The following is a 144,179-nucleotide window of genomic DNA, read 5'->3' as shown; positions in this document are numbered from 1 at the left end:
TAAAGCCATATATTGCCAGTGTGGTCTAATGGAGCTTGTGAGTGTTCTCAGATGAGCTTAATGAGATAGTAAACAATACTTCTGTGCCTAAATTCAACACAACACAATGCAATATTCTGTGCCTAAATACAAAGTGGGGAGGGGGGAGGAGAAAGCATGGAAAGATGTAGAAAAATTAAGACCAAACATTAGAGAAGAAACAAGTAAAATGTGTAGCTTGCAACTACTTCACTTCACAAAGGGTCATCATGAGCAGTCATTTTTCTTACCAGGAAATTGAACTGAAAACATTTTTGGGAATGATTCACCTCCAAGGACTTTTATGTGGTATTAAGCCAGATTCTGATCACCTACCATCGTTACTTAGGCAGTGAAAAACCATGTGAGTGTTTAGTCTTGCCAGGGGGAATTCACACTGCTGAAATTAGGTGCACAGATTCTGCAGTCACTGCAGGGACTGAGTACCTCTGCAGACTTCTGTAGAGAATGTGAATGAAATGCTTTTCCTTTGTTTAAGTAGGGATCATGCTCTCTTATGTAGGTTAAGGTAAGGCTCCTGTATGTGGAACAAAGTGCTCTGGGACCAGCCAACATCAAACACTGCTTCTTTGGGTGTATCTGATGTGCCTGAGGCTTGGCTCCATTTGGAATTGGTGTCTTGATGATTTGGAGTTAACTGCATTTGTTTTTTTCAGGGTAGGTGCCCACTTGCTGTGGAAGATGTGATGGCATTTGCTTATATTGGAGCTGATCAGGACTGCTCATTGGCAGGTATGTGGGTAGAAGGGTAATTCCTAAGGAACTTAACCACCCCCAGGCTAGTGGTTTTACCATAAAAGTCCAGGACACCAAAGAAGAAAATGTTTTGGGGTCAAACGCAGGAATTCCTGAGGTTAATGCAAATGTTTTCTTTGGGGTCAAGAGATTGCAAAGTGGACCTTTCTCTTTCACTTAGAAGGAAGGCAGGAACAGAAGGGGTTGAAGGAACAGAGCAGTGCATTGCTTTTTATAAAGGGAAAATACAGCTGAAAGCTTTTCCTCTGTAATTGTGTTTCAAGTGGCTTTAAGAGTGTATCTTCCGAGCCATCCAACCTCTTACTGCCATAGTGTCTGCATGTCTTGTATAAATTTATTGCAATGGTGGTATATTTGTGGTTGAGTTTATTATTTAAAGCCTTATTTTAAAGGCCTTAGGCTGTCATTAAGATGAGATGTGTGTGAATGAAGCCAGCAGGATTTGTCTAGTAGCGGTATGTGGTTCTGTAATGATTTGTTTCCTCTGTGCCAGCTTTAGCAGAGAAAAGTTAGAGTGATTTGGGAGAAAGGACAAAGGAAATGACAATATGTTAAAGCCAGTTTTGAAGAGATTCAATTTACATTGACCACTTTAGAGATTTTTGTAATTTGTTTTGTGAGGAGGAGTCTGTTTCTCTGACAGCCTTCTCTACACCTCCATGGTCTCTGCTCCTGTCTGTCTGCCTAGTGGATACTTAATTGTATGTGAATATTTTAACAGGAAAGCATAGTGTATGGCTAAACCGGGTCAAAGAAGATTTATGCAGCTCTCCCATATAATTTACAGGAAAGGCCTATGAAAAGAAATCCTTTCTTGCTTTCCTGTTGCTAAGTGGATGAAATGTATGTCTTTCTTGCCCCTGTTTTATTCAGAATATTTATGGATATGTTTACTTATTAATGAAATTTCTTAGAAGCAGATGTAAGACCTACTTCCATTCTCCAAACCACTTACAGTAACTATGTCAGCTTTCTGGGTCTGTTGCTTACTCGGAGACTGTGAGTTCCAGGAAAACCTGTGTGGGTGTTAGCAGGGAGAATTATTTCTTCAGTATGCATAAGGCAATGCTTTTTCCAAAGACTTTTGGTCTTGAAAGATGGATACCATAGCTCTCCATATACTCCTCTGCCCCTCCAGGGCCTCTTTGTGCAGTACAGGAGTTAGTGGTGTGTCAGATTGTGACATAGGACATGTGTGACACAAGGAGCAGGGAGGACTGAGGCAACTCCATTACATCTGCACAAATCCACAGCCATCCACAAGTGGCACATGTGGTTATGGAGCTGGAGGGGGAATATGAGATTTTCTTGAGTGAAAAAAAATCAAAATGCAAGTTTCTGCTATGCTGTAGCAGAGCAGGTGAGTGTGCTGTGAAACTAAAAGTGCTGTGAGTGCTGCTTCACCAGCTGCTCTGTAAGCCATGCAGTGCGGTCTCACAGACCTTGGCTTTTGTGGATTAATGCTGAAATTTTCAGAATATTCTAGGGAATTTGAATAACTACTCCCAAAGCACTCATGAGAGAATTGTCTATGCTTTTCCTGCCAGAATGAATGGAAAATGCTTTTCTTTTCTGTGTTCTGGTTTACACAGGAGTAAACCTCTTTAGAGCTGGTGAGTGTGACGATGAGCCTTCCATGCAAGCATAAACTTCAGATGAGCTCCTTGGGGGCACCAGGTAACTGAAACATATAAACAGTACACAGGCATATGGTAAGTGAAAACCAAACTTTGAAGCTCAAATAATTTCCACAGGAATGAGCAGAGGGACTAAAACTTTAGCGGTAGAGAAAACATCATGGAAATATGGAGAGGGGGAAAAACAGAGAGGAAAACCAGATTATAGTGTAGGGGGAAAAAAAAGCTGATGGAAAGCTTTCCAGGCAGAGAGTTGGCTGAAAGGAGGTTTGGAGCTGTGACAGAAGAATCTAATTCCACTTTGACTCTTATTCTATTCAGGAAGACAGGCAGTTATAAATTATTTCTAAATGGGGAGGTTTGCATCATAGGAATATTTTATTTTCTCCTCGGAGAAGAAAAGAAAAAGACTCAAGTTTGGTTCAAATAGCCCAGGTCAAATAGATAAAAAATATTTATCAAGACTTTTCTACTTGTGTCTTTACAGTGTGCCCTTGCTGGGGTTTATCAATGCCAAGAGCATATCATAATTCTAGAAGAAGGGAGGCAAGGGAGACCTAATAAATAAGTTACAGGGAAATTTATGCTTCCAGCCACCTGCTACCCAGTCAACTGTGTTAATGCCTGGCAAAATCGAAGTCCCTGTGAGATTTCCTGTCTCCTGAATATTAGTTTCCCCTGTAGTAGGTAGATACCTCTCTAATGGGTTTCTGGCCACCTGCAGACCTGTCCAGCTGGGTAAATTGCATTGCATTGTAATGAACCTGCTTAAGCAACCAGGAAGAAAGTTGCTTCAAAATTATTTCCATAATGGGAAAACAACCCCCTTAATTAAAATATTATGCTCTTAAGTATCAAAGAGAACAATTAGAAACTGAAAACCACTTAATAGGAGCTTGCCTTTTTGTCCTATCTTAAATGGTAATGAGTGTAGCTGATGATAACATTGCAGCTCATATATTATCAGGACATACTAAGTTGTGTGATCTGTGTAGTGAGACATATGGGGACATTGCAGGCATTTTCTGGACATGCTGTTGGGATATTTTATTAAAATACATTTTCTAGACACTATGTTATGCACCTGGAGCCTAATGTATTCATAGTTAATAAATTCTAATGGATATATAAATATGCAGAGAAAGTAAGGTCAGTGAGAAGGTAGACGTGTTTCATAAATAGCACACTCCAGAGTTTTTTGTCTGTGTGATGCCAAATCTCACCCTCCTTTTATTTTCACCCTCCCTACACTAAAATACTTCTCCTGGGAAAAGTAGCAGAGGGATCCAATGAATATGTTATTAATGGAAACATCAAGGAGGAATGGAAAAGATAATCTAGTTTTTCACATTGCCATGTGACTTCTTACAGAGAATACTGACACTGGAAAATCCTGACAGAAAAGCAGGAGGTTTTTCAAGCATGGCAAAGGTGACAGACAGGGACAGACATGTCTCACCAGAACAGCTGAGAAGGTGCTGGCCTTACTGGAAAAACCCTGCCTTGTAGTTTTCTGTTACAATTTTATTATTGCTCTTAGTTTTATTTTATTATTGATCTCTGTTTTAATCTGTGTCTTACAAAATGAAATGGTCCTTATTTATCCCCATCTTGTAGGGATAGAGCTGAGCTGCTGTTGCCAGGCAGACACTGGATACTGTAGTTGCAGTCACTGGAGCTGTGGGATTTCTCCTTCAGCACCACAAACTGTATGGTGCTCAAGGCCCTGCAGAGCCTGTTAGGGAACATCCATTTGTCTGCAAGTGCATGCTGTAAACTGGAAAGTTTGGCTTTCCAAAATTAAGAAGAGGAGAGTTTTCCAGAGGCTTGATCTGGGCACCACTTCATTTGCCTTGTGATACCTCAGAGGGGCTGGGGTCCTTGTCTGCTCTGCAGGCTCTCCCAGCAGCCAGGACCCTGGGGTGACTTTGGGTGGCAGAGATGGCTTGTGGGGTAGAAAGGGTCTTATATTTGCAAAGAGAAAGCTATTTGCCACTTTTTTTCATAATCATAAAGTGAGAAGAAAGATTGGAAGTGTGAACTTTGCTGACCCTTAGGTGTGACAAAGTCAGTTTATGGCCCTGATAAATACCTGCCTCCTCTGTGTGTCATTGCACTGGAGCTGGTGCTTTTGCTTTTGGCTGTGGCTGAGTAAATATCATGATTCTGTCTGGGCTTGCCATCCTTCTGGCTCCTCTTGAGCTTCTAAAAGAACCTTTGTGCTGGGGTGTTTCTCACTGGGCACACTCTCACTCCTGCACCCACCATGAAACAGTCAGCAGTGACAGCTACTGCAAACAAAATCCCTGCCAATTCCAACTTTGAAAGTTGAAATATAGGTTTTTCACTATCATTTCTGAGACTCTTCCCCTTTTGTGATCTTTGTAGGCTACATGAAATGTGGTTAATTAACCTGCCATCACCTTATTTTCCATGAATCCACAGTCCCATTATCTACTTGGTATGCTGAAGCTTTTCAGTGATGTATGGTCTTCCCTGTGCAGACATTTTATTTAACCTCTTGGTAATCAACTGAGTTAATTCAGTTTTGCATGAGTTGTTTTGTTTTTTTTCCTTCTGTGCTGGTATTCCTAGTCTTAGTTAATGGTCTTACTATTAATTTTGAAGCAGAAAATCCACATTACTGTAAGGTGCCCTGGATGGTCACTCTTTCATTTTGATTTTTAACCCTGGTCTGGACTTGTCCATGCTTTTGTGGAATGAAAAGCTTCTGTGTCTTTGCAGAACATACCTTACAATAACTCACTAACCAACTTTTTTTTTTCTTAGATCTTAGGGATTTTTTTGTCTGTTGTCCTATATTTTCAGTGAAAAGGAAAAGTACAAAAAGAGGAAATTTGCATTTAATAAAGAGGCTATGAAAAATTGAAGCTTGAAAATGTCCTCCTGCTTGAAGGAACCTTAGGATAGGGAAATAAATAGGTAAAATTTAAATAAAATGGAGAAAGATAGCTACCACTGCAATGCAGTGAAATGGAATTAAGGAGTCTGAGTGATTCTTTCTTGTAAAGGTCAACATCATTGACTGAATTTTTGTGAACCTAATAAATTCTAAGATATGCTATAAATAGGAGCATCTCAAGGGCAATACTTAAGTCATTCAATTGAAAAATGGGACAAAATAAATAGTAAAATGATAATGAGAAATGGCAAATCAAGTTAAAATGGTACGTTTAGACCTGGCTTTCTTGATAATACAATTTTAAAATGTTACCAAATCAATTCTTATTTAGAATGCATTTTGGAGAGAGATTAATTTACTTTGGATACAAACCAGGTTTTACACAGGTTTTCAAGGATGCCAACATTATATGTATTTGATTATTTCTAAAGGCTGTCAGAAGAGTGAATAACTCTATTTACATATTTGCAATTTGATATGAATTTTGACCTGTATATTCAACATTTTATAAGAAAATGAACTAATATATTTCCACACTACATTCACTGTAGAATGACAATATTTTATTTTAATTTTCACTGATAAAAGTACCATTTTTTAGTAAGGAGGATAATTAGTAACAGACTAATAATAAATATTGTCAAAATGTTTTTTTAAATCTAGAATTCAGGGAATTTATATAGTTATTAGCTTGTAGGAGATCTAAAAAAATTATCATGGTGGTCCATTCCTATTTTAAATTATATTCATAGCTTTATAGAAAATGGTCACCAATTTTAAATTCATGTACAATGTTTATTTTTATTCTATGAATCAGACTTGAGGCTTGTCTTTTTTCAGGAAGAAGAGTGTCAATGCTCAGCATCCAAAAATGTTCTGTTCCCAGCTCCTGTAAAAGCTCCTGTTGTGCGTTTCATCCCGACTGTAAAAATTTCATTGTCCCAAGATCACATCATGATTCAGAGATCAAGTTTGTCTTTGATGAATTTGGGGCTTGATCAAGTAATTACATTATCAGGAGATGAACAGGAGCTGGAGAAGGGATTTGAGCTAGTGGCTGCTCTCTGCATCAGTGCAGATGATAGCAGCTGCCTCCAGGCTCCTCGCTGTGCTCTGCCTCCACTGATGATGCTCCAGCTTCACCAGCCAGCCAGGAACACCCTGTCCTCAGCAGAGCACAGGCTTTGGCAGGCATCTGTCAGATGGACAGTTAAAATTCAAACAGGGCCAGCCCTGTAGGTGTATATTTTACAAAGCTGTCTCTGATAATAGTTTATGCAATATTTAGCCACTTTCCTGAGCTAGTGCTCGCTGGTCAGTGTTGAAGGACAGCATCCAGATCATCTCTGTAAGCTGAACTGTCAGGTTAAACTGCACCAGAAGAAGAATGGGAAGCTGTGGACATATTTTCTATTATATAATCCACTTCCTTGGTTTAGAGATCTTTTTCATTCCCCTGTCCCTCAGACAGATATGCTATACTTCCAAATTAATGCATTTTGACTACAGCTTCAGCCTTTTTCCACTTGTTTGTCTGCTGGGAAGGCACGCAGCAGATCAAGGTAAAGCAATAACAGGAAAGCATCTATAGAAGCACAATAACCAGAGGCTCTCTCACAGAGCAAGTGGTAAGGTCATGGAGAAGTCAAAAGGAGGGCAGGACCTAAAAGAAAAAAGGACTGAAACAGGATATGTACACAGAAATAATGCTGATAACATCTTTGTCTTGTGTTCAAAGCACTCTGTCCCCTAACAAACAAGAGCAGTGTGGCTCAATGAAGGATGGAAGAGTAGCAGGTGGCTCTGGGCATCTGTAATTCTTGTCTAGCAGAAGTCAGGGTGGTGATGGAGACTTGCTTACTCAGGTCAGAAGGATTCAGGATGCCAGCAGATGTGCAAGGGGTAGCAAATTGCCTGAGAGAACTGGGGGGAGCAGCTGAAGCAGCTGTTGGTGTTGCAGGAGCAGAGGACCAGGACGAGCATGTGGCAGGCATCAAACCAGGAGAGGAGCCATCCCTGCAGCAAATCATACCAGTTAAACTGGCTCTTGTTCCCCACACTGGGAACCTTTAGTCAAGCAAATATCTTTCACCTAACTCTGTGAGTGAGTTTTACTTTATTTCTGTGTACTGAAGGTCTTATGAGGTCAACCAACAGTAGGCTGGGGGTTTTTAAGCTCTGTAACATGAAGTCAAGACTGACTAGGACAGAAAAAAAAGTGAAATAAGTGGTTTTAGTTTAACCTTGGTAGGTAGCTCAGCCTCACAGAGACCCTGGCTCACTCCCCCACTGCAGCTGGGAGAGGGCACCAGAAGGGCAACAGTGAGAAAACTCATATACTGCTACATCAGCAGAGCAGACCTCAGATACATCCAGACTCCAGTGGAGTTTGCCTGTTATATACATCTTGTACAGCACTCCCACTCAAAATGGGCTTTTTTGCTTTTGAAAACCATTAGGAAAACTTGTGGATTTTTTTTCTTTAGGGCAATTGCAATGAGGTACTCCAAAAGAGAAAATAAATACTCAAACTACTACTTTTCTGCTTGTTTTGAGGAACCTAACAGCCAGACAGAGCTGTGCTCTATAATTATGGTATCCAAGACAGATGAACCTAAATAGTTTTTGTATAGATTTCTGGAAGATCAATATTGCTGCTTCTTTTTTAAGCCTCTCCTATGACATAGATAGATACATAGCTAGAAAAGTTGTATATTTGGCTGCTGCAGATGTGGGGGAATTTCTGACAGGTTCCCTAAATATACTGAAAGAAAAAATTAGAGCTTTCATTATATTCTCTGACATGGAAAAGTTTAAGATGTTACCTATAAAAGTAATGATTGCTTCTGTAAAAATGGTCTAGCTTTTGGAGGAAAGAAGGTCCTCTAAGTGTATGGTATTTGGATACCTAAGCTTGTACCCAATAATTTGAAGGAGTGTTGGTAATGCTGGGTGATTTCCTTTCTCTTTTACAAACCCCAGGGACAGCAGAAGTGAAGGTCATCATCCAAGACCTGCTTTTGTTTCCGAGTCCTGTCAAATATTTTCTTGGGATCTGAATTTTAACAACAAACTGAAATGCAGTTTGAATCCTACTGTTCTTTTTCCTTCTTAGGGGGAGTACAGAGGACCAGAAAACAATGCCAGGAAACCCTTGAGTTTATTTTTAGGCCCATTCGTTAACGGCTTTCCCTCCTCCCCTCCAGACAAACTCCTGCTGAAGCTGATGACTGAGGATTGCACAACCTGCCCCTTTCTGGTCTTGTGTTCTGCTCTTGGCTGATCTGAGGGCCTGGAGAATTCAACAGTTCAGTGAAGCACACAGCAACCCCCTCCCCACGAGAGCAAGGCACTGCCCACATGAAACTGTGATTGTGATTAAAACAGAAAAGTGGTAGCTGGGAAGAATCTAAATGCACATTTCCTCCTGTCACTGTGTGGTTTTTGCACTTACCAGATGGCACTTTCATACTTGCTGTGAATCCTCCTGTGTGCCCTGTGGGCAGAAAAGGCAGTCCAGCCTTTCTCCCTCTCTGCTCATCTCCTTGCTGGCTCCCTTGGGCATGATCTGGCAGAAAATTTAGCTCCCAAAAAAGGCACAAAGAGCTGAAAGAGCAGCTGTGGTCTGGTTGAGTGTGTGGTTGCACAAGTGGCAATGCCATTGCCAGCAGCTGAGTGGGAACCTGCACTCAGGGATCCTGGGATGGTGGGATAGCACTTGGTTGGTGGCTGTGCAGTCTTCAGGCAGCTTAAACAATTTGTGATGTATGGTCAGGTAAGAGTTGGTAATGTGAATTACTCAGGTCTGTAGCCCCTCAGGAATTCAGCAGTAGATGCCAATTAAAGCATCAAAGAACAAAGAACCAAATGCCAAAATTAGGTGGTGATATTTGTAACAGAGAATGATTAGAATAGTGAGGTGTTAATTTATGCAGCTGGAAGAGAACTTTAGAGAACTAACGGGTATGGGTGAAGTAAAAATAATTAAAATTATATTTAATGAGTGAGTAGGAAAGCAGGTTAGCACTCTTTGCTCTCTGAGGAAATGAGAAGAAAGATAAATGAGAGTGAATAGAGAAGATAAATAAGAAAAAAGTAGTTAATGGAGGAAAAATGAAAATCACTAAAGTTTTCCTTTGTCTAATAGTATTGTAGAAAGAAATAAGAAAAATATAATTGTAACATCAGGGAAATTTCATAGTCCTTGATGATGAACCCATCTCAGCTCAAACAGTATTTGATCATCTGGATAGACATTGGTAGGAAAATCCTCTGCCAAAATTAATCAGTTTTAAGGAAGATAGATTAAAAAAGCTGTTCTGTAGATGTTCACCTGTAGCTAAGGTAAAGTTTGCTTTTTCTGGCTGTATGGCACCATATTTCTGCCAGTAGATTGTGGAAAAGCATCTGGCTTGTTCTTGCTCACAGAAAAGGACACAATGGTGCAATGTATTGTATGGTGAAACTACTGACGTGAGCACCTGTCACAATTAGGGAGGAATTTATTAATATATTAATAGTAATGCCATATGGCTTAGAGAGAGTTTCTTGCTCTTTAAATTCCTGCTTTTTATATAGGGCTGGTCAAATGTAACCAGCAAGTTCCTCCAATTGTGGAAACATTACAATCATTTGTGGGCACTGGGAGGGTGAGAGCCCTGAGACAATGCTGATAGCATGGAGGGTGGCAGTGCCAGAACTGGGGACAGAAAAGAAAGCTCTTGATCTCCTGACTACAGCATTTTGCATTAACCTAATATCTTTTTTGAAAAAAAAAAAAAAAGGACACAAAGAAAACTGGAAGTTTAAAATAGCAAGATCAGTGTACTCTGCTAAATTAGAATTTATTAGCATGAGAAGCCAGTGGGAAAAATGTCAGCAGGGTCCGAGTGCTCAGCTGTTTGCATGGCATTTCTTGAAGGGGGAGAAAATCCTTTGCAGAGCCACAAAGGTGCCACAGTGGCTACAGACACCCTTCCACAGCTCATCCCTGTGTTCCCAATAACTCCCCACACCTTGAATCCTTGTCTCTGAATACCATCTGAAGAAGGTATCCTGTTCATCAGAGGAGACCATGAGTTTCAGTCAGTGCCTGGCAATTGCTTGGCCACAGACAGTGTAACTCAGCTATTGGTGTGTGCATGTGATTGCTCCCTACAAACCCTCAGATCCTGTATCCTGGTTTTTCTGGCAGGCTCAGCACCTGTCCTTATCTCCTGAGCACCAGAAGGCTCTGCAGCTCAGACTTGCAGTGCCACAGGCTGCCAGTTCTGCCTGCCAGCAGGGCAAGGGCTTCTCCCTGGTTTATTCCTCCAGCCTCTTAGGAGGTGGCTTTCTCTCACCCTGGTGGCAGCAGTCCCAGGTGCAGATGCCTCTCTGAGGCTGTGTCTGATGTCTCCAGACTTTGGTGCTTCTAGGCAAACAGGCTGTGTGTACCTGAAATGGGCTCAGCCACACTGGTCTCTCAGTCCATTAAGAAGCAGTGTGTGTGTGAGGAGGGAGGATAATTAGCATGAAACTCATAAGACACTTTCCTTGTGCTCTGAGTGTGTATTTATCTGGTGGTTTCCTGTCAGTGAGTTCTCTCGTCTCTCCTAGGGAGGACAGAGACCACCACAACATCCTCCTAGCCCTCTTAGCTTCAAAAGAATTGTATAGAATTTATACTTTGCATGTTTTAAAACACAATTAAAGGTACAATTTGATCTGTCTGTGGTCTGTCTAGAATTGCTGTCTGCCACAGAGTATTCTTATTAATGTATAATTAATATTAATTAACATGGGTTGCAAAGAACCAGAAAGGCTTTAATGGTGTTTAGGGAATTCTGTAGACACAGAATGCTTGCAAAGAGAAATTTATTACTGTCTTTCCTGACAAAGTGATTTTTCAGGTGTGAACACATAGTGTCACACAGAAATACAAGTTAACAACAAAATTGTGTTGTGGTTTAACCCCTTCCATCAACTGAGCACTGCACAGCCACTCACTCACACACCTCTGCCCCTGGGTAGGGAGAATTGGAAAAAAAATTAAAACTTGTGGGTTGAGATGAAAACAGTTTAATAATTGAAACAAAGCAAAACATAACGCTATTATTAACACAAATAAAAACAACAACAACAATAATTGTAATGGAAAAGAGGGAGAAAGAGGCATAAAACATAAAAACAACATGTGATGCACAGTGCAATTTCTCACCACCCACTGACAAATGCCCAGCCCGTCCCTGAGCAGCAACCTGTGGTTCCTGGACAGCTCCCTCAAGTTTATATAGTGAGCCCCATGTCTGTGGCATGAAACATCTCAGTGGCCAGTTTGGATCAGGTGTCTTGGCTGTGCACTTTCCAGGCTTTTTGCACACCTGCTTGCTGGAAGAGCAGGAAAAACTGAAAAGTTCTGGATTTAGAGTGAGTGCCACAAGCAACAACTAAACCATCAGTGTGTTATTGACATTATTATCTATTAAATTCAATACACAGCACTGTACCAACTACTCAGAAAAAAATTAACTCCATCCCAGCCCTCATCAGGTATGCATATGTACACATAGGTGTGAACTTTTTCAGAGGTTTTAGAAGAGAATGCTACAGTGTAATTTCCTGTTTAGAAGAGAACAAAGAGGCTGTGATATATATGAACACAAATACTTTGAATTTAAAGAATAAAACATTATCAAACTAGAATAAAATGTTTGTTAATTTCAGGCAAATTTTGAAGGAAAAATTAAACCATATTAGTACTGTGAATTGGGCTGTGCACAATTACATTATGATGTTGGCACATTGATGGATTTCTATAGTTTTAGCTGAGATATTAAATTTGTATCTCCTCAATTTTAACCATACAGGAGTATTTATTCTTTCTTAAAGCTCACAGCTGAATTTACCTTGCTAGGCTGAATAAGCTAACATTTACTGTGTTCAGAAAATAGTTAGAGAGAGCTGGCAGCAGCTCTACAGCTGCTAAAGGTCCATGATGCTGTTAGTGATAAAGCAGACTTGGTTTTTAACATACATGTGTTGTAACTATAATGCTGTTATTGCATTTGGGGAATTTGTTACAAAGCTGAGCCAGTTTGCCTTCAGTAATCAATCATTTGCTGTGAGAGGTTTCATTTCTTGTTTGAAGCTGCTGGTATAAATGTCTCTCTGAGACAGGATGCTAGACTTGATAGAAACACAGAAACTGCCAGGTCAGTTCAGCCTGCAAACTTTGCAAAATACCATTGGAGTATTTTTAACCAAGCCTCAGAACAGCCCTCATGACTGCACCTGTGACTGCAGTGTGACAAAAATTAGGCTTGATTACAGTTTCTTTTTATCATGGTATAGTTTTTCATCTGCAATAGTAACTTTTTTTCCAGTGTGAATGATAAACATAGAATTATGTGCAGTTCTAAATAGGTTTGTTCAGTAAGAGAGACAGAGGGAGAGAGGTTGTGTTCCATTTGGCTCAACTGAAGTCATCCCATGAACCCTCAGCAGTTCTCTACCTTTCTTATGTCTTTTTTCATGTTCCCTCTGGTTCCCATAGAAAACCAGCAGAAACGAAACCACCTTTTTACTGAGTCTCTGGCTTCCATGCACAGCTCTTTCATGATCCTGCTGATGTATTTATTGGCCTTTGGAGATTAAGTGAGTCACAAATAGCACATACAGCTTTTGGAGATGAATTCCTTTATTCTGGCTATGTCTGGACCAGAATTTAAATAATTGAGCTCACACTAGTTCAACTTATTAGTACTGGTATTAAAATCAGAACGTCTAATGTCATTGTATGGCTTGATTGGTTTAAAAACTCAAGAGGCTTGCTTGAACTAACACTTTTATTGGTGCTCTTCTGAGCCTGTAGGTGCAAAGGCTTTGACTTTCATTGGGTTTCTTCTCTGCAAAGAGAGCTGGAAGTGTCTCTGTGCAGTGTCCTGAGGCCAGCAGTAGAGCTCCTGGGAGTAATGCCAAATATATGAGGCATAGAAAAAATCATGAATTGAAAATAGTACTAAGTAGGCCAATCTAATTAATACCTTCTAAACCCAGGAGTTTACAAAATGAAGGATGCAATTAGGAATAATGCAAGTCCTTTGAAATCCTGGCCTTGAGACACATGGATGTTATGTGGTGTAACCAGAAAACTGGATTAGGGTCATTAATAATATTCCTAAAAGAAAAAGCAAGGCAGTGAATGGGAAAGACCAGGCTCAGTAGTCTGATGTTTTGGTGTGGAAGTCCTTAATGGTCAGGACTCCTCAACTCCTGTGACTGTGCTCAGTGAATTGTGCAAATTGAGTGTGGCAGACAGTATGAGACAGAATCTCGGGCTCCTCTTTTACTATTTAAGCTATGAACATTCAGCCTAAAAAAAATACATGTCCCAGTTCACACAGCATCTGTGGGCATTGGGTTTTTCACCTGGAAGATGAAATAGGTACTGCTGGTAGGAAGCTGTGGCATCGTTTATAGCTTTACTGTGATTTGATGCAGACAGAGATTCCCTCTTGGGCTGCAGAGGCTCAGACTATGAGTGCTTGAGTGGCAGTGAATCGAGATTCTCCTTTGGAGGGAGAAAGCCTGTTGGTAGGATAATTCAGAGTGGAAATCACTGGTGCAATGATGTTTTCTTTTTGACATAGCCTGCACTTGGGTTCAGTTTCCTTGAACTTGCACAGTAATAACCCATGCACAGGAAAGCCCTGTCTTTGGCTATCTCTGCTGCAGCATTCTCTGTTTCTAGATGCATGGAAAATACAAGAAGTCCAAACAACCATGAGCTTTTTCCCCTCTGTTAACCATTGTCTTTTCCATACCAGATCGACTCAGTTCAAAGATCTCCTACCTGCCTGGTCCAAAAGAAGAGCTTTGCCATTAACCTTCCGTGTGCAGTTGCTTGGTAACACAAGGTAAAGATCTAAACAAAAGGACAAAGAAAAATGATTTAATTCCCAAGACAGCCTGAACAGATTTGGAGGTAGTTGCTGGTAGTAGTCTTTCTGTTGTTTGGCTTATGCTACAAAATTTTGCTCACAAAGCAGGGTGACACCCTCAGTTATCACCGATACGCTGAAAAAATCCTCGTTGCAGACACACATATGGCTGCAGAAATGAGTGTTTCCTGGCTTGGCTCTCGCTGCCGGGGGAGGAGGTGTAAACAGAACAACAGAAAGCTGCAGCTTGGTGGCATATGTTCCCCCTCACCTGGGAGCCCTGACAGCAGAGCCCCTGCTCCTCTGGGCAGCGGAGTACCCCGAGCATGTGTCTGCTGTGACCCTCGTGTCCCCGCTCCTCTCATCCCTGGCCGGGAGGAAACTCTGGGGGCTGATTCATGCCCGTCTCCTTGCTGTCCCCAGCTCCGGGTGACATGGCTCATTATGTACCGCGGTGGCAATTGGCACTTCCACTCAGTGCTGGAATGAGATGAGTCCTCGCAAGGCGTGTAATGTATGCGCTCTCCGTGCCAAAGTGGAGCCTATCTCTTGTAAAATGGCTTTGATACATCGATAAATGGAGCTAGCTGACAAAAATTCCTGAACAATGAAGTATCATTTCAAAGCCAATATTTTTTTTGAGTGCTGAAGGTACAAGGAGCCCTAATGACTAACAGAGGATCGTTATGTATGCAGGTGAAAAAGAAAGATGACAAGGATTTTAAATCAATCTATCACATTATGCAGTTACCTGCCAGCAGTGAGTTTTTCACCCCTTTCATTTTCCGCTGCCAAATACCACATATTCAGGCTGGTAAGCAGAACATTTGGGGGCAGAATTTACATTAAAAATGAACCTTTTACATAAATTATGACCTCTTTTGTTTCCCTCCTGACTGATGCTCTTTAGCTGTCACATGCCCATTGTAGAGGGACTATTCTTTCCCTGATGCGTGCATGTAATTCTCATTAACATCAAGGCGACTTACAAGTACTCATTTGGGAAAGACAGAACCCAGAGTGCCTCTAAATGCTTATGACAGGGGTGCCCAGATTGCCAGGTCCTGCAAGCAACAATCCAACATGTTCATCTGGCTGAGAGCCTTTCCCTCCCCAGTGACTCTCCCATCCATCCTGCGAGTCCCACTGCCCCAACCCAGATGTCCCCCCAGACACCGACACAATCCCCCTCTGCTTCCCTCAAACCCCCCCCACCCCAACAACTCCAATCCCTCCGTGCCTCCTCCACACTCCCACATCTCCAAACAGCCTGGGCCATCCCACCTTGCTGCTGCTAGCCCACCATCTCTGCTGTGTGTCCCTGCTTGGTCCAGCAGCAGCCCTGACAGAGGCAGGCAGTGCCAGGAGCAGCAGCAGGCACAGGCAGCAGCAGCATCTCCAGCACCTGCAGTGCCACCAGCTGCTCCCTCCGAGTGCCACATGGCACGGGTGAGTTCTGCAATCTGCTGGCTCCTTGCGCATCATGGAGCTTCCTGAGCTGGGGAGAGACAAGCACGTGTGAATCATCCCTCCTGCCTCCAGCAGGCCTCCATGAGCAAAGTGGCCTTTTTACCTGCCACACACATCTCTGTCCTCTAGTCTGAGCAGCTGTTCTATCTGGTGTAGGAAAGTGAGAGCGTGCTGGGAGTAATGGTAACAAAACTGTGTGTGGAACCCTGCCTTGTGGTCACTGAGTGCTGGGACTATGAAGGGATGGTGCCACGGTGGGAGGTTACCTCTGAAAGTGAGGAGCTATTTACACTTTGAGAAACACTCTCGGCTTCATGCCCAGCTGACGTGATCCCCATGTTAGGCACAGGCAAGGAATTTGGCTGCCTGCAGTTTCTCTTATTCCCAGATCCTCTTGCAGCCTTAGTACTGCCACAGAAGGTGTGAGACCAAAACTGAGTCTCCTGCAGACTGGTGGGATTGCTAGGTGAGGAGAGGGAAAACTGCACAGTTATTCCAAAGGGAAGGTGAAGGGGAAGGTGACCAATGAAAGTTTGATAGGACTTGTGTTTAGTAACTTGTCTCTGTTGGTAAAAGAACCCTGAGGCTTAGGTTCTCATTTGAATAGGGCTATCATTTCCTCCTCTGTAATACCTCCTTCCGTCAGTGCAAAATAAAAACCAGCCCAAGTAATGGCCTAACTGATGTAGGGGAGCTTAGAGAATGAAAACACTTCTATATCACTGATTTTTAAGGGTAGTCTGACTATATTCCATCCTTTGAAGAAGCTGAAGATTAAGCACAACAATACAGTAACTCACAAAATAACAAGATATCTACCACGTAAGACAGAGAAGAGAGAACAGCCTCATGGAGGAAAATTCCCTGCCAGTGGCATCATCTCAAAAGTAGAAGTCATGAAAGAGAGAAGGATGGCAAAACTGCAGATATAAATCATGGTTTCACCTTTGGGAAGAAGCAGATCTGTGCAGAGGAGAGAGTGAGCTGCTCCCTGGACCAGCTGTTTGAGTGCTGAGGGTGGGGTGATTCTCAAAATCATGAGGATATTGGGCACTTGAGGTTTAGATGAATTTAGAAAGCATTTTTTAATCTCCAGAATTTGCTCAGTATGAAGTCTTGTGGGTCTATCCTAAATTAAAACAACAGAAAAAACGATGCCTCTGGTTATCTTATAATTCTCTCTAAAGATGAATCTGGGGATATGTTAGTTTGAGTTAGACATTTGCCTCCTGCCAGGTAAGTGAATGAATTTAGTTTCATAATATGTTGCAGTCAAGTAAGTTCAACAGGCCTAACAATGCACATTGTGATATTTAATTATGCAGTTATTTTCAGTAAGAAATGTAGCACTCTTGCCCCCCCACACCCCTTAAATAGCTCCTTCTTTATTACTAATCTTATTTGGCAAAAAGTCTTCTTTTTTAGCAGCTGATAGGATGGGCAAACCGAGAGTGGCAAAATGCTCTTTGCAGAGAGTGAAACTGGCAAGTGCTCGACAGATCAGAATTGTATAACGTGGCAGGGCTCTCAGGCTGGTAAACATGTGCAATTCTCAGTAGTTGCTTTCATGTGGGGAGGAGGTGTAGTCTCAGTATTTCACATGTGTCACCTCAGGGGAAACAGAGCCATCATCCTGGTACAGACCAGGTGCACTGGTGTCTGTGCTGAGACCAGTCTGTTTTTCAGCAGTTCTAAAATATAACAAATCTCATTGAGTCTAAAAGTTCAAGTGTCTTTCAAGAGCTGCTTCCTATGTCTGAAGGAGGGACTAAAAGGATGAGCTATAGAAGTTAGATGTGAGAGAGGATCAAGGCTGTGTCAGTACTGAGCAATGCATATATTGACATTTCAATGCTCAATGAACCAAGAAGCCTTGAGTCAGAGGTGGATGTGGCTACATGGCTGCTGGAACGTAGGGGGTTAAGCTTACCCAGACAGACACCTGAGAATGGTGAGCTGAACTGCCACGTGGAGGTGCCCATCTCTGCTCAGAGGAGAAATGACCTGGCTGGTTTAACCTCCCTTTGAATGACTAGAGAGATGAAGATGGATCCCACTGCTGTGACTCAGCACTTGATCTCTTTTTTTTTGGTGTTTTGCAGGAGGATGTTAATTCCCTCCTTTCAAGTTTCTGGCTACCATGTCTCTTTCTTTGCTTCTTTCAACCCTTGTCCTTCCCTCTTCCTCATGATATTCCTGAGCAACTCTTTGGCTAGAGACAGCAAATGGAATCATGGAATAGGATCATAGAACATCCTGAATGGTTGCAATACCAAGTTTTAAAATTTGTTGTGTGAAGTGGAAAAAAATGAGACCCCCATTTCATGTTGCTTTATATTTGGTGGCTGACTGATAGCCTGATGACCATACTTACCTACAGGATTCAGAGCCCTCTCTGCCCTAAGATCAACTGAACTGTGACTTTGGGTTGTACTGGGTTCCTCTCCACTTCTAGGAAATCTACCTATGGACAACTAACATAGGAATTTTAATAGCAGAAAAAGAAGTAGAAATCTTCATCTCTGAAAGCCTTTGTGTTAAACTAGTTAGGTATTTCAAAGATGAGTAAAATGAAGCTGCAAAATATTGCCCATTGTCAATACATTTGGGATTTTGGCTTCACCCACTCTGTGACTCTGGGTGGGAAATCTCTGTCCCCCTTGTTTGTGACGTTATGAAGTCACTGCACCATGTATAAACTTGTCCAGTATGATTTTGAAGTGATGACTTGGGTTTTGCTGACAGGACAGATGATGCCTTTCTGAGCTAGTTTGGGTTGTCTGTGCTGAGCTCCATGTTGTGGCTACACCATCACACTCAGTATGGGGTCAGAGTGTGAACACAACTGCCTTCCTCAGACAATTGAACTGGTAAGCAGTGGAATGGTTTAGCTTGAAATAGTAGCTTTATGTTACATCCTTTTTATGCAGGAGACTTTCTGCATTCTAGGGCTGCCTTTATGTGTGCTCAGATGCAAGAGGAGAATCACTGCAGCAGTTCAATGGTAGCAGGAAACAGTAATGTCTAGGGCAAGAAGGAAAGAACTATATCCAATTGAATCCAGACAGGTGGACTTGTGCCAAGCTAGAACACAATTAAAACACTGGGATTAAATCCACTTTTCTAGTAACACCCTCTTTAATTAAGGCAGTAATATGACTAAGCTGTGTATCTTCTTGTTAGCCATTCAGTGCAAAATCTTCAGAAAAGAGACAGATGAACCTGTATGTTGAATGGTTAGAAAAATGGAACAATTTGCCACAGCCAAATGCTCTGTTTTGTGAAAAGGCTACAGTGTTGGTGACAGCTGGTTCTATTTCACAAGCTAAAGACAACAATAGAAACCATTGTCTGTACAGAGATGAAGACATATGTTAGGAAACTGCAGTTACACTCATTGCTTAATGAACTATTTCTCTTCACTTATATTTAATTATTCTATCCATGTAGAATCTAGGGTCACACATAAAATGTATAGTATTTTAACTACTCCTCAGTAACTCTTTCAATATACTCCAGCTTGTGTTCAAGCAGGTTTCAAAGCAAGCTTTAGAAACATTCTTACAGTGCCAAATCCCTGCTTCAGGGGATCATTTCATCTTGATTGGCTGACAAGGTATGTTTTTATTCACTCCATGGGGGCAGTTTGTTTTAAAGGTCTAAAAATACTCATGGTCTTTGGAATATTAATTCTCAGAGCTGGACTTGCATTGCTCTTCAGTGTTTGGAAAAGAGTGAAGTCTTTGCAGTCAAAGGATAACGATTTATTGGAAGGTGGAACTCAAGTCTCTAAGATCTGAACTATGTTGCAAATAGAGTTCAATTTCTCTAGAGGTGAGATGGAATTTAAAAAGACAAATCCTGTCACTACCAATGGCCATCAAATAGATTTTACAGTCATATAGTTTTGTTGCGTTTGGAATATTGAGATGATGCCAAACCTTAAAGATAAATTTTAAGGTATTCTTGCTGATGCACATCATGGCCACCACATTCTTGGGGGGTCAAAAATCTTGGATAGATCCATGTTAATCAACCTCCTCTGTTCTTATCCTTTCCAGTGAAATAAAGAGCAGAAGAGTTTAAAAAACCCTGAAAAACTGCTGAATGATTGTGATATGCTTGCCAATAGCAAACAGGCCAGCGAGTCCTCAAGACTTTGGCTTGCACTGAATAATGATAATTTACAGCAGGAGTTGAGCACTGGAACTGACTTGGGGGAGAGAAGACGAGACTTGTCTTCTAAAGTTCCTTTTCTAAGACAGAAATAAGCTCTCACAAACTGTAATTCAGAGCAGCTAAATTGTATGCTTAATGAGTTCTGTGAGTTATGTGCCTGAAGTGAACCCATATCTGCTGCAGTCATGCACCAAACAGCATGTTCAGGGAGCAGAAGTTATTTCAACTGCTTGAGGAATGAGGAGCTACTAACTTAGAGAAGGATGTAAAAAGTGGCTTTGTATATTTTTTAGCATCAGGAGTTGCTTGAAACTTGCTCTCTGGGGGCTTCTTACATTCTTAATGTACGTTACAAACTTACAGATCCTGGTTTTTGTACAGTAAAGTAAACAAATACACTGTAATGAATGTAAAAATAGATTCAGTGCCAGCTAAGCTGTTATGATAAAAGGCTGAAGCTGTGATCTGTGCAAACAGTTATATTGATTATTTCATATTTGAAAGCCTGTGTGAATTGCTAATGACCAGTTTTCTCTTCTTCTCCAACTGGTGAACATTAACTTTGCATTTTCAGTTTCTTCTACTATGGCAGTTACTACTTCTCTGCTAGTAGTCCTCTGGGACACTGACATTGTTTTTCAGCTGGTAAGAGTGTACAGGAGCCCTGAACATTTTTCACAAAAGCTCCATCTGACTTTCTGTGCTGCTTTACTTGAGTAAGACCTGTCGAACTGGGTCTGGCAGCACCATTAGCAGGAAGAGCAGTGACATTTTGATTGCTCTGTACTTTCTCCAGCTTCAACATAGCTCAGCAGATTTGGGGGTGTCTGATTACTCCAATTTAAAGGGCTTGGAAATGACTAGCCATTTTCCATTTCCCTACAGCCTGCACATTTTGTTTGCACAATATCTTCAGACATTTGATAAGATATGCAGCTAAGAGATCAGAGATGTCTCCTGTGCACACTCATATTTGTTTTAGAACGTGCACCAAGCTGAGACAATAATCATAAAAGAAAAAAGTGGGTTTTTTGGAATGATTGAAGAGAGATTCAGAAAACCTTTATCTTCATTCTGCACAGTGAGGATGGAGAAACGGAAACTGTGCTTGGAAGTGACTATAATATAAACCATAGAAATTTGCAAAAATATTGCAAAGTAACATGGAAATAATATGAATGCCTCTGTTTCTTTAGTGTACCAAGCACCAAAACATCAGAACAAGCTTCTTCAATATGATGATTCATATGGCATCTACTGGGACCTGTCCTCTTTGCCCACATAAGTGCAAAAAGAAAGAAGACATGTCATGGCCCTTTTGTTAAAATATATATTCAGATAGAAGAAATAGGATTTTTCCTAAAAAAAAAAAAAATCAGAAAAGAACTAGTTGTTTGCTGCAAGCACAGTGGTGTCAATAATAATAACTGTAATAATTTTTACTAACACTTCTGATGATAGTTTCTTCCAGCTCATTTCAGGGTTCTGTCAGGTTTCATTAATATACTCACTAAGCCCTCTTCTGTATTAAAAGCAGACTATGATTTTGGGTCATCCTCATGCTGCCTGTCATGGACATAAATATCCTTGTTGCTGAGAAAAATACTTAACAAACCATCTAAAGTAATGGTTAGAAATGTGTGTGAAGTTATAAAATAAAGCTGGAAGTTTCAGAAGTTTGAGACTTCCTGGAGAGAATTAAGAGCTGCACCGCTAAAATAGGTGCTTTTTATTCACAGAGTCACAAGAGAATAAAACTGTAGGTAGAGCAAATCTCTGAGAAGAAAACCCTCAGCTTTATGTGGAGTTACACACATAGATCAGAACAAAACCAAAACACAAAAAGAATTGAGAAAATGAATAGATGATTGTGAGGTAGGTGACTGTGGGTCTGAACTGCAGCACTGTAGGAAACACTATAATTACCTTGTGGAGCCAGAGCAAAACCAATTTAGGAAGCAAATTTAGCAGGCCTATATAAAACCAGGTTGAATTCTTAGTTCTAGACTCTGAATAAAGACATGACTAGCCAAGGCTACCTAAGTATGGAGGTAGGACAAAGCTTCTTCTTCTTCAAGGCATATCATAAATCTGGAGGTAGCAGTGGCTGATACAGTGATGAAGGACCCAGTGTTCTGCCTACCTTCAAACTACATATTTTCATCCATTACCAAACCTGAGCCAGTGGGTTTTGAGACTCCTACTATGGCCTAAATGCTGAAATTTTGCTTCTGCTCTCCTACTAGCAGGTGCACAATGCTTCCAGATGTTAAAATAAGCTACGGTAAAAATCAGTCAAAGCAGTTAGAATCCTTGGTAAAACCAAACAATGCCACAACTAGTTTGCACATAATTAAAAAAGCTTAGGATTTTTTTTTTCATTAAATTTTATCCATCTAAAATATAGGCCCTTAAATTCAAACTATTAATTCAAGCTACTGTACAGACAAGAGAAACTGGGGCTGGAAAAGGAAAATTCATTCCATCAGGAAGGTGTTTGAAACAGTGAATGAAACTCACACTGTGGACATGATGCCCAACATAGCCAGAGGCAGACCAGCTGGATGCTACTCTTGAAGACTAATTGACCACATTTTTTCTTATCATCCCATGCTTTTTATATACTGATCCTAAAATCCAGTAACTGCTCTGGAAAATATAAGAGACAGAGCAGAAAATAAAAGTGCTTGATGAAGACACTCTGTTCAGAGCCAGCTGTGGTAACAGCAGCCATTATAGCTCCTCTCTGTGAGGTTGGAAAGCACATTTTCTGCATCTTTTAATATTGCTTAGCTTCACAGGACCATGAATTGTGATCCTGGAGGGACTATCACAATACAAACATTAAATACAAATTCATTTATCTCAAAGGATGTTATATGTATAAAACAGTAGAGCAAAGTATTTGCCAAACATTAAAGACTTTCCCAAATCTGAGTGTTATGAAGTGAATTAAAGAGCAGGAGGAACATCCTGGAAATACTTCTGCTTGTAGAGAGGCTCTTTGCATTTCTAAATGCATTACATCATCAGAAGGAATCCACAAGCCTGAGTAAAACCTTCAGATATTAAATAACTGCACACACCTTTACTTTTAGGCAAACACTCCATTCTAGTGCTTCTAGAGCTCCTTCACTTTCTGACATAGAACCATGGCTGCATCTCAGCAGATATGTACATATGTGTGCTTTCTGTATTTAATGCATGAGCAATGTGACATTGATTAAAATGTATATATTGTTAATCAGCAGCAGCTCTGAAGAAAATTGGCAACCAGGCTGAAAGCTCTGCTGCCATTGATGTCTAATGAAATGACTTTAGCAAGTATGTGCCCATATGAAACCACAAAGGTCAGGCTTGTGTTGAACTGTACACTGTGTTTGAAATCCAGAAGAAACAGTAATCTACATTAAAGTTCACAGCCTGTGTGAAATGAGACTTGATTAAAATTATACAAGCTGTTAGCTCTGAATTGGTTCTTCATGAGAAAAGAACAAAACTTACTACACATAACTGTTCCGTATGAAAAGCAGTGAAACCTTCTCGTGCATTTAAAGCAGTGCTTAGGATTGTAATAAAACACATGGTTCAGTTGTAATGTGGGGTCAGTAATGCAAGGAGCAAGAAGTATAGCGTTAAATTAAAGAAAATGAGAGATCTGACTGACTATCAGTTTAGCACTATTACTCATGATGAAGTAAAATGAAGTTCGTGACCCCATCTACTCTGCCTCTACTCTGCTCCTTCGTGTCCTTCATCAGGAGGCACTTCCTCAAGGAGATTCATAAATCCATAGTTTTCCCCAATGAATTGGCAGGCACACTTTCTAGCTCTTCTAACCACCATACTTCTGTAAACATAGAAAGAAAAGCTCCTAGTCTGAGGCAAGTTACTACATCTTCTAGTTGTGAGGTGTTTGGTACTTTTCTCTTAAACCATATGGTGACATGCTCACAGCATTTTTTCAGTCTGTCTATCTAGTCCGGAATGCATTTGCAGACAGTACACAGCACAGAGAACCAAATAGCCCTCATAGGATGTTATAATTATTACTATAATGCATATAACCTATTTATTACCCATAGTATTAAGCTGCTAGTGGTTTATTTCACTTGGAGAGCAACCTGATCTTTTCCAGAAAGCAGCTACAATTTAGGATTTCATAAGCAGGACTACTAACAGGATCTTTGGTAAGACACTTACCCTATTGAGGAATCCATCTTTTGCAATAATGGCTATTAAGAGCCATAAACTAATTGTAGATAATGGCCTCCCATTCAGCAGCAGTAATTCAGCCACTTTACCAAGATATATGGCTTTAAGTTGACCACTTTAGGACCTCAGTGCGCATGAAGAAAAAGGGATAGATTGTGAAAAGACTTGTTAAAAGTAGCAAAGATGATCCTTGGTCACCCTGAGACTATGGCAGTGAAATAAGAGTCTGGATTTCAGGTGAACTTTCAGTGACCTCCTCTTGCAAACAAGATAGTGATGTAAAACAACCATCAAGCCAGGAGAGGCTTGGTCAGCAGAGCAGCATCAGCTGGGAGAATGGGACATCTGGCCCCACACTGGGATTCCCAAGCTGGTAAATGGGAGCTGGAGTGCCCTGCACCATGCAAGACAGAGCCTGGGGAAATGTGGCTTGATTGGCAGCCCTCATCTTAATAAGAAAGGCCAAAGAAATGTGGAAGGAAGATAATGTGGTGTAGGGCATGAAAAATGCATCTGAAATGCAGGTTATGAGTACAAAGTGGTATCACTTCCTGCATATAACTGTTTGGAGAACATGCAAAGGGCTTGGTGTTGAGGGCCTGTGATCTTGCACATGAAGAGTCACGGTTCCACCTTCTCCTTACCTCAGTCAGAGGCGTGTGGTTGTGAGGAGAGGGTCTGAAGTGATGTAGGGTCCCCAGGCAGGTGCAAATGGGAGCCCTTTATTCCAAAACCCAGCTTTTAAAGCAATTAGCTGGTTATCAGCTGCACAGTTTTTAATCATAACAAACGTAATTCAGCCAACCACCACACACCACGATATGAACACGTGATGGTTACATAACTTGGTTTGCTGCCTCTAATTCAGCTGAGTCCCTTCCCCACAGTCCTTTTCTGCTTAGCTGAAGTAGCAGGCCTGAGCCATGATTTTACAAGGCCTCCTCTTTGTAAGGTTTTACCTGTATGCAACACATGGTAACTCTAGAACATGGATGGTCCATGTGAGCTGTAGGTGGGACAGAGTGGTGGTTCAGCCAATTCCTTGTTTTGCCTCCCATCTTCTGAAGACTGATTAAAAGAGAAACGAATAGAACCAAGAATAAGAAGGACCTTTCTGATTTACTCTTAACACTAAGTATTTTCCTGCTTCCCTTCCATTTTGTCAGCCATGCTTGGAGTAAAAACAACATTTGCCTACTTTGATATTCCTGTGTTCTCATCACTTGGCAGACTTGTTAACCCTTTCCAGATGTTACAGGGTAATTTTCAGAAGGTTTCAGTGGCTATCTCCTCACAGACATCTCAAATACTACCTTCTACCAAAGTGAAGACTTTCCTCTTCACTCCATGAAAACACATTTTAAAATAAAAATATATTTATATTCCCATATTCAGTGGATTGTTTTCAGTCATGTTGGATGAAGTTGGATAGAGCTATCTTTCTTTTGTGTGGTTTGTTTTGTTTTTTCTTGATGATAGAGCTATGAGAAACATAGATTAGCAGGTTAAAAGTAGAAAAAGATGAAACACTGTGCTCTACTTAGTAGTCTCAAAAAGCAAAATGAGAGTCACCCACTGACCCACTCTGGTATGCTCACACTTACAAAGTTAGTAAGTAAATATTTAGTAAGAATATTGATATTAATATTTAATTAATGCAGAGATATCAGGCATGATGTTGAAAGCATTGAGGCCCCCTGAAAGGTAGATTATTTATTAAAGATGTAGTGTCTGACTCTCTGACATGGAGTACACATCCCCAGCAGGGATGTGGAAGAGGAGGTGTTGGACAAAGTGGGTTCTTCTCTCTTCTGACACACAGTATCTGTGGCATTGGGTGGCTTATTTCATGCTATTCATTCCTTAGTAATGCATAGCAAAATGTTAAAAAAGTATTTGAGCAGTGAAGGAAGCATAAATGTCCTACAGAAAAATATATCAATAGTAGAAGACCAAACAAGACAGTAGTTCAGCCCAGACAATTTAGTTTGAAACAGGTGGCATAAACCAACATGTTGCAGAGGAAAGGGAATAAAGGCAAAGAGATTTCAAGATGAAAATGATGCATGAAGAATGCCAGTGTTACAGCCCTGAGATGCTGCCTGGATCTTCAAAGCCACATCCCCACCTGTTGCCTCTCTGTGTTAAGTAATCTGCCATTTAGGTTCAGCTAACAGATGGGTTGGTACCCCCACTCCCTTCTTCCATGCCTGCAGATTTAAAAAGTGCCTGGCAGATGCCAGAGACATTTTTATATTGCAGATATTTTTTCTTAGAATTGTGAGGTTGGTTTTTTTCATTCTGTCAGGGAAAATGAAGTAACCAAAATGAAGGGAGTTTCCTGGTAATTCTCCTATCAGCTCCTGTCACTAGAAGTACTTTTTTCCTCAGGCAAGCCCTTTATCCTCCAGACTCTCAACACTGAATCCCTCAGTCTTTGTCATGGCAGCACCTGCCAAACCCTGCCAAAACTTGTCCTTACCTTCTGCACTTGAGAGAAACACCAGACCTCTCTCTCTGGTAGCAACAGTGCTTCAGTAAGACTGCAATTTCTTTTTCAAGTCAGACCCACCTCAGCCATTATGGAAACACAGCCATCTGTAATAAAATACAGTCCATGGTGCACAGTGATGCAGTACAATGACAGGGACATGAATCAAATGTCTGAGAGATGAGTAAAAACAATGTAAATTTAAATAGGAGAATATGATTATTGAAGATGGAATTAGGTTTGGACACATGATAAGACTCCATCCATCTGTGAAAAATGCCAGAAGATTTTTTAATGAGATTTTCGGTTATAAATTTTGAGACACCATCAGTCCTGAGGTGATAAGATTAGTGCTTGATTGTGTGTAGTTATGAGAATGGAAATGTATATAGAGAACTGACCTACTGTGGAAAAGCAATTAGGGACTACAGGGGGACTAATCAGCAAATAAAACAGCTACACAACATATCCCATGGCAAAAGAAAAAAAAAATCAGATGTACTCTGTTATAATTTAACAGACATTTGTAGATAAAATTGTGGTGATGGGTGACTTGAGGGATAAAATGATATAAAATAGGAAATTAAAGCTCTAATAAATTAATGTTGCTTGAACCACTATGCTGTTAGGCATAATGTATTGCAAAGGACGGGACAGTTAAGGAATGGGAAGGGAATTACTTCTGGGATGAAACGTCCAGATGCCACGTTCTGAAAATCCAACCCAACTTTGACATTTGACTTTGGCAAAGCGGCTTAAAAGAATTGACTTAGGAACGGACTAATTGTAGGAAAAGACTTGTGAGGGTTGAAATTACGGCTGTATTATCTTGCACCTGTCAGGTCTTCACATGCCTCAAAAAAGGCAGGTTCTGAGGCTGGAGGGGCTTCATCTCCACCATGGCAGCTTCCTTCCAGAGGGCAGGTGGCACAGGTGAGCTCTGCTGCCATTTCCATGCCTCACACAAACTTACACCAGCAGTTCTGCCCCCACCCTCTCCTCTGCCTCTGCCTTTTGCTGTGCAATTTTATGTCCTGCCAAAAGGAAAGTAAATGGGACTGGCTATGTGGCTGCTGGGTGTGGAGTGGTACATTTGATTGGAGAAATAATAAAGGGGTTTGCCTTTACTACCTGCCAAAGACCCCTCTTACAGACCATGACCCTCAGAGCTGTGCTCTTCTGGCACTGCTTGTCTGTAGCTGACCCATCTGTTATTTCCATCTGCTCTTTTTCTTCAAGTTTACAAGTTATATTCTGAAAAGTAATTCAGATCACATTGCACCACTTTTGTTCTTGCTTTATGCAGCCCATTTAGTGTGGAAAACTGAAGGTTTAGTGCCAAGCACTTGTGAGCTTCTAGGCAAATCCCTGAATGGAAGGAAGAGAATTTTCTCAACTTTAAATACTTGTCTCTCTTTCTTGAGCTTCATCCTCAACAGATTGACTTTATAGATTTCCCTTTTTCACTGATCAATTCCATTGCCATTAATTTTGGCTGGTTATCACAGAAGCAGAGTGCCATGAAGCACACCTCTGACCAATTTGGGTGTAGTGGTTCTATGGACAGCAACTTTCACAGCCACCTTTTGGAGCAATCCCTACTCTGAGCGGGGATTTCGCTCAGGTGCTTGCTGGAGTTCCACCTCATGTTTTAAACAGGTACACACAGCTCTGCTCCCTTGAGGAGACAAGATTCAATACATTCTTTTCAAGTGTTAAAAATGATCAAGTGTATGGTAATAAGCACGGTATTTTTCCCATGAATAGTAAAGTAGCTGAAGTAAAATGTTTATACTGCACCTAATGACATACTGACAGTCTGTGCTTTGTTCATGTGTGCAATGTAAAGAAAAGATTTGTCAAACTTGAATGTGCAGAGTGCTGAGTATTAAAAGGAAACAAACTAGGTAAGTATTGCATAAAGCAGGAAATGTTGAATCTAAAGCTTCTGATCTGGATGCAAGCTTTATCAAGGTCTCTCTGCACACGACCATGTGTTGTTCATGTGTTCCACAGGTGAGTTTGGCACCCAACTGATGCCAAACCAGGCCCAATAGGGCAACCTGGCTGCATTTGCTCCAACCACCAACTTGTGCTCTGCCTTGGGAAATTTGGCCATGGCTGAGTAAGTCCTGATGAGTCCCCTGGAAATCTGCAGGGAGCTTATCAGTGCAAACCTTACCACAGGAGCAGAGACTTGGTGGAGTAACCCACGAAAAACGGGCAGTACTTGGCAGTAAATCTCAGCCCTGCCCAAGGGGAGTGTGACACCTGCACAGGGTGTTACACTGGGCAGCCCATGGCAAGGGGCAGTGGTGGCAAATCTGTCCTCTTAAATCCCAGCTGTTTGGCCAAAAAGCAGGTTGTGGGAGGGTATTCCAGCAAGGAAAGAGAATGGGTCAGGCAAAGGGGAATGCCTCCATCCTAAACAATGAACAAATCCACCAAGGTGTCTGTTGGAGCTGCCTACTAACAAATATAATTGTGATTGAAACACTGCGCTTGTTGCAAGGTGCTAAATAAAACCATCCATTTAATAATACCAATCCATTTTAGTATAATAAAATACATCAGCTATGGGATATTTTATGAAAATGTTTAATTCAACTGTTTCTTTGGAATGTAGTAGTCATAGTTTGGAAATTTAAGTTACAGTTCAGTTCTATGTGGTTTTTTTATGCTACTCAGTGTCTGAGAATACAAATGTCATTTAAAGTTAAGGCTTCGCTGTTCATTTTGAATCAACAATTTACAAGTGTCATATTGTCATAGAAAATAAAAATTTCTGTAAAAAAAATTTGCACAAAGTTTTATGATGGTACAAAACATGAAGCAATAATATACCAGTAAAATGAAATCATTTTACTACAGAAGATTTTTATAGTTTTTCAATAAAGAAAAAAATATGTTATTTTACACTTTAAAAATTATGAAACAATCTAAAACAATATAAACTGAACATTTTGTAACACTGCCTTTACAAATTAATAACTTTATAAACATATAATTTTTTAAATATATTTATCAGTGCAAGATACTTTTCAATGTAAAGTTGCAGTATCATTTTTCCTTTATTGAAGGGCAACTCTAATTCTATTACCTTCAGAGAAATAAAATCTTCAGTGCTAGATCCTCATTATCATAGTAATGTCTGAAGACCACAAAGGAGATAATTTTTTATGTTCACTATTCTCAGTATGTTAAAAGAAGTAAAAACCCCACCAAATACCAGCTTTTCTGCTCAAATAGATAAAGACCCAAAGCTGGTTTGGAATCTATTGAAATCAGTGGGAATATTTCAAAAGGTTTTGGGCTAGGGCTCCCCAGTGGGATTTTCTCTTCAAGGCAATATAAGCATGCAACTCTTAGTCAAGTTAGTGGACTAGAAGTTTTTTCAGCTAAGGAGAATAGACCCTTAATTCCTGACTCACACAGTGGTGGTCTGCTGAAAATAGTTTTGAAAAATCCTTTTCTTCTTTGGGTTAATTAACTAGCTGCTGCAATACCATTATGGTCAAATTACAGTGTTAGAAACCAATGAAAATTCTACCTCTGACAAAGTGAGTTGGTCCCTTGGGACATCCCATGGACTAACTTTTAGGCAAAACTTTCAGGTCTTAGATGCACTGTCTCAGCCTTTGGAGGACCCAAGGTTGAGAGGCTGGGGAGGTAGGTCTTCCATCAATCTAAGGTTTGATGACCTGAAGTGGGTGTTTGGGTTTTTGGGATAGTCGTTGCCTTTAGGACTCCTCTGAAGTAGCAACTCTTCATGCTTTTTTTCTATTGGGACTTCCTTTAAAATATCTTCAACTTCAAACCTCATTTTCACCTACTGTCTCTCTCCCTTTTCTTCCATTTCTGTGTCACTAGTGGATTTTCCACATATTTTTCTATTTTATAGTTCATACTGGCGAAATTATACACTTCAAAGCATTTAGTGTATAGATAGGGGTGGATTCTTTTGCTCCAAGTAATACAAGGCTGAATTAGCCCTTCTTTAATCCTAATCCTGGATAGGATATTTTATTGCTCTTCTACAAAAGCAATTTTGGAAAAGACTAACTCAGAAAGTCCCAATCACTTCCCTGACTCTACTCAGGAATTTCAATGAGGAAAAACATGAGTTCAGCACTTGGTAGGATGCTCCTTTCCCCACGTTTGCACTGTTTTTCTCTGCTGGTTGGTGGATACCCAGGGGAAGGCTGATGCTGCCCCCAGTTATGGCTGTACTGTGTGCAGGTCACTGCAGAAACCCAGGGGCTCCCCTTGCACCTGCAGGAGGGGAATAACCCCTCTGCTCTCTCACTGCCTTGCACGGACCCCTATGGGAAACATGCTCTTGTTTCTTTTTACCCTGTTGGACCAGCTGCATAGGCTGTTGAATATTATTTGACCAATAGTATTTGCCCTAAAATATTAAAAAAATTGCCACATCATTGTCAAACACATTTTCCTGAAGGCTTAGAGTACTCAGTTCACTGCGTTGGTCACCACCTGCACTTGTGGTCAAACAGAAACCTCCTGGTATGAAATGTTACCATATAACATGATGGTAAGAACATACCCTACATACATTGTGGGATTTCATTCTGCCCTCAGTACACACTCCTAAGCCCAATTAGCATTGATTAGCATGAAAATAGGTTACTGAGAGAACAGAACTCTGAGTTCACGTAGGGGCAAGAAGAGGAAAGTTTCTCATTTTAAAGGCAATCTTTTCTGTAAGGGAAGCATTTTCCCCAGTGTAATTAACAGGCAAGCTGCTCAGGATAAAAGATATGTTTCATGACATCAGGAAAAAAGATACTGTCACTTTATGCTGTTAAGAAGAAACCCAAAGTTCGACTTTGGAGGATAAAGTTAAGAATTTTCCCTTATTTTTTAACACAAACTCTAGTAAAATCCTTTGCCATTACCAGCAAGTTAAAGCTGAAGTTTTCTTTCCTTGGCAATGGCAAATGCTTATGAAACCTACTCAGAGAGACAAAGAGAGAGAGAAAGAGAAGAGAAAGGGAGAGAGATTTTACATTTGAAAATACATTCTATACGAAAGAACAATAAAAGGGGATATTGCAGCTTTATACAAAAGGGTCAAGAGACATGAAGTTGAAATACAGAAAGCAGAACAATCAAGCCAGGTTGTCAAATCTGATTAGCCCTTGCCTTGGCTGAGGCTGTTTTCTTACACTAAAATATACTTTTCTTTTAGTCAGTGAGCCATCAGAATATGATTAAAGACAAGGGCATAACTGCAGAGAAGCTGTAGTTAATGTTAACACAATGAGAAGCAGTACAAACAAAAAGGCACTTGAGAGGACATACACTAGCCAGTGCCAAGGACTTTTTTTGTTTAGTTTTTAGGCAGTACACTTGGTTACCAGTTGTGTCTGATGATGGCACATACTCTTTTATGGAGTTCACAAGCACAAAATTTAGTACAACACTGAAAAACATCAATAAAATTTGACAGTATTGCTTCGTAAACAGAGCTGACACGCTATATCGGTACTGATGCAGCAGTACTTTCAAAAACATCCTAACCCTTCTTTGCCTATGCACAACACGAGCAAGTATACACAAATACAGGTGCAGAAGTCCACTAAATTGCTGTTACTCCAATATTTTCTGGGCACTGAGCTACAGACAGCATGTCCATCCAAAGGACCCCACTGGATACATTTTGTGACAGCATCTTGGATTTTGCACAGTAAAAATGAAATTATCCATTAAAGGAAAACGAAAGAGAGGGAGAGAAAGAAAGACAAAATGAAGTATAAGTCAATCATACTTGGTCTCAACACCAGCATCCGATTATTTCAAATCAAACCAACAGAAAAAGCAGACTGTACATGATTCAGGTTGTTAACACAGATTGTTGTCCATGTTCATCGGTTACACACTCATTGAAGCTCCTGAGAAAAGCTTGGCTCAGTGTCATCAATGCACTTTTCAGCCTGTACAGTAAAAGATCAACAGTTCCCCAGCACGACCGAGCTATGTCCTTCCATCCCGATTCTCTGACTTCTCCAGTTGCTTTATGCCTTCATGCTTCTGAGTATGAATTCTGTGTGTTTAGTTTGTCTTTTTTCAGTTTTACACCATCGACCAGTTCGAAGTTATAATTCTCCAGTGCAGACAAGTTCCTCTCCGACATCCCATTGTGCCAACAGGCACAGTACAGCACAACTCCACAGATAGCTCCTAAAAGCACCCCGAGTGCACTCATGGCTATGATGGTAATGAGGATTGGATCTAGAGTCTTCAGGACATTGCCTGGCTTCCTGGAGATGTTGTCATCATAGTCGTCACCTGTGCTACGGTATGGAGGTGTAAACCCTGAAATTGGATAAAGAATTGCAAAATTTTCAGAACTGATCCCATTGAGAACTTTGTTTAATGAATTGGAAATTTTGAGAAGACCATCAATTTTTTTAAAAGAAGTTTTTTACGTAGTTTTAAAACCTATCTTCTGCAAGGTGGGCATAAATAGCTGAAAACTGTAATGTGGCCCAAATAGCTGTGGATTTTTTCCAGACTGTTCTCCAATCTTTAAATCTGCTGCCTATTAGTAGAGCTGTGGTTCTGCCTTGGATTAAGTGGGAGTGAATAAGGAGGTCTTTTAATCATATTTTGCCATGTTGCAGTGTATAGCTCAAAAATGTTAATCAATTCCTACTCAGCTCAGTGTAAGAGGTTAGAGCCTTAGACAATGGTTGGGAATATCCAGCCGTTTTATTTCTACTTGAATGACTTTAGTATTGGATCTTGAAGTGCAAATAGTGGCAGAACTGACACAAAAGAGCACTCTGCCCTCTTGGATAAAATATTCACTGGGTATCATAAGGTTTTCTCTCAACTTTTGTAGTTTATGAAAATGATCCAAAAGCAGCAAACCCTGTAAACGTTGCTGGAAAAGCCAAAAGTTCTTTTTGGACAAACTCACTCTCTTTCACTGAAATCAATTATAGTTATCCTGTTGACTGTAACCGAAAAAAATTAAGCTCATTGCCCGAAAAATGCAAGTATATTTTATTAGTGGAACAATATGACAATTATGATCCATTTAATGATCCATTTACTGTTCTCATCATTGGAAATGATAATGCTTTGCTAGACTGGTCATAAAATGACATTTTCAGCCAGGTCTGTGAAACATTTAACCTGAAGAGTTTTGAGCCTAATTACTGAGGCACAATGTGAGTCATAAATTGTGAGATATAATGTTAATTCTTTCTTCAGCAGTGGACAAGCCTTCTAGGTAACAAAATACTGAGGGGCTATAATGTTCTTGCATGTATTTGAATATAATGTAACAAATTAGGTATATGAAATTTGAAATGTTTGAAATAGACATAAATAATAAAAAGGAGAAAAGTCCATATGACATGGAAGAATAAAACTATTACAACCTTCAGATAAATGTAAGTCTTCTTATAATCTCATCCAGAAAAATCATAACACCTTAATACAATATGCAGTTAGGGAATAAATCTATAAACAAATAGAATGCAAAAATCCACATTAAAATACACATTAAAATTCATTCCCTTTTAAGAAATAACACAAATTTTACCTGTTTGATTACTTTCTGGGTCTTCTTCTTCATCTATTTCATTCTCCACATCAGTTGATTCTAATGAAGCAAAAGAATTGACATTGATTATTAGGGTTACAAACACTGATTGACTATCATGTTGGCAATAATGGTATAGCAGATTTTCCTGTGTCAGAGCATCATTATGGCGGCTTGACAGAGCTGTTCATTATAATGGGCTCTGAAAATTAATGGAGAAAAAAAGAAAGATTAAAAAACTCCCCTCCGCCCAGGCACAGTCTTGGCACAGTTTTAGTTATCAGCAGGGGTTTTCCATGCCTGGGAAAGAGAAATCAGTGTGATGAATTAGCATCTCGTTCACTGTATTTACAATTTTGGAGCCCAATTCCATAACACTTCATCAGCATAGGCATAGTTAATCACAAGAATAGTTTCTGCAGCGAGACCACTTGTGTTTGGATTTCAGACTGAGCTTTTGGGTTTAGCTCCCTCAGGCAGAAATCTTTACTCAACATTTGGTTTGAACAACCAAAACACAGAGGTAGGAAAGGAGTTATTTTCCTTTCTCATGCTGGAGTCAATTAAATGCAGACACTGTGGTCTCAGCGCCTCTCTTGGCACTGGGGATGCTGCAGGAGGACTAAGCAGTGCGTCCTGCCTCCCTTTCCTGCCAGCTGCCACTCTGGTGGCATTTGATAAACCCCAGGGGTTGGACCATGTGATAAAAAGAGATTGTTTCCTCATCCCGCAGTGAAATTACCATGTAGCTGAAGACTGTCATGATACCCTCAAAAGGATGTTGGCTACAAATGTGAGGAACACACTCTGTTATTGCTCTTAGTTGTATTGTTAAGTCACACAAAATAAATTTATCTTCTTAATGCCAAGAGTTCTCATCTCCATTCCCTCTTTTATATAAAAGTAATTGCTTCATCTCTGCTATGAAGGACAGTGTTCTGTTGCTTGTGTTTATCTGGGGCTGCTGCTGCCAAATTACGTGCAGTATGCAATGTACATATGATCAGCAGTGACTGGAATAACTCGAGACTGGCCAGGAATAAAAGGGCTCAAAGAGCATCTCAGGAATAGCCTGGCTCAGATATGGGAAAGGCCATGTCCTAACGTTGCTTTGTGTCCCACATGTCTGGGAGCTGATGACTACAGCAAATGAGCCATAGAAAACTCAGAAGGACAGGACAGCAGAGGACAGAACAGGGGCCTTTTCACCCTATCTGCTTATCCTGTAAGGGTTTGATATGGCCCTTTGAAAAAAATTGAGAAGGCTTTGTAGTAAGTGATTTAAAAAGGGTGAAGAAATAAAATTGGATTTTTTGCATTAGGTAAAACAGGGTCCTGCAACAGGAAAAGCTGAGAAATTTAAAGAGGGCAGCAATACGAAATACAGGGAGAGACATGAAATTGTGAATATGTTGTAACCCATGTCAGTAGGATCCCAGTTCTGATCCGAACTGCTGCCATACCAAGGTGACAGCAGTGGCACTTACTATGAATAAAGCTATGGGCTGAACCAGGATATTTTCAGTGGAAACGTACCTAATAATTGTCTATCCCTTTCTCACAGATAAAACCAGATATCAAAACAAAATAAACAATATTTTAGATGAGAACTCTCTGTGCTCTTGCTAGTCACACTTACTTCGGCAATCCTCTTGTGCTATGTGATTGTCAATTTTAATATCATCCACAGCTATTCCTCCGGTTCCTTTTCCAATTTCTCCCTCAATAACCACCTGGAAAAACAAGATAGTGTTCACATTATTTTCATGTTAGCATTCAACTGCAGCAGCCACGATTTCTTAATTAGTTGTTAACACACATCTTCACTTGAAGTCACACTTGTGCTTCAGTCGTGGCCTGAAAATCCGCATTGCCTTTATGAACTTATACAGGCAAATGTAAATTTGACACGACTTTATGAAAGACTTTTACATCAGCAAAACTGTGGCAAAGAGGCATTTTGTGACTGATGTTAAATGATATATAAAGTATTTATTTGGCCTGTGATAAGAAAGTGCTTGTATCACAGTAATTTGAGATACCATGAAATATTTCACTGTTATCAGTCACTGCAAGCATAGCTCATCTGTAGGTGTGACATTGTCTACATAAATCCTTTGGTGACATCTTTTTCCGCGGCGTATAGAACACAACCAGCAAGGTGTGGCTGGCCTTGGCCGTGGTAGCTCAGCGGGGAAGAGCCCAGCTCACCTGGTAGTGTTTCACAGACTTGTGAAGAAGAACACGTCCTTCCTTCCAGTAGTTTGCCTGGTGCCCGCTCAGGGTCCACAGCACCTGGTCGTACTCATCCGGCTTCTGGTAGCGCAGTTTGATCCTGAGGGTGCCGACGTGCGCGCCCGACATGTGGTACCAGAAGGTCATGCAGTGGGCAGAGTTCTGTGAGTAAATCACCGGGCTCAGCAGGCGGGCCACTTTGCCTTTCTGGCTCTCATCAGCTTGTGAGTAAATGAAATTGCCATCTCCTACTGTGACAGAAGGACTGTGTTAAGAATAGCCACCAGCTTTCATTGTCTTTGTCAACATAAGATCCCCTGACCACCCCATATCTTTTGCTTTCTTTCTATGCTGGTGGGTCGAGCATCACAAGCAAGAGAGTCAGAGTGCTTTGTTTTGGGAGCTCTAGGAAAGCTGATTTGCTTTGAGAAGAGACCCCAAAGCTGATCAGAGGGCTGGAGTACCTCTCCTAGGAGGACAGGCTGAGAGTTGGGGTTATTCAGCTTGGAGAAGAGGAGGCTCTGGGGAGACCTTATTGCAGCCTTTCAGCCACTAAAGAGGACTTACAACAAAGATGAGGACAAACTTTTGAACAGAACCCATAATGACTGCCTAAAGGGTTATTGTTTTAAACTAAAAGAGAGTAAATTCAGACTCGATATAAGGAAGAAATTTGGTGGGTGGTGAAATTTGGTGGTGGTGGTCCTGAGAGGTAGAAGACACACTATCTCCAGAAAAATTCAAGGTCAGGCTTGAAGATGTCCCTGGTCACTGCAGGGACGTTGGACTAGATGACCTTTAAAGGTCCTGTCCAACCCAAGCAATTCTGTTATTCTACACTTTCCTCTGGCCATCTCCTGTGCTGTTCACTGGGATATTTTGTGCTAAGGGTGAACCCTAATAACATGCTCAACACATGAAACACAAAAGGCATTAGTTTTGTTAGGGGAAGGAGGCACAAGCATGTTTGGTGAGACAGCATTATGTGCTCCATTAGTCAGTGTGCACCTCCTGAAAGCAGCCATCCCTGGTTCAGCAGTCTAGAGGGAAATCCCTGGGGCCTACTCTATGTTAATTGTGTAAAGAGCTATTTTAAAAAAATTCTGTTTGAAGTAATCTGTGCTCAAGGGGCAAGATTGGAATGGGAAGAACACTGAGAAGGGTGAAATGGCTTTGAACAGCCATGGCCAGAGATCAGGAACTGAGATTTAAAGCATGTTCCCAAATAGAGGCTGAGCATTGTCACAGATGGTGTCAGAATTATGTCCTTGATTTTTGTAACAATATGTTGAGCTCTATATATTTGTGAGCCCTTTGCCTGAAAGAGTAAGATTAGTAGCTCATAATATATTATATAGCTGAATACAGCTTTCTCAAGGGCGTAATGGATTCATACTAGTTGAAATCTGAACACCTAATACCCTTATCTTCGAAACTTATTTTCTCAATAACACTGAGAGAGAAGCATGTGGGAGTGTGATTAGTTTGGTAACAGAAAATTGCTAAGTAAGATACTGACTATAGAGATGTGCTTCTGAATTATATCAGCCACACATCCATTCCAGTCAGCTTTTGAACAGTGTCTTTGCAGAGAGTTGTGGTGGAAAAACATGAAGTTCATCCTGGTGTGTGTAAGAATAGATAGCATGTGCAATGCACTCACACAAAAGGATGGAGTCAGCATTTATTGGCATCATCCCATTGAGAATAGGAAGGATAAAAGTAATAATAAAAAATACTATTTCTCAAGTATTGCTGAAGTAAGTATACATAGTACTGTTTATACCAACACTCAAAAGAAAGAAAAGTAAAAAGAGGCAAAAGAAGATGTTTTGGAAGGGTGGTGTTTTGTCAGCATTGGTCTTTGCCTATACATAATATCCTTGAATTTCATGTGCAATAGTGTATAATTGGATTGCAATGATATAGTCCTGCACCAATGAAGACAGGAATCTGAGCAGTGCTACTCTGGTAAGAATAAGAAGGACAGAGTAGTGGGATGGGAACCAGGAGTGAAGAGGAGTACCCACTCCTGGGCCAGTAGCTAGACCTAAAAATAAGAAAGGAACATACTTCTTCCTACATGAGACAAGGGTGTTTTCTTTTGTTTGGATCTTTCTGTGTGCAGTAGAGGTATCCAGCCCAATATGCATGTTGAAGAATTGTATAGGAGAAGATGATGTTTTAATGTAAAAAAATTTAACTTTTTTTCCCCCTGTCTTTCTGCAGTAGCAACTTGTCCAGCTTCTTAGCAGGAGTCCTCATGTCTATACATTCTTTCCAACTAACTTCACTTCTGTGCAGAGCAGCACAACGTGCAAATCTCATCAAAGAATGGGGAAATCCAGAGGGAGGAAAATAGGAAAATAATCACAGCATTAGGACAGCTGTCTGAGTTGGAAGACCTAACACTGGCCAGATTTAATCACAAGATATATAATTTGAAGTGACATGCAGTGTATCCTGCCATCTACAAGCAACTGCAGTTGAAAATTACTTCTGTGTATTTTTTCAGCTTTACACATGAGTCTGAGAGAAAGACATGCCTGGGAGTTGCTCACTGTGATTTTCCCAATACATAGGGTGGCCCTTGTTGTGCAGCTGAGGGTTTGTTTGGGACATCAGTGCCATTCAGACTGCTCATGGTCTGTGTTCACAGCCACCCCACTCACTCTGTGCCTGCTGGCAGGCAGATCACAAACCTGGCAAGTGAAGGTGCCCCTTAGAGTTCAAGGAGAATTTTGGAAAATATTGAAAATGCAGTAGAAGAAAAAGGGGCTGCCTTTAAGATTTACTAAAGCTACAGCTCATGGAACAAATAAGTTTTCTGTACTAGCAGGGCCCAGTGGAAACAACAAAATCTCATTTGAAGAATATAATTTCTTCATCTCCTCATTGAAAACAGGTTCTCTCTCTATAATCCTTGATGGCAAAGTGCAGATAGCTCTCATTTTCAGAATATTATTGCAGTGCCAGGTCAGGAACTCTGTCTTCATTGTCTTAATTAGAGCTTTACTTATGCATGCCTTTTAGATTTTGTCAGTCTCTGGCTAACATAGCTTTTAACCTCCTTTCAATGTCAGATCCTACTGAGCCATTTCACTTTACTCTACATCAATTTTTCCACCATTACAGCCTTCACTTCAGCTAACTGCATTTAGTTAATTTGATGCCATTTATTTGTACAATGCCATTTATAGTCAAAGTATTACAAGTTGGTTTTTTTTCCCCCTGAAACTACTGTACTTGTCTTAAGATTCAATTGAAAGTGTCTCAGAATTTAAAAAGTCCAATTTTGTCTAATTTCCTTGTCATTCTCATTAAGCAAAGGGTAGCAGGAGTGGGAAGGGGGATTCATCTCAACCCATTTGATTAATCTGCACGTATGCAAGCGAGAACACTAAAGAAAGAGGCTGTGCAGGTCACACAGTGCCCTCCCTTCTCCACTAGCCTGCAGCAAATTTATTGCCTAATTATGCTGAGCTATGAGTTAGTTACTGCAAAACAAACCAATCAATTCCCCAGAGTGATATTTTTTGAAAATCTGTTTGTGAGCAGAGGATGGCCATAATCTCCAATTCCTGCTGGAAAGGAGAGGGGGGTGGTAACACACCTAATCTGGGAAGTTTCATTTACATACAACACTTTCCTGTGGTGGGTAGCCCCTGTAACTACAGCAGAAATAATGTGAGGTCATTAACTGACTGACTATATTAGCTGGTCAGTGCTATTTGCAAAATATTTGGTCATTCAGATTTTTTTCTATACCAGGTGATGATTACCAAAAGACAAGTCAGGGGAAGGGAATATCTTCAGTTCCTGACAAGAAGCAATCTTTATTCCCCAGCAGAAAGGACAATTACAGTCAGTTGTGATTACTGGTAATGGATTAGGTTTACTAGAGAACCATCTTTGGTTGGTGACTTTATGTATCTTAGGGATAATTCACTCTCCTGTGATTTTGGAAGACATTGGTAATAAACAGAACAATCTCATCCCATGTAAAATAGCCACATCATGAACTCATGATTACCTGAGTGGTCTTGGATCGGCCCAGTTTTGCTGGTCAGGATTGCCCACCTTAAATCCACCTGGTTGTCGTGCTCCCAGTGGCACAAAGTCTTTTGGGATCCCCAGCCAAAGCCACAGTTGTATAGGGGTGGCTCTGCAAGGAAAGATGGAAAAGAGGGTGTCAAATGTGATTATTAATTGCATAATTTGGAATTTGTACTTCAAAACAAATGCATACATTTGACCATTAGCAGAACCAGTCCTTCCAGAGACTCTGAGAAGCAATAGCAAGAACAGCCCTCCTGGGAAACATGAAAAATCACTACTTTTTGTAAAAGATGTGGTTGCTTCTTGCCTCTTAATGACCCCTATGATAGGATTTTTTTTCCTGTGGTTAGATTAATTCTTCTGATTTGCCCGCATTATCTGATAACTGCATTGTAGCATGGCAGACTCATAAAGAAAGCTCTGGCTTATTTATCAGATGTATTTTCTGTTATCAATATCCCTGCACTGTAATGGTGCCACAATTTGCAGCTCTCAATGAGATTTGGAAAAAAATAAGAACAACCAGAAACATTAATGGAATGTCCTTGGCAGGAAAGGATTTTGGTGAAGTCTACGGTTCTTGGCTTCAATAAGGAACTTTTTCAGCATCTTCCAGACAGTTAAGTAGGCCCACAAGATGGCAGCATTGAAATGGACAAATTGAGAGAGAAAAGGGACAAATGTGGCTGATTGCCAAATGAACTCAAAATAAGCTTCAAAACAAGCTCTGCGTAAAATAAGGGAAGTCTGGTATTATGGTCAGGATGAGATCATATCTTGTTTTCAGCTTCTTTTCAATTCTGCCCAAAGGTTTAATATATAGTCACTTATTTTCTTCAATAGAACTAGGAATTTCAATGGAAAGATTATACAAAGATAGCATATAAATCCTTTGCATTTCTTATTTTCAGAAGCAGTTTGAAATCTTTTGAGCATTTGGTTCCTACCCCATTGGTTTGAACTTTTATCTCACCTTGAGCAGTGACAACTCCCAGTAGAGCAATACCCTCCCAACAGCAATGTGACCAAATCTTGGAGTATTTTCTCAGGCATGACTCACGCCTTATTAAGGGAATAACTTAGGTTTACTTTAATGAGATGCTTTGTGCAAGTATGAACTAAGAACAAAGGACTCTATGCTTCCATCAATATGCTTCTCTGGGGGAAGAATTGTGTTTCTTGCCCATTATTAATAAAAAAAGCCAGGAAAGATAATGCAACTCTTAGAATGTGCTTGTTTGTTGTGGGAAAATAATGAGAAATATGGGAAGTGTGTTGAGACCTGCAGTTGGCCAGACCTTTGAGGTGGAGCTCTTCCAGTCTGAAGAGGCAAAGACCTCCTGCATGTACTGAACTGCCAGGGAAGACTGGTTAGGCTTTTGAACTCACAACCCAGATTTTAATGGAAGGTACACTAGAATAATAATTTTAACAACACAAAACCTCAGGTGAGTAGGCTGAGACAGAATAGATATAAAAAGGGTTCATCTGTCATTCTCTCCTTGCCTGCTGTGTCCTTGTTTGGCAGGCCCTTGCTCCCAGACACAGTTTTTTTCTCAATTCTCTGGGTTCCTGCATTGTGGCCACTGTGCCCTCTCCCCTCTGGCCCCTAGAAAATTTCATTCTGACAGCAGAGACATCTGAGCCCATGGCAGCTCCTGCCCCTCTGCTCTGCCTGTCAGTGCCTCCCTTGGCTGTGCTGTGGTGTCTCTCTGCACTGAGCCCTCATTCTTCACTCCTTTCTTTCATCCTGCCCATCCTGACTGCCTCCCCCCTCTCTCCTGCTGGCCTCGAGAGGGGTCTACTCCACATTGTCACGAATGCAACCTAGTTGGGAACAAATGAACTCAACAGATTATGTCTGGCACAGGAATTCAATGTGGAGGAAAGATGTTTCCTGGAGCACCCTAGCCCTTCCTAGAAAAAAAGCAGATTGTGGTGAATAATCTCTCTTTGGGCTCAAAATGCTGAAGAAGCAGAACTCAGTCTATGCACACATGAGGGCAGAAAGGCAATCCTGGAATTATGTCTCTTTCGTCAGTGTATTAGGCAGTTTTTTCTAGACAATGGGGCCATGATCAAAGACATCTTGCCCAAAAGGGGACATCTGAAAATCAAGGGGGGTTTTAAAAGAAACAGAGTGACATTGCAATGAATTAAAGAGTTTTAAGATTGTGACAAATAGCCTTTCATTGCCAAGGAGGCCTAGGGAGAGCTATATTGCATGGCTTTGACATCAGGGCCATGAGACAGAACTTTAGAAAAGGTTTTAGAAAATGTAGAACAAAATTAATCTTATTAGTCCCAAAGGATTATATCACACAAAGTACTGATAGCTTGCGTGGTATTCAAACCACAAGAAAGGAGAACAGTGGTAGATAGATCACATCCATCTGAAGATACCACACAGCAGAAATGAACACAGAGGACAAAGACGGGACTGGTATTGTTAAACTCTGAATAAAAATAAATAGCAGAACACATAGGAGAAGTATGTAAATGAATGATGAATCCAGAGACTCAGAACAGAACAATATTCTGGTTTCACAGTCTAAGTAATGTGAGATACCCAGTGAAGCTCAGTGTGGATCAAAGGAAAAAAAATTCTCATATGATGTGAGTGGTACTTGCTCCCTTGAATGCTGCTAAGATTGAACACAATTCAAAGAGAACTGGACATTGACATGGACAAGGAAAACATCCAGAATTTAATAGTTAATTCTAAAGTGCAGGAAGTGACAAAAGCCTTTTACTTCATGCTCTGATGACAGTTCTGAACACTGGGATCAGAAGGAGAGTTTCAAAACAGAGCTAAATTTCACAGCTCCATCTAATAAATACTTTCTTCCACTTTCATTTGAAATATATAGTCCAGGAAATTGGCAAAGAGCCTAAGTCTGATATGCTTTGGCCATGCCTGTGTTCCTTGGCTTCAGACTCAGAGACAGCATGGTGTAGCATAGAAATGAACTTGTTTTCCATGCAGAAGTAGAACCACTGAAACTGAGGAGAATTTGACCAGTAACCTGCACACAGTTAGCTGTTTCTTGCTAGGTTCCTATTGCTTTCTCAGGACTTATTGTGTTACTATGTTCCTTAGACAATCTCAGCAATGGGATTGAAGGTCAAAGACAAGGCATTTCAGAGTGCTCTTGTTTTACGAGCTTCTTAAACATGCCATCTCTTATTGCCTATTCTTATGTCTCTTCCAGTGCTTCTCCCAGGGACTCATAAAAAAGGAAAAATAGGCTTGCTAGCCAATTAATAATGGACACTTGTAGCATCGGGATAGGTTCATTATGGTTCAGTATGGACAATGGGTCTGCCCCAGAAAAGACAGGCTAGTTCAGCCCTTCTATTAAAGGTCCCAGAGGACTGATACAGTAGCTCACAGCGAGCTACAGGCAATCTGTCCTCTTTGTCCTTGAACTATAGCTTGGCAGCTCTGGTGGAAGGAAGGAAACTAGGGACGAGTAGCAATTGTTGGGCACCCTCTGCATTGCTGGCCCATTCCCATGCTAGGATAATTCTCCTACCAATAGGTGATGATCTCTGGGTTTGTGGGTACTGAGAGGACAAAGAAAACCAGCTATTATGTAATCAAATAGCAGCAGCTCAGATGAGAATCTGAGAGGGAGGTGTGACGAAATCCCATATGCCTTTTTCAAAACGTAGGGTACGTGATACTGAATTAAAACAGATTTATCCTCTCAAAGAATAACCAACAGCTGTACTTTTTGACCACATCTTGCTCACAGCTGGGACCATTACTGCACAAGAACAAGAAAGTAATTTGAAAATCTAGTTGCGTGAGTTTCTTGCAAGTCCATTAATCTTTCGTGGCCCACAGACTTTGACATATTTTTATAACTCCTTCAACAAGAGGCAAGAAGAAGCATGATGGCATTGAAAATGATATGAAAATGCTCTCTAAGATGCTCTTGCCAAAGGGTAAATCAACATTAAAATAGGAAATTACACACATAATTTGGACCACTTCAAAGTAGTATATTTGGTCTGATTTGTATTTGCATTTTTATACCATTTATGCTGGCAGCACAGAATTACCTTAAATGATAGTAAATGATAATTTAACAGCCTTAATATCCCTTTACTGATACAAAGTTGCTCCAGCATAAATGAGAATCAGACCTATTCTACCTTTAAATTATTTTTTAGCAGACATTTTAACTTCAAGATTTTTTAGTTATATATTTTTCTGACATAGCTATTACATGTGTGAAAAACAAGGCACTTCTCAGAACAGTCTTCTTTACAAAGGACTCAGATTACACACTGAGAGCACGTAATGTAAATTAACAGCTTGCTCTGTATGTAAATAGCTAAGAGACAAGCATTTCAAATAGTCCTTTAGAATTGAAAAATATGTGTTCAAAAATGATTAGATGTTAGAAAGTCTTAGGGCTGAGAACTGAGGTATTTACCTTGACAGATGGGTTTGTAAAAGGCATCTTTTTAAGTTTGAGGAGGAAAGTAGACCCTCTCTTAAAAAAAAAAAATAAATCCAAACCTTTAAACATTTTTAGCAGTTTGAAATCATGATTCTTTTTCTTTTTCTTTCAATTGAGTCCCCTTGAAACGAAATGTAAATGACTCCTTGATGGAACAGCTTGTTTATACACTGAGGCTTTCCAGCTATTTGCTCTTAACTGTTTCCATAGTGTATGAAAGCTGGTTGGAATAGGATAATCTCAGGCTTTGACACACACAAGCATGTTAGTCTGGGGTAACAAGATTAGGGATATTTGCAGGCTGGAATGCAGGCAGAAGGACAGCGGTACCCGGTGCTGGCACCTACTGCACAGTACCTGTGCCATGGCAGAGAGGGCTGGTCAATCTCTGTCCCCAGGCACTGTGGCACAAGCTGCTGTGGCCACCACTGGCACCATGTACCTGACGCAGGGCCACCCGCTGGAGCCTGCAAACTGATCTGGAATAGCTCCTTGGCTTGGAGCTCATCATTTACCTCATGGTGCATTAGCATCTTCAGGCAAACCAGGCCTTAAAGGGAACTAAGGCCAAAGCTGAAGGCTCAGTCCTTGATGTGTTAAATTCCTACCTTGTTCAGCTTGAGAAGAGCTGAAAGAGTGCACTTATCCTCAGGCAGCAGAGGGCCAGGGGCCCCCAAGCAGCCCTGGAACTTCAAGGGCAGTTTAAACCGTGTTATTTGTGGCTGACAAGGCAGATTGGCTCCTGGCTGCACGGCCCCTGCTCCCTGTGTTTCACTGTGCCACTCGGGTCCAGCCATGTTCCTCCAGCAGAGGGAAATGTTTATACCACCTCCAGGCCACGAGGGGCTTCCCCATGCTGAGGGAGATTTCTGTCTGCCCGTTTTTTGGGAGTTTTTGGCTGGTTTTCAGTGAGGGATTATGAGGCAGCTGGAAACCTTTATGTCTTAAACTGGAAATTCTGGAAACCTTATTCTTATTTATTAGCGTCTGGCTGATCTCTATCTATGATCTTTGTAATGTGCTGCCATGTGGGAGCCTGGAGTTTGGGATGTGAACTCGTCCCTTATTCCCCGGAAGGAAATGGTTCCTATGAGCACAATGCAGGGAAGGAACATTGGCATGCTCTGAACAGAGCCTCAGAAACTCTTTTAATAGAGGAAAAACTTGGCACATCACAGAGTAAGCAAAGGTGGTGCAGGAGGGAAGTAAGGAGAGAAAACGAGGATATCTTAATCTCTGGTAGTAACAGTCAGTCTGTTATGGAGAGTCCCACCCAAGCCAAGGGGATTTGAACACAACCTGCAAAGCAGCTGGCACTGCTGGGGAGGGAGTGAAACTGCACTGCACAGAGGCGCTGTCTAAATTTGCAATTTGTTTAATCCAAGAAGATAGTTTAAAAAAACTGTAAAAAAATCCTCAATGTCATCGAAATAGAAACCTAACAGATAATTTCAGACATAAAAATTAAAATGCTTCGCTCTAAATCCACTGCACAGAATCTTTTCTTCCTCTGCATCCCCAGCCCCTTTGCAGATCTGTGAGATCAGCAGCAGCCATCCAGCCCTTCAGCAGCACTGAGTGTGAAGAGGAGGGAGGAGAGGTGTCCCAACAGGGGGGACTGGATCACTGTTGTGTTTCTCATTGCACTGGTGCTCCACGATTTGCCTCTGCTCATAAAGCAGGGCAGAGGTAAAAATAGTGTATGCTGACTTAGCCAGTTGGGTGACCCTGGAGACATATTTTGAGGAGAGTAAAAGCTTTGGCCTCTGCAATATCTGAATGCAGAGACCGAGAGTGGGAACAACATCTGAGCTAAGTCAGCTCTATTTCTTAATCAGATCAACACCATAAGTGTCCTTTAGGAATTTTTTTACGTTATTAGTCCCTTTCTTTCACTTGAAGCAAGAGTGGATTGTGTCACATGGTTGAGGAAACAATGATAAACATTTACCCACCCTGTTAATAAATCACTAGCAAGACTGTGCCTGACTGTGCTTTAATGGAGGAAATGGGAGTAACTGAAAACTGACCTCTTTACTGCTCCACAATTATTGATGCAAAGGATTTTTAACCAGTGCTTATAGTTTGTGGAGTTTGGGTTTTCTGCCCAAATCCATCCTCTCCCCCACTCCCAGTAAATTGTACAGGATATTAAAAAAATGGTATGAAAGAAAGCTGAGGAAGCAGCAAACTAAGGAATTTAAAAGCTTCTAGCTATTGTATTAAGTAACCAGGACCTGCTGCCTGTGACAACTTGGTTTTCCCTTTTCAAGTACATGGTAGCAGTTTATGTAACCCCATTTCAAGAAAACTTGCTAGAAAACAATATTGTAGAACTGCCAGCTCCCTGGTGGAAAAAACTGGCAAACTTTACTTGTCTTAGTTTTGTAAAACCATGGATATAAATAGTGAGTGGGACTGTGTGGCTGTTTTTGTTTTCCTGGAGTTTGCAAACACACTTTGTGTCACTGACATGCCACATTTAAACAGTGCACTGTGTGATTAAGTTAGTTTAATTTTGTCAGCACTTGGCATTTGCTGATGCAGAAGGAAATCTTGTTCTCTGCTGTATCTACATGTGGATGAAAGGAATAAAATATTTACTGTACAGAGCTAAGAGACCAGATGCTTCTTTACTTCAGAGACTTCAAGGAATGGTAAGTCAGGAAGTGCTGCAATTCATTATTTTGTCTCTGGCATGAAATTTGGGTATGGAATTTATTGTGGTTTTAATAAGAATTTTTTTTTTACCTGGTTGTAATGTATTGTCAATTACCGTTGGCTTTTCTGTATTCAGCACTGTAGTCCCACCTGGAAAAGAAATTATGCGTATCATGATACATGTGACACAACAAAGGACACAGCAGTCATTAGGAATAAACTATATATAAACCTGAAATATTACTGTCTTTATTAGACATGTAGGTAACTGAGTATGCCTTGCTTAAGCATGAAAATATGACATTAAAAGTCTGGTTTTCGTTATCAAAAAAGCCCTGCAAGAACTCTTCATTAAATAAAGCTGTGTATCTTTGGAGTCTTTGCAAACACCAACTAAATCATCCTCAACATGTCCTAGTGACTGTCCTTGATTTATAGACACTGTTTTGCTCCAAATCACATGGGAAGTGAGCAGCTGGTCTTCATGACACCTCCTAAGAGTCACTATTTCGTTCATTTACCCATGACCTGCTGTTTCTCATACCAGGGGTGTGAGGTAAAATTGGGGCTCCCTGTAAGTTGTTTCATAGCTGTGTTGTGAGGCCAGCTCACAGGAGAGGTGCAAGGAAATTGCCAGATCTAGTCTAAGGTAGGTTTCACTTTTGTCTCAAAGTGAAGGAAGAATTAAGGACTTCCCCTTTGTCCTTTTCTTCATACAGATAAACAAGAGGTGAGTGGGGTCATGGCCCTCTCCTAGGCTTACTAATTGATATTTTTAAAATACTTGACTTTTTAAAGCAAGCCTCATATTCATAAGGAAACAAAAAGGAAATTAGTACAATTATAAATGCACGGTGGGGTGCTGATTACCAGTCAATGACTTCTGTTTTTCTTTTCTCCAGCAAGCAAGTGCTTAAAGCATTATAGAAAGGATGCCTGTGATGACTTCCAATGAGAATGAATGCCCAAGCTGTATCAACTTTATGTTTGTGAGAACGATCTGATGGGAAATGCTATAAACCACGCAAATAGAGTAGCTCTGTATGGGGTCCAAATAGAGCAGGAAGGAATTTGGCCTACAGCACAATTACAGTTAATTGCAAGGGAGGCCTCACTGTGGCACTCACATATGTGCAAGTGCTGTCAGGGAAGCGACTCCGCAGTGGCGCCCGCGAGAGCGCGCACCGCGCTCGCACTGGGAACGGGTAAGAGAGGGCAAGGCGCTCACCAAATCCCCTCTGCACTGCCCTGCTGTCCCTAATGGGCCACAAGGCTTACACACCTGCCTTCTATGCAGTTCGTGGGAAGAAAAGAATGTTTGCAATTAATTTATTGGTATAATCAGTTCTGTGCATTTTGCTCTGTGCATTTGTAAGTAAAACCATATGTACAATGCAGCATTTCTCTAATGTCCAGAACAACTGGGCATGCACTGCCTAGGGTTTCTAGGCCTTGTAAAAATAAATTGTACTTAAGTTTCTGCACTTTTGTGGGAGGGCCATGCAGTAATTTTCAATATTAGTACTGAAAAACATTCAGTTCCCCAGAAAGATGGTGCTCAGGAAGGTTGGCGGCTGTTCCCTTGTCTTAGAGATTATAAATTGCCCCCTAAGCACAGCCTGCAGAAACTGCCAGAAGGTTTTTCTTCTGCTCAATAAACGTTCCTTAAGGGACATGTGGAATGGAGTCCTGAGCTCCTTGAAGTGCAGAGACCATGAACATGGAAGGTGCTTGCATAGATCTCTCTGCTTTCCCTGACAGAGCCTCCTCTATGTGCAATATGTCTCTACCTATTGGGCTTTGCAAGACAATGTAAGGCTCTGCAAGAAGCTCTAGTGCTTCCGGACCTGCATCTTTTTTTTCTGAATAATAAATAAATAAATTCATTGTTTAGTAACATTGAAAGCATTCTGAGCTACCTTAACACAATATAGACTATTTTATCAGAGTCCCTTCATGGCTGTTTTCAAAAAGAATAAGGTTAATCTGAGACACTGATTTGAAAAGCAGTGACAGTGACCATGCACTGTCTTTTCCACTCAAGAATTGTTTTTTCAAGATATGATTTGCAATGTGCAATTACAGGAGTTATTGGCAAAGCTCAGAAAGGGTTGGATATTGAAATTTCACTTTCATTTGTATCTGCTGCCTGATGTTCTACTTGGCTCATTCCAAAAAGCCAATCTCTTACCTAAGCTCACCCAATGACCTCTTGGACAGCTATTGCCAGATTTTAATGCTATTTTATGTCATGGATATAAGAAGCAATAAACATTTATTAGATAAGCACATCAGGGAGCAGTGATGAAATAACTTGTGTCACTGCATCTAAAAACAACCTCAATTACTGCAGATGTATAGATCTAATCAAACAGACACAGAGATTTGTGGAACAAGTGACCTCCAAGAAGAGATCAAAAACATAGAGGTGCAGTGTCAGCTGTCTTTTAGAAGAACTAATGCTTCTGTGCAGAAGTGTGAGGATATGAAACTGAGCAAGCTTCCTCTATTTCAGATGCAGTCTATGATGCATCTCCTCCTCCTACTTTTCTGCTGGTGATGGCAGCTTGGAAAACATCAGCCCCTCTGTGGCTGTAATGCTGTGTGGGCAGGGAAGTTCCCGGAAATATTTCTGGCAGTGTATGTGGCAGTGCACTTTGATGAAACAAATCTGTTTTGTTTCTGTCTAGGAAAGATTTGGAAATGAGATTTGGGTCCTATTCTAAGTTTTAGGTAGGAAACCTGTATGCAAACCAAGCAATATTTCAAGTTCTTCAATCTCAGATAATAAATCTCAACAGTATTGTCCATCTTTTCTTCTTAGTAAGAGAAAGTTTGATTAGAAGATTTGATTAGAATATTTGATTAGACACAATTACCGCTCAAAAAATTGCCTTCTCTTCCATCTAGTCACTATTATTTTCTTCAAAAATTACATAGCTGAGAAAACAATCAAAAGTATTGTCATATATAAAAGGCAGATGCCCATGTTTTGACAGCACTAACAATACAAACTGCATACTAATGTCCATTAATACTGAGTGGTTAAATCAGTGCAAACATTAAGCTGGTGATGGATATGAGCTACAATGAAGCTGCAATGGAATGAGGATGGTTTCTGCACCTGTCAGTTGGTAGTCATCACCTGTGCCACTGTGACAGTTTGCCTGGTCATCATCACACTCATCCACGGGCTTGCCTTCGGAAACGGTAGGGACAGCAGTTGGAGCTGAAACAAAATCCAGTTGTTTGGTTAAAACACGAGCTGGAGAACCAGCATGCAGCTGGGAGTAACATCCTGATGAGCACCATGTGCTGTGAGGATTGAAGCAAGTCTGTTTGGCAGGTTGCTTAGTACTCCTTTGGAATGGGGAGTATCTGCTCTGCCTCCTGCACTGAGGCATATCTGAGCTGAAGGGCTGAGCAGAACTGGGCAGCAAAGCCCCAGACTGCTGTTCACTGGGTGTTTGTTGGCAAGGAGGGCTGTGTGTGGGGTAGAGACCCCAGAATTATATTGCTCTCCAAAGTCCCATGGAGTGGGCCTGTGCAGAGGAGCAGGGGGGTGCATGCTCAAGGTGGTATTCTCTAGCACTTGATGCTTTTCTGAAGAAACCTCTCTGCACACATAAGAGAGGAAATGTTCTGGTAACAGCAGCAGGAAGGCAGTGTGATGTGGAATCATTTTGTGCTCAAAGAGGACACATGGAAGGCGTTTCTTTTGTTTTTGTTGAAGTTAAAAATAAATAAGACATCAGTGATGTCAGTCATCCCTCCCGGCCACCTGCCTGCTTCTCACTGGTGATGACTTTCCGGTAGCTGCTGCCTAACCAGTAAATGTCTGAACCTTGTTATTACAGTTAAAAGCTTCAGGTTTGTGTAAGATGCCAGAAACACATAGCCCATAATCTGCAAAGCACAGCACATCTGGAAAACCTGAACACAGAGACTTGATGCTACGTTTAAGTTTGTGTTTCATGCCACACGTATAGTTCCCTGGCTTAAGATAAGCACTCCTGGAATGTGATCCAGGCTTTTGTCTCTTCTCACTTACTGTTATTTTCATCAGCAATCTTTTTCACTCATTATAGGCTATGCAATAATGTATGTCTTTTGCAGATTCTTCCTTTCCCTTCTACAGCCCTCAGCATCCGTTGGCCACAGAAGATCACATACACTGACTTCTTGGCTTGAAAATGTCAGGAGAGGTGGTAGTTTTTGAAGTAGCTATATTATGGGATAAAACATGCCTCTTTAGGACCCTGACTTATGCTTTACAGGTTCAGTCTATCCCTAGTTAAAGAAACAGTTCTGTACCTATTATGAATTATGCAGAACATTTGTTACCCACATTGCTATTAAAACCCCTCTGGGGGATCCCTCTAGCTCTCTACATCCAGTTAAGTTTCTTATCTTGATCTTTGTGTCCCTGTATAGCCTCAAGCTCGCCTACATCTCTGCCATCATTTCACGTATGCCCCCCTGGGATGCTTCAAGCACACAAAACTTGCCCTTGCTCATTATTACTGCTGGAGAGCTGATTTCTACTCCTCTCTGTGCCAACCTCTATGCTTCTCTTCTCATCTCAACTCTTTTCTTGCTCAGTAAATCTCAAGTGACTTCATTCAACTCCCTCCTTAAGATGCAGTTATACAACATTAAGAATCATTGTGCTTCTCCCACAGGCAAATGGGAGCTGACCTCACCTGTCCATGGGTGACCTACAGGTGAGCATACATCAAAAGTATACCATAGCAGAAAGAAAAAATGTGAAAAGATGTGTCCCAGTGGAAAAACAAAAATGTACTTGCTGTTTCATTTTGCCTAAAAGCAAAGGGTCCTCCATCTCACTGAGCAATATATTCTTGTGAGGTGGTCCAAGACTCACTCCTGGATGGCTGGGTGGCTACGGGAGCCCTGTGGCTGAAGGGCTTTGCCCAGAGGTTGTGAGTTTACATAAGGCAGGTGCTGGGTTTTCTTTTTTTCTGCACAAGTAGCACAATAGTCTACAGGAACTAAGTATTCCCACAGGAAACGAGGACTTCCTGCGGGAACTAAGAAGTATTTCCAGCCTCCCCACTTTCCGGGCCAAGTAAAATCATACTAATTCAATCGCTAAACTAAAAAAAATAACACAGAACTCATCAGTTCTCACAGCAAATGCCTCCCACACTTCCCTCTTGGGGGAGAAATGGTGAGAAAGAAATGGAGGTAGAGCAGTTGTTTCCATTCATCTTGGGTTCAGCTGCTTCTATAAGAGGTGTCATATGAAACCCCAAATAATATGGTTTGTTATTCTGTATATTTAGGCTGTGTGGTTTATAAGCCTCACCACTGTTTCATCATCCACCAGATAAATTTGTTAAATTCACATAGTGTTATCTGTACTTATCTATGAAGTTAAATAATTATGTTTATATAACAAAAATCAAAGCGGACTTCATGTCACAGTCCAAGGACAAATGTCTAAACTTTGCTTTTCCTGCTCTTTCATCTTCTACATATTCTTGCAAAATTAAACCTTAGTAAAGAACAAAGAGGCCCCCTTTAGCCCCCAAAAGTAACACCACAGACACTGTCCAGTCAAGTGATCTTTGCCTACCATAGTTTGTGGTGTAACTTTCAGGTTCTTTGAAGGATAGAGGGACATAATTACTATATTTAGTGCAAAGCTCCCTCTGCATTCTCGGAAAACATCTCCTCCAGGGTTGTATCATAGTAACATAAAATTTAAGTTCCTGTCTTTATTCTCTCTTAATAGCTCTATGATTCTCAAAAGTATAATCATAAGGATGCTTAAGGGAATGGAAAACCATGTGGAGAATATCACTCTGATTCAACAAAGGAACGGGAAAAAGAATAATAATTGTGCCTTGGGCACATTCAAATGTTGCAGAGAGGAGCTGAATAGGCCAAGAACCAGCACTAATGGCAGTCATGGAAGTGAGAGTCTGATGTGCTGCCTCTGCAGACACAGCAGTCTTCAGCAGCCGACCAAGTAGAGAATGTATTTATGAAAATAATAAAGTGCATTCATTTCTAGCAGAGCAATTACCTTCAAGTTCACAGCCCAGCAGCTCCATTCGCAGCCCCAGTCCCCCGTGTGTGGCTCTCTCAGGGTAGACACGTATGAATCGTGTCGATACAGGTTCAAAAGTCCGCAGCTCAGGCGTGTCGTAGTTGGTGTTGCCTTCAAAAGTCTGCAAAGCATGACAAATGCTACTTGTTAAGAAAGAAAGAAAAGTCTATTTTCCACACTCATCTTTTTTCCTTCATTCTCCAGCCTTTGAATTAGGTGAGCCGTAGGCCATATTCTAACGGCTTAGTAAGTGTCAGGCATTCCTATCCTAAATGAGAATGGAAAATTCATTGTTAAAGCTTCTCGGAAAAGTAATGCATTTCATTTTTCATAAACTCAGTAGCAACTAATCCATCAGGGTCATAACAAGAGCTGAGTGTTTAATGAGACATGTTTTTAAATGACGCTCTGATCTGAGGTTTAACTGGGTGACATTTCCAACACTTCTCAGGGAAAAAAAAATGGCTGAGGTGAAGATCCTGTCACCTTTTAAGTGGTTACAATAATAATCCAACTATTCAAGAGAAAATTTCAATCTGATTTCCCCCAGTGACAGAGCTTCACAAGTTGTAGCTATTTCAAAAGGCATAAATTAAACTTCAGGAGCAGTAGCTGCAAGAGTTCTTCCAGTGAGCCGGCTATTGAAGAAGAATTAGAAGAAAGAGAAAAAAGCTGCTTCCTGACAAAACTGCAGTATAATCCAACAGGCAAGGCAGGTCAGCAAATGCACATTTCAGACAAAAAATCTCATCTCTGAATCACACTTTGGGTTCTTCAGACATAATACAACTCTCAATGGCATTTCTTTGATACCTTCAGTTCCTCCTTTTCACTAATCTTTTGCATATAGAACACATTATAATTTGGACTTATAGCAACACCTCAAGTGCCTCCATCTGGATGATCGGTCCTTAGAAGGAATCAACTGAACAAAGAAATGGTCCTTGTCGTGAAAGCTTTATAGCCCAAGATAGGCAAAAGCAAAAAATGCCTATTTTATAGCAGAAAATGCTGCCAGAATATAATGTATAAAAGTCTTTAAAGTACAAAATATGTAAGTGCATATAACAATGAAGTAAAAGTATTTTCACGTTTTCCATGAATTAGTGAAATGGAAAAACTCTAAAAAACATCTTTGAACTGAAGTTCAAATTTAAGATTAGAAGTGCTACCATAAAATACTTCTAAGATTTGGCATGAAACCAGAATCATTCTTCAGGAAGGAACCATCAGATGCCCTTCATTTTGGATGAGAACAAAACCCAACCTGCAATGAACTCCTTCTATTAATCTGCAGCAGAGAAAACAGAGGCCATGGGAAAAGCTGGCTGAATTCCTAAGGCAGAAAACCAGCACAGGTAATCCCGATTGCTCCTTGTTTTCAGTTCAGCTCTAAAAGTCTTCCTTGTTTTTACTGTACACCTCTGCATTATGATCACAATCCTTCCAGTCACTGTTTACAGAGTGCCAGTTGCAAAAGCCAGTGATGATGGGAGACTGTGAAGAACTAACCAAAAAAATAATTTTAACATTAATGCCGCTTCTCCTCCTTCCTAGGGAAATTGCACCTCCAAGGTGGCTTCAAGGGGCACTGGCTGACCCAGTGTACTGTCAGTGCTTGGGAGACAGTTGTCACAAATTTATGTGTAGAGGGCCTGTCAGATCTAATTGACATGGAATTACATATTATTATATTTGAATAACAATATAGCGCAAATGATCAGAAAAGCTACCTACTATATGAAAAAGAATGAATGCCATTTCATGTGTAAAAAGTAGACAGACACATGTATCTGAGGAATCCTTGCTCCCTTTTTTAATAGTAGTCTTAATAGCAACATATAATAATGAAAACTGATTTATAAAAGACATCACTATGGAGTACTGACACATAGACATTAGGATTCAATAGGCATCTAGAATTACATTGAATCACTGTCCTTTGTAGAGCAGAGCTGCCTGTGATTCAATTTTGACTGTTCATTTAAAACACATACTGATACTCTTTGTGGGAGAGGAGAGAGGAGTGTACAGCAAAACTTCACTTTGTGAGTGTCCTTTATACAAGCTATGTCACAAATTTCTGTACTCCACAACAAAGATAAGGTATAATAAATAATAGTTAAACAAAAGAAGAGCTAAGATGGTGAGCAGAAAAAAAATCTGCCTGACTTATTTTAAAATCAAAATAAACATTGCAGAAAAATTTAAAAAGTATTTTCCAAATGGCAGGGTGTTCTGAAGTTTCTTGTACCAGAAATTATGAGAGGAACTGTAAAAAAAAACAGCAAAAAAGACTCCCACAAAAAGACTCATCCCACCCCCATAAAAAGCGGAAGGAGGAAAGAAGTATGAAAGAGAAAGATGACTTTATGGAGTAAGCTTGAGTAAGCAAACCCATGGACAAGAAATACAAATTGGATCTTGAAATGGAGTTCTGTATGGTTATTTGATGATTTGTGATTTTCACTCCTTTGAGTGCTTGAGCTAAAGTACTCAAAGGGGGAAACATTTTGCATGCTCGAAAATAGCTGAAAATGGGTCAGCCAAAGAGGAAGGAGTTATGGCAGTCTTCATGAAAGCAGCTGCAGGCATGAATGACAAGATCATGTTAAGAAACAAGGTGATGTTTCACCCTTTGGACACATTCTGTTGTTATGTTTAGCCTGTCACTGCTCTTTCTTCTCTTTCTTCTCTGAAATGCAGTTGTTTGTTTATTGAAAGTCACGACTTTAACCAAGTGAAACGATGTGTTTCATTTCATATAACAGGGCTGTTTCTAATCCATGTTCCTGCTGTGACTCATTATAGCATCCTGTCCCATCCAGCTCTACTTACAGTTAAAAACACTACATTCCAGTATTAACATTTTAAATTCCTCAGGCTCCAAAATCATGGGATTTATCCTATTCTCTTTAAAGAAGACTTTTGCTTTGGAATAAAGTTTATTAAACTTATTGAATTTTTAGGAAGGATTATAATTATGCCACAAGAGATTTGAATCCCAGTCCTCTCCATTCCATTAATCTTGAAAGTTAATTTCTGGTGGTGATGAAAACTGAGGATGGGCTCAGTGCATTAGTTAGCACACTAGTTTTCCTGTCAAACTGCTAACTTCTGACAATGATGGCAAGTGCCTGTATTAGAAAACAGAAAGCCATGCAGCAGACGGCACGCTGCTTCGAAAGCATATGGCATTATTTTTTTCCCTCGTTGAGCCACAGTGTAGAAGTACATGTCAAAACAACATCTATTTTAGAAAGAAAATGGTAAGATCCCATTGTTGATTTACACTCCCTTCACACTTTATGATGAAGTCAAAACTCATGGTAACAAGAGAAAGGAGATGACTGCAAAGGCTGAATCCATTTAGTTTTAATCCCCCAAACAAATGATGAAAAGTGAGAAAATGCAGACATATTCAGTGAGATTAAAACAGGAGAGAATGAAGTCCAATATTTACCAAATGTGCTTGGAAAAGCTACATCCATGGGCCCACTCAGCTTTTCCTTTAAGGAAACACAGGTTCCTCCAATGGATGAGTCTATACAGCAAAACAGCTTTTACATCTAATTTTCAAACTAACACAGATGAGATATGGAGCAATTCCCAGGATCCCATCTGCCAAGCACCGCAACAATTTGCCTTTTGAGGGCACGTTTTGGTATATGATTCCCTGGTCATCTCAGTACTACAGCACTAATTTGTGAGCACGGCTGCATGCCTACTCATTTCCTCAAGGAACTGGGTAGGAGGACTAAGGAAGAGTTGGACCTTTTGAGGCAAAAATGCACTTGGTGAGCAGAGATAGCAAAACGGGATGGAAGACTTCAATGGGGTTTGGTGTAAATAAGCTAAATCCACAGTGTAATTTAGGTCCTGAAATGCATACATCCAAAACCAAATCAAAACAGACACATTCCCAGAAACTCTTCTAGGCCACAATTATTTTCTTTTCCTTGGAATCTAACACAGCATTTCATTTGGTCCTTCTCTGGAAATGTATTCCCAAGCATCCTCCAAGATGCTTCCCTTGTGAGAGTACAATAGTACTCACTTGGGACAACATGACCAAAACTTCATCACTTTCTTTTTGGAGGGACTTGGATCAGATCATTACAGAGAACCTGTGAAACTCTCAAAGCAATCTACAGGCAGTTGAGAAACAGGACAGGTACCCCACTGAGCTGAGTAACACCATTCTCATTCTACAACTCTAACAGAAAGAAGTAAAATAAAAGTATTTCAAATAAATTTGTCTCAAGTTTGTTTACTCTCAGTTTTAGAGTTCGGCTTTTTAGAGTAGACTTTAAAATCCCATTGCATGGGATTTTGCAGTAAATCATGAGCAGAGAGGCACCAATGCTGCCAGGAGTCACGCCCTGAATTAACTGTTGAATCAGCAAAACTTGCTGGCAGTAAATGTCCTAAGTCCAGCTCTTGCCCTCAGGCATGGGACAGCTCCCACAGCATTCCTTCAGGGCTGATGCCCTTGGAGTCCTCCTGCTTGGCTTCACCCCAGCTGTGTGGCCTTCCAAAGGTCAGATAGAGATGTGTAGAAATGTAATGCAAACTTTTTTTAACTCAACTTTTCTTAAGTGCAGTTTTTGCCCTTACCTTTATCTTCTTCTTGCTGGAATCCATGATCATTTTCCAATCTGATCCATTGTTGCTGTAGCCAATTTTGAATTTTTTCATGAACACTTTGTTTTCTCGGTGCTTGCCTCCTTGGACAATGATGCCCCTCACTATCTTTTCCTCACCAAGGTCTATCTGAAGCCATTCATTTGCATAAGGATGAGTGGTTGGTGGCAGCGCCCAGCCTGAGCGGCTCGTTATCAGGCGAGCGTTTTCTGGGATCCAATTTCGATCCACTTGAGTAGATGCAGTAATCTGAGAGTCAGGAATTAGGCCAGACACCATACCCAGCATCCCAGAACAAGGATAATCTACAGAGAAAAAAAATCATCCAAATAAATGAAATAGTTATTCTGAACAAGCGCCAAAACAGAAACAGGACACGTCAGTCAATTCAACTATCACAGCTAATTACTTATTTATTTCTTATATTCAAAGCAATCTATTGGATTTGTATATAATTTTCATTTGTTCAAACTTGCACATCCTAGTTTTAGCAGGAAGTACCAAAATACCACAAGTATTTTTGGCTTGGTGGGAACCAAAAGGATCAGAAAATCCTATTCTATTCTTGTTTTCTATTCTTCTTGCTAAGGCAAAGAGTGCAGAGCCCTTTGAATTTGTGAATATTTCCTCAGAGAAAACTTCCAAAACCAGCCAAAATTCCCTAACAAAGTAATCAGTAATCTTATTTTCCTTCTGTATGGAAACCAGTTCTAAGAAACATTTTCAAGACTAAAGAAACACTTTAAAAGAAAAAAAAATCCCTCAATATTAAAAGTTAGAGCCATTGAACTGTATTAAGTGCTAAAAATGTGCTAGAAAAATTAGCTTTCTAAAGTCTAATAAATCATTATAATTTTCTTTCAACTGTAAGTTGTATTTCTACTTTACAGATAAAGACAAATCCACTGTGTAGAAATTATAGAAAACCTAAAACTGTAAAAAATGTATTTCTAAAAATTTTTGACAGGTAACTGTGTGATATAAAGGAATTACTTTGCCATACTGATCACCACTGGGAACTTGACTACAACCACCATTATTTGCACAGACTTCAGATCTAAGTGTTTGTACCTTCCAATCCTTTTAAACCAAGTCATGTGTGTTTGTTCCTTGAGAAACCTGCTCAGAACTATGAAGAGCAGACATAAGAGGGATGGACTGAAGGGTTAGAAGAAAAAAAAAAAGACATAGGAATTTGCAAAATATCTGTGTATCTCAGGAATTTTGCATGAAGCTGTAAAGTGATTGCAATAAAAGTAATTAAAACTAAAATATAACATCATAAAAATATTCAGATAACACTGGATGTTTGGTTTGTGGTGTTTTATTAAACACCACAAACATTTTAAACATTTCTACATTCAGATCATGGTGGAAATCATGTTCATTAATTTTACTCATAAAAATAAATCCCACAGTATAGCCACAATAAATTCCCCATATTTTATAAACTTTCCCAAGACCTACCTGTTATCTTGCAGCCATACACTTCAAATCTCAGTGAAACTCCATTTTCCCAAGACACAGGTCTAATTCTCACAAACCGTGTTAAAACTGGTTTGGCAAAAGCTCTGTAAACAACATCAGTGGGATTGCTATTCCCTTGAAACACCTTTGTGTGGAAAGAAAAAGTAGGTATTGGTTAGGCTTTCTCTTAGCTGGTGCTTACAGGTCTGTGTTTTACAGACAGTTATGATGTGAGGTCTAACCAGGGTTGGTTGTGGGGGCTGAGACAAAAGACTTGCATGGGAAACTATTTCATTAATCTCCTAACACAACTTTTGCAGACAGGTTTGCTTTCTTTGGAGAGGAAAAACGACCATGTAAGGTGTTCAATGATACTAAAAAAGTTGTTCCTAATGCCCAGATCTATATGCAGGAATGACAAACCCTGGTCTTCGTCACCCAACGACTTCTGTGTCCTGCAAGAATCCCCCAATGCCCCACTAGAGCAGTTCTATTTCTTGTACACTCATAGAATGATGCAGAAAGCTAAAGAATCTCAGGCTCAAATTAAAGATTTGGATTTCAATTTGACCACGTAAAAATCCTATATGGAGTTAGGATAAAAATATATATTATTTTGCTGACCTTGGCTTACGATTTTTAAGGTGTATTGCGCAAACCTTGCTTTGTTAACACTCTGTTTTCAAATCCTTTTCAACAAGGTCTCAGGATTTCTTTTTCCTTGCATGTTGAGATTGAAGTCTATTTAAAATCTGTGTAGCAGGCTCCAAGATTTTCCCTGCATCCCCTGAGGCTGGCAGTCAAATTAGATGAACAATGAGACTTCCACCAGAAGCACATGACTGTGCTGTGCTTTCATGTGGAGGATCCTGCAGACACACTCCTTCCTAGCCCAGCCAAAACCTTGCAATGTTCCAGTCCAAAGAAGGTGATTCAGCTTCCTGCTTCTTCCTCACGCAGAGGGGACCAATTTCCTGTTGTTTTCCATGGATGCAGACCCCTCTCCTTTTATGGGAGTTTCTCCCATTTCTTACACACACTGTTCTACTTTCCTGTTTGTTCCTTACAGTAGCTGCATTAATTTGGGGCGGAGGCCAACAGCACACAGCTGTCAACTCATAGAGCTTAGTTACAACTCAAGTAATTTAACATCAGAGTTTCATATCTGGGAAGAGATTTTTAATGGAACTGCATTTCTTTCCAGCAACTTTTTTTTTTTTTTTCCTGTGAGGACCTGCTGTGCTTTTCTTAAAGTTTGCATCTGACAGGGAAAAGGAGTCTTTTCTCCAAAGTACACAGATTCTTATATGGAGTTAGTGCAACACTGGTGTATGGCTGCCTTGAGACCTGCAGCTGCAAACTTTTAATTTGAATTAAAATAACTGGGAAGGAGACTGGTGCATCCGTTTTTCTTGTCTTGATCAACAGCAAAATACTGCCATTTTAGAAAACTGATTTTTTTAATGAACCCTTTGTACAAGTGACACAGGTTTAAGAAAGGTTCTCACTAATTAAAGACAGCATGTGCAAGAGAAACTCATGTAAAATATACTTTTGGAGAGTTTACAAATTGAAGCTGGTAATGAAAATCAGGCATGGTCTGATTTTGAAAGAAGCATTTGTTCAGATTACAGAATCCAGAGTCAGGAAACCCTGTGTCTCATCCCAGCCACTGCGCTGGCCCCTCTTGTGACTTTGGGCAAGTCAATCATTCTATCTTTATAAACATCACTGTACAGTGCCCACATTGTGTCATCTGACTTTCAGAACTGCCAGTAAAACCAGGGTAATACCTGTCAGAGAGAAGCTTTCAGTATTCATTTTTTATTGTTTTCCAAAGGGCTTCAAAAAAAAGCAAGACGTATTTGTTAAACATTGCTACCATGTTGATTAGATAAATGTAGTGGACTTGGCATAGCCCTTACAGATGAGTCAGGGACAAACCAGTAACCAAATATTTAGAGCTAGATAGGGTTACACTGATAGACTTTGATATTGTACAGCTCTTCTGTGTCTTTACAGAGGGGTCACAAAAAAGCTGCTTTGAAGGGAGGTACCACAAAACTATTCCAATTGCATCAGCCCCTGGCAGCCTCTGGGGATGCTGCTCTCAGGCACATCCTGAGTGAGGTGGGAAGGGAGGCACAGCCTCACTGGGGCTATTCATGTGCCAGCTGGAGCAGAACTGACTCCTCAGTAACGAGCTTTATGCTCATGGTAGCGGATAATGACAATTTTTCTTATGAGTGTCTAAAGCTGTTTCATTGGGAGGTCACAGAGAGCAAATCTGCTGATAAATGGAAAGGTGATAAAAATCTATAAGGATGGAAAGATGTGCCTAATCATCTGTCTGCATGACCCCCATCACTGAGATACTTGGAAGTCTAACAAACCACTAATCATCTGCTAGCAGTCCTGCATGGCCATGCACAGGGAGCTGAGGCACTGACACATTGCATATCCAGGGCTTCACTGCACATAACAGACACATTTTTTGAAAAGTTCTGCATAATGTTTTTCTCAAGGTCACATAGAAAATCTCTGAGAAACGGGGAAACACAAGAACAGTCCAGGAAAAAGACACAAAATGACTCAAGTTATGGTGAGTTCAATACATAGGGCATCACATTACACCATTTTCAGCTGCTCTAGGCTTTGCATAAGCAATTTCTGTGTCCCATTATTACTGAGACACAAGCTGGCTTCTGGATTGAGGAAATAGTGCCCATCAACCTGATTAAAACTTATTCCCCTTTTTTAAACATATAATAACAACTAAACAGTTCAGCAGACTATTTCTCAGCTGAAGAGAGATTAAAAAAGGAAACAAAAACCACTTACAACAGGCTTGTTTCCCTCCTTCACTGTAATCCAATCCTCTCCATTGGAGCTGACATCTACACGATATGCTTTCAGATAATATTCTTTCTTTGTTTCTTTTGAGATGGCTCCTTGGGTTCCAATTCCAGAAACAAAGCGGAGAAGGCCCAGGTCTACCTGTGGTAGAGAATAATTTGAAACGTGAGGACAACTAGTTCAGAGCATAAAAACATTGTAGCAGTGGCACCCTCTCTGCCTCATACTGCCTTAGAAAAATAACAAGGATTTTATATAAAGCAAACTGCCAAATATTGTTGACAATAACATAGACATAATCTTCTCTTTTGTAAATGGTGTCGTCACAGAACTGAGGAAAATTTGCCTAATTAGCCAGGAATGTTCTTCACACACCAGAGAATTCTCCTTCCTCTCTGAGGGAGGAACCAGAGACACCATCAGTGCAAGTGGGAACCCCCAGACTGCAGAGGAGTTACTAGAGAAATTCCTCAAGGACCAGTCTGCTGAACAACCTTACTTAACACTTTCATTAAGCACTTGCATAGATGCTAATGGAATTCCCTAAGGACACTCAGCTGCAAGGTGTTGCCAACACAGAGGAGACTCATGCAGTGAGAGCTGAGTGACCCTGAGGACTGTAGCAGTAGAAATGGGGTGGAATTTACTAGGATAATGTCAAAGTTGCACTTATAGAGTGATAACAAGAATTCTGCTAAAACCTAGAAGACCATTACTTGCAAACAGAAGAGAAGAAAAGAATCCCAATGTATTTTAGCTGGTCACAAGATAATTACAAATCACTGTGGGATTTTGTTGGGAAAAAGGCAAATTAGTTGCTAGTACTGCATGATGTATTTGGGGAAAACAGAAAGCAGCATTAGCACAAGTGTAGTAATTCTATTCCAGTTGTCAAATGCCATGAACTTCTATCATTAGAAAACAAAGTCATTTTGAACTTGCTGGAGAAATGCACATGGATGTGCATTAGAGGTCATCTCTCTTCACTCTTCTCTCTCCTCCTTCTTTCATGGAACAACATTATCCACTACAAATGGCCAAGTGATTTAGGTCAACCTTGCTCTCCCCCATTATTTATTTTTCATCCAGGTCTTTTCCTTATCTAGTTCATCATGTGGCATCAAAGAAGTATCACCATATTTGGCAGAATGATGTGGGGTGCAGGAATACAGCTACTCAGTTCTGCTGGCAAAAGAACCCCATATCCCAGAGCACATGTTCAGCTGCCAAATAGCTGAAACTGGGCTAAACACTTTCTCACGCTGGATTGGTGACCACAGTTTTGATACCTCTGCCATTTCATTCCAGCCATTTTTAGCCATAACAACAAATCAATTAAAATCAAATAAAATCAAATATAAAATGACTCTATTCACAAAATATTAATCAGTGTAATTTTTTCCCCTAACTTCAGTTGTCCAGAGTTTAGTAGGATAATAATTGGATGAATTAACCCTTCTCAAGTGAATGGCCCCATGAATGTCCCAGTCTTTTCCATTATTTCCAAAGTACATAGGATGCAGAATATCTGTGTCCTGTGTCCCACGGGCATCCTTTTTCCTGGATGTATGTCATATATCCAAAGGCACTGGAGCAGTTAAATCAACATGCTGTGCATTCTCTCTCAAAAGGCCGAAGGAAGTGCTATTGAGGACAGAGTGTCTGCTCTCTCAGTGCCCATGTCATATGCAAGGCATTTTGGAGTCCTCCAACACAAGAATAGCAGCCTTGTGTGTGACAGATAGAACTGGCTTTCAGGGCAAAGCCCCTGCCCCAGTTTGTTAGGCTCATAAAGTCTATATGTAACATTTTAGCCCTTGTCTTTAAGGGTGAAATACTGCAACATTTTGTTTTTGCGTGATAAAAAAAATGCAGTCTTAAAAAAAAAAATAAAATCCCAGCACCACCTCACAAAAACAATCAAGTGATTTAAAGTAACTGGAGAGTCTCAGATGTTAGATTGTTGCAATCTGAAAGTTAATGGGGGAATCTGGGCATCATTGCTCTGAGCAATCTCAGCTTAACTTCAAATGCTCTCCAAGCTGTACTCCGCTGATTGTAAAGTGTGCTGCACTGAGTTATGTCCAATACCACATTCACTTCCAGGCTGAAGTGCACTTGAAAATCTGGAAGTCTGAGGGAGCACAGAGCTAAGTTATTTAAATGATCTGCCTCTCTTACAATTTGAAACAGCTCTTCAGTTTTGAAATGATTAGGGTCCCAAGCCTGTACCATTCCAACTGATTTGAAATTATTCTAGTAGAGGCTTTTTAATATACAGTAAGTACTTCATTGTGAATAAAGTCAAGCAATGGCCTTTTACAAGAGTTCTAGGTATTTGAAGCCAAGTTAAAATTTAACATTGGCAGCTTAAGAAGATTTGATTATTTGATGCCTGATTTATCAATTGCTACCAGTCACTGACCATTCAGGCCTCAGGCTTGTCCTTTCAGAAAACTTCAGGCCCCCCAGTTTTGCCTGGTCCCGAATTCAGGGATTTAATACATCTACTTAACTCCAGGGCATTGAATATCCCACAGCATCCATCTTACTGCCCAGGATTAAATCCCAAACACACAATGGATATAGACATGTACTTTCATGCCTAGAACCTAGCAAAACTCTCTCACTGGGAGAGAGGGAGACTCTGAGAGGACTTCTGATTTATTGCCAATAAATAAGGAAGGAAAGGCAACCTCATTAGCACTCCTGGCTCCAGTAACTGAGAAAGACGTTTCTGCTGGAAGGAGGGCTCTTCTTGTTAGGGGGCACATCTCTTCACATGCATGTGCTTTCTCTCCAGGTCAGCAAATCTTTGTGTGCTCTTGAAAACTATGTCAACAGTAGTCCTCTCCTGGAGTGCCTGGAGTCTGACAGCTCGAGTGTTCAGCATAGCTTTAAACCCCTTGCAAAAGCAAGCTGTGACCCCAGACCTGCTGCATGCCAGGGGCTGTTTGCTCACAAGCTGATAAAGGAAAGAAGAATAACATTTCTCCACTGGTGTTTTGTGAGAAAGAAGCAGTGCAAACAAGAAAGGTGAGATTAAACAACAGAGGAGCAGAAGGCTCTCTTGGAATTTTTAGTAGTAACTCTGTGTCAGTGAAAAAGTCCAGGAGAGAGGTAGGGCTTAAGGCATTTATTTCCCTTTGACAGTTCTCTGCCATGGCCTCCAGAGGGGAGCTGCCCCTCTCCAGGTGTGTGCAAACAGAATTGCAACTGGGCACCCCTCTGTGGTGCCTAGGTATGTTTGCAAATTAAGCTCTAAATGTAGCAATCTTCCCTAAGTAAGGTGATAGAAATGAATTATGTAGAAGACTACCTAAAAACTGCATGACACATTTTAATGGGCTGTTAAGCTCCCCCTCATTAATCACTTTGTGATGCATTTTGTTTTTGTTCCAATGGTTTTTGAAAGTTTTCTTTCTATAAAATGCAAAAAGTTGTCCATAAAACACAGATTCTAAAAGTCCCTGGGACTGCTCAGAATTGAAGTGCAACCATATCGATTGCTAGTAACAACTGGAACCTGAAGGTATCCAAGTGTAGCTGTGCTAAGACACAGGTCTTCTCTATTTTTCCCAGAGGAATCAGTGCAGAGGGTGATAGCTCTGGAACAGCTGTGTCACCAGACAGGAAGTCTTTTGCATCTTGAAGCTTATGTCTAGAGAGTCCACCTCTCTGTATAAGTTCCAGTTAACACAGTATGTCCTCTACAAAGAAGTCTCCAAGTGTTAATGTTAACCCATTTCCCTCAGATGCAGGCTACTCCAGCTATGATTGTGATATAAGTCTTTAATAACTAGCTTTTTGTTTTGGCCTTCTTGTCCTTTTTTTTTCAAGAACTTGTGTTTCATGTTAGAGTGACTGTGAAGAGATGTGGTGTTGAAATACAGTACTTTTGAAGATGAACATCAAATGCATATCCCTGCAATTATTTGACATTTAACGTTCTGCACATATGATAAACAAACATCTGGTATTTATTTTAGAAAATGCAGGCGATTTTGTAAGTTATTGCAAGCCTTATGGCTGTGATCTGAGATAGGCAGCTGTCTCCAAACCTGAAATCTTCACATTTCGTTTCCATGACCAGACTTTCAGCTTTGACTAACAGCAGCATGTTTCAAGTTCTTTTTCTTTTTTTTTCAAATTTTCACTTTCATTCAGTTTAAGAAGCATAACTCTCTTGGAAAATGATGCCTAAGGGCCTTATCCAAAAACACAGCCTTTGATAGCTGCCTGCACTGCAATGTGAAGATCTTTATTTCAAAGTGCAAGTCTGGAAGCAAACATGCCTATAGGAATGGGCCCCTACCTTGCAAAAAATGAGGAGCATCTCAAGTGTGTATTTTTTTTTTTCCGGGAGAGAAATGTTCATTCTTTTTTCAAAAAAGCCTCACTTGTTCCTATTTCTAAAATCAATTTATTTGCTACAGAAGCATATTGCAAGGCACTAGCTGTTTCTACATATGAATTACTTCCTCTCTATTTATTCTACAATATCTCCTAGCATCCAGGAGAAATATTCTTATTGCTGTAGCACTGTCTCCAAAAAATGCAGGTGGGTGACACATTTTTAAGACAAACATATGCAAGGGCTGGCATATGCATTTTACTTGAGACTAGTTAAGGAGAAGGAAAAAAATAACATTTAGCTCTGCACAATGCATCACATAGCAAATCTGAGCAAACTGCTGGATAAAGAATGACACACAACATACACGCCTTGAAATTAATATTGCTTCTTCCTGTCATCATACATAACTAGGTTGTAGTATGGAAGACCTTATCTTCAGGATGAAAATCTGCCTTGTTAAATAAAATACAGTCATTGAGGGAGCTGTAGCAAGGGAGCAGTTTTGCCAGCTTTTAACACTCCTACTGTAGGTCTGTTCAACAGCCTGAGAAAATAAAGTACCAAGTGCTGGAGTTTGATTAACAACAGGAAGCTTTTTGTTGTGGGCATCTCTTGTGGCTTGAAAAGCTGTACAATCCATCACTTGACACAACATACCAAAGCAAATATTTTTAGAGAACCGTGTCATTTCCCTAGATAGCATACAGTGCTCTGAGTCAGATTAACTGCTGTGACGCTTCACTGTTCTGTCAAATATTTAATTAAGCAAGAGTTGATCTACTTTCTTAACACTGCTGTTGATTTGGCCAATCATGCTTTCTCATGAGGTATATACAACTAAGACTTAATTCTTCAATTTCTTAGATTGTAATGCTAAGTAGGAATGGGACAGGCTCCAGTGGAAATTCTGAAAATAGTCTAATTAATTTGGTTGGAAAATTACTTCCAAAAGTTTTCATTCTTTACATGAGTAGTCATTACAAGAGCACAACTCCTTGATTAATGACAGGTTGTAAATATTCATCCTGGATTTAAGTGAAAATAGTTAAGCCTGTAAACTACCTCAAATCTTTGTGTAAAACTATCAGTGATACTTGCAGCAGCTCCATAAAGAAGGTGGGGAGAAAATATTGCTCTTATTAAGATCTCTCCTGAAGAGACTGAAGTCTTTCTCATTGACCTTGACAGCAACATCCTGAAAGCCCCAAAAGGGAAAGCAGTGACTTGGCAAACAACTGTTGTGCATAACAACTGTCCCCAGTCAGCTTGTTTTACTGAACTGATGCTTATGTGACTTGGCAAAATGGGGAAGCATGGAAGAAGAGATGAGAAAACATTCAAGCCAAAGACACAGGAATTCTTGGCAGCAAAACGGAAATACACTTTTCTTTAGCAGTTGAAATATATATTTCTCACAGTTTTCACCTTCTGCTCAAATCCCTTTCTGCAGAAGAAAAAGATAAGTGTAAAGATTCCCTCCACCTGAAAACAAAGAATAGAGTCAAAAGATGCTATCAAGTTGAGCTACTGATGCTGTGGTCTCAGAATTGAGTGCAGCAACTTTCCTCAGAAGCTGATCAGCCAGTTTCTATAGGAGAAAATTTAGGATAATGGTGAAAAAGTGTGACTGATAAACATAAGAGAACCTCAGTCATCATTATGAGACTGGTTCAAGAAGGAAAAGATGCAGAAAGCCTAAGAAAAATGAAATCCAGAAACATAAAGGAAAAAAGGAAAGACGAGAAAAGAATAAAAGAAAAAGCTTCTGTGTCTCTGACAGAGAAAAGATAATGCTTGTGTGGGCTGCGTTGCATCTGGATTCATGGCACATTCTCCCACTCTTATGTTAATTTTTTTTTTTTTTTTGCATAAATCAGAAGCAACTAATTAAAAAAGAAATATTTAATTCTGACATGTTCTTTGAACTGGTGTTCCATCTGGTTCTGTTTGAATAGTAAAATCTGCTGTAGTCATAAAAATTGGCAAGCAGCACTCTGGTAAAGAGAAACAAAAGAGACTCAGTACAGCAGGTTAATACACTAGCATTTTAACTGGAGACATTTCCAGAATTCAGCAAACCAAATCGCTCCAGTATGGGGACTATAAAGATCAAATGGGAAGGAGAAATGCTGCGCGAGGGCCGGGAGCGGCGCTGCCGTCGGCAGGATCCCGGTGTGCCAGCGGGGCTGGGGCTCAGGATCCCGGTGTGCCAGCGGGGCTGGGGCTCAGGATCCCGGTGTGCCAGCGGGGCTGGGGCACAGGATCCCGGTGTGCCAGCGGGGCTGGGGCACAGGATCCCGGTGTGCCAGCGGGGCTGGGGCTCAGGATCCCGGTGTGCCAGCGGGGCTGGGGCTCAGGATCCCGGTGTGCCAGCGGGGCTGGGGCTCAGGATCCCGGTGTGCCAGCGGGGCTGGGACTGGCAGAGCCCAGTGTGCCAGCGGGGCTGGGGCTCCGGATCCCGGTGTGCCAGCGGGGCTGGGGCTCAGGATCCCGGTGTGCCAGCGGGGCTGGGGCACAGGATCCCGGTGTGCCAGCGGGGCTGGGGCTCAGGAGCCCGGTGTGCCAGCGGGGCTGGGGCTCAGGAGCCCGGTGTGCCAGCGGGGCTGGGGCTCAAGATCCCGGTGTGCCAGCGGGGCTGGGGCTCAGGAGCCCGGTGTGCCAGCGGGGCTGGGGCTCAGGATCCCGGTGTGCCAGCGGGGCTGGGGCACAGGATCCCGGTGTGCCAGCGGGGCTGGGGCTCAGGAGCCCGGTGTGCCAGCGGGGCTGGCGTGCTCGCAGCCAGGCTCGCCACTCCCGGGAGAGACGGGCTCGCTGCGAGGGTGAGACGCACCCAGGGCACACGCAGGGACACAGAACCATCCCCCGGGCACTCATTTGCAAGCTCCATCTCACGCATTCATGTGCGGCTTTGATGCAACGCCGCCGTTATTCAGAAGACTCAGAAAATACCTTTTTCCTAATTTATTTTTCTTACTTGAACACTATTTAAATCCTGAACGCCAAGATACAATAAACTCTGATAACAAAGGGAGGAAAATGTAATCGTATTGGGTTTTCTATAGACTCTGGGATCTAAGCAATCAGCATCTTATGCCATTCAAATCCACTCTGTAGCAATGGAGAGAAAGGCTGATTAACTCCCAGTGCTTTAGAAAAAGATTGTTTTACATCTTGCAAGAACATATCTTGCTGTGAAATATTACTTCTTTAAAATGAAAACCTTTGCTTCAGCACTACATTAACTTGCAAATGGATAACCTAAGACATGTACAATGACTTGGTCAAAAAAAAGGAGGAATGTGAATGGCCCCTTTCTCCAGCTAAGATACTTAGGAACCCTTGCTGAGCAATAAATGAGTCAGGAACGTAATACTTTTAATTAACGTTTTCTGAATACTTATTTGTAATTTACATTTAATTTTAAACCTGAGCTTAATCCTCTATCTGGAATGAAGACAACTATTTAGTGCAGTTTGAATGTGACCTTCCCTGGTTTGTGTTAGAAACTATAGAAAAGGGAAACTCTATAGCAATACTTGCAGAACCACTCTTTTCTGAGAGAAGGACATAATTGTAGGACTTTCTTTCCCCTAAGTGTACTGAGCAACTAATGCACAAATGGGAAACAAGTAATCCAAAGCTTCTCATTCAGCCTTCTTCACATGGGAATAACCAGACTTTGGGCAGAAAAAAATTGAGATTTGCCCATTAAGTTCTTTTGGTTTTTTGTGCCAGCTGCTGTCCTGTCAAAATCAGGGGGTACAGGCAGAAGGGCTTGGTTTATAATTGTGGTATTTTGAGTATAAGTACAATACTACATGTATAAACACACAGTAATAACTTCTCCTTCCTGTTTCACAGCATACCTATGCTAATGGTAGGAAGCTGCTAAGCAAGGGATGATATGCTGTGCAAAATTAAACCCCTCCTGTCTCAGACAGCACACCTTGATGGCATAGATAGATCTGACTGTGCAATCGCTATCTATGTTCACTGTCAGTTCCACTGAAATAACTGGAATTTACTACAGTCAAATATTTTTGAGAGTTCAGGCTTTGGGTTTTCTATTAAAAAAACACAGTAAAATGAGGAAAAAGTGCCGGTGTCTGTGATATACTTCTTTTTAAGTCTAATTTCACTGGAATAGGTGTACAACCTGTGTCACATGGAAATACATGTATTTTCTTTTGATCAGCTTTCTCATCTTGGAAAATCAGCACAGTCTCTTTAAATCAGTCATTCATCCACAGGAGTCTGCATTCATTTATTCTCTGTTAAATGGAACTGTCAGTTTTGTTGCATCAAAATTTGATTTTCTATTTCATACACATTGTATATGATGATTTTAATTTACTGCTGGGTCACCAAGCAAGTCACTGCTTTTTTACAATATGAGTTTCTGCTACCTTCTAGAAAAATGTCAGGTAGCTACAGTTAGACAGTGTGGTGAGGGTGCAGCAAATGTATGGTGAAAAATGAGAGACAGACTGCACATGCAACGATTATTTGACTTTTTCTGGTATGCTCCTCACAGCTCTGAGGGAATGAACTCATGTAGATTAAATACTTCTGAGGCTGTGACTTGGAAAACTCACTACTGAGAGTGGTGCTCTTGTCCTGTGCCAGAGGAGGAAGTGGGACAGCAGAAGGGATGCTCAGGTCACTGAGTACCAAGACAACTTCCCCCAAGTGCTAAAGCAATCCTGGGAAACTGGCTACCCCCAGCTCTGCCCTTCCCTCAGCAAAGCATGCTCAAAATGTAGGCAGGAAGATTTTATTTACAGGGTTTCTTTGGCCAGATAATGGTGCCTGGTTTTCGTATCCCCACTCTACCTATCTAAAAGCTGCTCTATCTGCAGATATGTAAAGAGAAAAGCTACTGATTTTTAAGTGCTGTGGCTTTTAAAAATAAACACAGGATGTATTTTCTTAGTTAAGCATATCATGAAAAGGGGGAACCCTCCTATGGACAGCTAATTTTTAAGGCCTGGTGAGAACATTTAAAAATTATTCTGTTCTATGTTAACCCTGCAGTCCATCACCTGAAGTTAATTGTATTTGCATTGGAGAAGAACCTGCTCCTGTCTGTCATGGCTGAAAGACACTTTAGTCTTTAGTGCAATAATCTGTAACTTAAATACAACCAGTTAAAATATATCCTGGTCTGATATGTGATGGGACAGATCAATCCTTTCATCATCCTCAAGAGGATCAACACCAGAAATGAGTTTAGCCTGAAGTGTTCAACACAGAATGCTGCAATGAAGAGAAAGACCAGACTACACAGGTACAGCTGGCTGGTGGAGTTATGTGTAAACAGCACTTCCCTGATGAGAAGCCAGTTGTGCCTGAAAACAGAGGAACTGAATCTCTGCTTAATGTTTGGTAAACTGTATTTTCTCTGCTAGCAGCTTTTGTTTACCAGTCAGCTTTGGAGGTTATTCTGATGCCTTTTAGAAGACTTTTTTTGAAACCTTAAATGAAAACATTAGAGGCAAAGACAAAATGAAATTAAGTGCTTCCTTTTTGAAAGATACTTTTTTTTCTTTTTTTTTCTGTGGGGGCAAGAAGACAAATTGCTTTCTGAAGGGCAGGTATTTACCACTTGGAAGAAATCTCATTTATCCTTCCACTCTACCTATTTTGCTACTGCTGTGAAAATGTCACCTAATGGGCAGAACAGAATTGAACTGGGACAGAAGAGCAGGATGACACAAGGACAGGAGAAGTAAATAATAGCTCAGCAACAAAAATCTGGAGCCTGGATCCTGGGATGGGGAAGGGCCCACAGGACTCATCAACTGTACAGCTTCGTACTACTGTGCAGGTGTGGAAAGAGTGAATAAAAATGCATAATCGTCTCTGCAAAGCACTCAGCAGCACACCTCTCATCTCCAGCCCAGGGTCGGCCCCACGAGAACAGAGACCTTTAGCTCAGTAATAACTCTGCTTATTAGAACACACCTCAGCTGTGTTCCCAGCCAAGGCTCTGTTTCTGGCCACTGCCCTTAGTCACTTAACTTCTAGCCCTGAGCTTTACCTCACCCTAGTCTGACACCTGCCTAGTCTAGTAGATTAATTTATTTCTGCCAGACTCAGAAAAATCTCCCTCTGAGATACCTTCCTTCCTCCACATCTGCACAAGGTCCTGGCTGTTGGGGTTGCTTAAGATGTGTTGATTGGTACTGGGTAGGCAAAGCTGCCTCAGCCCCCACAGGGTCTGCAAACCATCTGGGAGAGAGCAGAGAGCTCCCCTACCCAGCAGAATGGCACAAACAACTGATTTCTTGGCGTAATGGCAGCTTAAAACCCAGCAAACCATAACAAATATTTTGAGTCAAGCCAAACATCTGAACCTGGTGAATGGGAAAAATAAAAACAAAAACAAAAGAGAGAGAGAAGAGCCACTTTGTACAGAGCAAGTGGATTTAATTTCTGTGAAATAAAGAAGAACAAGATGTGACATAAAAAAAAAGAAACTAAACAAGCCAGTGGTGGTTAGTTTAAAACTAGTTTTAGTTTAGATTTAAAGATTTTAATTTCTTTGCCTCCTGGAACCAGCTAGTGAAAGTGAGATAAATTTACAAAAATATTTCAGTAGTTGCTGAATCAGTGCTTTTGGTGGACACATTTTGAATTTGCTATCTCAGCTCTAAAGGGCCATCTGTCTCACAGCCATTGAGGGGATGTAAGGCTGGACTGGGAAGTAGATGCATAGGTAATTACAGAGCTACATACAAACTACTCAGATCTCTGCACAGTGGATCCCCTGAAAAAACTGGAACTATCATAATGATTAGGCTGGCAGTGGAGGCTCGGAGGGGCTCTGCTTCTGCTGCTCCTCCATATGTTGCACTCAGGATTGCTTGAAGCCACACAGGACTCCCCTCTGTATTAGGCCTGATGTTGAAACATTTCAGAGGGAGGTAGAGAGGATTTTCTTCTAAACTGCATTTTGCACCTGCACTTCCAGAGCAATGAGGCTGCCAATGGTTTTGCACAGTTCTCTGAGCATCTCTCCAGCCTCCCCAGAGTGATAAATCTATGGCTGGGAACTTTCTGGTACTAAAATAGCTCTTAAAGCACTTTGAATAATCAAAAAACCTTCATACTTTGTAGGGCCCTTTTATTTCTCCCTCTCCCTCTAGTTTAATTTCAGTACTTGCCTTTGTGAAACTCTACCATTTATTCCCATGTCACAGTAAATAAAGGTATGAATGTATCCTGCTGGGTCAATTAACCCTGGTTCTGTGCTGTGTCACAGTCTGTGCTGGCTGTGATTTCCAGAAAGGAATATTCTTTTGTCATTCTTTGCCCATGTGCAAAGCATGTTAAGACCGCTAAGATAACTGTAACACTTTTCTACACAAAGCTAACTCTGCTTTTTGTGGTTTCTGGAGTGCAGTTATGAACTGTAAAATGACATGAACTAAATTCATCACTTATAATCTAAAGTGGTAGAGAAGACAAAGGACTGACAGTTTTTGTGCTTTAATGTCAGTGTGCTCCCTAATGATGGGCAAGCCCTACCACAAAGCCTTGAACTCCAGCTCTTAGGCTGTCCTTCAAAGGCCAGGAAAACTAGGAGGCTGAGATTTCCCAGTTTTCATGCCATTCTATACAGTAATATGCTGTACTTCACTTCTGTACCAAATTCCAAAAGAAACAGAAATAATAATAAAAATAACAGGCACTGTTGACTGGCACATCCATGACTTTTTATTGAAGTATTTAGATAAGCTTGTTGGGTAAAGTCAGCCTAAACATCTGCCTGATGTAAGAATAAACCTGTTAATGAAATGAATGTGCTGTGCAGCAGCAAATATAAATACTGACTATGTTTTTAAGTGAATACCTGATAAGGAAATCAGCAATGACAGAGATGAAAGGTCAAGACACCAAATGATGAACTGCAATTATTTTCAGAAGTGCTGTGGAAATAAATCAGTATTAATCTATATACCAGTTCACATCAGTGATGTATGCTCCTAGGTTACACTTACAAAGGAGCAAATAATGAAGAATGTAGGCTAAAAACTAAAGGAATGAAGACAAATGTGGAAGGCAAATTCCATCTCAGAGTTCCCTCTCAATTCTGGTGAAGTAGTGTATACAGAGAAATGCTTTAAATCAATGGGAGTATATTTTCCTTGCACAGCAGAGTTAGTGTTAAATAAACAACTGATATTTCAATCAGTGAAGGAAAGGGGGATCTCCCAGGCTGTTTTTTGAGGAGACTTGTTGTTACCTCTCTAGCCTTTCTCCAGATTCCTGAATGTTGAAAGATGCAGAGGGAGAATTTTGCACCAGATCAGCTGACTCTGCTAGGGCTGTCTGGTCTAGAGGTCTTAAATTACTGCGGGGGTTGTAGGTGTCAAGGGGGTTGTAGGTGTCAAGGTGGGCAGTGAGATAGGGACTGGCAGGCAGAGGCCAGAGGCAGCCTGGTGCTCCCTGTGCCAACCCCTGAGTCTGGAGTTCACACGTGGTATCAGGTCTGTGTCCTGCTGAAAAACCCAGCAGTATAAATTTGGGCTGGTTTGGCTGGATTTATGTCATATTAGCCAGAACACACAATAAGGAGTTCATTTTAATGCAAGGCCCTATGACAGCTGCAGAAAGACAGATAGTGCTCAATCCAGAGCATACTGTCTATTCATGTTAACCCCCTCTTAATGTTTTTGAACAAATTTGAACTGGCAGAGTGTGTTTATACCAGACTAGTGCCTTTTGATTTATGGCTGCAAAGTTTTGATCTGATCCCAGGATTCTTAAAGCTGGATTTATGGTTTTCTCCTACCCCAGACATAATGTGAACTGAACATCTCGTGTTATTAACAAACACATTTTGGTCTCTGGGCAAGCTGGAGGTCCCACTCACTGTTTCAGGATTAGAGAAAAAACTGTGCCACCCAGAAACTGTCATCCAGCTTGGTGGGAGCACAAAGATTTGTGTTATATGCATTAGGAGAAGCATTTTGATAGAAAACATACAGATCCTGCAGTAAAAGTACCCAGAAGGTGTTGCTCCTTGTGGTTTGAAAACCCAGCCCATGATGAGGATTGATGGCAGCAGAGGTTCCCAGTGACCCTGGTAATAGGCAATCAGTCTCCCCTCAAAGCCACACACGTGGGTTTCAAGTGTCCCTGTGGGGGCTCCTCTGGAGCTCCCCCTGCTCCTGCCCTGGGGCTGCTGAGCCCATCGGGGCATCCCTGAGCCAGAAGGTCTTGCCATGCACAATGGCCCATGGCTCCTTCTAAAAGGACTGAGAAATAGGATGCAAAAAGACCCCTAAGTATAAAGATTTTGCATGTTATTTTTTCAGATAAGTGTAAATGTAACTGCTTTCTTAAATGTGAGCATTAAATCTACTCTGTAAAAACACAATTACTGCTGCCATGGCAGGCATCACTTGTCCCTTTTGAAGGAATGCCTTGAAAATGCAATCATAAAATCCTTGTGCATTATGGATTTCATTAACATTGTACTCCCCTAGGATTCCCAATTGCACAATAACAGGAGTTCTTTAAATTTTAAATACCACAGACAGGAACAATTTCACTAAAACCAGATGTGAAACCCTTGCATGGGCCTTCTTACTGGTCCTAAGTACTGAAACTGGCTGGTAATTGATACCTATTAACATGTTTGTTGTTCAGATTACAGAAATGGAAACACTATACTATTTTTCCTGTGAAAGGATACGTTAATGAGGGACAATGACTTACATTGCAATGGCAGTTCCTTGCTCTTGATTAAATTAAAGGTCTGGTTTTATTTTTTATTTTAAATTATGCTGTTTCAAACTGAAGGGCAGTCAAGTGTGTGAAACATAAGTGCAATAAACAAGTAGGCTGAGCTTAAGGTTGGGATGCTAATAACATCCCATATAAAAATAAACTACCTTCACACATATTTTTGGCAGCCCTTGATCCCTCATGCATATCTTTATTCCATTCATATTGGAAAATTCACAGAATTATTAATGTGTTTTTAAAGAAGAAATTCAATCTAGAGCAACTCTGTTTCTGATTAAGGAATCACTCCAAAGCTCATGTTAGTTGAGCAATTTTCAAAGTGTGTTTGAGGGCAAAAATAAAATGGAGAAAGTGCTGGGCAGACTTGCAGTGGAACTTTACTATGGTTATTTTGAATCTAAGCTTTGAAATTGATTTTCAAACGACTAAGGAAAAGAAGGGAAAGGCAACCTTCACTTAACAGAGCCCTCTAAACAGGTGGAACTCAGATGGACTCAGGAGTTCATACCTCTTAGCCACAAAGGAGCAATCTAGTTTTTCCACAAATGAATAGGATTCAGATCCACAGATGGAACTCATGCAAATCCATTACTAATAACGAGCCAACACTATTTTCCTAATTATTTTCATCAAAATGGTCCAAAAGATTTCAACAGCTCAAAGGAAACAATAATATCTCATGCCCTCTAGACGTCCTCTATAGATGCCAATGTCCTTTGGTTGATACTCAACAAGGTTTTCTGCATCTTTTGTCTTAACAAAAACATTAACCTTGAAGGGAGAGGCAAAAGGAAGAGAAAGAAGAACTATAATGTTTCCCCTACACAAAGAAACCCCAACACACTGAGGAAATTAATATTTGGAGCTGAATTTTCGAGCTGTTCAGCCCATGTGTGACTGTACACAGCTCATATAGATGCCCTAGTTGCATATGCACATTAGCAGCTCAAAGACAGATATCACTATTTAACCAGCTGCAGTGTTTGTAGGTATGGAAACCTGCAATTATGAAAAAATTAATGGTTAACTGATACACACAAAACTTCTGTCTCTCAGACAAGGGCATATAGGCAGAAATTTTCACTTTGAAAGTTCTAAGTTCAGCATTGCTGTATCCTCAGCCTTGTTTTTTGCTATTGAATATCTTCTGGAGTTCTGCACTGTGCAGCAAAATCCATTTATGCTGCACTGCACAAAAGCAAATACTTCACATAAATGACTAGTTTACAATAGCATGCACAACAAAGCAGAACAAAGTGACCTCAGTCTTTCACATACAAGTGCCTTCCTGCTTTTTATAAAATATTACAATTTTTTTTCTATGGGTAATTTCAGAGTACTTTATCGGTTACATGTCCTTGGTTGTTTGTCTGTAAGCTCTTGTGGAGATGAACATCTGTTCCCAGGGATATTTGTACAGAGGAAACATGGGACTTCAATATTTTATCCAGACACAAATTCACAACATGCCCTTACTGCCAGTGGCATCAAGACTTTGTAGGAGATGGAGGTTCATATACACAAGGACCCTCTTATTGAGGTTTGGGGGTCCAAAGCCCTTAGCACTCATTACAAGATTGTCAATTAACAGGAAAGCATTTAGAACATGTTGGAAGTTTGAATTACCAATGCCATTGTAGAACTAAACCACAATAAAGTAAGCATAATCAGAGCCAAATAAGAATTATCAGAGCCAAAGATGAGTTAAGTTGTACCTTGTGAAAGGGGACGATATACTGAATCTCTGAACTAGCTCAGCTCCTTCTGCTGCACAGGTTGTGTTCTGCAGCATGTGTAAAGCATGTCTACTCAACACAAGTTGAATCTTCAAACAAGAACTTGTAGGCTCATTCCTGCCAACAGGACACAGCTACAGCCTAATTGTTCTGTGATGAAATCTGCCCTGGAGATGCTGGTCCCTCCGCATGGGACCCAGGAGAGAACGAGATGTCCAAGGGACTGCTCAGGGAAATGGTTCCTGCTGCTTTTTCCAGACCAGGAGCTGGGTGAAGAAGATGAGAGCTGTAGCATGAGCAGCACAGCATGCAAATAACCACCAGCTTCTGGGCAGATGTAGTAGCTGAAGGCAGCAAAAAGCTGCTAAAAATTATGCTCAGTGGTTTTTTTAGCCCCTGAGCACCCTGGTTTATGGCAGGAGGAAAAGGAGGCTGAGAAATTCATGTGCAGGAGGCCTGAGGTACCCTAAGCTGTTTTAAGCACAAAACCTGGAGTAGTTTGAGTTCTGTTATATGTCTGTTATTAAAGAAGGTTATGGTCAAAAGAAGTCCTTTGAAACTTTTTCTCAGAAAGATCTAGTTCTAAGTGAAAGGATTAATATATATAGATATAGGTAATATATAGGTACGTAGTTATCATAACTTAAGAAAGTTAATAAGCACACAGAACACATGAATGAGATTTGACTATTTGATTTCTCTTGTTTTGATTATCTGGTCATAAACAGTGACAGCAGAAAAGAAGGAAACAAAGGAAAAGTGGCAGCCCTGCAACCAGATGAAACACATGGAATTTGATTCTGATGCATTCCACCCTTTTTCCATGTGCATTCCATGGATTGCAAGTGGCAATGATTAATAACAAGCCTTGCACTTAGACAAGGTTGAGGAGATTTTAGTGTTTATTCCTAAATAATGAAAAAGGATCAACAGATTTTTTTTTTTTTGCCTCTCTGAAGTCTGATTAGGTCCATTGTACTCGATTGCCAAGAGCTCAGGATGCACAGGGGCCCCCAAGCAGGACACCTGAGAGTCCCCTTGTGTGCCAGGGATCAGAAATGAGAGATTTCCCCCTCTTTCTTCCCTTTACTACTCAACATGTTTTTGAGCTTTCTTGCAGACATCAAACCTCACAGGAAACATCAGTGTGAACACTTGTATGAAAGGCTAATAAGGTATTGTTTTTATATGTCAGTTAGTAATTTCCTATAGAAAATAACAGAAGTAGGATGAATGTTTCAAATCTATGAACAAGTTTTCAATATTACTAATATAATATGCTTAAGCATTTCTCTTAGCTTTTGCCAACAGAAATAGATTCTAGATTCAGGTAAGTAGTGTAAGGCAACTTAAAATTGAGGAAAATCAATGGTTTTTCATATAATGATATTAATACTTCCCTGCTAGTATAGTTTTTTGTACACAGTAATTGATATGAATAACCTGAACCTGTTCAGGAGTTATGTACCATTCAGCTATGGGCCTGATAATATATAACAAACAACAAGTCCAAAGAGGCTGACTGAACTCAAGGAACCTCTTCATGGTAACAAATGTTTGCAGGATTTCTCCTGTGCTAGCAGAGCAAAGCCAGGGCAGCCCATCTTGGTAATGAATGTTGTGTTTAAGGATGTGGAAGGATAGCCACCAGACAGAGAGCATTGAGCTCATTCTGTGAGTAACACATTCTAGAAGGGACATAGGTCTTCTGAGGTGAAATCTGAGTGCATGAAAACACCAGACTGCATTAATGCTTAACTGTAATCAGCTAGAGACATAGCACATGCTCAGTTTACTGGGACATTCCACTTTAAGTGCATGTTAAACTAATATTGACTTTTCCACTAAACCAAAATCTCTGTTATTTGTGCCCAGAAGACTGCAAAAACAATAGATGTGGGAAGTAGAAGAATTAATCTTCCTGACCTTTTCTTCTTCTATGCCTTTGGGAATAAGTCTTTTTTTGTCTGTCTAATGGGGAATATGAGCCATTCCCTTGCAACAATTCTTAAATTATGTAGAAGTACTTCACTGAGTTATTTTTTTTTTCTTTCTTCTGCATTCCCCACATCCAATAAACTCCATAGAGTATTATTAATAGCATCTTTAAAATGTTATTTTTTTACCTGTATCCATTCTCTGATGGAATCTTCCCCGGGGGTCCATCCATTCTCAGGGTAATTCAGCCGGGACCTTTCTGAAGACCAGATAGTGCTGTACTGGGAGGAGACAGTGATTTGATCAGAGTGAATTTCTCCTGACTCCATGCCTAGTGGTTCCATGCACTGGAAATCTGAAGAAAAATAAATTACCATCATTATTATGGTCAGCTTTTTGATTTAGACTTTGAATAATAAGAACATTTACCTGCTTTGAATATGAATGTCTAAAGAATTTATTTTTATGTGACTTTGAATACTTTAGCAACTTTAAATGAGGCAGTGTTGGGCTTATGGTGTCATTCTTAATACTGCCATTTGAGTTGCCATGGCAATTCCTGCAATAATAATGCTGTACAAATATTTTAGCCCAGTATTGTGGCCATTTCAGTATAGGACAATAGAAGTGTCTATCCTAGGCTAGCACAGATGCTCCTGTGGATTCATAATACAGAACAATCTATGGTCACCTCAAAATTATGCAAAAGCCCAGAAAAGACAAATTAGATGACTTTACTAAATAATTTGATTTTAAAACTATTTAGTTCAGTACAAAATATATAAAATGCTTAAAAATATTATTAAAATTTTAACCGTTTCCCTTTGGATTCTGGACACTGGAATGAAATAGATCAACAAAATTTGAATTCAGGCCACAAAATTATTGACCTAAGGAAATTACCAGCTCTTCTGTAATGTGGTGCATTGTAAATGAGTTGATAATCTCAATTCAATCTCTTTTTGTTTACACAAAAATTACCTAGCTAATTTAGAATCAATTGACTTCCTAATCACTACAGTGAGTTCAAAGGTTGGTAGGGCAGAATGACCCAATTCTTCTTTCAATCTTTAAAAATAAAGGCTCCAACCCCTACTAAGGCAAGAGAAGGCACTAGCTTCAGACAGAGCCTCACACCCAGGTGCTCCTGGGCCTTCATGTCAGTACTAGGGCATCCCAGTACAGGGGCAAGAGAAAAAACCCCATGGGCCTGTGCTTCTGTTCAAGGACTTCACACTATAGAAATAGAATTAATTCCTTTGTTGGAATTTGAGCTAGCATAACTCTGTGAAATGGAGTTGGATATATTTTGGATATATGCTCCTTTTTATTGCACCTTCTCTGGAGCTGATATTTCCTCAATAGGGGTGGGTGCTGAGCTGAAAGTTTCAACAACCTCGAGTTAGAAAAATGGCTTTGAATAAACAAAATTTTGGGTTTTCAATGAAAATTAAAGTATTGTGAAAAAAAAAAAAAGCTTAAATATTTTATCAGGGATCCAAAAATTTACATTCAGAAATGTTACCAGGGTATTTTATGGGAGCTGTAGTTGGGGCTTTCCATAACTCAATCATGCCAACAACATTTCCTGTGGAATAGGACCTTCTCCCCCAGTTCTGTGCTGCTTCCATGTATTAGGTATGTGGTGAAGTAATGAAGCTGAACTACAGCAGGGTAAGACTGAAAGGAAAGGAACTTCTGCCTGAAACCTAAAGGAGAGCCATAAGCCACTGCAGAGAATGCAAAACATGATAGGGGGGAGTACTATCAAAATACCTAAAAAAAGTGTCTAGTTTGATCTAGTCTTTCCCTGTAGTCTACTGAGAGGGACAAGTAATTCCTGGGGACACATCACGTGTCTGAGATAAGTAGATTGGGCTGTCCTCTGGAGGTGATCAGACAACACAAAGAATAAGGGTGGCTGAAATTAAACAAGCATATAAAATGCTTCCTCTTGTCATCCAGAAGGGTTTTCATACACCCCAACTTCTTTTCTGCTGTGTTTAAGAACTGAAGGCATCTTGGCATGGCAGATATTATTAATTCTGACTTCAGAGGGATGGTGCATCTACAGCCTGGTGAGGGTGACTATGGAGGAGGGGGACATGGGGGACACAAGTTGTTTGTGCTAGTTATGAAGGGATGGAAGCAGCACCTACAGTGGAGGAGAGATAGGGAGTTACAGTTATATTTTTAGTTTGCTCATTTTTCTTTTGTCCCTTTTTTGATTAAACAAGTACATCAAATCTGTATGAATCTGCTCAAAACTCAGTAAAGACACAGAAAGGAGAGGAAGTTTGATATAAAATGTGTGTTTTATCATTGAGGAAAGCAATGAAATCTGCAAGGACATGGTGTAACACAGCGTCTTATTTTCCTGTTTCCCTCACTTCATTTCATTCTCTGTCCAAAGGGTAAGCATGAAAAGGAGTCAACTGAGAAAAAAATATGAGACAGAGAACAAAGCTTAGCTGGCTTATGAAATGGTTTAACAAGAGCACATATATTAAATGGGTTCTTTTTATTCAAGAAATCGATCATCAAAGCTTATTCCACGTAATAAAAGAAGGCTTTGGATAGTGCATTCATTGTTCATGTTTCATTGTTTTAATGCAAGTGTTCAATTGCTCTGCATTCCTGCCTTTCCTTGGTCAGCACAGTTTTTCACAATAATTATCCCAACTTCCTGGCAACACAGTGGAATAAAACTGTAAGGAGAATTCTGCTTCTTGCACTTCTTTTCAAAGGGCAGCTGTTTTTAAAAAAAAAAAGAAAAGAAAAAAAGGAAAACAGAACCAATCTTTCTCTACCCTCTTATTTATTTAAGGTTTCTTTAAAGCTTCAGACAACACCTGGTGTGCAAGAAGACATAACAGAGAGTATTTTCCAAGAAGCTCTGCGGGATAGATAAATACTGACCTTCTGAGACACTGCTCTCTGACACACTGTAGTTTGCTGAGAAGCCCTCCTTTGCTATTGCACTGTCAGTGTAGAAAACCATTGAAAGAATCCCCGTCGAAGACCGGACACGTCCTGGGTTGTTTTGCCCACAATAACGCCCGATGTGTGGGCCAACTGCAAAGAAACAGGATACAATAGTAAACTGCCAGTGCTGCTCTGACAATAGGTGCCACTACAATATCCTCCCAAAGACAGTCCCTCAGCAGGAAATGGTCAACCTCTGTAGCAGCTCAAAATAACAATGCCATCAATAATTTAGTGGTGAACAATAAATTGTTTATCCTACCCTGGCAATCGCACTTCTAAAATACTCCAGATAGCACTCCATGAACCTCTGAAAATGTACAGAACCAGGATTTAGAAAAGTGTCCTTCAAAGTGTGCAGAGTGGGCAGTGATGCACAAAATTACTCATACAAAGCACCACAAGTATTTTCCAAAGTGTGATTGAAGCACCAATTTATGACAAGAGCAACTGAATGGCCTGATTTGCCAACCTAGTACACAAGATGCTGTGAGGAGTTCAAACAGTGCCTTCCAGGTTTTATGCTCTATACTGCAGACGATCTGTTAATTTAATCTCAAACTTTGAAAAACATTTTTTCCTCATATTGAGGTTATGACCAATATGACGAACTTCATCCCCCTTTATTTAGGCTTTCAGACCCCCATAGCTCTTTTGCCCACATGGTCAATATTAAAGAATATTGTAAAAGAATTTGAGAATGAAATCTCAATCCTTTCAAAAGAGCAAGAATTTCTTAAGTATATCTCCATGTCACAGAATACACACACATACACAGTTACATGATCTCTCTTCATGCTAATACTGTATAAACCAGATTTTGGTATTTTTCAACATTTCCTGTGCGGTGAGACAATCTTTTTCCTTAATTAAGCTACTCAATTCACAACCAACATATGTGGCCTTCTAGCACTTGAGCATTCCCTACAGAGAGGTCCCTAGGCTGTGGAATGGTGGTACATCTGTGCTTACAAACAATAAGAGAAGATAATGCTAAAACCCACCCATGGAGTCAATCATGAAAATAACCGTGAGGCGTCATTCTAAGGCTTACACCACTGGCTTTCCAGGCTTAAATTAACACCTTGTCATTTCTCTAGGAAGTCCATTACACTTTCAGTTTAAAATATAAAGTGTTTAGATATCCTAATTATTCACAGTTCAAAGAAAATCTACAGCTAACATAATTTTCTAGTCCTTTATTGGCATTTTCCAACAAGTAAAACAGTTCCAGCTTGGAATAACTTAATACTTACTTATGTAAGCTACACATTTCTGTAAGGCCCTAGAGTTGCCAGAAAGAAGGAGCTCAGATGTTGTAGCTCTTGCTGCCAGCATGTGCTTTTCTATCCATACTCTGGCCACAGTTACTCTTCAGTTGCCTTGGCAATCCCATGGCATTTGAAATACCTGCTAATTCAGACTTTTTCCACTAAGACTGTTCAACGCAGCATTGATAGAATGAAACATCCTATAGAGGATATGAATTTAATTCTTCCTCATCCTAGAAATCATTAAAGCTTCATGGTTTTATTTTTCAGAGAGAGAAGTTTATTTAGACTGTTAATTAGAGGTTTTTAAAAACACAAAATAATGCCCCTACATTCCAGGTACTGCAGGTTCTTGGTTTTGTGTTTGCTTTTGTTTTGCATTTTCTGTGTGCAAACAGCTCTTATCCTGCTCTTTCTCAGAATGGTTTCAAGATTATAGCTGCTGATGGTGCTCTGAACTGCAAGAATATAAGGAGGATAAGGCTACCATGTCATGGTGCTCTAAGCCTCCCTCCTCCCATTTCCTGTAGGGAAGCCTCTTTGAAAGGACAAACAGAAGAGAACTTTGTTTAAAGCAGACAGGCTTTAAGATTCCCCATGACTCACTGGTTTATAATTTTTAATACATATTTAGTGATTATGTATTTGAGTCTTCAACAGATTGGCCCTGCCATCACAGTACTATTCCCTTTGCCAGCTATGTGGATGCAAGTGCCAAAAAATGTGCAGAATATGACACAAAGAAGTATTGAGTTTTTTGTGCAATGTGTAAACCTTAGCCTGCTGAGCTAATATGATATTGATCTGAGCACAACTGGATGAAATAGAAATTCTCCTTCTTCCATAAATAGCTAACACAAAGTTCCTCTCTTCTATTCTTTTTTCCATTCAAGTCTTGAAAACTTTTGAATGACAATAAATTATCAAATATTTTGTGTGTCACCACATCAAATAAATGCTGTGCAGGAAACCCACCTGAGGAGTCATTCAGGGAATCAGACTGCTGTCTGTTTAGGTAGACTATGTCACTGGTTATGTTTTACCATCTTCCTGACAATTCCTTAGGAAATGAGATGGGATTTCATATTAGACTGTCTAGAATTCTAAATGGGAATTTTGGGGCAGAAGGTGCTGAAAAGTCACTAGGCCAGACTCTGACTGTGGACCATCATGTTCTTATGACAGCATCCCTCAGGAAGGGCTACTCCAAATGTCACTTGGATTATGTCCTCACTCAAGGATACTTCTACCCTACCTGCAGAACTAAGTCTTTCAGTGAGCCAGCTACCTCATCTGACTGCCCATGCTGCAGCAATTTCTGAGACCTTGGCTCCTCTTTTCACTGACACAGTATTGTACAGTGGAAAACTGAGTAACTTTCTGGTTAAAAGATGGAGGGACAAATAAGAAACCTATTCTGCATGCATTTCCCAAAATGCAGAATCTAATTCTATAGCTTGAAGAAATCATTGATTAGTCTTAATAAGTGTTTTGGAAGGTTTACAGATCAGGTATTTTGGAAGGTTTAAGTGGCTGGTGGTTCGACTAAGCAAAAACCTTATCTTTACTGATTCTTCTTTTCTTTATTATTGTTTGCCCTTCTGCACAAAGAATATTGATATGAGGAAATTCTGAATGTTACTGAAATACACTTTTACCCATCTAGCTGAAATATTAGATTTTGGAATTAGCTTAAGACCCTCCCCCCCCCCCAAAAAAAAACAAACCAAAAGCAAGGAAAAAAGGTATATCAGACTTCTAAAATATTAAAACAAATGTTATGTTAACTAGCCATGTATTTAATTTTAAAGCTGTTTTTAATAAGCTTGCACGTATGTTGTGGACAGTATCTTCACATCACTATGATTTTTATTGAAAAAATATTTGCACACAATTTAGGATGTTGAAGAAGAAACAACAAAAATTAATTCCATCTTCACATTCCAGCAGTCAACTACACTGAACTTGTGTATGCTCTTAGATCTTAATGGCTTTTCACAAGAGTGTAGAGAGCAACCACAACAGGAGAAACACACTTAGATTAATAGCAACCTTCATTTGCACTGATGTTAATGACTGCAGTAAAGCATTCTGCTTTGCTCTGTAATTCAGTGGAAGCTCTTGTGGTATTGACTGAAGCAGCAATGCTTAGGCTGTGGTTCTCAAACCATATGTAAACTTCTTTAAATTACGTTTGAGCCCTAGTAGACAGCCTATAGTGCTTCAAAGAGAGCTGCATGATGAATATGTGCAATTCATCACTAAAGCTAGTCCTCGTCTTGACTGGGTTATTTTTCTTCAAAGTCATCAATGGAGTGTTCTCAGCAGATGCTGGCTGAGATATATCTGTGCCTTGGGCAAAGATATTTTTGGTATCTAGTTTATTCATGCAAAATCATATCTTTCAGTTCTGAGATCTACTCACTCTCCTGCTCTAAATCCACCAGTTATCTCTTTCAAATCATGGTCCCTTTTCTGTACAATATTTGCAACAAGCACCTGTAGTTCTCAGATATTCCTCCACAGGGCTTTTTTAAGAAACAAAATTCCAGGTTTGAGACATTCCTGAATACCTAGCATTCCCCTCTTGAAACAGCAAAACACTTACACCACTGTTTAACTTCAGTCCTGTGAGAGTCCTTGGTGAATTCCTTTTGAAGGCAATCTAACTGTTCACATGCTTCAAAGATAAGCACGTATTTTGTAGAATCAAGTAGCAAATACTCAGCACTTGCCAGCTTCAATCCACTGAAAGGACAGCCAGGTAGGCTGAGGACTCCCTGATTGTGACAGAGCATTTCAGGATTAACGTCTTTTTGAATGACTGTTACAGTTGCTGTCAAATTCTCTAACAGAAAATTGTTTTCCATCAGTGAAATGGAAATTATGTAGAAGCAAAATGTAAATGGAAGCTTACTGACTTTGACATATCCTTTTAAACATCATTGTGAAAATTTGTTTAAAAGAACATTTTTCTTCTTTCCTTTTTCGCTTTTTTGGGGAGGAAGGAAGGAAAAAATAATCACAACTGTATAAAACAGCAAATTTATTTCCTGCTGTTCTCTACGGACTGTAGCTTATTAAATTCTATAGTGAAAACATTTTCCACTTATGCTGGGTTTCATCTGCTCTAACTTAGGCATCTGAAGTTTACATCTGACTTAGGGATTCATAGCTTTCACTACAGTCAGTGAGACCAGACACTCCAGAGGTCCTTGAACTGTGTACTAAAGTAGATGTTGAGACAGGACAGAGTGGGATGCTGTTCCCTGCTGGGAACAGAGGGGCTAGCTGTGCCTGGCTCAAATGCTCATGCCTGTTTTCCAGAGATGCATGTTCAGGGGGCTGTCCACCTAATTCTGTTGTAGCTGAGACAACAACTATTTTCCAAAAAACTGCTCTCTCTCTCCTATTACAATACTGCCATCATCCCAGGAAACCACAGCTGTGATGCTGTGGAGCAGGGAATGTGAACTGAGGGATAAACATTTTCCCCATATATTAAAAAAACCCTTCTGTCACATTTCTATCAATGTAATAGCAGCTTTAACACAACTGGGCATGTGAGCAGCAATGCATTACAACAAAGAAAAATAACTTCCTTTTCTGTGGATATATCACTAAACAGAGTGGGCCAGGGGACACCCTCTGGACCTGCACCCAGTCACCAGGGACTGCTCCTGGGACCAGACTAAGAGTGACACAGCTTGCCCCTATGGGGCTCTTCCCTCTGAAACTGCCTGGCCATGTCCAACTTGCCTGTTGAGAATGATTCCTGGCTTTCACTGTCCTCCAAATCATGCTTAGGAATTTCTTGGGAAAGTGCAAATTGGTGTGTGCTAAAACTGTGCAAGCCAATTAGAAGTGCACACAACCATATTAGTTAATATCAGTTAATGCAGAATACTTCTGCACAGACTAAAGGGAAACAGACAAATGGCTCAAAGACAAAGACTCACCCTGGCTGAGTCTCCTTTCCTCAAAGGGAACCATACTGTCTAATTTACCACTGTGTGGAAATGTACTGTTTTCATGTAGATACAAGTTAGATTTATTTTTCCCCAGATACTCTCTCTATATATATTCTCCAGCACACAGACATTCTCTATCTTCAGTTCTCTATCTTCTTCTATGGCCAGGTTGTACCAGTGGTTTCCTGTGCCAGCTTTGCTCTTCAGTTGAAATAGTTTTCCCTCCCAGGGATTCATCCTGCCATGCATTTATAGGAAAGCAATCACATTCCCTCTTTCTTTGTAGAGTTAAGTTAAACAAGAGAGACTGAGGATCATCCTACAGTGAAACGGTGCAGCAAACATTTTTCCTACAACTGCTGCAACCTCCAACAGTCTATATCAAAGAAAAGATTTTTCCAGCTTACAAATTCTGTTGAATATTTACAAGTAAACATGCAAGTACCCTTAGTGGATGCCAGGATCATTTTCAGTGTAGAGAGTTGGTGAGACAGTTTGCAGAAGGCTGATAATGCCTGTTGATAATTGGTCTTCAGTATGGCTCAGCCACTCTCTTGAACCAGGAAATTACTGCTTTGAAACCCTCTACACTGACAAGAATGCATTTCTTTTTGGTTATATTACACATAAATTGATTTACTGGATCATCTTTTCAAATATCATTTTAAATGCAATCTCTACAGGACAGATTTGGCCTATATACAAATAAACCTGTGATTAAATGTTCCAGACATCATTATTGTACTATTAAAATATTGTTTTTCTAATTGAGGCATTATACTAAATAGTCTTTTAGCTGCTGTTATGGGTCTTTCTTCACTCTATTGAAATGGATTGAAAAGAGCCATGATAAACCCATTAAGAATAAAACATGAACAAAAAAGTTCAAATATATGCTAAAAGACATATATTTCCTGCAGCATCAATGGAAGCTTTAAGCAAAATTATATCAGGGATTTATTTAGGAAAACAGCCAAGTTTTAATGCATTATTAAAGTATATTCCTTAAGTTATATGTTTTCATTTAAATAAAATATTATTGTAGGATTAGCAGTTTGTAGAAACTGCCACTGCTATTCATAAAACAAACTGAAAAAACCTATTAATAAGGGTTATCACACTAGTGGAAAACTGAAATACTTGTAATTAGTGCCCTATACAAACAACATGAATCTTCAGTCACTGAATTTTGCTACAAATTTAAAATTGAGAAGAAAAAGGACGGCGTCAAGATGCTTCTCTTTATCAGCTAATGCCAAACACAGAAACAGTGAAAAAGGCATCACTAATAATCAGCTTTACATAGCTGGTTCCACACAGCTCATATAGGCATTTGGGCACCCTAGAGGTTGGGCATTCAGCTTGTACAATCCCTTTTGGGCTGGAGCTGCAGCCTTTGGCTCTGGGTCCTGGGAGAATTGATACATGGCTGCCCTGCCCAGGGGAGATTTGAGATTTCTCTGTGTTTTTCATGTACAAAACCCTGCCCAGGGGTTTTGAACATGAAAAACACAGAGAAATCATATAGCTATTTTATTTGTCAGACTCAGTGTAAAACAGGGATATGGGGGGGGGCAGAAGGTGAAATGAGGGCTCTCTGGCTCTGTAGGGTTAGCTAATATCTAGCTATGCACTTAGTGAATGTGCACAAGGTCAAGTGCGGTCAACAACTAAATGGAAAATTACTGAGATGGCAGAGACGTTCCAGAAGGGTACCAAACACACCCACCCTGACACATGAGGCCATCTAATCAGAGATTATAAATTAACAAATTAAGATAAAACCTTTGGATTTGCTTAAACTGTTGGAAGAGAGATCACTCTAATGGAGGAACCCCGCAGTGCCCAGTCACTGAAGTCACCTGAATGAATAACTCAGTGACTGTTTACTGACCTGGGTAATTGTTTAGTCACTATGATTTCAACTGCATGGACAACACATTTTCTCTGGCAAAGAAATTCTCTTCTTTGGCAGCTGGTCTGTAACACAATTCCTCTGCAAGCCAGAGGGTCAGTACCTGAAGTCCAGTTTCTGCAATTTGTTGGAAATGTCTGGATGATACTCTTGGGTTAGCTGTGAAAATTTGAGAACTCATTATAAGACTTCACATTTAATTTATTTTAGTGTAGGAGGTTCATCACATATTACCACTAAACACAGAGGTTTCTGCTAAGCCAACTGTTAAAACTAAACATATTTCATAAAAAAAATCATTCACACTCTGATATGCTTTACTGAATGAATTTACAGAGCATTTTCTCCATTTCTTTTTAATTCAACTCACTTCACATAATTTAAGCAAGGATCTCTCTAGCATGACAGTTTAAAAAATGGGACTATGCCTTCTGCAGGCCACTACATAGTAATGGTTATGCATATTACAGTCCATTTTTCTCTTACCATCAGGGAATCCATCCCAGATTTCCAATCGGTCATAGCGACAGAATGCTCCCCCTGGAGTGTTTGAATCAGGTTCTAGCTCAAAGCTTTCAAATTCCAGTACAATCTCTGACATCTTTGGTGCAAAGATAATGTAAGTGCATTCAAGGCTATTGGGATATTTTTCAGGGAATCCAGGGGACTTTATCACTCCACTTGATGAAGTAAAGTTTCTGGAACATTCAGGTCCTGTAGGAGAAGGAGAAAAATCAACGGGGTTAACACTGTGCTACTAAGCAAAGTAGTTAGCTGGAAAACAAATTAGGTTGTATTGTCTCTCCAGCAGCAAAGGTGGCTTTTCAATGAAACACCTCATTTTAATCACTGCATTAATCATTCAGCCAGCTTGTTCCTGTTATTGATAGTCATTTAAAGCCCAATCCACATAAACTGTCTGATCTTCAATTTTCAATTTGTATGGAACAATATGAAAACTTGTACCAGCTCTAGAAAAAATTATGACAAATACAAAGTCATGTGGGAACAATGAAAGTGTAAGCTGCAGAAATCTCGACAGAGCCCTAGAGAAATAATTATAGCCCCTTCAAGCTCAAATCTTTAAATCTTATGGCTGACAGGCTTTTATTGGTGAAATAGAACTTTTTACAAAAGAGGGTGAGTGAATTCAGTAGAGGGAGTAGTGGTTTCAGATTCCTGGAGCACTGACTCAGTAACTCTGCCAGATGTGACCTATGCCTCCTTGACAAACTAAATGTGAAAGGTAATTCGTACATGTACTGAGGGTGAGTGACTCATTCTGAGTGGTGTTGACACAGGTGCACCAGTAAAATGTTGCTGTTAGTGTGGGCATGATAAACTGTGTGATTACAGGCAGTGTTGCTAGAAGTCACCTCATGTCAGTGTTGACACACCAGCTTTCCCTGATGTTCCCACAATGGCATAATGGGATGCTCCAAACAGTGCTCTTGGTGGAGCAGGAAACTGGTAGTAAAGATGTGAGGGTATAAAGGGCCAGGTCACTGGATTTGCCTTTGTGAATACAGGGGACAAACTGGGGTCCCTCTCTTGTTGATGGATCTCATTTCTCCTTTATTCAGGTCCCTCAGGAATCCTCTCTGTGGATCCCACACCTGCAGGTGTGCTCCAAAGTCAGCTGCAGGCACTGCCCACACATCTTCCCACAAGGTCTGCCTTTTGACACTCCAGATTTAACAGAGTGATTTACAGGACTTGGGGCAATGGTGGATATCAGCTGGCCTGGGGAGTTTGGGTAGGATGACTCAAATGAAGGTCCTTAGACGTGGAGAACAGGAAGGATACAGAGAGCACAGCTTGGTTGCAACAGGCAGGTCTGTGCTGGAGAACTCCGTGTGTGAGACCACAGTCTGGATGAGGATGCCCAGCATCCTTAGAGACTGTAGTCAGGAGCCTTAGAGGATTCCCAATCCCTAACACAGATCATTGAAGGAAAACAGCCTGGCTTGTTGCATATATGAATACTCTTATTTCACTATAGAAAATGTTTTCATTGTGAATGTGCCAAACATATCACCCCCCACAGATCTGGCCACCTCCCAGCTAAATTCAGCACTCAAGAGAGAGGTCTGAATGAATTTACTCAGTTCAGGTATTCTTGCCCTTCAACAGACACTGAGAGGAAATTCTTGAACTATCACATCAATATTCAGAACACTTCATGGCATATTTTGGAAGATGTGGATATCGATGCTCATGTAACCTGACCCATTCCAATTTGGGAAATTACATTTTGCCTATAATTAAATCACCCCCTTACACATTAGTTGAATATTCCTCTTCTCTCCCTGTCATTCCCTTGTCTCCTTGTCATGTAGGGGAGGGTTATATTCTGGTTGTTGCTCTTCACTCCCACCAGTAGCTGCTGTTTCAGGATAAAATAGCTTTGCTCTGCCATTCATAGAATAAAGTGCTCTGTACTCCTCTTGGAATCCAATAAAAGATGCAATATAAAATGTAAGCCAGGATCATTATTGCTTTATTAAATACAGCCAGACCCTGGCTCCGAGTGTGCACAATCGTCAGGCTCTTACACTCACACATAGCATCTCGATGCCAGCTTGCTTTATTTTAAACATGTTTGAATCAATCTGCTGCAAGAAACAGAAACTGTTTGCAGGGGAGCTGTCTCACTAAACTGCCCTCCAAAGATTTTGACCTTTTACTGACACAGTGAAGCAGCTGCAGGAATTATATCAATACTGAGGCTACAAGGAACTTCATGGGCCAATGTGCATGGAAAACTGGCAGAAAAGATACCAAAAGTAGATACTTGTGAGGTGGAGAAACTACATGTGTACATGTGTATGAAACAAAGGAAGAGATATGGACTGAAGGGAATACAGAGAGGAGGCAACAGAGAGAGCAAAGAAAAAGAGATGACATTGAGGATAATTAATCTGCTATCTGTGGGTGTCACTGAGCCAAAAAATCATTTGCCTTCTTGGTTGACACTTTATTTTCTTTCAGTTTACACTATAAATTTAGTTGACTAAAGTTAGGAATGTTGAATGTGAACTGTGTAGATCCTTTCCTAGTGAATACGTCACTCATGCACCCTAAAATAGAATGTCTGCCCAAGCCAAAATGATGAAAATTTCACGTGGGCTAAGTGTTGGGCAAAATGTGTTTCATGTTTTAGTCCTGTTTTAGTTTTACAACTTCTTCAGTGTCTCTCTGGGTATGGAGCTGAATGAGAAGTAAAGAGTAATGGGCAAAAATAGATTGTGTGCTGGAAAGAAGCTCAGCCTTCAGCTCAGCACCACGGGATCTTGGGCTTGGGATCATTCTTCCCATACCTGGGAAATGATGAGCTAAGTTGTGAACATGCTAAACCAGACATGCTTGTCTGGTGTGAGTAGCTGAGCTTCACCTGTGCAAAAGGGTGAACTGCTTTATTTGGCACAGATATTAAAATGCAAAACTGGTACAGCACATATGCATTTTTTCAGAAGTTAAATAGGGCTGTGTTCCCACAGCAATGATAATTTGTATCCTTTGTGTACACATGGCATTTTCTAACACTGCACGGTGATAACTGTTGTGCCTTAATATACAGTTTATGTGGAATGAACTGGAGTTAAGTTGCTCTGGGAGCCATAATTTTGTGTTTCTTGACTTCCATGTGTGTAAAATCACGTTCATAATGCCATCTTAACATGGTAAATGTGTATCTTTGAGGCATGTAAATGACCACACAAGGAAATAAACACAGTGTCCCTGTCAGAGTTCTGAGTTGCCACTACACTGTCAGCAAATAAATAAAACCTTTCTCTTGAAAGAGTTCAGTTACTACAATAGATTGTTTCACAGATCATTCTTTCCCTTCTTTTTGTGTTTCAGCCTTGTTCTTCATGAAAGATGGTACTGCATATATAAGCACTGAGAAACGTCAGAACACATTTCCAAGAGTTTAGGCTCCAAAGGATATCAAAATAAATAGAGATATTTTTTCAGGAAAGCTTGGTGTCATTTGGATGCTGAATTCTTTCAAAAAATGTGACCCTGAAGGTCAGCAAAAGAATTTCTGGGAGCCAAGAGTGGATTTACAGAAAGGGAAGATGGGGAACAAGAGGTCTGTGGCCCCAATTAGCACTGTGCAGAGCAGCAATAGCAATAGAAAAGAGACTTCACTACTGTGTTTCTCCTCATTAACAGTGCAGCTGCCACCAAGAGTGTGTGCTGAACACAGCTAAAAATCTGGCTCTGGTTTAGGTGCATAAAAGGGACTTGGACTGGTTCTGAAATTGGGGCACCGACTGGGAGTGGTGTATATTGGAAATCTGAAGTTTTGTGTTGCTTTTGTGAATATGACCCTAAACATTGATGTTGAAGTCAATTTTTTTCCTTATAAAATGAATGTTATTGTCTTTTCATATATGATGAATTTTGGTCCGGCATTCTCTAGGAATGGAATATATGAATTATTACTCTCCATCCTGCTATAGGGAAGATGTATGCCAAAAAGAGTGACCTTACAGCCCTTCTAGCTATTGACTGGGGAAGAGTGTTATAAAAGAGGGAGTGTCTCTCTGTCTGGTTAATCCTGCACTCTCTGTTTCTCTGTGCCTCATAAAGCTAATTGTGCTCACTGGCACTAACTCCTGGCACGAGCATCCAGAGGTCGTGCCTGATCAGTGTGAGTTGCTTCTCTCCTTTACCTCCCAAACATGATTTGTGAAAGCAGCAGCAGCATCATCTGCTGCCCATGTGTACTTGGGTCCTTTCTGAGCCCGCAGCCATCTCTTGGGAGCACAGAGCAAAACCCTAACCAAAATAACCCAGGGACTCAGAAGGTTGCAGTGCTGTTGAGGCAGTAACATTGTAAATCATACAGTAATTATTATTAAAAAAAAAGGAAAGCAATAAAGCTAATGGTTTTAAGATGGTTGAAACAAACAGCTGAGGAAAACTACCATATTTCATGCAGAGGAGTCAACCCTCAGACGCAGCTGACCCACTGGATTCATGATGATTTATACCCACTGAACACACACCCCACTGTGGAATGACTAGGAGGGTAATAAGATTTTCTCTTTCAAGCATTTTCATGCATTTTCCCCATTCCAAAGAATTAAGGAGAACTTTCTGATGCAAGTAAAAATCACAATGAACAATGCAAAAATGAATAGTTTCTTACCTCTTTTGAAAACTTCATAACGGATAGAAAATCCTGCTCCATGTGTCTCATAGTCAGAAACAAATTTAATAAAAAGATATGGTCCTGTAGACACTACAGGAGGGGGAGCAATTTTTCCACAGTACTTTCCCCATAAGCGTCCTTCAGCATTATCTCCATCAATCACTTCAACATAATCATACCTGGTAGATAAATGGAAGGAAGAAACTTTTAACTTCCAGGAAAGAAGGAGACCTAATTAATTTAGAAACCATAACACAACATAGATAATCAAGAAAAATGCTAGCTTGCTTGGAAAATGCATTATGCTGAAAGATGTAAGCAAAATGAAATAATTAAAATGGACTACATTATGTCTGTAGACATCATCTGGCAACATGGAACTATTAGGAAGAATGGTGTCCATTATGCTTGCAGACAATGTCAGCTAAAGTAACCAATTAACAAAAAAAAAAAAAAGGAAAAAAAAAAAGGAAATCTCACGAGCACAATTCTGTATTATTAAATTGTGTTCCTTTGTCTGTGTAGTGTTGTTATCAATACATAATGCATAGCATTCTTTTCAAACTGTGAAGTTCTGTTATGAATTCAAAAATGTCTTCTTGGCTGTAGCTCTTTATGAACAATGCTTTGATTTCCATATGCTGTCCTCCAAACATATGTCCACAGAATAATAAATAAATCCCTAAACATTAGATTTTGCTCAAAACTCCATGATGCTGCAGATCAGTGGTAGAAAAATTTGTTCTTATTATCTGGACAAATAGTTTGGAGCACATCACAAAATCCACAAGTCAGTCACAGCACTTGGCTTTTCTCAGACAAAAATTGTTTCAATACAAATCACCTTTGCTCAGGTATTTGAATCAAGAAGTGCACATTACCAGATTCACATTTGTACAGCATGTGATTACTAGACAGACTGGGCTAAAAACCTCAGTGATGATTGACATCAAACCTAAGACTGTATAAGGAATACGTGCAATAACCAAATAATGATTGGTAGCAAAAGTTTGCCTGTGAGCAACACTTTAGGGCTCCTCAGCCCTTTCACCAGAGATGCCAGTGTGCAGTGTCTGCTCTGACAGATTTGGTGTTCAAGGGCTGAGGAGAGCAAGCCCAGCAGGCTGGTGGTGCTGAACCAGCCCAGGGAATACAATTGAGGATGAGGGAAGGGAGAAGCTGCAGGTGCAGGGACAGGTCTGTTCTTAAGTTTTATTAGCAGATGATTTCACTTGACCCCAGACAGGAAGGAGGATCAGACCCAATCTGTAGAACCAGTTTTATCTTCTCCTAGAAAGTGGTGGCATTTGAAGCTTGGGTTGTGTCCTGTGACTCTTTCAGGCAGCAGCAAAAGGCTTTTCCCTGCTGCTGTGTCTGTGTCTCAGCCATGCTGCCCTTTCATTTAACAAGTTGCTGTTAGCCAGACAATCTCATTTACTTTTCATTATCTTACTACGACTGACATTAAAATGTTGCCATTAATTTGTTTAGACCTTTATATTCTACTGTTATGCTTACTGAAATGTTCCAAGCATATTAATATACAAGGAAGAGCTAAAAATGACAGGACAATAAAGTGTGTCTGGCATTTTTAAAGAGATCAAAGGAAAAAAATGTCTTCATGATGACCAATGTCATTTTTAACAACTCTGCTCCAAACCATCCAGGGCACATTACTTATGTTTACATGAAGTCCTCTGAGACAGCTGCAAAGATGATATCACTAGTTAAAGTGGACAGCTTAAGGCTCCTTAAATTAAAAATGACATTACCTCATCAGTTAAAATTGTGTGCCAGCTTTGGTGTATATCAAATAGAAAATAAAGCTGACACTGATGGAACTGTAAGCATTAACATATGTGAAATATTGTGCTAACTGCATTTCTTCTTATGTATTTGGTTTTTCTAGTAGCAATTGCTCAGCTCACTAGCTTCACTGTCCCAGTGCAGGCTGGTGGAAATACAAAGAGGAAATATGCATTTCTGAGATAATTTTACAGATACTTAAGTAGCCTGTATTTTTTTAAATTAGACTTCTGTTCTTTTTATGATGTCTTTATGATATGTGTATAGCAGGATTTGAAAGTCAGGAGAAGAGTTGTAAAGAGACTTCAGAATTGTTGGGGTTTTGTCTGGTTTGTTTTTTATTTTCCCTTCTCAAAAATATCTTTAAAAATGCCAGCTCTAGGTTCTCTGCAAAACCTATTGAAAGTACTCAGGGATACATGCTACTAATTTTTTATATTTTAGGAAAAAAAAGTATGCTAAGAATTTTTAACAAGACAACCTTTCTTCAAATAATCAGCTGCTTATTAAAAAGAAAGAGTAACCACATAAACCCACAGCATCTCAGCAACAGTCTTTGCTTCATTTACCCCATGGTGACATTATTTCACTATTTTCCCAGGAACCATTCTTTGCTCAAGCTTCAACAGTAGACAAATTTTCAAATGGTATGAAAAAAAATTTAAATAAAAATGCTAAGCAAATTTTACATTCTTTTTTTGTTTCATATATAAAGGAGATAAAAAATTCAACAGGCTTGGATTTGGTGATTTTATTCTGGTACACTTTAAAAATAAACAATGTTATATAGTCTTGCTAAGTCTTCCACATACAGCCAAAAAATAACTAACCTGTAAGTATCAATTTTGCTATTATATGAAGTAAATTAGGCAAAAATCCTCCCATTTAAATTAAATTCTATCACTCTCCTAGTTTTCCTCCTTTACAGCAATAGCCTGCCCACACTTTCCATTGTCTGCTCTAGTGACAGAACCGTAATTTATGGTGCTCTTCCTGGCTGCTGTGCAGTTGTAAATGACACAATTTGGTTACTAAAAGGCTTTCTTCTAATGGATTTTTGCAAGTTAGAGGTCATGCAGCCCCATGGAAGATTGGAGGATTTTTCAATTTTTTTTCTTTCATTTTGAAAAATTACTGACAGACAGCGAAGAAGTTTAGCTGTGAGACAATGGGTGAGAAGAACAATTTGGAAAGAGGAAGCTTTAGAGATCAGCCCCACAACCTTCATATTCTAATGATCATGTTTTACATTCGGCAGCTAACAAATGGATTTGGATTCTCCCACACTGGTGGCAACATATGATATCTGGGTTGCAGTAAATGAGTGTCTATATTATTTCTTTCTCAGAGAAATAAAATTACTCTGGATTTTACTAGTTTATACTTGGAAACCAACATCCTGCTGTCATTTTTGCACTTTTCAAAATCCTACCAGAGACCACAGCATATCACAAACAACTGGTCTTGTAAATAGGAGAAAGTACAGTCACAACTTGGAAATGGAGTTGCTGCCAAGGAAGCTCAGAAAGCAGCTTGCATGTCCCTCTGGACTTGGTAGCAGTTCTTTTCCATAAGTTTGTCAGGAGATGCTGTGCCAGGGATACAGTTGGCACGTTGGCATCCCTGTGAGAAGACTGAATGTGTCACCTCCACAGCACCCAGACAGACTTGGCACCCAGCCCAGAGTACTGAGTTTGCAAATTTGGATTTCCCATTTGGCAATTCTTCACTCAGCTACTGCTGTCAATGGTGTGGCAAATATTTCTTGTAATTTTATAGTCCTTTAGGGCTTGTGGCAGAGAGATGTAAATATAAACATGGTGCTAGCCGCTGAGTGTAGTTCCAGGTGAAAGACTAGAGCATGAGTTCAGATGTGAAATTAGGAGATGCCTGCTCAGAAGAGAGGACAGTCAGTGAATATGTTCATGGACCTGCTTTGCCACAATGCTTTTTTCTTGCCTGGGTCTTTCCAGATACCTGACTTCTGTTTATACCCTCTGTAGGGTGCAAGGCTTTTGGGTGGGAGACTGATGAACAGCCTTGCAAGAGCTCACACACACTTCCTGCTCCTCCCAGCTGCTGCCTGGACAGGCCATACTAGTTAGCCCTAATTTTATGGTTTAGTAAAGCCATGTCTGGGAGAGATCTTTTCCTGTGGAAAGATAAAGGAATCTAGAATTCCTCTACAAACTCTTCAAGGAATTGCAAAGAACTTGCTCTTTTTTGGAAAGTGTAAGTTGTGGTTTTAAGAAAAAGGCCAAACAATACCTATAAAATGAACCCTGGACAGTGAAAAACATAAAGAGCTGCAGAATTCAAATTTTAGTGAATTTTCTAGTACCAGTTTCTGGTAAGTAGTAGCAGTGTTTACATAGGGGTTCAGCTCTGAACATGCTGGAGACCCTGAAATGCACCATTGCATGTTGTACTGCAGAAAGTGAGGTGCAAAGTGTTGGAAAGCCCTGCCTGTTCCTGAAGCCAGCCATTCTGCTAAGCTACACTCTGCTTCTACACATTTGCCTATTACCAGGGCAGTGAGATCTCCTGCCTTTTTCCTTAAAAAATTCCTTCTCAAGAAATAGGCAGAACTCAGCTGAAATCGAAATATCTGCCATTTAAACTTATGAAACAGTCAGTGAAACATATAAAACTATAATTTACACCCAAGTACACCATATTTTTCTGCAGCCTACTGTGATCCATATAGTTGTTATGAATATTTTGGCTATTCACCTGTTAGGATGAAAAAATTTCCCAGGTGTTTCTTTATTTTATCACTCTGATTTCACATCCAACCAAGCTGCTAAATTTCTCCCTGACATGAATTATCCACCCTGGTCAGACTATCTTTGGTCCTGAAAATTTTCTTCTTAGTATGTGTATTTCTTTTGTCATTATTTTATAAAGATTTTTTTTTTATTCCTCACAAGTCTCCACTTTAGTCAAACAGAAGGCATCACAAGAAGAAATCTAAATAAAGAGCTTCGAGTTGTTCTGCACTGTGGCTTTGTGCCCCATTAGTTACTGAGGGTTAGAGGTGTGGGATTTACTGCAGTGCTTGTGGCACAAGGCAATCTGTATCCCAGAGCTAAAAGCTTAAAAGCTGCAGGCACTCGAGGGACACCAGCCTTAATCCCAGTTTATTAGCAACAAGAAAAAAGAAGTACATGTTATAAAGAAAAAAATAAATTAGGCATAGCCCTGAATGGGCCGATTTTCTGCCTGTAACCTCAGCATCTGTTGCATTTCTCTTCATCTGAGCCTCCTCTGTGCAGCCTGAGCAGTCCCCAGGGCTTCCTGTAAGGCAACCCATCTCATGGGCACTGGGGCACTGACCCATCGTGTGAAGACACACCAGCCTTCCCTGTAGCTGGGGCTGTCAGTGCAGGTGTCTACACCAAGGGGATAGAATTCCTCACACGTGGGTCTCACAAGACACCTTGATGGAGGTGAAAGCAGCATGCAGCCTTCAGAGGATCTTGGGTGACTGCTGTGTCCTCAACAAGTCTAAGCAGGGCACAAGTACTCCCTGAGCACCAGTTGTCATGGGAACTGCAGGGTTTTTTTCCCTTTTTAAGCCACTTCCCAGTGTTCTCAGTGCCATGGGATCCTGCATGGGGTGTTCCTACCAGGCTGCTTGCTCCTGTCACACACTGCATTCCTTCCTTCCTTCCTTCCTTCCTTCCTTCCTTCCTTCCTTCCTTCCTTCCTTCCTTCCTTCCTTCCTTCCTTCCTTCCTTCCTTCCTTCCTTCCTTCCTTCCTTCCTTCCTTCCTTCCTCCTTCCTTCCTTCCTTCCTTCCTTCCTTCCTTCCTTCCTTCCTTCCTTCCTTCCTTCCTTCCTTCCTCCTTCCTTCCTTCCTTCCTTCCTTCCTTCCTTCCTTCCTTCCTTCCTTCCTTCCTTCCTCCTTCCTTCCTTCCTTCCTTCCTTCCTTCCTTCCTTCCTTCCTTCCTTCCTTCCTTCCTTCCCTTCCTTCCTTCCTTCTCCTTCCTTCCTTCCTTCCTTCCTTCCTTCCTTCCTTCCTTCCTTCCTTCCTCCTTCCTTCCTTCCTTCCTTCCTTCCTTCCTTCCTTCCTTCCTTCCTTCCTTCCTTCCTTCCTTCCTTCCTTCCTTCCTTCCTTCCTCCTTCCTTCCTTCCTTCCTCCTTCCTTCCTGTCCTTCCTTCCTTCCTTCCTTCCTCTTCCTTCCTTCCTTCCTTCCTTCCTTCCTTCCTCCTTCCTTCCTTCCTTCCTTCCTTCCTTCCTTCCTTCCTTCCTTCCTTCCTTCCTCCTCCCTCCCTCCCTCCCTCCCTCCCTCCCTCCCTTTTATCTTCAAGTCTATTAAAATGCCCAGCAGATAATTTCTCCAGGGATGGACATGCACACAGCTGAATTAGGATGAGCCAGGCAGTGCAAACTCCATGAGAAGGGAAAGTGGAGTCAGTACCCACAGCAGGAGCTTTTAAACTAGTTTTGCCTGTACTGGATTCATGGTGCAGATGCAGCCCCCTGAAGGAGACAGCAGATCATCTGAATCCCAGACTTCTTTAAAGTGCTGGATATTTAAATGCACAATTTGCAATCAATTAATTATTTGTAATTTACTCTCAGTTTGGGGGGCCTTTGTTTCCATTGGTCTTTTGTGAGCTGGTGTTTTTATGGTGTTCACCCAGGGCCAAAATTCACTGTAGTTTTTCATACAAAGGTCCTGTCACCCTAAGAGATTTCTGGGAATAAGGCCATTGGGATTTGGCCACTGTTCAGTAATTTACTAATGCCATTAACTGACGGTGGGTCTCCATTAAGAATGAACTACTGGGGGTCTATTTTAGTACAAGACAATGGTGTAGTGAAAAAGAGGAAAGATGTAACAAAGACATCAATGAAGATCTACAGTTACCCACTGCAACAGTTAAATTCCAACTAATGTTAGCAGCAGTCTCGTTATTACACTGGTTTCTAGAATAATTGAATGCATTGGGATTTGCACTTTCGTTTAAAATTAAGCTTTTAATTCTCTGCTGAACAAAGGAATCTGAAATGCCTCATATCTTAACCAATAACATTTCAAGACCCAGAAGTAACGAAAACAATCATCACTATTTTAAAATATGAGTATCCTTCATCTTATCACACGCTCCTTGTATTTTGGCTTTGTTTTTTGAGTACCTGGGACTGGCAGAACTGAAGATCTAAACCAAATAAGCAAGATTGTATCTGCACTTTTTATCTGCACAGTTCACTGAGAACAATAGCCAGATCTTTATCTGCTGCAAATGAGATTAGGCCCTTTATACCAATGGATCTAAGTGGGTTTACACTGACATATGGCTGAAGAGGGTGTAAGTGGTGACTGAACATTTTACCTTGTATTTACTTGGTTCTATTCTATTAATATCAAATAAAATCTGGAAAATTCTTCAACAGAAATGAGAACACCAGGATTCACTTTTGGAATGCATATAACATTGTCATGCAGAAAATGAAGAAGAACCAGAGGTTATGGACTGGGTTTTGACATTTTAGCATTACAATGTCCTAAGGGAAGTAAAAGCAAAATTCATCTGCTAAGGTCTTCAGCACATCTATTTGCAAAACACATTTCACCAATGAAAAGATTTGATCTTGAAGTTGCAGTAAATTCCACTGATTTCACTGCTTGCCACATACTGTAATAAATTATAGTATAATGATCCCAGTATATAAAAATGAAAACCTCTTCTGGGAAGAAACATTCAATTTTAAACCTCTTCAGTGAGAAACTTCAGTTCATAACTTTCTGGCATAGAAAAATGCTATCTTTTCACGGAAAAGGTTTCTGTCTGTCAAATAAGACAAATTTACAAATGCTTGACTTCCACTTTAAGTGGGGGAAAAAGAAACACTTAGCAGTTTAAAGACTTCAGAGAGGAAGGAGCTTTCTAGTGTCAAACTGGTGAAGTTTAGTATTTATAGGAATTTCACATGCCTCTAATTACTCTAAACTCAGTTCCCAAGTAAAATATGCCATCTGGAAGATATTAGAGTCATTTACAACTTGTTCACTTCCCTATTCCACTGCAAAATCTTACCTCTTGCCAACTTTCCAGTGTTCTTCACAAAATGAAATGCAGTCTAATTTTTACTGGTTGTTTAATGGTTACTTTATCTATGTTGAGACAGCTAAGGGTTTTAGAGACTGGAAAAATAGTTACATTTTTTAAAAACTAACTTTGTTATTACTCATTGTACCTCAGGCTTTTCATGTGAATGTTTCAGGTGTGAGGTTTATACCTAGGCTTAGTTTAGTATTTAGCCACTAATTTGTCGTGGTTAGATTTGGAAAGATATCCTAGGTGATAAGATAAGAGAAAGAAGAAAGATGACACAAACAGCCATCATACATAAGAACAGGCTCTTTAAAGCAAAAAAAAAAAAAAAAAAAAAAAAAAAAAAAAAAACCAACCAAAAACCCAACTATATGGTTTTGTTTTTGTTTCTATGACCTCCCAAGAGATGCCCATCAATCAGAAAACTTCTTGTTAGTACAGCAACTTCATCCAAGTATGCCAATCTGTTTATAAGTGAAGCTTTGCGACATTCCTCTGAGGTAAAGTTGTCATTCTCATTTTACATATGTGGAGACAGGAGAGAGAGACTGAGTGCCAGCAGTCTTACAGGAATTTTGCAAACAGCAAGGAACAAAGCTGAGATAGCCATATACAGTGTTTTAAACATAAGAGCCCAGTCTAGCTTCTCCCAAAATAATGGAAAGATTCCTAGTGGCTTCTGTGGGTTTCAAATAAAGCTTCTTAACAGAAGCTTGAAACTTGGAAGTTTTCCTAAGCTATAGAATGACTGGAAGAAGGGGCTGCAAAGTCTCACACAGAATCACAAATACATTTCTGTAGGAGAACTAGACTAAATAACTTGCATACAGAGACTCATGCATATATACACACTCACACTCACTGTACACCTCTATATCCATCATTGTTTTCATGTGCCTAACAAGTTTAATGATTTGTGGTTGGATTAGTGCTCTGTGCATGTACTGCTGAATTCACTAAAAAGCCTGCCTAATTGGTAAGTTAGAGAAGCCTTGGGTTTGCTTCCTCAAGTGCTGAAAGAACAGAGAAAGAGCTGTGTCAAATGGAGATCAGAATCGGTTGTGACTCCTTTTTCTTTCCATGAAAGGAGAAAAGAAATGCTTTAAAGTTATGGCAACCTTGTAGCACTCCATTTGGGAGTTTGAACCACTGATTAATTTGTAATTATTCTTTGGGGATCTATGTAGTATATTAATCACAACCTTAGGAACTCAACTTTTAAAAGTATAAGGTAGATGTTAGCTTTTCACAGAGACTGTGAAAGTTCAGAACATAAAATAAGTTCCACACTTTGGAAACTCAAATATTTGTCCCTTGTGGGCTGTCTACAACCTCTCTGACCAATACCTGTAATTAATGAAACTAAAAAAGGCTAAAGGAGAAAGGAAATTACAGACATACATATCAGCTTTAGAGCAGAAGTTATAGCAATTCTCTTCCATAGCAACCATGTCCTGAAGCTCTGTAAATACAGTAAAATGATGGGCATTTTCATTTACTTCCAGTTAGGAACTATATAAGGGAATATTAAGGATGAAGTTTTAGGGACTTGGAGTTCAATATTTCTCAGTGTTGTTCCCTTTGTTGTGATTTCTGCATCACATGCCCCGTGGGCAGACCTTGGGCCAAGTGGAAAATCCACTGTGGGGTTAGTGTCTTCACATACTTAGTCTGCAGTGATATAAATGACTGCTGTGGGTCTTCCTTGCCTGAAAGGGTGACACACGTAAATGATTGGATTGGTTTTTTGCTGAGACTGTATCTCAAACCTCTATATAGCCACACGATTAGGCATATGTACAAACAAGTGGAGTTATTGGAAAATGTCCAGCTTTGCTCTTGAAACTTTTTGGCTTGTCAGTGTTTCATCATGTGCATGTATTAGAGATTTTCCAGTAGATTTTACTGGGGAAAGGCGGGGGGGGGGGGTCAGACTCTCTTGAGCTATCACCAAGGAAAAAAGAGTTTGAACTACATAAAGGAGATCCAAACTTTTAAGTCTTTTCTGTATTGAAAACAGAGTCCTTAAGTGTGTGAGATATGTGGCATTATCAGGTAAATAGTTTCATAATGCTGAGGAGTCCTTTGGCAGACTATTGTAACATCTAGATGAAAACCATCTCCTTACTTCTTTCTTATAATACAAACTTGGGAAGGCAAAGTGCCTGGCCATAACATCTAGGAGTGCTCTCTGGCACAGGAGGCACACACAGTTGAATAAGAAACATTTACAGTTCAGAGATCAGCCCACTTACAATGTCTGCATGTTTCCTGGCGAGCCGTTATCTCAGCACAAAATCATTTGGTTGTGTACATTGCCACTTTAACAAACAACCCTTAAGCACATGAGTAATACTTAGGGTTGGCAACTTTAAAGGAGCCCTGGCTTTGTGAAATCTGAATGATATTTCTTAAGAGCAGTGCAAGGAACATTTACTCAAGCATGGTGCTTTCAAATTCCAGACTTCTGATCTGACTAAGTGTGGTTGAAGAGCTGCCTGATAAAGTCCCATGTCTTGTCTTCTGTTTTGCAACTGGGATATGTATGCATGTATGTATGTGTGTTTCTGTGTGTATATTTCAATATTCTTTATACAAGAAAAGACCTGAATAATTTCAGATGTTTTTTTCTTAGAGTTCATTCTCAGCCAGAGAACAGCCTGGGAAACTTCTCAGCCTGGAAGACGTTCATTTCAAAATCACTAAAGCAGATGAGAACAGGGAAGCAGAGTGTCTGTGTAGATTTAAACTATACTAATTGCCAACCAATGCTTTTCTATTAATTTGTTGTCTAACTTCAGTAGAGACATTATAAATAAAAGCCCTGTTGATAATGCATGACTTATGCATGTCCTTGCAGGTGTAGTCTGATTTTGCACACATCAGTGTGTCAATCCAACATGAGTGCAACCTCTCCCCGAGATCCTACTCTTGAAATCTGCATTAGGAAATTCAATATTACCCTCAAAATTATAATTTTCTTATAAAGTATGATTACTTAATGTTTATTGCAAGCGGATCACTATTTAAAGTGTTTCAGTATTACAGTTATTGAAATAGAACTCACAGTTAAAGCGTACCAATTTGAAACACCAGTATATAAAAGTTTGTCCCATTGAGCAACTTTATTGCCATTTTATTGTGGGTATGCTAGAACTAAAATGTATATATAACTTAAATAAATGTATTTATCTTATGCTAAAATATACCATAGATGTTTAAAGCTGCTAAGCCTGAATTTAGTTAATTTTTATCCTGTATCACAGAGAATGTCACAGTTTTTATGTGTTTTGTGACCTTATGATTTATATGGGTCTTAAGAAATAACTATGCCTTTAGAAAAGAGGAAAACAGTGGCCAATAAACATTCCCAGTAGCCTAAAAACAGGAACAGCTTGTTAGCTGAGGTCAGCCATATGACCCAGTGCCCAGTGAAACTGCATTGTTATAGCTGGAATGTGGGGCAAACCAGCCATGCAAAAAAAACCCACCCCAGTGATTCACCTTTCATAAAAATGTCTTTCTTGGAAGGAGAGGCATGTAATAATGACTTACAGGAAGGAAAACGTGCACAGCAGATCAGCATCATCTCTGGTACAGATTTACAGGGCTTAGTGGCATTGCCTCCGAGTTGCATTGCCCTACACTAATTTAAAATGGAAAACTAAGTGGAAAACCTATCAGAATTCACAAGTGTTTGCTGAAAAATTTGTTTTCCATTGTTTTCTTCTGGTACTTAATACTTTGGAAAGCAAGCAGGGTAATGGACATACAACACAAACACACACACAGCTCATGGGCTTCAGTAATTGGGACCATACTGAATACATGCATGCCAGCTCAAGTCCCCAGCGGGAGCTGCACAAATGTCAAGGAAGTATTCATTAAATGGGACTGAGTTTGTCTTCTTTCCACTTCCTTTTCCTCCCTCATCAGTGCAACTTCTTGAGCTATGCTCTCTCCTAAGTCTGCTAAGCATTTGGGCTCATACTCAGTGGACACTAGACCTATTTTGGAGCAGCATGACTCTGAGATGACCCAGCCTTTGAAATCAGGGCAATGTAAAACCTAGGTCAGGAGTAGCACACTCACAAAGAAATTGCTGCTTTTGAGGTCAGAAGTAATGTTCTCCTAGAACCACTCTCCCATCCTTGTACAGGCTGCTTCGACAGCTGTAATCAAGAAAAAGACACTCTTCAGGAAAGAGCTGTTACTGGGTCCAAGAAAGTATGGATTATGATGTTGATATGTTTTCTGCATTTCATGGGTTAGGCTTCTGCCCTTGCTTTCTACTTAGAGAAATGGACAGTGTGGCATGGGGCTATAATAATATATTACCTGACAGACCAAGGGGATCTGCAAATAACTCAATGAATTGCAAACAAAAATGGCATTGCATCTTCTTTCCTTTTGTAATCCATAAGGGACTGGCATTCTAGGTCTTCTTTAATTAATTACAATAAAAAAGCCTTGAAAGGCAATAAACCATTACACAGCTGAGGAGAACACTCTGCAATTAGATGGATAAAACACTGATTTGATGGCTTTTGTTTAGTTTACGCTTTCAGGAGGTATCTATAAATGGTCTTACTTTTGTTTGTCTACTTAGTGGTGATAAGCACATCCAAGAGCAACCTGTGTAAGACTCTGTGGTATTAAGCATTGATTCTTTCCTCTCCTTCACTCCTGGCAAGCAGCACACTAACTCAGACAGACAAGGCGTGAAACGCGTTTGGGCCGGATCCTCTTGTACGTGCAGAGAATCTGCGCGAGATAACACCAGGCTTTCCTTTATGGTTTAATAATGCAAAAGACAGGCTTTCACACACTGGGGAGAACAAGGTTTGTTTGCCTTATGCATTCTTAAAGGTATAAATTGCCCAAAACAGTAGTAGGAAGTCTGGGAAGGAAATGAGATAATACACCATCCCTTTCCTCACTTTGAGCCTTCTGAGCAGGCTGACAGAGAGGACTGACTTGCACAGAGGGACCTGGGGACTCCTTTTGGCAGCACAGCCTCCATCCTTCTGTTGCAAACACTCCCTGTGCTGTGTCTGAGGTGGTGCCGACCCCAGGGTGCTGCTCTACAGGGCACACAGTGCCCCTCTGGAGCTGTCCTCCCTGGCCAGCAGTACTGCCAGACACTGTCACCTTTCAGTGTAGCAATGAAAGAGGAACCTGTGGGTTTGCTCTCTCAGTACCCAAATAACCAAGAGCACACCCAGCTTTGAGCCAGGTGGTACATGCATCCTGTTCAGCCCCTACTCTGAATAAAACTGTTGGTATCTGGCAGGGGAGGGTCTGTAGATGAAAAGTCTCAACCTTTGAGCCAAAACCACTTGTTTTTATCTCAGACTGAAACATTATTTTCATAATTTTTAAATACAAACCCTTCCTGTCTGAACAGCTCATGGGTTTCATGCTGCTGAGTCTAGGTGTCCCTGCTAGTCCCCCTTTAAAATTTTACAGCGTAACATAACCTCATTTTGTTACACTGTAAACATTTCCAAGATACAGGATCCTGTGTTTTATTATGGGGGGAAATTGTAATAAACCCCCTTTCCCCTGAAACATGCAGAAAATCCTGTCAACAAATTAATTGTATGCATTCCTCATTAGCTTTAACCCGGATTTGGTCTCGCGGGCACTGTAAAGCCAGTCCCTCTTTCTCTCTGAACAAAAGGATGTTAGGAGACTTACAGACCACTGCAAGTGGCACAATCCTGCCTGACTCACAGTACCAACACATTGCAATGAACAGATTCCTGAAACTGCTCCACTGAACTGAATTTTCACATATTTGGCTTATAACATCCCGTTTTTCAGCTCTTCCTCAATTACTGCACATTACTCCTCAAACAGATACCACAAAGTGTCCTCTGTCCTTACAGGATTGCTCCATGGCTATTATAGGAACTACTCCAGCCAGACAACTTTGAGAAGAATTTCAAACCTTAGTCCCTTCCCCCTGTAAAAATTCCACTTGGGAATTAGCAAAAATCAGAACTAGCAGACGGATAATAGACAAACTGATGAAGGATTACCTCTTTTTTCCCCACAGGGATAAGGATCATGGAAACACATCTCATGCCAGCAACAAAAGGATATGTCAGCTGGAAAGAACCTAAGGTTTCTACACAGCCCTGTGTTCTGGGAAAATCACTGTATGGCTTGTTAATAGTGCTGCTCAGAGTAGTGATAAACTCTACCAAAAACTGCAATCCTTGCTTTGGAGATGTGATTACAATGCATGTCTGAACTGTACTTATAATGTCATAGATTCCGCTCAGTGCTGAATGCTCCCACCAGCGACAATAAATCCTGTGCCACCACAGCTTTGCCACTAACTGGGCCAGAGTCTGGCACCGTTATGGATGCTGCAGTCACGCTTTGACTGCAGTGCAGATGCAAATACCCAACCTGCCGCAGGTTGGAAGCTGGGAGTCATTCTGCTTTCATCAGAGCCACTGTCTGGGAAGGCAGGAGCATTGGAAAGGAATCGGGCTGCCAGGGGTTGGCTGTTCAGTCAGCTGTACACTTTCTGGTTTGTTACAGCTCTGTTCTGTTCACACAGTAGTTAGCAGGGCCATAAAGCTGTGAGATTAGAGAGAGAGTTGGTATTTTAAGATGCAAATGCGAGCCTAGATGACCCTCAGTACGATGGGGCTTAGTTAGGTCATTTAGGGACATAGGAGCTGATGGGTGAAAGTGGGCAGACACTGGACTGCAAGGCTGAAAGGAAGCTCTTTACATCTGCCATGGCTATTCAGTGAAGCCAAGTGTCAGCTAACTTTTCGGTGCCACAGCTTTCTGGATTGGAAAATCAGATATTGATATTTCCCTGAAAGAGTTTGAAGGTACAGGATGAAGAGAGATGGCCACAGTACTAGTGACACTGGCATTAATTTTCTGATTCAATACATCTGTTGTAAATAGATATATATTTAGTTGACAGCTCCTCATTCTTGCTTCGAACCCTTTTTAGCTGTGATTTCAAATTTTTTACCCTTGAAGATGGACAATAATAAGAACAAAGAGAACTCAAATATCATGTATTTTTTGTGAATCTCCATTCCAAAACATTCATACAGTGTTTTGCAACTCTTGTCATATTCATACAGTGTTTTGCAACTCTTGTCACTACATCAAACCTTCTTCTATGAAGCCCATTATAACAAGCAAGAACATTTCTTTATAACCCAGAAATAATCATTGATGCAGCCTTGCCCAGATGTGCAGGGATTTAGACAATTAATACTCAGAAGTATTAATAAGCCCCCTGCATAAATCCCTAGGTGTGGAAGAGGCAACCGTGTATCCCTAAGCTGCTTAGGGTAGGTACTTACAAGGAGCCTGAAAAACAAAGGATTTGGGGCACAGTCTATACTTCAGCAGAAAATGAATGTTTGACATCTGAGGGACACAGAGTTACTCTGAGTCACCCTGAGTGACCTGTTGCTTTGGAGAATTGGTTATCTGAAGGACATGCTCTGGCACGTCATGGTAGGGTGCCCCAGCAGGTTATCCACTCTTGTTTCACTCTTGACTAAACACACTGGGCAAGTGGATTCAAAGGATTTCTGCTTTGAAGAGGAGTATTTCCAGTACCTGAGCTCAGGTGTGAGAGCTTGGCCAGCTTTCCCCCAGACTATCTAAATAAGTGATGATGATGATGATTACACTGCTTTCAGTAAAACAGAGTAGGAAAAAAGGAGGTGTGCTGCCTCCTTCATAATCCTGGCAGGATTTTCTATTTGAATCTCACCTTATTATGCTTTTTTACTCTGATAATCCACATTCAATCCAGTAATTTTGCTGTGAGGTGGAGTCTTTTCACATAAAATTATTGCATAAAACCCTCTTGTTGCATAAAAGCCTTAGCTAAATTGTATACAGGATAGATTGCATACACGCCATGAAGTTGTCAAAACATTGTGATTTGATTAATGAGGCTGTTAATTTTCAGACTTGTCTCCCATACAGATCTCGAGCCTCTTCAGCCACATCAAGACTCGTGAGGTTAACGATATTCCCTGCCAGCCTTAGCATGAGTCTGTCAGGTTATAAATGACTCTCCCTTCATTTGCCATGTAGGAATTGTCTTAGGTACCTGGGGCAACATGAGAGGATGAGAGCACATTAGCAAACACTTTGCTATGGCGAGGCATTCTGGATGTGACATGCCTTTCACCCAGTAGACCAGCACCCTTTACACCCAGAAGCTTGCTCCTCCTCAACATGCATTTTGTTTCCTGATGCTTTTAGTTTTTAGGGATGCAAGCCCTGCTCTGTTCAATTTTGCAGTCTCCTGCCCATCTGCATTTAGCCAACATAATTGTGAGAAGAAAAACAGGGAGTTACTATAAGGTAAGTGAACATGGTTTCTTAGGAATTGAATCCTAAAAATAGCCTGTTTTGTTTTCCTAAATCTGCAATATCTGTGTCATTCTGCAAAGAATCTCAAAGGCATTAACATAAGTAAGGAACACAGAACAGTGCTGAGATCTTTTTCCCCTTTCTTTCAGCCCATCCTTCATACAGACAGACACACAGACATGGAAATCCATGATTAGGAGGCATGGTTAAAACTGCTTTTAAGTGTGATCGTTAGTCATGTGTATATTGATGACCTTCTATTTGTATTTCTTTCATGTTAAGCACATAAGTCTTGACTGATTGGAGCTTTTAAAATCGGTACTATCTGCTACTAGTACGATTTAGAAACATGAATTACTCACTAAGCTAGAGAATTTTAATACTCAGCCAGTCTCATATTCAGGCCATATGCTCTACCATACAAAATCTGAGATAAAAACGACAGCAGCAAGAATTTATATGAACATGACTTATTTTAAGAATTAGACTGTGCAGCCCTGCTTTTGCTGACGTCAGTGAGACTATTCATGCACAAGGATTTAGCAGCATAGAGGTTACACACAGAGCTTGGGAAAAAGGTTTTAATGTTCCGCAGTATGACATCAGGTTGGAACTGTATCCATCTTTCGGCAATAAAGCCAATCCAAATAACAAGAAAAAAAATCTCTGCTTATACAGTTTTAACAATTTCAATTGTTGAAAACTCAAAAAGGCCTTTTAGCATATGGATGTGAATTAGAACTGCACAATTCTTAAAGTTGAATCACTTAACAGAATTACACATAAGCCCTTCTGTGTTCCCCAAGTGCTTATCAGCTTCACCTAAGGCAGGTTTCTGGGTTATTTTTTATCAAATAAGTTTTATTTTAGTCAATATGGGTTAAGAACCTGTTACAAATCCCCCAGTTTCTGCGTGACTCAAATACCTTTGTATATTACACTGTTGTACAAAAACACATTTTCAAATGGTGTCCAAAGTAATGCTGGAGAGCAGAAATACAATTTCTATGTGCAATTGCACCAGCCTGTCAAAATCAGCATAATGGGAGAGAAGAAAACAGGCTATGTGGTATGTTTTGCTATTGTCAAACCCAAGAGGGCATCTCACCTAATAATTTAAATGAGATCCTGTTGCTTGACATTTTTAAAGCCTTTTGATCTCTTTCTTCTGGTTGCCTGGATTGTGGCTCTGTAGGGTGCAGTAGACAGAAAGCTATGGATTAAACACCATGTTGCCTATGCCCCCCCTCACTTTGCCAAACCCCTGTTAGTGGACAAAATGAATGTTTGCTTTTATGAAACACTACTCTGCTGGAGATGGTGGAGAACAACCTTTAGCAAAGGTTTTTAGACATGGGCCAATCTATAAAACTGCCAAATTCAGATTTTCTGTTATTATCAAGGCATTTATTCTTAGGCCATTTGTTAAGAAGATTTGACAATTTTGTTGGCACAAATTAGGGACTGAGATTAGTCTGATTTTGAAAATCAACATAATACTCACTGGATCCCCAAAATTATGCAGAGGGAGTTTCTTTTGCAATTTGCTGCACTTGGATATAATGCTAGGGAATTACAAATTTTATCTTTCCGGAACAAAGACAGAAAGAAAGATACCTTATTATCACTGGTTCAGTGAGAGTAGATAAGCCTGAACAATTTGAGGATAAAAAACTTAGCAGAATGTTTAGAACTTGAGCCACGCATCTGACTTGGGCATTTTCTCACTGAATGCAATGTCAACACGACCATTAACTTTGATAGAGGAAGACATTGCTTAAAAACTTCGAGATATTAAATTATAACAAGAATTTTATGAAAAAAATATAAAGAGGCATGGGAAATCATAGAGACTGGGAGCAGACCTTTTTCCTGTTGTAACCCAATTAGCTTCTACAGAATTATATGAAGCATTACTACGGACCCTTATATTTCCAGTAGCTCAGATTTAGCGTAGGAGATTGTAAATTGCTTTGTGGCAAACAGCTCAAAGCATTTGCATTCAATTTACATTTAGAACATGTAACACAAGCTGAGAAGAGGTTGTAAAAGTCCTTTCAGAAAGCTCCATTTTATCTGTACATAAGCATTAGCTCCAAGCATATCTGTGAGATCCGTCGGCTCCTTTGGTTTGGCAGAAGCCTCTGGGGGAGCTGGGTGCCACTCCCCCTTCACAGGGAAATGCTTATTAATTATTCTCCCAACCAGCACTGATAGAAAAGTGTCACTTCCAGCCTTGACTGTCTCCCCTGACAGCCTGCTACTTTGTTTAAGTGATCTCACAGTTACAACATTTTTCATAATATTTAACCTAAATTTTCCTTGCTGGAGATTAATCCTACTCCTTCTCTTATCAAGTAGAATAACTTCACAGCTTGCAGACAGCATTTCTAACATGAAACAGGGACCTAAGCTAGGGCTCCTTCTTAGAGTACATGATGTCAAGCTGACCTTTGACTCTCACACTTTAAATACATCTCTTGGCATCCTGTGCAGAAGAAAACAGACACCACTTGTTTCCTAACGCTTTTACAACTGGCTTGGGCTAATTAATCAGTCTCCAGCACATACAGCTCTGTGCTTACCTGGCTGGAGGAAGTGTAGATCACAGGAGCAAAGTGAAGCTTCTCAGATCTGTTGTTCTCCAGGTACTTCATTAGTTCCCAAAAAGACAAAGCAAAATCTCCTCATGGCTGCTTCTTCCTTTCTGCTACTGTGCAGCAATCCCATTACCCATTTGACTATTTCATTATATGCAAAAATAGATTTTGGTTCCATGGCCCATTTCGATTCCTGGTGTAGTTTAGCCAAAACCAGTGAAATTCCAGTAGGAACAATTTGGCCCACTGTCTTTAAGCATTTAACCATCTGCACAAAAACCACAAAAGAGACGCCCAAACCAAAACCACTCATTTACATAATAAGGATGTGAACCTACTACAGCCATGTGAAACTATCATTTTTCACATGTGCTTGTGAATCTTTTCCCAGGCTTTTGCAGAGGGAGGGGCAGTCTGAGGGCTGGGATATATGAAGTGAAGAGAAATGTGTGGGTGGGAAAACCAAGAGTTTTAATTTTTTTCCCTTTTATTCTGTAAGAAGTATGCAGCAATTACTTCTGTATTTTAAAGAAATGGTAAAAATACCCAGAGGTTATAGAATGATGCTTTTCCTTAATGTTTATACAAATATAAACATTCATCTAAAATAAATACAGAAGTAACTGGAATACACCCACCTCTACAATTACAAAATCACTTTCCCATGGGTAAATTTTATCATATCCCCATCTGTTAGAACTTGGATAGTGCCATGAACCATTATGGCTTATATCCCTTAATTATTTTGTATCATATGAATTGTAATTGTGGATATTCTATGTCTTCATTGGAAATCCCTAATTTTCTTTTGTAAAGCTACCTATATACTTGGCCTAGTTCTGTGTTGTGGAAATGAATTCCCAGGGTTAATTAGGTATAACAGAGTAAGCTGCACTCCCAATCCCACAGTCTCTATGTAAGTTAAATTCCCACAGAGAGAACAGAACTTCTTCCAGGCTGAGAAGAAAATAAAAAGGAAAAACACACTCAGCGTGTCTGAGACCAGGACCCCCAACAGAGACACGCAACAACTGCCCTGGGCAGAGGACCACGACAGACACCTTACCCAACAGGGAACCCAAAAAATCTGCACTCTGCAAACATGTTCTCCCCTCTGGCATCTAGCCAAACTCTTCAGACTCTGGTAGCAGAGGGCATGGCAGCACAAAGGTGATGCTGTCAGGAGGGGAAAAGATGTTGCTGAGTGGAGAATCTCAGCTCTTAAAGAGCAAGAAATCTGCACTTGGAAAATATGTTCAAGTCTTTCTCACAGAGCTTTTCTGGTCCTGCTTACAGGATGTGTATCCTGCCCTGTCCTACCACTCCAGCTCCACCAAAGCTGAAAACTGACACAGCTCCATTAGTTTAAGTGGAGGTGATTTAACCTGCTGAGGTCTAGCTCAAGGCAAGTCCTCCTAGGGCGCCTATAAACATGTAGCAGTAGGTACATTTAATAGTTGCTTTTATACCTTGCAGCTGAATTGTGGAATTCCTTGAGTGAAGAATGTGGAATTCATAAGCTGTGGCTGTTTGACAAAACTCACATAAGACCAGAAAGTGCAAACCTCCCAGTTTATCCTATGGGCAACCAGATAACTTGCTTCTGAAGCAGGTATGCCAGACTCCTGAGAGCAAAGGGAATCTATACTCCTGGGTTGTATTCCTAAAAGAAAGAGTGCTTGTGATATTACAAGTAGCTGATGAAAATAAGATTTTTGTGATTTTGACTTGAAGACATGGATTTTTATTTTCAAAGTCATGAAAGAACATTCTTTCATGACTTTGAACTAATACCTGTTTTAAAGCTCTGTCAGTTTTCTCCTACTGTACAGCTGCTTTGTCCCTTGGTCCAAAAACAGGCTTATTATGGCAGACATGAAAACATCATGAATGTATTTTCATGATAGTTCAGCAGAAAGCCTCAGATCCTCAGATTCAGAAGGCTGATATAAAAAAGAAGATAGACAGCCTCTGTTTGAATTCAGGGCTCTCCTGACAGAAAAGAGGTAATGGATTTCTTACACATCATTTCTTACTGGATATTAGATATCCTCTAATAGACTCACAATAAACTGCAGCAGATGTTTGAAAAGCCCATAATATGCAATTGATTATACACATATATCACAAATCAAACATTTTACAAATAATAGTTTCTCTGTAATTATATTGCTTTTGTGAATGAGAGATTCAACTATTCAAGTATTGGTTTGATTTTTATAACTGGTCTTCTACAGTGTCTCAGCTTTGACTATAATAGAGTCAATGTTCTTCCTAGTGGGTAGTATAGTGCTTTATTTTGAATTTAAGCTAAAAATTATATTGATAACAGTGATCTTTTAATTGTTCCTGAGCAGTGTTTACACTATACAGTGTTTACACAGTGTTTACTTACTTTCCCCTTCTCACATCACCTGACAAGGGAGTAGGCTGGGGGTACAAGGACTGGGAAGAGACACAGCTGGGACACCTGACCAAAAGGATATTCCAGAGCATACTGTGTCATGCTCAGTTTATTAACTAGAGTGAAAGTTGGTAGGTTGGGCATTGGTCAGTGAATGGTGATCCACTGCACTGTGCATCATTTTTTTTGTGCATAACTGTTATTGTTATTATTATTTTCCCTTCCACTTCTCTCCTATTAAACTGTCTTTAGCTCAACTCACAAACTGTACTCTTTTTTTCCCACATTCTCTTCCCCAACCCACTGGGTGGGGGGAGGACCAAATGAGCAGCTGTGTGGTGTTTAGCTACCTGCCAGGTTAAACCAAGACACACAGAAAATATGACTTTGAGGTACTTAATACATACCAGCTACAGTGAGTTTTAGGATATACATAAAAAAGCTGATCTGCGACTTTCCTGTGTGCAAGCAGGCATTTTACCTGCAAAATGAATCAATCAGATGAGAGCAGCTGTGTTTGCATAAATTCACCTGCAATTTATTACTAAGCATGGGATCTATTTGGTTATATGGATAAGATACATTTAAAAAAAGGAGAAGATATTCTGTTCTGCTGTCTGGCAAGGAGGAAAAGGCAGTATTAGGGTTTGGCCTCCAGGCATGAATCAGCTGGAGCAGAGGAGTCAGAGCTGGGAACCCAACACCAAGAGCAGAGTGTCAGGCTGGAAGGGACTGGAAATAAATTTCCTTTTACTGCTTGAAAGCTGGATATGGAAAGAAGGGTTTATTCTGAAGACTTTGAAAAGAAGAATAGATACATCATGATCATTTCAGTATTATTCAGCCACTTTGACATAATCTTTGTCTCCTTGGTTTATTCCTGTCTGCTTTCACATGAACTGAGAAGTGTTGAAAATATACAGACATTTCCACACAAAAGAGCACAAATACATCATTTGAATGTGAAAGAGGTGCTAAACAGTGTTCTCATCTAAATGATGTGTAAAGCCAAGAGACACAAAGTCTAAGATATATGAGAACAAGACACAAAACCATCTCTACCATGTTTAAAAGCACATTTGTATAACTACTTCATGCCGAGATTACATTCAGCATTTTTCCCTAGGCCTGGAGTTGCTGAGACAGCCAGAACATAGCTGACCTTTGGAGCAGGATTTTTGCAAAATAAATGAACTGGATGGATGAGCATAAAAGTTACAAACCTGTCTGAAACGCCATATGTGAAAATCTTGTAAACAGTCCATAAATATCACCTGCTGGGTAAGATTTGCAGAAGCTGCTGCAGGATTTGCCAATAATATCTTCTCACCAAAAACACTGAACCATCTCATAATGGCAATTTATTCTATAGCTTTCCTGTGTACCTACAACCATAGAATCTGATATTAGCAGCTCTGGTCTGGAAGCAGCACCATCCCACAGCCTGGGATCAGGAGCACTGACAATTTGACTGGAATGCTGGTAGGGCTGAGGCACTCGTGGTGACACCAGCCCAGTGTTTCTCTTCCTCTCTTTGGAGGTAACTTTGCTGATATTATAGGTGACAGTTTTAACAAGCAAAGTGGTTGTAAAACTGAGCTCTTAGTTTTTCTTCCAGACTTCAACTTCCTGAGGAGGAAGTTAGCATTGATCTAATTCTCACTGATACAAACGAGGTTTTTTCCATTTGCAAGCCAGAGCTAGACCAAGCTCAATAGTGCAACTTTTTGTGACTATTTCTGCTAGCACTGATTTTGTGAAATAACAAAACCACTGACTGCTTTAAGGGCTAATTTCTTATGGAGGTAATTTTTAAAGTAGATTTACTTTTCAGTCACAGATCTCTGAAAAATCTTTGAAAAAACTTATTATTTTTTTACACATGAAACTTCTAAAGTATATAAATTATGCCTTTTTATTTTAATAATTTGGGTTTAAATATTCAATCATTGTCTGACTTTAATCCTGGAAGTAAATTTTCATGGCTGATATTTAAACCCTTGAAAATAGGGTCTTATAACAGAATCTCCGATGCAGTTTAAACTACTGTGCCGCAGTCCTGGCTGGCTCTGCTTTAGGTAGCACTCCTTTTAATCTACTGTTTGAATACACAACTGAAGAAATACTCTGGAGTTTAGTGGACAGAATAGTTATAGATCCTAAATGACTTGCCATGAGAAATGGAATTAAAAACAGTACATATGGTTTAATAGCTTTATCATTGTGAACAGGCACAAAGGCTGACATTTGAAAGTCATTATCCTCTTGCACAAGCTGGTACAATTATACTTTTAATCAAGAATTTCTACTTCTTTTGTAACTTCCTGTCTTTCCAAGTTCCTGTGATATACAGTTCCCATTTTGGCCTCATCCTGTTTTGCCCTGTTTCTTGTATGTTAAGGAGTCTTGCTCTACTGTAGGCTAGCATTTTTCAAATGCAGCAGCATACAGTAAACAGGAAAGATTCCCTTAGAGACACTGTTGTTTTTAGCTGATCAAAAGGCCATTCTGACATCCGCTTCTTGCTCAATAAAAATATTATTTGAGGAAAAAGAGAAACAACCCTAGATTAACATTGTGTCCCTAGCCAGACTAAAGCCTCAGCAAAAGAAATTACTGGCGTCATGACTGCTTAACCTATTGGTGTTCCAGTCCACCCTACTTTAGTTACATAAGGTAGAGACAACAAATCAGACTGTGAGTGAAAATGCAGTGTCCTCTGTTTTTCCTGAATTTTAAACAGGACCTCTTATTGCAGTTTAGAAAAACATCACAAACTTAAGGACACTGCCCTGACCATATGCCAGGAGTCCATGAACTGCATCCAGTTTGCACGGATGCAAGCTCAAGCCCGTGGGAGTTTTGAAAGCAACAGGAACTTCAGGATTTGGGCTTCATAAATTGGTCTAAGACAGTCATTGCTTTGACCCTGATTAAAAAAGAGTTTTGAGCTCAGACCCAAATGGTTGCACATGAACACTCTTCTGAACAGAAGCATTTCACAGTGCTTCATCATCCATGTGGTGTGGTCTGTACTGATCACAAATCCCAGTGTGCAGTGCTCTATCTTAATGGAAACAGTCTTGTCCATGTGTTAGAGCAGGAATATTTTGGGCCTTAAATCAGGCACATTACTAAGCATGTGCTTAATTGTAAGTTGGCTACATTATATTAAGCAGGATTCAAGCATATGTTAAACAGGACTGAGCGTGTGCTGAGAGAAGAATGAGGAAGTCTAAGTGAATTAATGACATTTGTTGAATTGGGCAGCCTGTGTTGTGTGCACTTACACTCCAGTATTTTTCTTTCCATTCCCTTCCTCTCCAGGGATGTTGCTCATATCACTGTGTCCTACACCAAGTACCTTTGCTACAGAAGGTCTCTAACTGCTGACCCCTGTGCCCCTGCAGTGCCTGTGCTCTGCAGAAGTGACTGAATGCCACAGCCCAGCGAGCACAGGTCTGTCAGCCTGTCCCACCCAGACTCCCACAGGCTTTGAGCCAAGCCACGGGCGCTGCAGGCAACACTGCCTAAGCAAACACAATCTGACACTATCATCAACATGGGATACAGTGCAACACAACTCTTGCAGTTCTGGGAGAAAATTTACTTTCATAAGAGCAGAACATAAAGGTCTCATGCTCATTTTCTGTTTTAATTTTCACTTGTAAACCAATTATGCCACTTGTTGTGCATTAAGCCTGTGACACGACAAAAAATTTCAAAACAGTAGTAACATTTTTTTACCTCATTGACATGGGCAATACTGTACCAACCTTGGCAATCAGCTCTGTGTCTGCCATGACAGAAATGAGTTCCAGCAGCTATCTAAGTCTGCCAGCTTTCCTGTCCACTTAGGGCAGCCATTTGTGAGGATTTTGGGTGGAATTTATTTCACCTTATAATAGTTGTCTAAAACCCAGGGAGATACTCTGAGCTACTTATCCCTTGGTAGTCTGGGGAGAGAGATAAAGGCACCTGGAAATAATGATTTATCCTGGTGATCAGTCTTAAGGTGGGATTTATTTTTGCTTCATAAGCCACAGAAAAAACCCACATACCCAGATTAGAGGACACACACAGTTTTTTGGAAGATGAATTGGGTGAAATTATGTGGGTTTTGATGCTTTTTCATCATTTTCCTCATGATTATTTTTAAATGACACTTGCTTATCATTCCTGCTTCTGCCTTGCACTTTCTTCTACACAACTCTGCAGCAGAATACCCTGTTTATTTCCTACCCATGTGACAACACTGTTTTCTGCTATATGTTCCCTCTACAATGAAATGAATACTGGGCAACACTCCTTTTGCCAGGAAAAAGCCTCTTTGGCAGATCACTGCTTCTCAGCTCTTTAAAAGGGCCTCATTAAGAGCAGTTTTGAATTGCCAGATGAAGAGAAAAAGTTGCAAAGGAGCAACAGGTAGGATAGTTTCAGACATTAGCAGCACTCTTCTGAAATCTAAGTTGGAAATGCAGTTATAAGTGTGGATGAGAAAGGTGTGACGTTGGGGAAAGACAGGAAATTTAGCTTCTAAGTTTGGCCTATGGCTCTAATTTTCATGTGTGCAGCATAGAGTTAGTAGACACCTGTGCTGGGACTTGAAACTTGGCTGGCTTTGCATCCACATGGTGTAAAATGGCATAATAGGACTTTGATCTAATGATATGACCTAATCTTGCAGGAAGGACAACTCTGCTCCTGACACTCCAGGTCTGGGTGAGCTAGCAGTTTTTGTGGCAGAACGTGCAGCAAGATCGGAGAGTTCAAAAGTGAGGGTGGCTGCTCTGGTGGACAGAGCCAACAAAGGCAGGCGCTTGGCAAATACAACCAATTCCTGCCTCTCTTATCTCTGACATGCTGCCACGGCTCTCCAAACACCTTCCAAAGGAAACGTGCTGCAGCCGGGCCAAAGCAGCACTGTGTGCTTCCACTGGCTGGGGCTCACTAGGGTGCTGAAGTGGTTGTGCACGTCAGCAGGGAGGATGTCAGGCATTCCCAGAGGAGCACGTAGTTTGCAGGCATCAAAGGAAGCTGAAACCCCTTGAGTTGGCCCACAAACCATGTGTTCCTGCTGTTTGTGGCCTGCAAAATGCAGTGAAGCAGTCCAGGACAACTGAGGTACAGATGTGGGAGCTAGGGTACATGAGACAAGACTCCAGAATCAGTCTAGGAGCTACAGAAATGTTTAAAGTCTGATTTACTGCAAATTGGATGTTGCTTGGCTGTTGCGTGTGATCAAAATGGGCCATCCTTGCCAAAGAAGGCAAATGCAATTCTGTCAAATAGCATCTAAGTGCTTCCTTTGCTAAGTGGAAACAATTGCTTCTCCTCACTTTGCAGACTCTTCCTGGTGTTTCCTTAGGTGGCACTGACACAGTTCACAGATCAAGCATGTCAGTGCTGCTAATATTAAAGAAATAATTGGAACAAGATGTAGGAGTGTTGTTTTTTTATTTCCCACAGCAAAATTTCAACTAATTCTACAAAGAAATATGCAATAATGTTCCCTTCTGTGTCGCTCTATTCAGACCCTATCCACATTGCAGCTAGGAGAGTGTTCCCATGCTGAAACACTGCATCATTATTAGCAATTACATACGTAGCTGTGTTATTAGCAATGGGACATCTACAGCCAGTTTACATTGTCTGCACTGCTCTTATTATTTTGGATAAACAACGAACATAAAATGTCTCTGCAGGACGCTGCCATGGTGTGTACAAAGGCAGATGTCTCTTGTAATCTCAGGGGTGGACAGGGAGGAGGTGTCAGAGGGAACTGCTTAGGCACTGGAAGATACTTTCATCAGTGTTTCCTTTGGAAAAGGCTGCTCAAAAAAATGCTAGGGGAAAGGTGGGAGGGAGGCAAAGAGGAGAGGGAAGGAGAGAGTAAAAAAAGCCAAAGATAAAAAGTATTTTTCTTACTGTAGTCAGCTCAGAAGCTTTTTTGACAGATAATTGCTAATTATTTGAGATAGATGGGCACTTTTCTGCAGGTAACTGTCTCTCATGCCATAAAACCCTGTAGAGCTAGTCTGGAATAGCCTTTAACACCTACTTTAAAAAATCCTAAAGACAGCAGACAGCAAACGGTCTATTTAACACCTGGGAAAAGCAGATACACTGCAAGAAAATATTAATCTCTTTTCAAAAACAGATGATTCAAGAGCATATTTTTAGAATGCCTTTAACTTAGACACCAATCCAGTTTTCTGGTTACTGGGTCAGGGTGCTCAATGCCTGCGTCAGACACGGGACGATGCATGAGCGAAATCCTGGCTCAATGGCAAGGGAATGAGATCTGCTCTAACGTCTGAGTGCACAGTTGTGACTGCTTCTCTTCAGAATTTGCCAAGAATGCACATTAAAAGAAGCTGCAGGGTAAAAAACTACAGCTGCCTGACAGACAGGCAGCAGCCTCATTTTGCACAACTCTTGTCTGTACTCTGCTGAAATAAAAACAACAGACTGATTCATAACTTCTAAATTATCCATGTGAGAAAAGTGGATTTTCCCCTGCTATAATGAGAATATAGGAGCCTCCTTCCCCAGCAGCATGCTGGGGCAATGATCCACAATGTGCCCCCTCACTGCAGCTGGTCCAGACCATGCACACTACAACAGCATTTAACAACTCATTTGCTAAAGGCTTTTCCATTGACTGTGCTTGATACACTCCTTAAGAGAAAGCCCATTTTTGATCCTTTTCTCCAGATCTCAGATCTCAAAGTTCCAGATACTTTGGGAGGGTTTGCCATGCTGGCTGCAGCCACGACCATGTGCTCTTGCCATGGGTGGAGGTACAGTGATAGATAGATAGATATAGATACAGTGATATAAATTCCTCAGTACAGGGTGGAAATTGTCAGACAGCTGCAGCCCTGATGAGCTTTGGGAAAAACTTGCCTCCACCTGGAGGACCAAAGCTATTGGGTACTTTGGTCCTAAGTCCTGCCTGCACTGAGCCTTAACACTGACGTGTGTCATCTTCATGCTCTTTAAAATAAACTTTTCTGGGCTTAGCTGAGGGGACAGATCATGAGCCAGCAGAGCTCTGCAACCACTGTGTGGGGACATGCTTGTGGCCCTATCCCTTAGCCCTCCTCCTAGGGAAGGCCAACCCTACATGACACTTCCATGTATTTTAAAAAAGAAAAACAGAAGGGAACCTTCTTGTCAATAAAAAACATTTGATCTAAAATTTTAAAACTAATAGGCAGAGCTAGTGACAAACTGGTATTTACTTAAGCAGAAAGGCTGGGACAGTCAGTGAAATAAAGGATCTGAAACACCATAATTAGATCTTTTTTTTTATGGAAACAAACATTTGGTTTACCTGGATTGCTTCATTTTATCCTTTGCATTAAATAAAATGCAATTTATTTGATCAGTAAGTTGAATGAGGTGACCTCCTAGACCCTTCCAACCCAAATATTCCTAGGATAGGGTGAAACAAATCTAATGCAACTCAGTAAAATTTTATTTTCATATAAGAATAATAATTTAAAAAAAACCAAATTGAATAAACATTTCATCATTTTATCAAATTCAAATGAAATTCATGACAAAAACTGAATTGAATACTTCCCTTTTGCTTTGTGGGGGAAGAGAACTGGGCAGTTGGAATTTAAGACATTCCAGAGTCAGACAATGGACTTTGCCAGGTTTATACAATACATGTTTACAATAAAACTTCCTAATGTGATTTAAAGTAGTTTTTCCTATGATAAAGGTATTTTCTACAAGTCTTCAACTGTTAGCAACTGTTGCAATTGTGTTGCATTTTTCAATGTGAAGTTCAACCCCCCGCCCCAGTCAAAACCAACCAGACATCTAAATAACACTTTCTCTGATGCTGAGATGGAACTCATCTGGAAAATTCTTATAGTACTCCCCTGCCAAAAGCTATCTAAGATCATACCTTACTAAAAAAGCATTTTCCCTCCGGGTTCCTTAGTGGCAATACAGCAAAAATAGGTGTTCCTTGGGATGCAATAAATAAGCACGTGCATGCGTAGATGTGCAGATGTGTGAGATTTCCCCAGCACAGAAACATACAATTGAGGTTACAGCAGTGACAGTTCCATTATAAAACCATTTTCACATGGTTTTTGGAGCTTTCTGAGCTGTATTACTTTGTCACAACGGTTTACATTTGGCCCCTAGCTTATAAGTGATATTTTTTTTTGAAGTTTCACAAAGTCTATTAATCCATTCTTGAGTTACCAGAGGGTAAAGAAATGCTTTTCCCACCTCTTAGATTCTTGTAGCCCTGTTATGGCATTGATTTTTGCACAGAAGTCTCTGCAGAGTTTAATAGCAATCAGCAGCCTGATGTGCCTTAATGACTTCCTCTGTGCATTCAAAAAATGGCTAAACTTGACAAGTTGAAACCTTCCAAGGGGCCAGTGCTCACTGAGTAATGGCTCCCAGGCCAGTTTGGGATTATTATTGTAAAGCAATAACAGAATAAAGACATTAAGATTTCCTTGAGTTTATAAAAACGTTTCAAAAATTAGTTTTGTCTCCAGAACAACCCCTGAGTTTAGAGCCATGCATCCACTTCCCAGCTTGTGCACATCAGATTAGACCCACTGCAGTTATTGTAACTGCAGCAGGGAAGGATCCAAACCATTAAGGAAATACAAAGTGGTTGGCCACAACTTCATTTACTTCACTAGAAACATGCTGACAAAAAAATGGTATTGTTAAGTGCAGGATGGGCCCCTTAATGTCAGTGCTAGCTGCTTTGTACCGTATTTTTGTGTACAAGAACAATCCCCTGCAAACATAAGCCTGCACAACACATAAAGGAATGTGGCATAGGCAAGTTTCTTCTGTGTCAGTGCACCTCATTTATGGAAAGCAGGACTGGCAGAGGACAGCTGTGGCACAGGGAAAGGATCCTGAAGAAGCCATGTGATCTTTGTACCAACCATGCCAGCAATTTGCAGATCAGGTTCTTCCTGAGCCAAAAGTCATGTCCTGGTATTTAATGGCTTTCAATCAAATTTTTTCTCATAGGTGTAATCTGGCTTTGAAGCCAAGCAAATATGTAGCCACCATAATGATTCAACTCCTAATGCTATTTCATGTGTTCTCAGAGAAAGGGATGGTAAACTCAGAGGTATTTTTTTCTGGGACGAATTTTGATTTCTGCAAATTTTGATCATACAGTGAGGGGTGAAGAAACGTAGTCATGCAGTGAAATCAATACAAATTAACACTTTAATTTAATTTTGGTTCTATTTTCCTTTTTTAAATCTTCCCTTCAGTGGGAGTTTCAGGGCTATGACTGAGAACAGCAAAAGTATCAGGAAGTTGTGACTTTAGGAAGAATCTAACATTACCAGCTCTCATTATTTTTAGCATGAGTAGCGTGAAATTTGGTTGCATATTTTAAAGCATCAGCTGCTGATATCATGGTATTGCCAAACTTCTCATTTATGGCAGAGAAAAGCACCCAAAATATACTTGATAAAAAATGAAACAGGAACCAGCAGTAATTTTTGAGAAACAAGGACTTTTATAAAGTTTTGCAATTTTTTGAGGCCTGACTTATGATGTCCAAAATTTGGAGTGGACAAAACTGATAAAGGGAACTGCTGTGTTTTACTGAGGAGGGTCTGAGTTTTCACATCAGCTGAAGAGAGGAGATAGGGAAGGACAAGGCATTAGGTGGAACAAGCAAATCATAAACCAGCCTAAAATGTTCTGAAAGGAAGTTAAGAAACAAGTCAGATGACCAGTACAGTACCTCATGCATTCCATGTACTCTAACAACAGAAAATGGTTGTGGGGTGTTTTTTGGCTTTGTTTGTGGTTGGTTGTTTTTTGATTTTATTTCATTATTGTTCTAGCAGTACAAATGCCTTTGAATAGTGTGCATTGAAAGAAAAATAATGTCCAAACCGAGAAAAATGGTACAAGAGACACTGGCACCACTAAAGCACTCTTCAAAAAGGGGTTTTCTGAGGCCTAAAATAATTTTTTTCTCAGTCCAACCAAGACTGGGGAGAAATTTTGTCATTGACTTGGAAGAAGTCAGAATTTCACCCTGTGTGCAAGAACGGATAATGCAGACAGAACAGGTCCAAAATCTTGCGTGTCATCTGCTTGCACCCAATAACAGCTTTATAGAAGTAAGTTAAGAATGAATAACCTAACAGCTGCCCAAGGCGGCTCTAAAGTGCTGCTTTCCCCCGCTGCACATGAGAAGACAGCCATTAGTGCTGCTGCTGCGAGGTTCACTGCTCCTTGGGGGACTCTGCATTTGCAGAATGGCCTGGTTTTGTACTGGCAATATGCACACTTCTGAAATTGCTTGCATTTGGATGCTATTTGTTGCACAGCTTTGACTTAGTGCCATGTCTGTTACAGATTCTCCTCATCACAGATAATGTGTCTCTTGTGAGCATGAGCCCTATTCTTTATTTTTGTTTGGATAACACTTCTTTCTGAACGTTAGAAGATTGCCATATGCATTTATACATAGCAGTATATTGTTAAAAAAAAATCAACAGCTAGAAGATGAACAACACAAAACAATGGAAAATTACTATTGTACTGCTTTACATTTCTACCAGCAGTCTCTAAGGGTTTTGCAAACACTCATAAGCACATCCTCAGATATTTGAAAACCAGAGAAATATTGCCCTCTCTAAGGAAGCAGAGGCACAAAGAGGATGACTGACTGCCCCAAGAACAAGCAGTAGGAGAGAGTTATCACTATAAAGAGTCACAGTACCCCAGCATCCAATCCTGTACATTTATTTAAAGATGTTAGTGGAAAAAGAGTTTTGTACACATACAGAATTACTTTTGTCTTTATTTCATCTACTTTTAAGAAGCTCCCACCCATTTGGTCAAAGTATTAAAGTGCAATCCTGATGAATGGCAAAAGTTTAACTGCCTTCACTTCGAGTTAACATTTGTTCAGCTACAATACTGACCTTTCTTCTGAGAATTTCTAGGGAGCTGTGGAAGTGTAGAGTCAGCTCCTCACTCAGCTGATATAAACCACTGGGGTTCTACTAAGTTCAGTAGAATGATCTTTAAACAAATTAGGAATATAGTCCTTGAAAAATAGCTTTCTTTCTTTACACATTTAAATCAAAATTATCTGGTGTCTCTCAGATGAGAAAGAGCTGAAGCTGGGATGTTGAAAGGAAGGATTTATTTTCTTTTCTATGCTGAGCATATGGGGACATGGAAAAATTACCTGGTGATCAGATATTTACTTTCAAAGTACTCAGAGTTTGATTTCAGAGCATCAGATGAGCTGTGGTTACACCTATGAGCAAGTTTTTACTTTGTAATTTCAGGTATGGGGGAGGAACAACTAAGAAACTTGCATGTCATATAGAAGATCACAGGGTGAGAGTGTGCATATGGATCATTTCCATGGAGTAAGTCAGGTGTTTGAAGGTCATACCACAGTAATTTATGTAGCTGCCTAGTAACACAAGTTCAAAAAAACCCTTCCTGGAAAGCATAAGTTACAGCAGGCAGAGGAACTGCTTAGCTTAGACACTCTGGCTAAGCTTTTGTTTGAAGACTAAAAGCTGGGAGAAAATGGATTTGTCAGGAAGGCCCTCAATGTGCACATCTATGTCTATATTGCAATTTGCAGCCCGTAGTCAGTAAGGCAATCCAATTAACTTTTGCTGACAAATGTAGCTAATACAGAATCCCAGATCCTCTACTAGCCTTGGTGACTAGAATCCCAGATCCTCTACTAGCCTTGGTGACTAGTTATGTCCCACAGAAGTAGGTTTCTACATTGGTTTTACAGCCACTATAACTTCACCAGTTTAGAAACCTTTCTAGATAAAGCAGCACAGTCTTTGTTGCAAACTGCTGACATAAGCAAGGTTTATTCTGTGAAAATACTGACATTAGACACCTTTCTACTAGAATACATGTATCCCCCAGTGCATGCTGAATTGTTTTAACTATACACAAACAAAACCTTAATTGAAATCATTAAATTGGTCCAAAAACCAGTGCATGCAGACTAGGCTTAGAAGACAAAGATTAAAATTCCAAGGAGTACACAGGTACAGTTAGTAAAAAAAGTCCAAAAATGTGCAAAGTATAAATGCAATAGCCAGTAGAAGGAGTCTAATTGGCAAATGTGAGACTGGTGCTTGGAGGTAAGTTTTAAGTTTAGTTTGGGAGAGAGCTATTTGTGTGGGAAAGGATGGTTTCTTGAATAATGACTTACTATAATGAGAAGAATGAGAAGCAATTTGGGCACTATTAGCTACACTGCTCAACAGTAATAAGGAGCTTGAAAATTATGTCAGAGAAATGAGATAAAGATGACTATTATACTGTAGGAAGGCCATCATCTAGTATAGCTGTGGAGAATAAATGAAAATGGAAACCAGTAAGGAACATAATACAATATACTTATGGTATTTTGTGTTTGAGCTATTAGCAGGTGCAGCTCTTCTGCCATCAGTGGAGCTGTCTTCACTTGCTTCACAGCTCAATGTAGCCCTGCATCTATTTTATACATGTACATTTTATAGTCTATGTGCTTTAAGAATGCATTGGAAAACTTTTGAAATGCATTAGAGCCTTAGACTATGTGGAGTGGTTAAAATGTGTACCTGATTTAACTGCTTGCCATCTGGAACACAAGGAGATGAACCTCAACTGTCTGCTGTAATGCATGTAAAGAAGTTTTGGATTTAGGCCCAGATATGAATATACAAATAGATAAAGTTTACAGAACTGTGACACAAAGTCCCAGGGGTTTTCTGGGAATGTCAAAAAACACAGCAATCAGAACATATGCCTTCCATGTTAATATATCTTATGCCTCTGTCTCCAAAAGAGATTATAGAGATGACTTTGAAACATGAAAAAAAAAGAAGAGTTTTCATTTAAGAGCTACCTTTGCATATTTTTCTAGATTTAGCTAAAGCTACTCAAATGAAGCGACAGCCTAGGATTTCCTCTAAGAAGGGCTTTTAGCATGAGGGATATAAGCCTCTCATTTTGCATCTGGCAAACTGGTGTGATCACTATGGAAATAGGCAGTGTAGCCTGCATTTCTACATGGTGATCAAACTAAACCTTTTCTAAATTGCTGATCTGCTTTCCTTGTTACAGATGAATACATCAGAAGAAAGTCAGTAGAAGTTGTCTGGCTTAATGACAGATTGGCATAAGAAGACAAACTTTGATTGTTACTCATGCACTTAGGAACTTGTTCCCCTAGTAAGACCTAAGAGCTGGAGAAGAACTAATAACATATTTATGGTGATCTATGAAGTATGAGGCTGAATCTTCTACTGCACTGTAAATTACTCTGCAAACATCTGAAAACCACTGTTATAAAGCGATTATTAATTTGTGTAGTGCCAGAAATGTATGTCCTACTCATTAGCCCTGCTCAAGTGAGTCTGTGGTTTTAATTGACTTCAGTGTGACTGTTTATGTGAATGAGCAAAACTTTGGCTTTGAGGGAGCATTTCTCAAAGCTCAAGGCAGAATAATCACTTTGGTGGGAACAGACCTCTAGTTTTCTCTAGGTTACCAATTTTCAATTTAATACAGAGTGTTGTAAGAAAAAAAAAAAAAAAAAAAAAAGGAAAAGGACTCCCAGTATATTTTTTTCAAAGAATGGCATGACCCCAGTGCTGAGATGTGAGCTCAGTCCTGCCCCACCTGCAGTGGGGTGCTCCAATCCCACTGCCACACCACAGCTCTGATGGGCTCTGTCTTCACAGACACAGAGGAGGCACAGAGCAGCCCAGAGCACAAATGTGCAACAGGACCCCAGTGCTGGGAGTGTAGGGAAGAGATTAAGCCAGGCTCACTCAGCATGAGGCTCAGCCCATCTGAATTTAGGGGAGGCGTGGGATGTGTGGCCACTGCAACTCCACGTCAGTGTGGAAGGCAGCAGACAACTGCCCAGTTTCTCCTGAACAGCAGCTGGTTATTGTGCTTCTGGGATGTGCATAGTTTCTTCTGGACAAAGTAATCACATTAAATGGGTGTCTCTTCCACATATGGAGATATTTTCTCAATGGTCCTTTTGAGCCATCTGAATTCTTCATTTTATAGCAATACATAAAATACTTGTAATGACATTAACCTTCAAGATGAGTCTAAATATGCACAATCTGATCATGTTTAAATAAATTGTTATAAAGTTCACACAGTTCATAACCAGCTCTGTGGATTACAGAGTTTCACAGTACCTTATGCATGAGAAACAATCAGAAATTTGATTTCTGAGGTTACACTTTTAAAAACCTTTGATACTGCCCATGAAAATCAATTTCCTCCATGGAAGTTTAGGACTTGGGAAGGGGGTTATTCTCACATTTTTGTGAATTCCTACAGAAAAGCAAATGACCTATGCCCCCAAAAAATTGGCAGGTGACTTATTAAACTTCTCTCAAATCTCCTTCAGGAAGTTAATTAAAAGTCTATTTGGAAATGGCCAGGTGCTTGCTTCCCACAGTGCAAGAGGGAAATCTGTCACCCTGTTTAAAAAATTGTTTGGTTACTCAGGATAAAGAAATAATCATTATACCAAGCTGTGTGGTTTTATGATGGAAAACTGTGGCTTGGTGAGAAAAGTACCAAGGTCAATGCAATGAAAAACCCACAGTGAACTCAGACATGATTTCCGAAGCCAGTGGTGGATAGAGGCCAGGAGAACAAAGTCTTTCCTGTGGTTCATTTGAAAACAATTTTAAAGATTATGGATAAAAATAACTCTCGAGCTTGAGAGAGTTATTAGCTTGAAAAAAATATCATTAGAAAATATTTTTTAGATGTTTTATAAGGATTGCTAAGGCTGACAAAATTACCTTGTTTAACACTGGATCCTGTCCTAAAATACTACGGCCAAGTCAACTGACAGGAGAATAGTAGGGCTAAGCCTTTTTCATTCTTTATTCTGCCAAACCATTGCCTCTTGCAATCAGGATTGATTACAAACACCCAATTAAGAGGCATTTGGAACATGATCTGAACACTAATCCTGTCTCTTTTTCTCTTTATACCTAATTATCAGCCTTAAGATGGGTATTAAGGCTTTAATTAGTAGATTTACTTTAGGAACTTGTACATAAACTAAGAAATCTATAACATATACATAAATACAGGCAGATATGCACAGACCTAAAGAGGTGCACGTAAAATATGACTATATCCAAGCAGTTTGGTATGAAATAAAAGCCTAGACATATACATGTGAGTGCATGTATATCTAATTTTCAGACATAATTTCATTCTTTAGAAATACTGCAAAAGAAAATAATTTAATTTGGTTTTGAATTAACTGTAAAAAGATCTCTATATCATAATTATCAAGCTATGATGCAATAGCTTTCAATATATATAGCTTTCAATAAACAATAATTAAGAAACTAAGAAACTAACGGAAACACAAAGGTTTCTGTTCCAATTAGATTAGCAAAGGAGAGGAGGGTGGAGAGAGGAGCAGTGTGGGATTGACTGAAAACATATTGAGAGTTTCACAGAGCTAATTCCAGCAACTCTGGGTTTCAATTTAGAAAGGACTTAGACCTTTGTTCTGAATTTGTTTATCTCTGTTCACAGAAAGGATGAAGGATTAGGCTTAAGGGAATCCACATTTGACCCTCAAATTTTTCCTGTCTGAAGGGCATCTGGTTGTAGCACATCTAGACAGAACTCTCCTCAGAGTTAAGTGTTCAGAGCAATAGAAACATCCATATATGATGTTTCTATCATATATACAATGTTCCATATATACATCCATATATGATATATATGTGAAAAGCTATATATATGGTTTTATTGTTTTAATGTGATTCTGTACTGAGTCCCAAGTCAAGACTTTGCTGTGACAGGGGATGCACCCAGACACAGAGTGCAATAATGGGCTCTCCATCCCACCCCTCAGCCCTGAACACAGTCCTGCAAGACTCTCTAAGTATGACCAGGCACTTTAGTCATGGATTTCCTGACACCTCATCCTGAGAAAACTCAAACTAAAACCATGACTCTAAAAGAAAGAATTATTAAACAGTTTGACAATAGAGATTTTCACAAGAGTTAAATGCTTGGATAAAAACCAAAGGAATTGTTTCATTACACTGTACAATCAGAAAATAATATAATTTCCAAATTCTTTTAATTCTCATTTAGTCCCTACAATAAAATAACGGCATCTTTATCTTTAAATACTTGCATCTGTGTGTGCAAACACATGTGGAATCTTGTGGCAAAGAGTTATTATATATACTTTGATAACGCAAAATCTTCAACTTAAAAAAAAATTTTGGGGTACAAGAGTTTTTTGCTTCCTAGATCCTGCACAGGGTCTGAACTGATTCCTTTCCTTGATGGGAACCTTTCCTGCAGCCATATGGAGGGTACCAAACAGCAGTGGTCTCCAGAAAGTCTGTCTGGGTCCAGCTGAGTGCTCCCTGAGAAAGCTTTTGATGTGCTTCATATACAGCAGAGAAATGCCCTCAAAGTACACCCAGAAACATGAAATACCACCTGGCCCCCAATCTACTGCAACAACTCATCTCAAACTAGGCCAAACCCACTTGTTTCTTGTTTTAGGAATAGAATGAAAGGTGGCCCCCTTCATCCCTTTAGTACTTCCAATTATCTCTTGGTAACCCCAAACAGCTCTTAGGGACAGATTTTTGAGGGAGACAGAAAGAATAAGATGCTGCCTCTTCAGCCCAGTTATGGCCTTCCCAGGGTGTCAGTGCCCATCCCACTCTGGCTTTGGCAGAGGGATGTCCAGGTCACTGCCCACCCCTGCCCAGGCAGTGCAGTCCATGGTGGATGATGTGTGGGCTGTGTGGATTAGCGAATCCAGTCCAGAGCAAGCAGGGGAGTGTAGGCATCCTTCCAGCTGCCCTCAGCAGTGAGGATGGGGCATTCCCATGTCTCCTGGATACCTTGTCCTGCTGAAATCCCCTCAAAGGCCAGTGCTGATGCTAGCTGATAGGGCCAAACCAGTCAAGCCACATTTCTGTTGGAAAGCTCAGAGCCTTGGCTCCTTCAGACCTCTCTGCTCAGTGGTGGGCAAACAGAGCCCCTGCCTTCCCCAGAGCTGAACAACTCTGCTCCTGTGCTGCTCACCCTGCCTTGTCAGCCGCAGGCACTCTGCTGCCGAGCCCCATGGTGGCCAGGCAGAGGGAATTAGGAAGCTCTGACTGACATTTGCTATCCAAACAACCAATACAGTCATTGACCATCCTACAAGGCCTGTGCTGAGCCCTTCCCCACAGTCACCATGAATGATGGGACACAGCTCTGGGGGAGTGGGGGGCAGAGCTCCCACTGCTCCCAGGGGCGCTGGGGCTGCACTGAGCCCAGAACACCTTGGGGCAGGTCGTGGGAGCAGCTCAGGGCTGTGCGGGCTCCAGGTGCCCCTGGGGCAGTCAAGAAGCAGCTGCTGTGTGCAGCTGATAGCAAAAGCCTTCTGACAGGCTCAGTGGCAGCCCAGCAGGATTGCTCTTGGGTGTTCTGCAGCTGGGCAGCAAGGACATGGACACTCTTAGTCCCCCCAGCTCAGCCAAAGGGCTTGAACCACCCCTGCACAAAAGGAACAAACCCGAGGCACGAGGCCTGCACAAAGCAGACCTTGCTGCATGGAAGAATAGCAACCAGGATTTAGACAAAAGCAAATGAAAGCTTAAACTATGCAGAAACTAAAGGAAGGCCGAGCCGTGACTTCGCTTGCTCCTGTTTATTTTACCAGCCTGAGTTTGTTATACCTACAGATTTGTAGCATAAATCCATTGACATTATTTAGAAGTAAAATGGATGAATGAATTTCTAACATCATTAAGGTCTATGGGAGTTATGTGGAGCTATACTTTCACTCTGTAGGTCTGAATGCCTATGCTTTCTTCCTTACCCAAGGATCTGGAGGAGGCATTTTCTTCTATAAAAACAAACATAGATATTTTTTTTCCTCTGTGTTCTATAACTGACCACAATTTCTATACAGCTCTGCTCTCATTCATGTAACTAATCCCTAGTAAATGCAATATGAAGAGTAATTATCTATGACATCTCTCCTATAGCTTGAATGTTTCCAAAATGGACAATTTTTCCATTCTGAGAGATTTGACAGCACTGCTGAATATAATCCACAAGTGTTAAGCAAGAATTATATTTATTTACTACATCTATAAATGATGGCCATTATAATAATAGTGCTGTGTGGCTAATCTATGAAGACCTTGTAAAACAATACAGTCAAGTCTGGCAACAAAGTTAATAATTTGTCAGTAAGAAAACCACTGTTGGGCTTTTTCCACCCAACCCTCCACCTTTCTTAAGCCCTTTTCTTCTGAAGCTTCACATTCATTTTCTTAATGTTTTTAACCTAGTGTCTGTGAAATTTTTATTGCTCCCTAGATAATGACATCTGATCTGAATGTAACCACACACCTCTTTGCTCAGCAACATTTGTCACAAACCATTATAAATTATCATGCTGATAGTGTGCATTGCTGGGAAACCGGAAAAGTTCCATAAATTCAAAGTACTGTATCAGTGACATTCTTGTTTATTATCTAGGTATAAAGTTTTACTAGATTCAAGATGGCTACATTTACACAGTAGGATACTTCAGCAACACGAGACTTGTACAGCTTGCACCAAGTGCTGAAAAGCATTTACCACATGCAACAAACACTGGAGCATTTTAACTAATATGTGGCCATATGTTTTGTCTCTTCTATTCATTTTAACTCTGCTCCTGACTCCAAGAATGCATGCTTATTTTTGGAACTTGCTTGAGAAAAGGCAAAATGGCAAACAAAAACTACTTTTCTCTTAAAGTACAACCATAATTTCTGTTTCTTGGCTTCCTGAAGAGGAGGCACAACACTCATTAGAGCTAAATGTTTAAAGAAACTGTGAATTTTTTCATTATATATGTCCTTGATAACAATCTGTGGTCGACATGTTTGTGTACTTCCTGTCAAAACCCAGTATTTCCATAATGCTGGTACAGTAGTCCTATCTAGAACATTCTTTATTAGATGAACCTAGCTTGTGTGAACATATTTTTAATTAGATGCCTATCTTTATTCTTCAAAACTGTGAAAATTGAGTCCTATGGAATGCCTCCAGAGAAAAAGGAATTTTCACCATGTTTACTGGAAATTTAAAACAACTCAAATGGTTCTGATTGTCAGAAAAACATACATATATGAATTTTATTAGCAGTCATTTGAGAAATACTTATTCATTAAAGCATAGCATAATGAGTAGGTAAATCAAGGGCATATTCTTAAATTAATTCCAAACCCTAACATACAAAGAGACTAACTGGGAACAGCTTCAGTAACAGCTAGTGCTTAAATGTGCTGCTTTTGATTCTCCCCAGAGAATCAACCTTTCACCAGTTTTACATTTCAATACATCTAGCCCTCTATATAGAGCAATATTTTTTAAAGTTAGGTAAAGCCTCTTGATTTTCTTGTTGGCATTACGGAACAAGAAGTTAACCTTTCCAAAGTCAAAATGTTTCCCTTCCTGGGCTCAGGAGGTCCCTGTCATTAAAGTTGTTTTCAATGCTAACTAAGGTCCAAGTTGCAAGGAACAGCATTATAAAGAGGATTTTGGGAGCTAGGCCAGCAAGCTAATCTTCTCTAGTCTACTCTAATTGTATGGGACATTTTTTGTTCCCAGACATGAATTCCCTTATCTCCCATTTTCTATCTGCATTTCATACTTAAGTGGTTATTAATTTCCAGTGCTAAACCTTTCAATAAACTAGATTTACTGTAACCTAAATTACACATTTCTAGATTGCAAACTGGGTTTCTAATAAGTTAAGCATATTAGAGAAGCAAAATGTACTTAGCTGGAAAACAAAAAAATCTTGTGATACATTTATTGCATTAATCACCTGTTGTATTCAATATTCAGTACAAGGAATGTGAATTTTGTACATAGATGCTGAAATTTCAGACCACAGAGATTGTTGACAAATTCCTGTTGCTGAAATAATTGTTCTGGTCCTAAAGTTTTTTTGTTGTTTTTGTTGTTGTTGGGGTTTATTCCCCACAAATGCAATCCCTCTCAAGTTAAAAAGAGCAATTTTCAATATAAATGAAGTAGCAGCTGAGTAATTTAGCATAGCCTAGAAAATTAGCAATTCAGCGCAGACAAAATAATGGTAAAGTCATCACCATCATACACTGCAAACACAATGCAAACAACCCTGTTGAGAGACTTCCTTCCACCCACTACCATCTCATTACTGCTGTGGGCTCCATTTCAGGGGCAGAAATAATGCAGCAGGGAGAGGGGACAATGAGCACTGAGAAGGAAGCAGCAGAGGGAGGGAGTCACTCCTTTCCCTGGACCCAGTTCAGCTCAGTCTAGCACTGTTTAGCACAACACTGTGCCACAAAGATTACTTGTTCTTCAAATAATTGTATGCTGTACACCATTTTACTGCTGCCAAAGACCATGTTGGTTTTACAGAGTTGGAAAAACATGCATTCTAGCAAGGGAGAAAAAGGATTTGACACTGAAATATGCTTGATTTAATTTCTTAATTTCTCTCTAAGAGTCAAAGAGTGACAAATATTTTAAAGCATTAGCAGCATTCCACAGAATGAAAGGAAAACCTGTATCAAGAAGACATAGAGAAGTGAACCATTGCCTGAGTACAAGACATTAAAAATTAAAGAATGGGAAGTCAGCGTGTGAACATATGGTGTGAATATGAGCTGCAGCTCCAACACCACAGTAAAAACTCATTTTCACAAAGTTTCGTTTTATGAGCACAGGGTTTTCCTGCATTATCACTCAACTATGGCACTGAAATGCTGATCTATAAGTGGTTATAAAATACCATAAAAAAGCAACTAAGTACCACAATGCATCATTAAAAACTTCATTTTAAGAGAAAACAATAATTGTGATCTAAGTAATCAATTTATTAAATAATAGGACAAAGACATGCATAGTAAAAATTAAGTGCTTGAATACAGTTGCTCTCTTTCCCTAAGTCCAACACTCTCATCTCATGGTCTATCACAAGCACTCCAGATAAACTGAACATCATTTTATGGGACCAAGTCCTGTATACTACCAAATACCAAACACCACTGGCTATTGAGTTTAATCTTTCTGACAGGCAGAGAAAATCTTGACTGGTAGCATTAATCAACAGCAACTCTCTTGCAGTTATCAGTAGGGGATAAAAAATTGTGATACACAAGAAATATTTAAATAACTATGATAGTCCAGAAATATTTAAATAATGAATCACTAAAATATTTTTTTCATGCAACAAGCTGGCTGAATTCAGAGGGCATGTTGAAGAGGGCAATGATCTGACCATATGTTGCCTTGTGCAAACTGTGAGATTTACAAATTTGGGGAAAAGTGGAGAACAGCTTCTGGGAGGTTCCGATTCTCCTTCTCACTTTTGGAACGGGTGGTCAAAGGGAATGCGAGGACAGGGGACAAAGGGAGCTCAGCTCCCTCCTTTCTCCTCTCAGGGCACCACAGGAGAGCAGGAGGAGGGGAAAGAAAAGCTACTGGCTATAAATCAGCAGCAAAGGGAGAAAGAAGGAAATACGACTATCAGTTCTCCAGTCCACCGCCCCTTGAAGCGTGAGGGTAATTGCCAGACAAACTCCGCGTTAAGATTTGCCAATTTATAAATGGCCTGTCTCTTCCATGGGCTGTTTGTAGTCGTGGGGGTACAAAAGAAAAAAGAGTTCCTTTTTCAAACTCCAACTCAAACAAGAGACTCACAAAAGCAAGCGGTGCCTCACCACAACCGCACCCCCACTCCGCGCATCACCCCCGCTCGCAGAGCACCGGGCGGGCGCAGCTTAGACGCAGCTTTACAAACCTCAGAAAGCTGTGAAGACATTTTTAACACGCACACACACGCACACACACACACTCACACGCACAGAGCTCCCTCCCCCACTCGCCGCGGTCCCGGAGCCCGCCCGCGGAGCTGCCCGCGGCGGCCGGCAGGTGTCGCCGTGGCGCTCCGCAGCGCTCCCTCCCTCCCTCCCTCGCTCGCTCGCTCGCTCACTCACTTGCAGTCGCGGTCCTCCAGGTCGAAGTGCGGGTTGAAGTTGATCATGATGCGCTGGTAGGGCTCCGGCGCCTGGATCAGCCACTCGCACTTCTGGCTGGGGTGGTAGGACTGCGGGTAGCCGGGAGACGTCAGGTACCCGGGGCTTAAAATTTTGATCGTGTCGCCACACTTGTCTGCGGGGGAAGAGAACACATGGGCTGGTCTCAGTGCCCCCGGCAAGCATCGGGGCGCAGCCCGCAGCAGCGGACCCGGCAGACTGCCGTGGGAAAGCTGCGGGGCCGCAGCCTTCTTCAGGCTAACTTAGCATCCTTCTGCTTTTAAGGGCATCCGGGCTACTATCTACCGGAGGAAGAGGACTCCCTCTCCGTCTCCCATTCCTTAAATCTGGTGGCTGGACAGGCAGCAGACAGCAGAAGGCATCCCCATTTCTAAACAGTATCCTTTTAAAAAGCCCTCCACTCCAACAGTACCCCTTACAGTGTTAAGCCCTTGCCCCTTCATAACAGCATTAATGTTGGCTGAGAAGGGTACATGGGACACAATTAACTCCAAAAACTATACTCTTCTTAAGTATGAAGTTTCAAGAAAAGATTGTAGAACATGTTAAGAGATGCCAATTGACCTCCTGCTCAGCAGCTCTGGTCTGTGTCACTGACCATTGGGATTGTATTTGTGGATCCAAGCTCATTTGCAGGACACCCTCCCTTCGTTTTATCAGTCCATAAATCTAGGCAGGTTGAAACTATCTGTGCTCTTCAAACCCAGGATAGAAGAGAACAAAGTAGCTCTAGTGAAGCAGAAATCATCCGCTATTTACTCTTTCAAGGACGTTTGTTCATGCTTGGAGACTGCATCAAAGTAATGGAGCAGAACAACCTCCCTTCCTCTTCCCTTCATTCCTTCCTCCCCTGAACAATAACAAAGATTTATTTCCAATAGCAAATAGTTGCAAAAGTTTCAAGAATCACAAAGTGTGATGGTGAAATGTGGTATGCTGCATCTTGCTCCTTTGGTCAGCATTGTTAGGGCTGCATTTTAAGGTTTATAGGAAAAAAAGGGACAAAAACATCCAACCTACACAGTCACTCACTTCACTGTCCAGTGCAGGTTTTTGTTTTCACTTTTTTTACTACTAGGGATTTCTTTCTGTGGACTTTCGGGTAGGAAAAACTTTCTCCAAGTGTTGGTTGTTTAATTTTGAGCAATAAAACATGACAGTAAACTATGGACAGGAAGAATGTCCCCACTAAAGCAAGACTATATATCACTACATCTCAATAATGGTATATACAGTCTGCAGTGCTCTATCTAATACATTCCCTGTGAAAGCAAAATGGCAATCCTTGCTCTCAGCATGAATTTATAAATATACAGGATTTTATTGTAGGAAAAAACAGGTCAAATGGAAATGAATGAGGAAGTGCACATCAAAAATGCATAAAGCAACACTCTTCATAGAAATTATTTGCCATAAATTAGGAGGGAAGGGGCTGATAGGTGGTCAGATGTATGGTCAAAACCTAGATACTGCCAAGCACGTTGCTGGTAAAGGCTATCTTATTATATTTCTGCTGTGCCTTTGCAAACAGGCTGTTTTCCTCTGACCAGAACAAAAGGCATTGGTGCTTAAAGCTCAAAAGCTGTCATTGGTGATCTTGCTAATCCGCTGTCTGGGGCTCTCAGGGAATCTTGCCTTTTCCTCCCTGTGTAAGCATACTCAGAAAGTGATCTTGTCTCATTAAGCCCACTCCAGCCCTGCAAACATCATGGCAGGGTCTGGCATCTGTTAAATGCCTGAAATAAAGCAGGGCTGCTTCTAGTCACTTGATAGAGTCACTTCAGAGGACGCTGAGGTGGACTCACTACCACCAGTGCTCCTTAATCTGCGACTTCTGGGAAAGTGACAGTGTAATAAGATAATGTGGTCTGCTAGACTCCTTGGCTCTGTGCAATCTCTCTCACACTTGATTAAGAAGAGCAGTTTCTAATGACTTTGGACCATTAGTTCCAAATAAGGTTAATGAATTAATTTAGTGGACACTAATACTGCATGTAGGTGAAGGTGGCATTAGTAGGTCTAGTAGGTTGTAGAGGAGGTTAATGGCCTTGGTGACTCCAGCAGGACCACCACATTAACCACTCGTGGTGGAGGCTTCTGCCCAGTAACTTCCTCTCCTCCTCTTCCCAGGGAGAAATGATCAACAAGAGCATGGGGGTGGCCCCCTTCTGTCCCTCAGAGGTACAGGGTGGCAGTATGGGTCTATGTGGGAGGCAGCTGCCCACACCCCTAGCTGGATGGGGGGATGAGGAAAGTGCACCTCTCACAGCATCCCCACACCAGGCTTGGTGCACTCCTCCAGCACCTTTGCTCCTGTGCCACAGCACTGGAGGAGGAAGCTCCTGATTAAACTAAGCAGCCTCCTCAAAACATATTGGGAAAGAGATTAACTTCCATCATAAAACATGTGATTTTAATACTCTTGCTTGACACTCCACTTGCGGTCCCTTATTAAAACAATATACCAGTGTAAGTGGAGGGTGCTCTCTTCTTTTAATTACTTTGATTGAAAACCCAGTCAGGCAAAAGTAAATATTTGATAATTAGTTAATAATAATTGCTCGGGATTTCTCAGGAAAGGAATACTCACATGAACTGTTTCATGTGCAAGAGCTAAACGTCAAGCAGTCCCACAATTAGACCATTTTTAAAAATGCATCATGCAGTGAAATATTCACAGTGCCCTGGCATTGTTCGGGGAAGGAGGAGCATGCTGCTTTTAATTAGTTGTGTTTTCAAGGGTTGCCTGACAGTAAACTAGACGCACCACTCATTTGTTATGGGATTTCTCCTCTTGGAAGGAAGTCTCGAGCCTGCACAGAGAAGCTCAGCTCCCCTCTTGGCACAGTGTAAGTTGCTCATAAACTGCAGACTTGGGAAAGGGGTACTCTAGAGTGTCCTCCGTGTGAAGACTATTCGCAGGTACACACACAGCTAGTAGGAGGCATGATCTAAAATTTTACGCTTTGGAAAACAGAAAAGGGAGGGCGGGGAAAAGAGCCTTCCCTTTAAAGCGTTCATTATCTTTCAGATATCGAAGGAGAGACGTTTAATTGCTTATGGGACGGGACGTTATTAAGATAATTGGCTGTCCTGATCTAGTGAGAATGAGCAGTCTGCTTTATACAATAACCCAAAACAGCAGAAAATAAGTCGGAAAGCAATGTCGGGGAGGGCGACCCTCAGACGAGGACTGCGCTGCATCCCTCCTCCGGCAGAAAGTTCCCCCCCAGCGGTGGTGCCGGTCCCGCCGGGCACCACCGCCCGCTCCCCGGAGCCCGGCCCCGCAGCTGCCCGAGCTGAGACCCGACGTCCCCCGTGACACTCACCGCTCCGCAGAGCCCTGGCGAGGGTGAAGGTGAGGGCTGCACAGTGTAGGAGAAGTCCCCAATCCATTTTCCCTTCCGACAGCAGGGAAAGGAGGAAAAAAAAAAATGCCTTCCACGCACAACTCTTCCTTAAATCCTCCAGCCGGAGTGAGGAGCAGAAAGCACGGTCCGCAGGGGCAGTCTCGGGGACAGAAGGAGGCTGGCTTCTCTCTGTGCCTCAAGCCGCCCGCATCCTGTCATTTAGCTCCGGCTCCCTCTCCCTTTCCCCACACTTGTTCCTTCTCCAGGCGCCGCTGCCCTTGCCATTCCCAGCGAGACTAGAAAGCCAAATAAAAACGAGGGGAAAAAAATAACAAAAACAAAACCCAACAAACACACAAACAAGACAGATAAAAAAATACTGGCGGCTGCCGACACCTCGGGAGCGCTCTGCTGGGTGAGGGTGCTCTGCGGAGGGGAGATATGGAAGGGAAAGCGGCCGTGAGCGGGGATCAGCCGGGCGCAGGAGTTTGGCAAACTGCGTCCCCACTGCCTGCCCCGCTCTCCAGCGGCTGCGGCTCCCGCGGGGCCGAAGCCCGGGAGCCCCGGGGCGGCGGTGCCCGGCGGTGCCCGGCGGTGCCCGGCCGTGCCCCGCACTCACCTGCCCCGGCGGGAGGCGAGCGAGAGAGCGCGCTGCGGCAGCAGGGACTGCCGGCCGGCCGGGGAAGTGGGAAGCGCCCGGGCGGCTCCTGCTCGCAGCCTGAGGAAGAGGAGCGCAACTCAGCGGCAATAAGAGAGGCCGAGGAACCGCCGTCTCCCAAGCCCCAGTCCCCTCCCCCTCCCCGCCCTCCTCCTTCTCCTCCTCCTCCTCCTCCTCCTCCTCAGCCCCCCAAGACATCGGCAGCGCGGAAGAACGAACAAACATACACGGCAAGCCCCAGCTCTGGCACTCAGACGAGGCGGGGACTGGCGAGGGGGAACGCGCCGAGCAGTGGGGGGGCGAGAGGCGGCGGCCCCCGGCACGGCAGGTAAAGCCGATGCGGGCGGCGGCACCACCTGCGCCCGCCGCCCCGCGGGCTCCTGCGCGGCCCCGCCAGCCCTGCCCGGCCCTGCCCTGCCGTGTCCTGCCGTGCCCTGCCCGGCCGCCCCCGTCGCCCCGGCCCCACGCACAGACACGCACACACACACGCATCCCTTCCCACCTCCCGGCTCGCTCGCCTCGGGTACCCCGCGGGAACCCTGCCCCGTCCCCTCCCGGGCCATCCCCTCTGCCACCTTTCCCTCCCCCGCCACCTTCTCCCCCTTCCAACACTATTTTTTTGTTTCGTGCGAGAGTGCGTGTCCCTCGAAGAACCTGCCCTTTCCCCATTGGGACACCACCGTCCCTTCTTGTCCTGAGGGAAGCAGGCTGTGCTGATGGGTGAGCTGCCAGGACCCTCCGTCAGAGTACCCCCAGATGTCAGGCTCCTCTGCCCACTGCATATCTGCATCTCGCGGGGAGGCCTCCCTGTATCCCCTCCCTTCCGACCCTTTCCCACCTCCCTTCTCTCCCACTCTTGCTGTCATTCCCGTCTCTCTCAGCTCCTGTTGCGGCTTTGCCCCCTCAGTCTGTCTGTCTCTCATGAAGCCTCTTGAGCGGCTGAGGAGCTGCTGGGGTCCCCCAGGGCCGGCTCTGCTCCCGAAGGAGGCTGTGCAGCATGAAATCCCCACTGGGAAGTGTCTCCTCTTG

General features: G+C 40.7%; 1 protein-coding gene across 2 annotated transcripts; it reads right to left on the bottom strand.

Moving 5' to 3' along the window:
• Positions 1 to 29,213: 29,213 nt before the first annotated feature.
• On the bottom strand, positions 29,214 to 143,005 carry NRP1 (neuropilin 1). 2 transcript variants are annotated; one of them, XM_018909243.3, is made up of 17 exons: positions 142,472 to 143,005; positions 139,083 to 139,257; positions 95,765 to 95,946; positions 91,090 to 91,317; positions 83,381 to 83,536; positions 80,650 to 80,816; positions 62,660 to 62,815; positions 59,819 to 59,963; positions 58,325 to 58,656; positions 53,684 to 53,828; positions 50,756 to 50,860; positions 47,722 to 47,781; positions 40,473 to 40,604; positions 36,416 to 36,687; positions 35,844 to 35,937; positions 34,205 to 34,264; positions 29,214 to 32,967 (listed from the first exon to the last, which is right to left on the bottom strand). In XM_018909243.3, the coding sequence occupies exons 1-17, from the start codon at positions 142,536 to 142,538 to the stop codon at positions 32,675 to 32,677; spliced, it is 2,769 nt and encodes a 922-aa protein (XP_018764788.1). In that variant the 5' UTR covers positions 142,539 to 143,005; the 3' UTR covers positions 29,214 to 32,674. The 2 variants fall into 2 exon arrangements, with proteins under 2 accessions (XP_018764788.1, XP_018764789.1); XM_018909244.3 differs by having other exon boundaries at positions 50,777 to 50,860.
• Between the last annotated feature and the right edge of the window lie 1,174 nt (positions 143,006 to 144,179).

This window comes from Serinus canaria, chromosome 2, assembly GCF_022539315.1.
Source record: "Serinus canaria isolate serCan28SL12 chromosome 2, serCan2020, whole genome shotgun sequence".
Classification (NCBI taxonomy): Eukaryota; Metazoa; Chordata; class Aves; order Passeriformes; family Fringillidae; genus Serinus; species Serinus canaria.
Note: the sequence above shows the minus strand (reverse complement) of the source record. Positions and strands in the feature narration are given on the sequence as shown.

Excerpts from the sequence above, each read along its gene's own strand:
- NRP1 (XM_018909243.3), bottom strand. The coding sequence starts at position 142,538 with ATGGATTGGGGACTTCTCCTACACTGTGCAGCCCTCACCTTCACCCTC. Across the intron at positions 139,258-142,471 it reads CGCCAGGGCTCTGCGGAGCG|ACAAGTGTGGCGACACGATC; the intron begins GTGAGTGTCACG and ends CTTCCCCCGCAG. Across the intron at positions 36,688-40,472 it reads GCCGATCCAAGACCACTCAG|GAGATGGCAATTTCATTTAC; the intron begins GTAATCATGAGT and ends CTGTCACAGTAG.